We start from the raw sequence: 144,179 nt of genomic DNA on the forward strand, positions 1-144,179 counted from the left end.
CCAGAACTGAGCTAAACTTGGTATGTGTCCAACTCCTAGAAATAACTTCATGCCCCATCTCCCTTACTTCCAGCTAGTAAGGATCACATAATTCCTAACAAAGTTTTGACACAGATTCCCAATTCGGGCATTCAGAACATATAGCACGTTGCTGTAAGCAAGCAGATTCTCATTCAAAGATGCAAGTTACTATGTAGGAACAAGTTTGTATAGGTATTTCAAAGATGCCCAGAACTGAGCTAAACTTGGTATGTGTCCAACTCCTAGAAATAACTTCATGCCCCATCTCCCTTACTTCCAGCTAGTAAGGATCACATAATTCCTAACAAAGATTTGACACAGATTCCCAATTCGGGCATTCAGAACATATAGCACGTTGCTGTAAGCAAGCACATTTTCATTCAAAGTTGCAAGTTACTATGTAGGAACAAGTTTGTATAGGTATTTCAAAGATGCCCAGAACTGAGCTAAACTTGGTATGTGTCCAACTCCTAGAAATAACTTCATGCCCCATCTCCCTTACTTCCAGCTAGTAAGGATCACATAATTCCTAACAAAGTTTTGACACAGATTCCCAATTCGGGCATTCAGAACATATAGCACGTTGCTGTAAGCAAGCACATTCTCATTCAAAGTTGCAAGTTACTATGTAGGAACAAGTTTGTATAGGTATTTCAAAGATGCCCAGAACTGAGCTAAACTTGGTATGTGTCCAACTCCTAGAAATAACTTCATGCCCCATCTCCCTTACTTCCAGCTAGTAAGGATCACATAATTCCTAACAAAGTTTTGACACAGATTGCCAATTCGGGCATTCAGAACATATAGCACGTTGCTGTAAGCAAGCACATTCTCATTCAAAGATGCAAGTTACTATGTAGGAACAAGTTTGTATAGGTATTTCAAAGATGCCCAGAACTGAGCTAAACTTGCTATGTGTCCAACTCCTAGAAATAACTTCATGCCCCATCTCCCTTACTTCTAGCTAGTAAGGATCACATAATTCCTAACAAAGTTTTGACACAGATTCCCTATTCGGGCATTCAGAACATATAGCACGTTGCTGCAAGCAAGCACATTCTCATTCAAAGATGCAAGTTACTATGTAGGAACAAGTTTGTATAGGTATTTCAAAGATGCCCAGAACTGAGCTAAACTTGGTATGTGTCCAACTCCTAGAAATAACTTCATGCCCCATCTCCCTTACTTCCAGCTAGTAAGGATCACATAATTCCTAACAAAGTTTTGACACAGATTCCCAATTCGGGCATTCAGAACATATAGCACGTTGCTGTAAGCAAGCACATTTTCATTCAAAGTTGCAAGTTACTATGTAGGAACAAGTTTGTATAGGTATTTCAAAGATGCCCAGAACTGAGCTAAACTTGGTATGTGTCCAACTCCTAGAAATAACTTCATGCCCCATCTTCCTTACTTCCAGCTAGTAAGGATCACATAATTCCTAACAAAGTTTTGACACAGATTCCCAATTCGGGCATTCAGAACATATAGCACGTTGCTGTAAGCAAGCAGATTCTCATTCAAAGATGCAAGTTACTATGTAGGAACAAGTTTGTATAGGTATTTCAAAGATGCCCAGAACTGAGCTAAACTTGGTATGTCTCCAACTCCTAGAAATAACTTCATGCCCCATCTCCCTTACTTCCAGCTAGTAAGGATCACATAATTCCTAACAAAGATTTGACACAGATTCCCAATTCGGGCATTCAGAACATATAGCATGTTGCTGTAAGCAAGCACATTTTCATTCAAAGTTGCAAGTTACTATGTAGGAACAAGTTTGTATAGGTATTTCAAAGATGCCCAGAACTGAGCTAAACTTGGTATGTGTCCAACTCCTAGAAATAACTTCATGCCCCATCTCCCTTACTTCCAGCTAGTAAGGATCACATAATTCCTAACAAAGTTTTGACACAGATTCCCAATTCGGGCATTCAGAGCATATAGCACGTTGCTGTAAGCAAGCACATTCTCATTCAAAGTTGCAAGTTACTATGTAGGAACAAGTTTGTATAGGTATTTCAAAGATGCCCAGAACTGAGCTAAACTTGGTATGTGTCCAACTCCTAGAAATAACTTCATGCCCCATCTCCCTTACTTCCAGCTAGTAAGGATCACATAATTCCTAACAAAGTTTTGACACAGATTCCCAATTCGGGCTTTCAGAACATATAGCACGTTGCTGTAAGCAAGCAGATTCTCATTCAAAGATGCAAGTTACTATGTAGGAACAAGTTTGTATAGGTATTTCAAAGATGCCCAGAACTGAGCTAAACTTGGTATGTGTCCAACTCCTAGAAATAACTTCATGCCCCATCTCCCTTACTTCCAGCTAGTAAGGATCACATAATTCCTAACAAAGATTTGACACAGATTCCCAATTCGGGCATTCAGAACATATAGCATGTTGCTGTAAGCAAGCACATTTTCATTCAAAGTTGCAAGTTACTATGTAGGAACAAGTTTGTATAGGTATTTCAAAGATGCCCAGAACTGAGCTAAACTTGGTATGTGTCCAACTCCTAGAAATAACTTCATGCCCCATCTCCCTTACTTCCAGCTAGTAAGGATCACATAATTCCTAACAAAGTTTTGACACAGATTCCCAATTCGGGCATTCAGAGCATATAGCACGTTGCTGTAAGCAAGCACATTCTCATTCAAAGTTGCAAGTTACTATGTAGGAACAAGTTTGTATAGGTATTTCAAAGATGCCCAGAACTGAGCTAAACTTGGTATGTGTCCAACTCCTAGAAATAACTTCATGCCCCATCTCCCTTACTTCCAGCTAGTAAGGATCACATAATTCCTAACAAAGTTTTGACACAGATTGCAAATTCGGGCATTCAGAACATATAGCACGTTGCTGTAAGCAAGCACATTCTCATTCAAAGATGCAAGTTACTATGTAGGAACAAGTTTGTATAGGTATTTCAAAGATGCCCAGAACTGAGCTAAACTTGCTATGTGTCCAACTCCTAGAAATAACTTCATGCCCCATCTCCCTTACTTCTAGCTAGTAAGGATCACATAATTCCTAACAAAGTTTTGTCACAGATTCCCTATTCGGGCATTCAGAACATATAGCACGTTGCTGCAAGCAAGCACATTCTCATTCAAAGATGCAAGTTACTATGTAGGAACAAGTTTGTATAGGTATTTCAAAGATGCCCAGAACTGAGCTAAACTTGGTATGTGTCCAACTCCTAGAAATAACTTCATGCCCCATCTCCCTTACTTCCAGCTAGTAAGGATCACATAATTCCTAACAAAGTTTTGACACAGATTCCCTATTCGGGCATTCAGAACATATAGCACGTTGCTATAAGCAAGCAGATTCTCATTCAAAGATGCAAGTTACTAGGTAGGAACAAGTTTGTATAGGTATTTCAAGGATGCCCAGAACTGAGCTCAACTTGGTATGTGTCCAACTCCTAGAAATAACTTCATGCCCCATCTCACTTACTTCCAGCTAGTAAGGATCACATAATTCCTAACAAAGTTTTGACACAGATTCCCAATTCGGGCATTCAGAACATATAGCACGTTGCTGTAAGCAAGCACATTCTCATTCAAAGTTGCAAGTTACTATGTAGGAACAAGTTTGTATAGGTATTTCAAAGATGCCCAGAACTGAGCTAAACTTGGTATGTGTCCAACTCCTAGAAATAACTTCATGCCCCATCTCCCTTACTTCCAGCTAGTAAGGATCACATAATTCCTAACAAAGTTTTGACACAGATTGACAATTCGGGCATTCAGAACATATAGCACGTTGCTGCAAGCAAGCACATTCTCATTAAAGATGCAAGTTACTATGTAGGAACAAGTTTGTATAGGTATTTCAAAGATGCCCAGAACTGAGCTAAACTTGGTATGTGTCCAACTCCTAGAAATAACTTCATTCCCCAGCTCCCTTACTTCCAGCTAGTAAGGATCACATAATTCCTAACAAAGTTTTGACACAGATTGCCAATTCGGGCAATCAGAACATATAGCACGTTGCTGTAAGCAAGCACATTCTCATTCAAAGATGCAAGTTACTATGTAGGAACAAGTTTGTATAGGTATTTCAAAGATGCCCAGAACTGAGCTAAACTTGGTATGTGTCCAACTCCTACAAATAACTTCATGCCCCATCTCCCTTACTTCCAGCTAGTAAGGATCACATAATTCCTAACAAAGTTTTGACACAGATTCCCAATTCGGGCATTCAGAACATATAGCACGTTGAGGTAAGCAAGCGCATTCTCATTCAAAGATGCAAGTTACTATGTAGGAACAAGTTTGTATAGGTATTTCAAAGATGCCCAGAAGTGAGCTAAACTTGGTATGTGTCCAACTCCTAGAAATAACATCATGCCCCATCTCCCTTACTTCCAGCTAGTAAGGATCACATAATTCCTAACAGTTTTGACACAGATTCCCAATTCGGGCATTCAGAACATATAGCACGTTGCTGTAAGCAAGCACATTCTCATTCAAAGTTGCAAGTTACTATGTAGGAACAAGTTTGTATAGGTATTTCAAAGATGCCCAGAACTGAGCTAAATTTGGTATGTGTCCAACTCCTAGAAATAACATCATGCCCCATCGCCCTTACTTCCAGCTAGTAAGGATCACATAATTCCTAACAAAGTTTTGACACAGATTGCCAATTCGGGCATTCAGAACATATAGCACGTTGCTGTAAGCAAGCACATTCTCATTCAAAGATGCAAGTTACTATGTAGGAACAAGTTTGTATAGGTATTTCAAAGATACCCAGAACTGAGCTAAACTTGCTATGTGTCCAACTCCTAGAAATAACTTCATGCCCCATCTCCCTTACTTCCAGCTAGTAAGGATCACATAATTCCTAACAAAGTTTTGACACAGATTCCCAATTCGGGCATTCAGAACATATAGCACGTTGCTGTAAGCAAGCACATTCTCATTCAAATTTGCAAGTTACTATGTAGGAACAAGTTTGTATAGGTATTTCAAAGATGCCCAGAACTGAGCTAAACTTGGTATGTGTCCAACTCCTAGAAATAGCTTCATGCCCCATCTCCCTTACTTACAGCTAGTAAGGATCACATAATTCCTAACAAAGTTTTGACACAGATTCCCAATTCGGGCATTCAGAACATATAGCACGTTGCTGTAAGCAAGCACATTCTCATTCAAAGTTGCAAGTTACTATGTAGGAACAAGTTTGTATAGGTATTTCAAAGATGCCCAGAACTGAGCTAAACTTGGTATGTGTCCAACTCCTAGAAATAACTTCATGCCCCATCTCCCTTACTTCCAGCTAGTAAGGATCACATAATTCCTAACAAAGTTTTGACACAGATTCCCAATTCGGGCTTTCAGAACATATAGCACGTTGCTGTAAGCAAGCACATTCTCATTCAAAGTTGCAAGTTACTATGTAGGAACAAGTTTGTATAGGTATTTCAAAGATGCCCAGAACTGAGCTAAACTTGGTATGTGTCCAACTCCTAGAAATAACTTCATGCCCCATCTCCCTTACTTCCAGTTAGTACGGATCACATAATTCCTAACAAAGTTTTGACACTGATTCCCAATTCGGGCATTCAGAACATATAGCACGTTGCTGTAGGCAAGCACATTCTCATTCAAAGATGCAAGTTACTATGTAGGAACAAGTTTGTATAGGTATTTCAAAGATGCCCAGAACTGAGCTAAACTTGGTATGTGTCCAACTCCTAGAAATAACTTCATGCCCCATCTCCCTTACTTCCAGCTAGTAAGGATCACATAATTCCTAACAAAGTTTTGACACAGATTCCCAATTCGGGCATTCAGAACATATAGCACTTTGCTGTAGGCAAGCACATTCTCATTCAAAGTTGCAAGTTACTATGTAGGAACAAGTTTGTATAGGTATTTCAAAGATGCCCAGAACTGAGCTAAACTTGGTATGTGTCCAACTCCTAGAAATAACTTCATGCCCCATCTCCCTTACTTCCAGCTAGTAAGGATCACATAATTCCTAACAAAGTTTTGACACAGATTGCCAATTCGGGCATTCAGAACATATAGCACGTTGCTGTAGGCAAGCACATTCTCATTCAAAGTTGCAAGTTACTATGTAGGAACAAGTTTGTATAGGTATTTCAAAGATGCCCAGAACTGAGCTAAACTTGGTATGTGTCCAACTCCAAGAAATAACTTCATGCCCCATCTCCCTTACTTCCAGCTAGTAAGGATCACATAATTCCTAACAAAGTTTTGACACAGATTCCCAATTCGGGCATTCAGAACATATAGCACGTTGCTGTAGGCAAGCACATTCTCATTCAAAGTGGCAAGTTACTATGTAGGAACAAGTTTGTATAGGTATTTCAAAGATGCCCAGAACTGAGCTAAACTTGGTATGTGTCCAACTCCTAGAAATAACTTCATGCCCCATCTCCCTTACTTCCAGCTAGTAAGGATCACATAATTCCTAACAAAGTTTTGACACAGATTCCCAATTCGGGCATTCAGAACATATAGCACGTTGCTGTAGGCAGGCACATTCTCATTCAAAGTTGCAAGTTTCTATGTAGGAACAAGTTTGTATAGGTATTTCAAAGATGCCCAGAACTGAGCTAAACTTGGTATGTGTCCAACTCCTAGAAATAACTTCATGCCCCATCTCCCTTACTTCCAGCTAGTAAGGATGACATAATTCCTAACAAAGTTTTCACAAAGATTCCCAATTCGGGCATTCAGAACATATAGCACGTTGCTGTAGGCAAGCACATTCTCATTCAAAGATGCAAGTTACTATGTAGGAACAAGTTTGTACAGGTATTTCAAAGATGCCCAGAACTGAGCTAAACTTGGTATGTGTCCAACTCCTAGAAATAACTTCATGCCCCATCTCCCTTACTTCCAGCTAGTAAGGATCACATAATTCCTAACAAAGTTTTGACACAGATTCCCAATTCGGGCATTCAGAACATATAGCACGTTGCTGCAAGCAAGCACATTCTCATTCAAAGTTGCAAGTTACTATGTAGGAACAAGTTTGTATAGGTATTTCAAAGATGCCCAGAACTGAGCTAAACTTGGTATGTGTCCAACTCCTAGAAATAACTTCATGCCCCATCTCCCTTACTTCCAGGTAGTAAGGATCACATACTTCCTAACAAAGTTTTGACACAGATTCCCAATTCGGGCATTCAGAACATATAGCACGTTGCTGTAAGCAAGCACATTCTCATTCAAAGATGCAAGTTACTATGTAGGAACAAGTTTGTATAGGTATTTCAAAGATGCCCAGAACTGAGCTAAACTTGGTATGTGTCCAACTCCTAGAAATAACTTCATGCCCCATCTCCCTTACTTCCAGCTAGTAAGGATCACATAATTCCTAACAAAGTTTTGACACAGATTGCCAATTCGGGCATTCAGAACATATAGCACGTTGCTGTAGGCAAGCACATTCTCATTCAAAGTTGCAAGTTACTATGTAGGAACAAGTTTGTATAGGTATTTCAAAGATGCCCAGAACTGAGCTAAACTTGGTATGTGTCCAACTCCAAGAAATAACTTCATGCCCCATCTCCCTTACTTCCAGCTAGTAAGGATCACATAATTCCTAACAAAGTTTTGACACAGATTCCCAATTCGGGCATTCAGAACATATAGCACGTTGCTGTAGGCAAGCACATTCTCATTCAAAGTGGCAAGTTACTATGTAGGAACAAGTTTGTATAGGTATTTCAAAGATGCCCAGAACTGAGCTAAACTTGGTATGTGTCCAACTCCTAGAAATAACTTCATGCCCCATCTCCCTTACTTCCAGCTAGTAAGGATCACATAATTCCTAACAAAGTTTTGACACAGATTCCCAATTCGGGCATTCAGAACATATAGCACGTTGCTGTAGGCAAGCACATTCTCATTCAAAGTTGCAAGTTTCTATGTAGGAACAAGTTTGTATAGGTATTTCAAAGATGCCCAGAACTGAGCTAAACTTGGTATGTGTCCAACTCCTAGAAATAACTTCATGCCCCATCTCCCTTACTTCCAGCTAGTAAGGATCACATAATTCCTAACAAAGTTTTGACAAAGATTCCCAATTCGGGCATTCAGAACATATAGCACGTTGCTGTAGGCAAGCACATTCTCATTCAAAGATGCAAGTTACTATGTAGGAACAAGTTTGTACAGGTATTTCAAAGATGCCCAGAACTGAGCTAAACTTGGTATGTGTCCAACTCCTAGAAATAACTTCATGCCCCATCTCCCTTACTTCCAGCTAGTAAGGATCACATAATTCCTAACAAAGTTTTGACACAGATTCCCAATTCGGGCATTCAGAACATATAGCACGTTGCTGCAAGCAAGCACATTCTCATTCAAAGTTGCAAGTTACTATGTAGGAACAAGTTTGTATAGGTATTTCAAAGATGCCCAGAACTGAGCTAAACTTGGTATGTGTCCAACTCCTAGAAATAACTTCATGCCCCATCTCCCTTACTTCCAGGTAGTAAGGATCACATACTTCCTAACAAAGTTTTGACACAGATTCCCAATTCGGGCATTCAGAACATATAGCACGTTGCTGTAAGCAAGCACATTCTCATTCAAAGATGCAAGTTACTATGTAGGAACAAGTTTGTATAGGTATTTCAAAGATGCCCAGAACTGAGCTAAACTTGGTATGTGTCCAACTCCTAGAAATAACTTCATGCCCCATCTCCCTTACTTCCAGCTAGTAAGGATCACATAATTCCTAACAAAGTTTTGACACAGATTCCCAATTCGGGCATTCAGAACATATAGCACGTTACTGTAGGCAAGCAGATTCTCATTCAAAGATGCAAGTTACTATGTAGGAACAAGTTTGTATAGGTATTTCAAAGATGCCCAGAACTGAGCTAAACTTGGTATGTGTCCAACTCCTAGAAATAACTTCATGCCCCATCTCCCTTACTTCCAGCTAGTAAGGATCACATAATTCCTAAAAAAGTTTTGACACAGATTCCCAATTCGGGCATTGAGAACATATAGCACGTTGCTGCAGGCAAGCACATTCTCATTCAAAGTTGCAAGTTACTATGTAGGAACAAGTTTGTATAGGTATTTCAAAGATGCCCAGAACTGAGCTAAACTTGGTATGTGTCCAACTCCTAGAAATAACTTCATGCCCCACCTCCCTTACTTCCAGCTAGTAAGGATCACATAATTCCTAACAAAGTTTTGACACAGATTGCCAATTCGGGCATGCAGAACATATAGCACGTTGCTGTAAGCAAGCACATTCTCATTCAAAGTTGCAAGTTACTATGTAGGAACAAGTTTGTATAGGTATTTCAAAGATGCCCAGAACTGAGCTAAACTTGGTATGTGTCCAACTCCTAGAAATAACTTCATGCCCCATCTCCCTTACTTCCAGCTAGTAAGGATCACATAATTCCTAACAAAGTTTTGACACAGATTCCCAATTCGGGCATTGAGAACATATAGCACGTTGCTGTAAGCAAGCACATTCTCATTCAAAGATGCAAGTTACTATGTAGGAACAAGTTTGTATAGGTATTTCAAAGATGCCCAGAACTGAGCTAAACTTGGTATGTCTCCAACTCCTAGAAATAACTTCATGCCCCATCTCCCTTACTTCCAGCTAGTAAGGATCACATAATTCCTAACAAAGTTTTGACACAGATTCTCAATTCGGGCATTCAGAACATATAGCACGTTGCTGTAAGCAAGCACATTCTCATACAAAGATGCAAGTTACTATGTAGGAACAAGTTTGTATAGGTATTTCAAAGATGCCCAGAACTGAGCTAAACTTGGTATGTGTCCAACTCCTAGAAATAACTTCATGCCCCATCTCCCTTACTTCCAGCTAGTAAGGATCACATAATTCCTAACAAAGTTTTGACACAGATTCCCAATTCGGGCATTCAGAACATATAGCACGTTGCTGTAAGCAAGCAGATTCTCATTCAAAGTTGCAAGTTACTATGTAGGAACAAGTTTGTATAGGTATTTCAAAGATGCCCAGAACTGAGCTAAACTTGGTATGTGTCCAACTCCTAGAAATAACTTCATGCCCCATCTCCCTTACTTCCAGCTAGTAAGGATGACATAATTCCTAACAAAGTTTTGACACAGATTCCCAATTCGGGCATTCAGAACATATAGCACGTTGCTGTAAGCAAGCAGATTCTCATTCAAAGTTGCAAGTTACTATGTAGGAACAAGTTTGTATAGGTATTTCAAAGATGCCCAGAACTGAGCTAAACTTGGTATGTCTCCAACTCCTAGAAATAACTTCATGCCCCACCTCCCTTACTTCCAGCTAGTAAGGATCACATAATTCCTAACAAAGATTTGACACAGATTCCCAATTCGGGCATTCAGAACATATAGCACGTTGCTGTAAGCAAGCACATTCTCATTCAAAGATGCAAGTTACTATGTAGGAACAAGTTTGTATAGGTATTTCAAAGATGCCCAGAACTGAGCTAAACTTGGTATGTGTCCAACTCCTAGAAATAACTTCATGCCCCATCTGCCTTACTTCCAGCTAGTAAGGATCACATAATTCCTAACAAAGTTTTGACACAGATTCCCAATTCGGGCATTCAGAACATATAGCACGTTGCTGTAAGCAAGCACATTCTCATTCAAAGATGCAAGTTACTATGTAGGAACAAGTTTGTATAGGTATTTCAAAGATGCCCAGAACTGAGCTAAACTTGGTATGTGTCCAACTCCTAGAAATAACTTCATGCCCCATCTCCCTTACTTCCAGCTAGTAAGGATCACATAATTCCTAACAAAGTTTTGACACAGATTGCCAATTCGGGCATTCAGAACATATAGCACGTTGCTGTAGGCAAGCACATTCTCATTCAAAGTTGCAAGTTACTATGTAGGAACAAGTTTGTATAGGTATTTCAAAGATGCCCAGAACTGAGCTAAACTTGGTATGTGTCCAACTCCTAGAAATAACTTCATGCCCCATCTCACTTACTTCCAGCTAGTAAGGATCACATCATTCCTAACAAAGTTTTGACACAGATTCCCAATTCGGGCATTCAGAACATATAGCACGTTGCTGTAAGCAAGCAGATTCTCATTCAAATTTGCAAGTTACTATGTAGGAACAAGTTTGTATAGGTATTTCAAAGATGCCCAGAACTGAGCTAAACTTGGTATGTCTCCAACTCCTAGAAATAACTTCATGCCCCACCTCCCTTACTTCCAGCTAGTAAGGATCACATAATTCCTAACAAAGTTTTGACACAGATTCCCAATTCGGGCTTTCAGAACATATAGCACGTTGCTGTAAGCAAGCACATTCTCATTCAAAGTTGCAAGTTACTATGTAGGAACAAGTTTGTATAGGTATTTCAAAGATGCCCAGAACTGAGCTAAACTTGGTATGTGTCCAACTCCTAGAAATAACTTCATGCCCCATCTCCCTTACTTCCAGTTAGTACGGATCACATAATTCCTAACAAAGTTTTGACACAGATTCCCAATTCGGGCATTCAGATCATATAGCACGTTGCTGTAGGCAAGCACATTCTCATTCAAAGATGCAAGTTACTATGTAGGAACAAGTTTGTATAGGTATTTCAAAGATGCCCAGAACTGAGCTAAACTTGGTATGTGTCCAACTCCTAGAAATAACTTCATGCCCCATCTCCCTTACTTCCAGCTAGTAAGGATCACATAATTCCTAACAAAGTTTTGACACAGATTCCCAATTCGGGCATTCAGAACATATAGCACGTTGCTGTAGGCAAGCACATTCTCATTCAAAGTTGCAAGTTACTATGTAGGAACAAGTTTGTATAGGTATTTCAAAGATGCCCAGAACTGAGCTAAACTTGGTATGTGTCCAACTCCTAGAAATAACTTCATGCCCCATCTCCCTTACTTCCAGCTAGTAAGGATCACATAATTCCTAACAAAGTTTTGACACAGATTCCCAATTCGGGCATTCAGAACATATAGCACGTTGCTGTAGGCAAGCACATTCTCATTCAAAGATGCAAGTTACTATGTAGGAACAAGTTTGTATAGGTATTTCAAAGATGCCCAGAACTGAGCTAAACTTGGTATGTGTCCAACTCCTAGAAATAACTTCATGCCCCATCTCCCTTACTTCCAGCTAGTAAGGATCACATAATTCCTAACAAAGATTTGACACAGATTCCCAATTCGGGCATTCAGAACATATAGCACGTTGCTGTAAGCAAGCACATTCTCATTCAAAGATGCAAGTTACTATGTAGGAACAAGTTTGTATAGGTATTTCAAAGATGCCCAGAACTGAGCTAAACTTGGTATGTGTCCAACTCCTAGAAATAACTTCATGCCCCATCTCCCTTACTTCCAGCTAGTAAGGATCACATAATTCCTAACAACATTTGACACAGATTCCCAATTCGGGCATTCAGAACATATAGCACGTTGCTGTAGGCAAGCAGATTCTCATTCAAAGTTGCAAGTTACTATGTAGGAACAAGTTTGTATAGGTATTTCAAAGATGCCCAGAACTGAGCTAAACTTGGTATGTGTCCAACTCCTAGAAATAACTTCATGCCCCATCTCCCTTACTTCCAGCTAGTAAGGATCACATAATTCCTAACAAAGTTTTTACACAGATTGCCAATTCGGGCATTCAGAACATATAGCACGTTGCTGTAAGCAAGCACATTCTCATTCAAAGTTGCAAGTTACTATGTAGGAACAAGTTTGTATAGGTATTTCAAAGATGCCCAGAACTGAGCTAAACTTGGTATGTCTCCAACTCCAAGAAATAACTTCATGCCCCATCTCCCTTACTTCCAGCTAGTAAGGATCACATAATTCCTAACAAAGTTTTGACACAGATTCCCAATTCGGGCATTCAGAACATATAGCACGTTGCTGTAGGCAAGCACATTCTCATTCAAAGTGGCAAGTTACTATGTAGGAACAAGTTTGTATAGGTATTTCAAAGATGCCCAGAACTGAGCTAAACTTGGTATGTGTCCAACTCCTAGAAAGAACTTCATGCCCCACATCCCTTACTTCCAGCTAGTAAGGATCACATAATTCCTAACAAAGTTTTGACACAGATTCCCAATTCGGGCATTCAGAACATATAGCACGTTGCTGTAAGCAAGCACATTTTCATTCAAAGTTGCAAGTTACTAGGTAGGAACAAGTTTGTATAGGTATTTCAAAGATGCCCAGAACTGAGCTAAACTTGGTATATGTCCAACTCCTAGAAATAACTTCATGCAACATCTCCCTTACTTCCAGCTAGTAAGGATCACATAATTCCTAACAAAGTTTTTACACAGATTCCCTATTCGGGCATTCAGAACATATAGCACGTTGCTATAAGCAAGCAGATTCTCATTCAAAGATGCAAGTTACTAGGTAGGAACAAGTTTGTATAGGTATTTCAAAGATGCCCAGAACTGAGCTAAACTTGGTATGTGTCCAACTCCAAGAAATAACTTCATGCTCCATCTCCCTTACTTCCAGCTAGTAAGGATCACATAATTCCTAACAAAGTTTTGACACAGATTCCCTATTCGGGCATTCAGAACATATAGCACGTTGCTGCAAGCAAGTACATTCTCATTCAAAGTTGCAAGTTACTATGTAGGAACAAGTTTGTATAGGTATTTCAAAAATGCCCAGAACTGAGCTAAACTTGGTATGTGTCCAACTCCTAGAAATAACTTCATGCCCCATCTCCCTTACTTCCAGCTAGTAAGGATCACATAATTCCTAACAAAGTTTTGACACAGATTGCCAATTCGGGCATTCAGAACATATAGCACGTTGCTGTAAGCAAGCACATTCTCATTCAAAGATGCAAGATACTATGTAGGAACAAGTTTGTATAGGTATTTCAAAGATGCCCAGAACTGAGCTAAACTTGGTATGTGTCCAACTCCTAGAAATAACTTCATGCCCCATCTCCCTTACTTCCAGCTAGTAAGGATCACATAATTCCTAACAAAGTTTTGACACAGATTCCCAATTCGGGCATTCAGAACATATAGCACGTTGCTGTAAGCAATCACATTTTCATTCAAAGTTGCAAGTTACTATGTAGGAACAAGTTTGTATAGGTATTTCAAAGATGCCCAGAACTGAGCTAAACTTGGTATGTGTCCAACTCCTAGAAATAACATCATGCCCCATCTCCCTTACTTCCAGCTAGTAAGGATCACATAATTCCTAACAGTTTTGACACAGATTCCCAATTCGGGCATTCAGAACATATAGCACGTTGCTGTAAGCAAGCACATTCTCATTCAAAGTTGCAAGTTACTATGTAGGAACAAGTTTGTATAGGTATTTCAAAGATGCCCAGAACTGAGCTAAATTTGGTATGTGTCCAACTCCTAGAAATAACATCATGCCCCATCGCCCTTACTTCCAGCTAGTAAGGATCACATAATTCCTAACAAAGTTTTGACACAGATTGCCAATTCGGGCATTCAGAACATATAGCACGTTGCTGTAAGCAAGCACATTCTCATTCAAAGATGCAAGTTACTATGTAGGAACAAGTTTGTATAGGTATTTCAAAGATACCCAGAACTGAGCTAAACTTGCTATGTGTCCAACTCCTAGAAATAACTTCATGCCCCATCTCCCTTACTTCCAGCTAGTAAGGATCACATAATTCCTAACAAAGTTTTGACACAGATTCCCAATTCGGGCATTCAGAACATATAGCACGTTGCTGTAAGCAAGCACATTCTCATTCAAATTTGCAAGTTACTATGTAGGAACAAGTTTGTATAGGTATTTCAAAGATGCCCAGAACTGAGCTAAACTTGGTATGTGTCCAACTCCTAGAAATAGCTTCATGCCCCATCTCCCTTACTTCCAGCTAGTAAGGATCACATAATTCCTAACAAAGTTTTGACACAGATTCCCAATTCGGGCATTCAGAACATATAGCACGTTGCTGTAAGCAAGCACATTCTCATTCAAAGTTGCAAGTTACTATGTAGGAACAAGTTTGTATAGGTATTTCAAAGATGCCCAGAACTGAGCTAAACTTGGTATGTGTCCAACTCCTAGAAATAACTTCATGCCCCATCTCCCTTACTTCCAGCTAGTAAGGATCACATAATTCCTAACAAAGTTTTGACACAGATTCCCAATTCGGGCTTTCAGAACATATAGCACGTTGCTGTAAGCAAGCACATTCTCATTCAAAGTTGCAAGTTACTATGTAGGAACAAGTTTGTATAGGTATTTCAAAGATGCCCAGAACTGATCTAAACTTGGTATGTGTCCAACTCCTAGAAATAACTTCATGCCCCATCTCCCTTACTTCCAGTTAGTACGGATCACATAATTCCTAACAAAGTTTTGACACAGATTCCCAATTCGGGCATTCAGAACATATAGCACGTTGCTGTAGGCAAGCACATTCTCATTCAAAGATGCAAGTTACTATGTAGGAACAAGTTTGTATAGGTATTTCAAAGATGCCCAGAACTGAGCTAAACTTGGTATGTGTCCAACTCCTAGAAATAACTTCATGCCCCATCTCCCTTACTTCCAGCTAGTAAGGATCACATAATTCCTAACAAAGTTTTGACACAGATTCCCAATTCGGGCATTCAGAACATATAGCACTTTGCTGTAGGCAAGCACATTCTCATTCAAAGTTGCAAGTTACTATGTAGGAACAAGTTTGTATAGGTATTTCAAAGATGCCCAGAACTGAGCTAAACTTGGTATGTGTCCAACTCCTAGAAATAAATTCATGCCCCATCTCCCTTACTTCCAGCTAGTAAGGATCACAAAATTCCTAACAAAGTTTTGACACAGATTGCCAATTCGGGCATTCAGAACATATAGCACGTTGCTGTAGGCAAGCACATTCTCATTCAAAGTTGCAAGTTACTATGTAGGAACAAGTTTGTATAGGTATTTCAAAGATGCCCAGAACTGAGCTAAACTTGGTATGTGTCCAACTCCAAGAAATAACTTCATGCCCCATCTCCCTTACTTCCAGCTAGTAAGGATCACATAATTCCTAACAAAGTTTTGACACAGATTCCCAATTCGGGCATTCAGAACATATAGCACGTTGCTGTAGGCAAGCACATTCTCATTCAAAGTGGCAAGTTACTATGTAGGAACAAGTTTGTATAGGTATTTCAAAGATGCCCAGAACTGAGCTAAACTTGGTATGTGTCCAACTCCTAGAAATAACTTCATGCCCCATCTCCCTTACTTCCAGCTAGTAAGGATCACATAATTCCTAACAAAGTTTTGACACAGATTCCCAATTCGGGCATTCAGAACATATAGCACGTGCTGTAGGCAAGCACATTCTCATTCAAAGTTGCAAGTTTCTATGTAGGAACAAGTTTGTATAGGTATTTCAAAGATGCCCAGAACTGAGCTAAACTTGGTATGTGTCCAACTCCTAGAAATAACTTCATGCCCCATCTCCCTTACTTCCAGCTAGTAAGGATCACATAATTCCTAACAAAGTTTTGACACAGATTCCCAATTCGGGCATTCAGAACATATAGCACGTTGCTGTAGGCAAGCACATTCTCATTCAAAGATGCAAGTTACTATGTAGGAACAAGTTTGTACAGGTATTTCAAAGATGCCCAGAACTGAGCTAAACTTGGTATGTGTCCAACTCCTAGAAATAACTTCATGCCCCATCTCCCTTACTTCCAGCTAGTAAGGATCACATAATTCCTAACAAAGTTTTGACACAGATTCCCAATTCGGGCATTCAGAACATATAGCACGTTGCTGCAAGCAAGCACATTCTCATTCAAAGTTGCAAGTTACTATATAGGAACAAGTTTGTATAGGTATTTCAAAGATGCCCAGAACTGAGCTAAACTTGGTATGTGTCCAACTCCTAGAAATAACTTCATGCCCCATCTCCCTTACTTCCAGCTAGTAAGGATCACATACTTCCTAACAAAGTTTTGACACAGATTCCCAATTCGGGCATTCAGAACATATAGCACGTTGCTGTAAGCAAGCACATTCTCATTCAAAGATGCAAGTTACTATGTAGGAACAAGTTTGTATAGGTATTTCAAAGATGCCCAGAACTGAGCTAAACTTGGTATGTGTCCAACTCCTAGAAATAACTTCATGCCCCATCTCCCTTACTTCCAGCTAGTAAGGATCACATAATTCCTAACAAAGTTTTGACACAGATTCCCAATTCGGGCATTCAGAACATATAGCACGTTACTGTAGGCAAGCAGATTCTCATTCAAAGATGCAAGTTACTATGTAGGAACAAGTTTGTATAGGTATTTCAAAGATGCCCAGAACTGAGCTAAACTTGGTATGTGTCCAACTCCTAGAAATAACTTCATGCCCCATCTCCCTTACTTCCAGCTAGTAAGGATCACATAATTCCTAAAAAAGTTTTGACACAGATTCCCAATTCGGGCATTCAGAACATATAGCACGTTGCTGCAGGCAAGCACATTCTCATTCAAAGTTGCAAGTTACTATGTAGGAACAAGTTTGTATAGGTATTTCAAAGATGCCCAGAACTGAGCTAAACTTGGTATGTGTCCTACTCCTAGAAATAGCTTCATGCCCCATCTCCCTTACTTCCAGCTAGTAAGGATCACATAATTCCTAACAAAGTTTTGACACAGATTGCCAATTCGGGCATTCAGAACATATAGCACGTTGCTGTAGGCAAGCACATTCTCATTCAAAGTTGCAAGTTACTATGTAGGAACAAGTTTGTATAGGTATTTCAAAGATGCCCAGAACTGAGCTAAACTTGGTATGTGTCCAACTCCAAGAAATAACTTCATGCCCCATCTCCCTTACTTCCAGCTAGTAAGGATCACATAATTCCTAACAAAGTTTTGACACAGATTCCCAATTCGGGCATTCAGAACATATAGCACGTTGCTGTAGGCAAGCACATTCTCATTCAAAGTGGCAAGTTACTATGTAGGAACAAGTTTGTATAGGTATTTCAAAGATGCCCAGAACTGAGCTAAACTTGGTATGTGTCCAACTCCTAGAAATAACTTCATGCCCCATCTCCCTTACTTCCAGCTAGTAAGGATCACATAATTCCTAACAAAGTTTTGACACAGATTCCCAATTCGGGCATTCAGAACATATAGCACGTTGCTGTAGGCAAGCACATTCTCATTCAAAGTTGCAAGTTTCTATGTAGGAACAAGTTTGTATAGGTATTTCAAAGATGCCCAGAACTGAGCTAAACTTGGTATGTGTCCAACTCCTAGAAATAACTTCATGCCCCATCTCCCTTACTTCCAGCTAGTAAGGATCACATAATTCCTAACAAAGTTTTGACACAGATTCCCAATTCGGGCATTCAGAACATATAGCACGTTGCTGTAGGCAAGCACATTCTCATTCAAAGATGCAAGTTACTATGTAGGAACAAGTTTGTACAGGTATCTCAAAGATGCCCAGAACTGAGCTAAACTTGGTATGTGTCCAACTCCTAGAAATAACTTCATGCCCCATCTCCCTTACTTCCAGCTAGTAAGGATCACATAATTCCTAACAAAGTTTTGACACAGATTCCCAATTCGGGCATTCAGAACATATAGCACGTTGCTGCAAGCAAGCACATTCTCATTCAAAGTTGCAAGTTACTATGTAGGAACAAGTTTGTATAGGTATTTCAAAGATGCCCAGAACTGAGCTAAACTTGGTATGTGTCCAACTCCTAGAAATAACTTCATGCCCCATCTCCCTTACTTCCAGCTAGTAAGGATCACATACTTCCTAACAAAGTTTTGACACAGATTCCCAATTCGGGCATTCAGAACATATAGCACGTTGCTGTAAGCAAGCACATTCTCATTCAAAGATGCAAGTTACTATGTAGGAACAAGTTTGTATAGGTATTTCAAAGATGCCCAGAACTGAGCTAAACTTGGTATGTGTCCAACTCCTAGAAATAACTTCATGCCCCATCTCCCTTACTTCCAGCTAGTAAGGATCACATAATTCCTAACAAAGTTTTGACACAGATTCCCAATTCGGGCATTCAGAACATATAGCACGTTACTGTAGGCAAGCAGATTCTCATTCAAAGATGCAAGTTACTATGTAGGAACAAGTTTGTATAGGTATTTCAAAGATGCCCAGAACTGAGCTAAACTTGGTATGTGTCCAACTCCTAGAAATAACTTCATGCCCCATCTCCCTTACTTCCAGCTAGTAAGGATCACATAATTCCTAAAAAAGTTTTGACACAGATTCCCAATTCGGGCATTCAGAACATATAGCACGTTGCTGCAGGCAAGCACATTCTCATTCAAAGTTGCAAGTTACTATGTAGGAACAAGTTTGTATAGGTATTTCAAAGATGCCCAGAACTGAGCTAAACTTGGTATGTGTCCAACTCCTAGAAATAACTTCATGCCCCACCTCCCTTACTTCCAGCTAGTAAGGATCACATAATTCCTAACAAAGTTTTGACACAGATTGCCAATTCTGGCATGCAGAACATATAGCACGTTGCTGTAAGCAAGCACATTCTCATTCAAAGTTGCAAGTTACTATGTAGGAACAAGTTTGTATAGGTATTTCAAAGATGCCCAGAACTGAGCTAAACTTGGTATGTGTCCAACTCATAGAAATAACTTCATGCCCCATCTCCCTTACTTCCAGCTAGTAAGGATCACATAATTCCTAACAAAGTTTTGACACAGATTCCCAATTCGGGCATTGAGAACATATAGCACGTTGCTGTAAGCAAGCACATTCTCATTCAAAGATGCAAGTTACTATGTAGGAACAAGTTTGTATAGGTATTTCAAAGATGCCCAGAACTGAGCTAAACTTGGTATGTCTCCAACTCCTAGAAATAACTTCATGCCCCATCTCCCTTACTTCCAGCTAGTAAGGATCACATAATTCCTAACAAAGTTTTGACACAGATTCTCAATTCGGGCATTCAGAACATATAGCACGTTGCTGTAAGCAAGCACATTCTCATACAAAGATGCAAGTTACTATGTAGGAACAAGTTTGTATAGGTATTTCAAAGATGCCCAGAACTGAGCTAAACTTGGTATGTGTCCAACTCCTAGAAATAACTTCATGCCCCATCTGCCTTACTTCCAGCTAGTAAGGATCACATAATTCCTAACAAAGTTTTGACACAGATTCCCAATTCGGGCATTCAGAACATATAGCACGTTGCTGTAAGCAAGCACATTCTCATTCAAAGATGCAAGTTACTATGTAGGAACAAGTTTGTATAGGTATTTCAAAGATGCCCAGAACTGAGCTAAACTTGGTATGTGTCCAACTCCTAGAAATAACTTCATGCCCCATCTCCCTTACTTCCAGCTAGTAAGGATCACATAATTCCTAACAAAGTTTTGACACAGATTGCCAATTCGGGCATTCAGAACATATAGCACGTTGCTGTAGGCAAGCACATTCTCATTCAAAGTTGCAAGTTACTATGTAGGAACAAGTTTGTATAGGTATTTCAAAGATGCCCAGAACTGAGCTAAACTTGGTATGTCTCCAACTCCAAGAAATAACATCATGCCCCATCTCCCTTACTTCCAGCTAGTAAGGATCACATAATTCCTAACAAAGTTTTGACACAGATTCCCAATTCGGGCATTCAGAACATATAGCACGTTGCTGTAGGCAAGCACATTCTCATTCAAAGTGGCAAGTTACTATGTAGGAACAAGTTTGTATAGGTATTTCAAAGATGCGCAGAACTGAGCTAAACTTGGTATGTGTCCAACTCCTAGAAATAACTTCATGCCCCATCTCCCTTACTTCCAGCTAGTAAGGATCACATAATTCCTAACAAAGTTTTGACACAGATTCCCAATTCGGGCATTCAGAACATATAGCACGTTGCTGTAGGCAAGCACATTCTCATTCAAAGTTGCAAGTTTCTATGTAGGAACAAGTTTGTACAGGTATTTCAAAGATGCCCAGAACTGAGCTAAACTTGGTATGTGTCCAACTCCTAGAAATAACTTCATGCCCCATCTCCCTTACTTCCAGCTAGTAAGGATCACATAATTCCTAACAAAGTTTTGACACAGATTCCCAATTCGGGCATTCAGAACATATAGCACGTTGCTGTAGGCAAGCACAGTCTCATTCAAAGATGCAAGTTACTATGTAGGAACAAGTTTGTACAGGTAGTTCAAAGATGCCCAGAACTGAGCTAAACTTGGTATGTGTCCAACTCCTAGAAATAACTTCATGCCCCATCTCCCTTACTTCCAGCTAGTAAGGATCACATAATTCCTAACAAAGTTTTGACACAGATTGCCAATTCGGGCATTTAGAACATATAGCACGTTGCTGTAAGCAAGCACATTCTCATTCAAAGTTGCAAGTTACTATGTAGGAACAAGTTTGTATAGGTATTTCAAAGATGCCCAGAACTGAGCTAAACTTGGTATGCGTCCAACTCCTAGAAATAACTTCATGCCCTATCTCCCTTACTTCCAGCTAGTAAGGATCACATACTTCCTAACAAGGTTTTGACACAGATTCCCAATTCGGGCATTCAGAACATATAGCACGTTGCTGCAAGCAAGCACATTCTCATTCAAAGTTGCAAGTTTCTATGTAGGAACAAGTTTGTATAGGTATTTCAAAGATGCCCAGAACTGAGCTAAACTTGGTATGCGTCCAACTCCTAGAAATAACTTCATGCCCCATCTCCCTTACTTCCAGCTAGTAAGGATCACATAATTCCTAACAAAGTTTTGACACAGATTCCCAATTCGGGCATTCAGAACATATAACACGTTGCTGTAAGCAAGCACATTCTCATTAAAGATGCAAGTTACTATGTAGGAACAAGTTTGTATAGGTATTTCAAAGATGCCCAGAACTGAGCTAAACTTGCTATGTGTCCAAATCCTAGAAATAACTTCATGCCCCATCTCCCTTACTTCCAGCTAGTAAGGATCACATAATTCCTAACAAAGTTTTGACACAGATTCCCAATTCGGGCATTCAGAACATATAGCACGTTGCTGTAAGCAAGCACATTCTCATTAAAGATGCAAGTTACTATATAGGAACAAGTTTGTATAGGTATTTCAAAGATGCCCAGAACTGAGCTAAACTTGGTATGTGTCCAACTCCTAGAAATAACTTCATGCCCCATCTCCCTTACTTCCAGCTAGTAAGGATCACATAATTCCTAACAAAGTTTTGACACAGATTCCCAATTCGGGCATTCAGAACATATAGCACGTTGCTGTAAGGAAGCACTTTCTCATTCAATGATGCAAGTTACTATGTAGGAACAAGTTTGTATAGGTATTTCAAAGATGCCCAGAACTGAGCTAAACTTGGTATGTGTCCAACTCCTAGAAATAACTTCATGCCCCATCTCCCTTACTTCCAGCTAGTAAGGATCACAAAATTCCTAACAAAGTTTTGACACAGATTCCCAATTCGGGCATTCAGAACATATAGCACGTTGCTGTAAGCAAGCAGATTCTCATTCAAAGATGCAAGTTACTATGTAGGAACAAGTTTGTATAGGTATTTCAAAGATGCCCAGAACTGAGCTAAACTTGGTATGTGTCCAACTCCTAGAAATAACTTCATGCCCCATCTCCATTACTTCCAACTAGTAAGGATCACATAATTCCTAACAAAGTTTTGACACAGATTCCCAATTCGGGCATTCAGAACATATAGCACGTTGCTGTAAGCAAGCACATTCTCATTCAAAGTTGCAAGTTACTATGTAGGAACAAGTTTGTATAGGTATTTCAAAGATGCCCAGAACTGAGCTAAACTTGGTATGCGTCCAACTCCTAGAAATAACTTCATGCCCCATCTCCCTTACTTCCAGCTAGTAAGGATCACATAATTCCTAACAAAGTTTTGACACAGATTCCCAATTCGGGCATTCAGAACATATAGCACGTTGCTGTAAGCAAGCACATTCTCATTCAAAGTTCCAAGTTACTATGTAGCAACAAGTTTGTATAGGTATTTCAAAGATGCCCAGAACTGAGCTAAACTTGGAATGCGTCCAACTCCTAGAAATAACTTCATGCCCCATCTCCCTTACTTCCAGCTAGTAAGGATCACATAATTCCTAACAAAGTTTTGACACAGATTCCGAATTCGGGCATTCAGAACATATAGCACGTTGCTGTAAGCAAGCACATTCTCATTCAAAGTTGCAAGTTACTATGTAGCAACAAGTTTGTATAGATATTTCAAAGATGCCCAGAACTGAGCTAAACTTGGTATGTGTCCAACTCCTAGAAATAACTTCATGCCCCATCTCCCTTACTTCCAGCCAGTAAGGATCACATAATTCCTAACAAAGTTTTGACACAGATTCCCAATTCGGGCATTCAGAACATATAGCACGTTGCTGTAAGCAAGCACATTCTCATTCAAAGATGCAAGTTACTATGTAGGAACAAGTTTGTATAGGTATTTCAAAGATGCCCAGAACTGAGCTAAACTTGGTATGCGTCCAACTCCTAGAAATAACTTCATGCCCCATCTCCCTTACTTCCAGCCAGTAAGGATCACATAATTCCTAACAAAGTTTTGACACAGATTCCCAATTCGGGCATTCAGAACATATAGCACGTTGCTGTAAGCAAGCACATTTTCATTCAAAGATGCAAGTTACTATGTAGGAACAAGTTTGTATAGGTATTTCAAAGATGCCCAGAACTGAGCTAAACTTGGTATGCGTCCAACTCCTAGAAATAACTTCATCCCCCATCTCCCTTACTTCCAGCCAGTAAGGATCACATAATTCCTAACAAAGTTTTGACACAGATTCCCAATTCGGGCATTCAGAACATATAGCACGTTGCTGTAAGCAAGCACATTCTCATTAAAGATGCAAGTTACTATGTAGGAACAAGTTTGTATAGGTATTTCAAAGATGCCCAGAACTGAGCTAAACTTGCTATGTGTCCAACTCCTAGAAATAACTTCATGCCCCATCTCCCTTACTTCCAGCTAGTAAGGATCACATAATTCCTAACAAAGTTTTGACACAGATTGCCAATTCGGGCATTCAGAACATATAGCACGTTGCTGTAAGCAAGCACATTCTCATTCAAAGTTGCAAGTTACTATGTAGGAACAAGTTTGTATAGGTATTTCAAAGATGCCCAGAACTGAGCTAAACTTGGTATGCGTCCAACTCCTAGAAATAACTTCATGCCCCATCTCCCTTACTTCCAGCTAGTAAGGATCACATAATTCCTAACAAAGTTTTGACACAGAGTCCCAATTCGGGCATTCAGAACATATAGCACGTTGCTGTAAGCAAGCACATTCTCATTCGAAGTTGCAAGTAACTATGTAGGAACAAGTTTGTATAGGTATTTCAAAGATGCCCAGAACTGAGCTAAACTTGGTATGTGTCCAACTCCTAGAAATAACTTCATGCCCCATCGCCCTTACTTCCAGCTAGTAAGGATCACATAATTCCTAACAAAGTTTTGACACAGATTGCCAATTCGGGCATTCAGAACATATAACACGTTGCTGTAAGCAAGCACATTCTCATTCAAAGTTGCAAGTTACTATGTAGGAACAAGTTTGTATAGGTATTTCAAAGATGCCCAGAACTGAGCTAAACTTGGTATGCGTCCAACTCCTAGAAATAACTTCATGCCCCATCTCCCTTACTTCCAGCTAGTAAGGATCACATAATTCCTAACAAAGTTTTGACACAGATTCCCAATTCGGGCATTCAGAACATATAGCACGTTGCTGCAAGCAAGCACATTCTCATTCAAAGTTGCAAGTTACTATGTAGGAACAAGTTTGTATAGGTATTTCAAAGATGCCCAGAACTGAGCTAAACTTGGTATGCGTCCAACTCCTAGAAATAACTTCATGCCCCATCTCCCTTACTTCCAGCTAGTAAGGATCACATAATTCCTAACAAAGTTTTGACACAGATTCCCAAATCGGGCATTCAGAACATATAACACGTTGCTGTAAGCAAGCACATTCTCATTAAAGATGCAAGTTACTATGTAGGAACAAGTTTGTATAGGTATTTCAAAGATGCCCAGAACTGAGCTAAACTTGGTATGTGTCCAACTCCTAGAAATAACTTCATGCCCCATCTCCCTTACTTCCAGCTAGTAAGGATCACATAATTCCTAACAAAGTTTTGACACAGATTCCCAATTCGGGCATTCAGAACATATAGCACGTTGCTGTAAGCAAGCACATTCTCATTAAAGATGCAAGTTACTATATAGGAACAAGTTTGTATAGGTATTTCAAAGATGCCCAGAACTGAGCTAAACTTGCTATGTGTCCAACTCCTAGAAATAACTTCATGCCCCATCTCCCTTACTTCCAGCTAGTAAGGATCACATAATTCCTAACAAAGTTTTGACACAGATTCCCAATTCGGGCATTCAGAACATATAGCACGTTGCTGTAAGCAAGCACTTTCTCATTCAAAGATGCAAGTTACTATGTAGGAACAAGTTTGTATAGGTATTTCAAAGATGCCCAGAACTGAGCTAAACTTGGTATGTGTCCAACTCCTAGAAATAACTTCATGCCCCATCTCCCTTACTTCCAGCTAGTAAGGATCACAAAATTCCTAACAAAGTTTTGACACAGATTCCCAATTCTGGCATTCAGAACATATAGCACGTTGCTGTAAGCAAGCAGATTCTCATTCAAAGATGCAAGTTACTATGTAGGAACAAGTTTGTATAGGTATTTCAAAGATGCCCAGAACTGAGCTAAACTTGGTATGTGTCCAACTCCTAGAAATAACTTCATGCCCCATCTCCATTACCTTCAGCTAGTAAGGATCACATAATTCCTAACAAAGTTTTGACACAGATTCCCAATTCGGGCATTCAGAACATATAGCACGTTGCTGTAAGCAAGCACATTCTCATTCAAAGTTGCAAGTTACTATGTAGGAACAAGTTTGTATAGGTATTTCAAAGATGCCCAGAACTGAGCTAAACTTGGTATGCGTCCAACTCCTAGAAATAACTTCATGCCCCATCTCCCTTACTTCCAGCTAGTAAGGATCACATAATTCCTAACAAAGTTTTGACACAGATTCCCAATTCGGGCATTCAGAACATATAGCACGTTGCTGTAAGCAAGCACATTCTCATTCAAAGTTGCAAGTTACTATGTAGCAACAAGTTTGTATAGGTATTTCAAAGATGCCCAGAACTGAGCTAAACTTGGAATGCGTCCAACTCCTAGAAATAACTTCATGCCCCATCTCACTTACTTCCAGCTAGTAAGGATCACATAGTTCCTAACAAAGTTTTGACACAGATTCCCAATTCGGGCATTCAGAACATATAGCACGTTGCTGTAAGCAAGCACATTCTCATTCAAAGTTGCAAGTTACTATGTAGCAACAAGTTTGTATAGATATTTCAAAGATGCCCAGAACTGAGCTAAACTTGGTATGTGTCCAACTCCTAGAAATAACTTCATGCCCCATCTCCCTTACTTCCAGCTAGTAAGGATCACAATTCCTAACAAAGTTTTGACACAGATTCCCAAATCGGGCATTCAGAACATATAGCACGTTGCTGCAAGCAAGCACATTCTCATTCAAAGTTGCAAGTTACTATGTAGGAACAAGTTTGTATAGGTATTTCAAAGATGCCCAGAACTGAGCTAAACTTGGTATGTGTCCAACTCCTAGAAATAACTTCATGCCCCATCTCCCTTACTTCCAGCTAGTAAGGATCACATAATTCCTAACAAAGTTTTGACACAGATTCCCAAATCGGGCATTCAGAACATATAGCACGTTGCTGTAAGCTAGCAGATTCTCATTAAAGATGCAAGTTACTATGTAGGAACAAGTTTGTATAGGTATTTCAATGATGCCCAGAACTGAGCTAAACTTGGTATGTGTCCAACTCCTAGAAATATCTTCATGCCCCATCTCCCTTACTTCCAGCTAGTAAGGATCACATAATTCCTAACAAAGTTTTGACACAGATTCCCAATTCGGGCATTCAGAACATATAGCACGTTGCTGCAAGCAAGCACATTCTCATTCAAAGTTGCAAGTTACTATGTAGGAACAAGTTTGTATAGGTATTTCAAAGATGCCCAGAACTGAGCTAAACTTGGTATGTGTCCAACTCCTAGAAATAACTTCATGCCCCATCTCCCTTACTTCCCGCTAGTAAGGATCACATAATTCCTAACAAAGTTTTGACACAGATTCCCAATTCGGGCATTCAGAACATATAGCACGTTGCTGTAAGCAAGCACATTCTCATTCAAAGTTGCAAGTTACTATGTACGAACAAGTTTGTATAGGTATTTCAAAGATGCCCAGAACTGAGCTAAACTTGGTATGTGTCCAACTCCTTGAAATAACTTCATGGCCCATCTCCCTTACTTCCAGCTTGTAAGGATCACATAATTCCTAACAAAGTTTTGACACAGATTCCCAATTCGGGCATTAAGAACATATAGCACGTTGCTGTAAGCAAGCACATTCTCATTCAAAGATGCAAGTTACTATGTAGGAACAAGTTTGTATAGGTATTTCAAAGATGCCCAGAACTGAGCTAAACTTGGTATGTGTCCAACTCCTAGAAATAACTTCATGCCCCATCTCCCTTACTTCCAGCTAGTAAGGATCACATAATTCCTAACAAAGTTTTGACACAGATTGCCAATTCGGGCATTCAGAACATATAGCACGTTGCTGTAAGCAAGCACATTCTCATTCAAAGTTGCAAGTTACTATGTAGGAACAAGTTTGTATAGGTATTTCAAAGATGCCCAGAACTGAGCTAAACTTGGTATGTGTCCAACTCCTAGAAATAACTTCATGCCCCATCTCCCTTACTTCCAGGTAGTAAGGATCACAAAATTCCTAACAAAGTTTTGACACAGATTCCCAATTCGGGCATTCAGAACATATAGCACGTTGCTGTAAGCAAGCACATTCTCATTCAAAGTTGCAAGTTACTATGTAGGAACAAGTTTGTATAGGTATTTCAAAGATGCCCAGAACTGAGCTAAACTTGGTATGCGTCCAACTCCTAGAAATAACTTCATGCCCCATCTCCCTTACTTCCAGCTAGTAAGGATCACATAATTCCTAACAAAGTTTTGACACAGATTCCCAATTCGGGCATTCAGAACATATAGCACGTTGCTGTAAGCAAGCACATTCTCATTCAAATATGCAAGTTACTATGTAGGAACAAGTTTGTATAGGTATTTCAAAGATGCCCAGAACTGAGCTAAACTTGGTATGTGTCCAACTCCTAGAAATAACTTCATGCCCCATCTCCCTTACTTCCAGCTAGTAAGGATCACATAATTCCTAACAAAGTTTTGACACAGATTCCCAATTCGGGCATTCAGAACATATAGCACGTTGCTGTAAGCAAGCACATTCTCATTCAAGGTTGCAAGTTACTATGTAGGAACAAGTTTGTATAGGTATTTCAAAGATGCCCAGAACTGAGCTATACTTGGTATGTGTCCAACTCCTGGAAAGAACTTCATGCCCCATCTCCCTTACTTCCAGCTAGTAAGGATCACATAATTCCTAACAAAGTTTTGACACAGATTCCCAATTCGGGCATTCAGAACATATAGCACGTTGCTGTAAGCAAGCACATTCTCATTCAAAGATGCAAGTTACTATGTAGGAACAAGTTTGTATAGGTATTTCAAAGATGCCCAGAACTGAGCTAAACTTGGTATGTGTCCAACTCCTAGAAATAACTTCATGCCCCATCTCCCTTACTTCCAGCTAGTAAGGATCACATAATTCCTAACAAAGTTTTGACACAGATTCCCAATTCGGGCATTCAGAACATATAGCACGTTGCTGTAAGCAAGCACATTTTCATTCAAAGTTGCAAGTTACTATGTAGGAACAAGTTTGTGTAGGTATTTCAAAGATGCCCAGAACTGAGCTAAACTTGGTATGTGTCCAACTCCTAGAAATAACTTCATGCCCCATCTCCCTTACTTCCAGCCAGTAAGGATCACATAATTTCTAACAAAGTTTTGACACAGATTCCCAATTCGGGCATTCAGAACATATAGCACGTTGCTGTAAGCAAGCACATTCTCATTCAAAGTTGCAAGTTACTATGTAGGAACAAGTTTGTATAGTTATTTCAAAGATGCCCAGAACTGAGCTAAACTTGGTATGTGTCCAACTCCTAGAAATAACTTCATGCCCCATCTCCCTTACTTCCAGCTAGTAAGGATCACATAATTCCTAACAAAGTTTTGACACAGATTCCCAATTCGGGCATTCAGATCATATAGCACGTTGCTGTAACCAAGCACATTCTCATTAAAGATGCAAGTTACTATGTAGGAACAAGTTTGTATAGGTATTTCAAAGATGCCCAGAACTGAGCTAAACTTGGTATGTGTCCAACTCCTAGAAATAACTTCATGCCCCATCTCCCTTACTTCCAGCTAGTAAGGATCACATAATTCCTAACAAAGTTTTGACACAGAGTCCCAATTCGGGCATTCAGAACATATAGCACGTTGCTGTAAGCAAGCACATTCTCATTCAAAGATGCAAGTTACTATGTAGGAACAAGTTTGTATAGGTATTTCAAAGATGCCCAGAACTGAGCTAAACTTGGTATGTGTCCAACTCCTAGAAATAACTTCATGCCCCATCTCCCTTACTTCCAGCTAGTAAGGATCACATAATTCCTAACAAAGTTTTGACACAGATTCCCAATTCGGGCATTCAGAACATATAGCACGTTGCTGTAAGCAAGCAGATTCTCATTGAAAGATGCAAGTTACTATGTAGGAACAAGTTTGTATAGGTATTTCAAAGATGCCCAGAACTGAGCTAATCTTGGTATGTGTCCAACTCCTAGAAATAACTTCATGCCCCATCTCCCTTACTTCCAGCTAGTAAGGATCACATAATTCCTAACAAAGTTTTGACACAGATTCCCAATTCGGGCATTCAGAACATATAGCACGTTGCTGTAAGCAAGCACATTCTCATTCAAAGTTGCAAGTTACTATGTAGGAACAAGTTTGTATAGGTATTTCAAAGATGCCCAGAACTGAGCTAAACTTGGAATGCGTCCAACTCCTAGAAATAACTTCATGCCCCATCTCCCTTACTTCCAGCTAGTAAGGATCACATAATTCCTAACAAAGTTTTGACACAGATTCCCAAATCGGGCATTCAGAACATATAGCACGTTGCTGCAAGCAAGCACATTCTCATTCAAAGTTGCAAGTTACTATGTAGGAACAAGTTTGTATAGGTATTTCAAAGATGCCCAGAACTGAGCTAAACTTGGTATGTGTCCAACTCCTAGAAATAACTTCATGCCCCATCTCCCTTACTTCCAGCTAGTAAGGATCACAAAATTCCTAACAAAGTTTTGACACAGATTGCCAATTCGGGCATTCAGAACATATAGCACGTTGCTGTAGGCAAGCACATTCTCATTCAAAGTTGCAAGTTACTATGTAGGAACAAGTTTGTATAGGTATTTCAAAGATGCCCAGAACTGAGCTAAACTTGGTATGTGTCCAACTCCAAGAAATAACTTCATGCCCCATCTCCCTTACTTCCAGCTAGTAAGGATCACATAATTCCTAACAAAGTTTTGACACAGATTCCCAATTCGGGCATTCAGAACATATAGCACGTTGCTGTAGGCAAGCACATTCTCATTCAAAGTGGCAAGTTACTATGTAGGAACAAGTTTGTATAGGTATTTCAAAGATGCCCAGAACTGAGCTAAACTTGGTATGTGTCCAACTCCTAGAAATAACTTCATGCCCCATCTCCCTTACTTCCAGCTAGTAAGGATCACATAATTCCTAACAAAGTTTTGACACAGATTCCCAATTCGGGCATTCAGAACATATAGCACGTTGCTGTAGGCAAGCACATTCTCATTCAAAGTTGCAAGTTTCTATGTAGGAACAAGTTTGTATAGGTATTTCAAAGATGCCCAGAACTGAGCTAAACTTGGTATGTGTCCAACTCCTAGAAATAACTTCATGCCCCATCTCCCTTACTTCCAGCTAGTAAGGATCACATAATTCCTAACAAAGTTTTGACACAGATTCCCAATTCGGGCATTCAGAACATATAGCACGTTGCTGTAGGCAAGCACATTCTCATTCAAAGATGCAAGTTACTATGTAGGAACAAGTTTGTACAGGTATTTCAAAGATGCCCAGAACTGAGCTAAACTTGGTATGTGTCCAACTCCTAGAAATAACTTCATGCCCCATCTCCCTTACTTCCAGCTAGTAAGGATCACATAATTCCTAACAAAGTTTTGACACAGATTCCCAATTCGGGCATTCAGAACATATAGCACGTTGCTGCAAGCAAGCACATTCTCATTCAAAGTTGCAAGTTACTATATAGGAACAAGTTTGTATAGGTATTTCAAAGATGCCCAGAACTGAGCTAAACTTGGTATGTGTCCAACTCCTAGAAATAACTTCATGCCCCATCTCCCTTACTTCCAGCTAGTAAGGATCACATACTTCCTAACAAAGTTTTGACACAGATTCCCAATTCGGGCATTCAGAACATATAGCACGTTGCTGTAAGCAAGCACATTCTCATTCAAAGATGCAAGTTACTATGTAGGAACAAGTTTGTATAGGTATTTCAAAGATGCCCAGAACTGAGCTAAACTTGGTATGTGTCCAACTCCTAGAAATAACTTCATGCCCCATCTCCCTTACTTCCAGCTAGTAAGGATCACATAATTCCTAACAAAGTTTTGACACAGATTCCCAATTCGGGCATTCAGAACATATAGCACGTTACTGTAGGCAAGCAGATTCTCATTCAAAGATGCAAGTTACTATGTAGGAACAAGTTTGTATAGGTATTTCAAAGATGCCCAGAACTGAGCTAAACTTGGTATGTGTCCAACTCCTAGAAATAACTTCATGCCCCATCTCCCTTACTTCCAGCTAGTAAGGATCACATAATTCCTAAAAAAGTTTTGACACAGATTCCCAATTCGGGCATTCAGAACATATAGCACGTTGCTGCAGGCAAGCACATTCTCTTTCAAAGTTGCAAGTTACTATGTAGGAACAAGTTTGTATAGGTATTTCAAAGATGCCCAGAACTGAGCTAAACTTGGTATGTGTCCTACTCCTAGAAATAGCTTCATGCCCCATCTCCCTTACTTCCAGCTAGTAAGGATCACATAATTCCTAACAAAGTTTTGACACAGATTGCCAATTCGGGCATTCAGAACATATAGCACGTTGCTGTAGGCAAGCACATTCTCATTCAAAGTTGCAAGTTACTATGTAGGAACAAGTTTGTATAGGTATTTCAAAGATGCCCAGAACTGAGCTAAACTTGGTATGTGTCCAACTCCAAGAAATAACTTCATGCCCCATCTCCCTTACTTCCAGCTAGTAAGGATCACATAATTCCTAACAAAGTTTTGACACAGATTCCCAATTCGGGCATTCAGAACATATAGCACGTTGCTGTAGGCAAGCACATTCTCATTCAAAGTGGCAAGTTACTATGTAGGAACAAGTTTGTATAGGTATTTCAAAGATGCCCAGAACTGAGCTAAACTTGGTATGTGTCCAACTCCTAGAAATAACTTCATGCCCCATCTCCCTTACTTCCAGCTAGTAAGGATCACATAATTCCTAACAAAGTTTTGACACAGATTCCCAATTCGGGCATTCAGAACATATAGCACGTTGCTGTAGGCAAGCACATTCTCATTCAAAGTTGCAAGTTTCTATGTAGGAACAAGTTTGTATAGGTATTTCAAAGATGCCCAGAACTGAGCTAAACTTGGTATGTGTCCAACTCCTAGAAATAACTTCATGCCCCATCTCCCTTACTTCCAGCTAGTAAGGATCACATAATTCCTAACAAAGTTTTGACACAGATTCCCAATTCGGGCATTCAGAACATATAGCACGTTGCTGTAGGCAAGCACATTCTCATTCAAAGATGCAAGTTACTATGTAGGAACAAGTTTGTACAGGTATCTCAAAGATGCCCAGAACTGAGCTAAACTTGGTATGTGTCCAACTCCTAGAAATAACTTCATGCCCCATCTCCCTTACTTCCAGCTAGTAAGGATCACATAATTCCTAACAAAGTTTTGACACAGATTCCCAATTCGGGCATTCAGAACATATAGCACGTTGCTGCAAGCAAGCACATTCTCATTCAAAGTTGCAAGTTACTATGTAGGAACAAGTTTGTATAGGTATTTCAAAGATGCCCAGAACTGAGCTAAACTTGGTATGTGTCCAACTCCTAGAAATAACTTCATGCCCCATCTCCCTTACTTCCAGCTAGTAAGGATCACATACTTCCTAACAAAGTTTTGACACAGATTCCCAATTCGGGCATTCAGAACATATAGCACGTTGCTGTAAGCAAGCACATTCTCATTCAAAGATGCAAGTTACTATGTAGGAACAAGTTTGTATAGGTATTTCAAAGATGCCCAGAACTGAGCTAAACTTGGTATGTGTCCAACTCCTAGAAATAACTTCATGCCCCATCTCCCTTACTTCCAGCTAGTAAGGATCACATAATTCCTAACAAAGTTTTGACACAGATTCCCAATTCGGGCATTCAGAACATATAGCACGTTACTGTAGGCAAGCAGATTCTCATTCAAAGATGCAAGTTACTATGTAGGAACAAGTTTGTATAGGTATTTCAAAGATGCCCAGAACTGAGCTAAACTTGGTATGTGTCCAACTCCTAGAAATAACTTCATGCCCCATCTCCCTTACTTCCAGCTAGTAAGGATCACATAATTCCTAAAAAAGTTTTGACACAGATTCCCAATTCGGGCATTCAGAACATATAGCACGTTGCTGCAGGCAAGCACATTCTCATTCAAAGTTGCAAGTTACTATGTAGGAACAAGTTTGTATAGGTATTTCAAAGATGCCCAGAACTGAGCTAAACTTGGTATGTGTCCAACTCCTAGAAATAACTTCATGCCCCACCTCCCTTACTTCCAGCTAGTAAGGATCACATAATTCCTAACAAAGTTTTGACACAGATTGCCAATTCTGGCATGCAGAACATATAGCACGTTGCTGTAAGCAAGCACATTCTCATTCAAAGTTGCAAGTTACTATGTAGGAACAAGTTTGTATAGGTATTTCAAAGATGCCCAGAACTGAGCTAAACTTGGTATGTGTCCAACTCATAGAAATAACTTCATGCCCCATCTCCCTTACTTCCAGCTAGTAAGGATCACATAATTCCTAACAAAGTTTTGACACAGATTCCCAATTCGGGCATTGAGAACATATAGCACGTTGCTGTAAGCAAGCACATTCTCATTCAAAGATGCAAGTTACTATGTAGGAACAAGTTTGTATAGGTATTTCAAAGATGCCCAGAACTGAGCTAAACTTGGTATGTCTCCAACTCCTAGAAATAACTTCATGCCCCATCTCCCTTACTTCCAGCTAGTAAGGATCACATAATTCCTAACAAAGTTTTGACACAGATTCTCAATTCGGGCATTCAGAACATATAGCACGTTGCTGTAAGCAAGCACATTCTCATACAAAGATGCAAGTTACTATGTAGGAACAAGTTTGTATAGGTATTTCAAAGATGCCCAGAACTGAGCTAAACTTGGTATGTGTCCAACTCCTAGAAATAACTTCATGCCCCATCTCCCTTACTTCCAGCTAGTAAGGATCACATAATTCCTAACAAAGTTTTGACACAGATTGCCAATTCGGGCATTCAGAACATATAGCACGTTGCTGTAGGCAAGCACATTCTCATTCAAAGTTGCAAGTTACTATGTAGGAACAAGTTTGTATAGGTATTTCAAAGATGCCCAGAACTGAGCTAAACTTGGTATGTCTCCAACTCCAAGAAATAACATCATGCCCCATCTCCCTTACTTCCAGCTAGTAAGGATCACATAATTCCTAACAAAGTTTTGACACAGATTCCCAATTCGGGCATTCAGAACATATAGCACGTTGCTGTAGGCAAGCACATTCTCATTCAAAGTGGCAAGTTACTATGTAGGAACAAGTTTGTATAGGTATTTCAAAGATGCGCAGAACTGAGCTAAACTTGGTATGTGTCCAACTCCTAGAAATAACTTCATGCCCCATCTCCCTTACTTCCAGCTAGTAAGGATCACATAATTCCTAACAAAGTTTTGACACAGATTCCCAATTCGGGCATTCAGAACATATAGCACGTTGCTGTAAGCAAGCACATTCTCATTCAAAGATGCAAGTTACTATGTAGGAACAAGTTTGTATAGGTATTTCAAAGATGCCCAGAACTGAGCTAAACTTGGTATGTGTCCAACTCCTAGAAATAACTTCATGCCCCATCTCCCTTACTTCCAGCTAGTAAGGATCACATAATTCCTAACAAAGTTTTGACACAGATTGCCAATTCGGGCATTCAGAACATATAGCACGTTGCTGTAGGCAAGCACATTCTCATTCAAAGTTGCAAGTTACTATGTAGGAACAAGTTTGTATAGGTATTTCAAAGATGCCCAGAACTGAGCTAAACTTGGTATGTCTCCAACTCCAAGAAATAACATCATGCCCCATCTCCCTTACTTCCAGCTAGTAAGGATCACATAATTCCTAACAAAGTTTTGACACAGATTCCCAATTCGGGCATTCAGAACATATAGCACGTTGCTGTAGGCAAGCACATTCTCATTCAAAGTGGCAAGTTACTATGTAGGAACAAGTTTGTATAGGTATTTCAAAGATGCGCAGAACTGAGCTAAACTTGGTATGTGTCCAACTCCTAGAAATAACTTCATGCCCCATCTCCCTTACTTCCAGCTAGTAAGGATCACATAATTCCTAACAAAGTTTTGACACAGATTCCCAATTCGGGCATTCAGAACATATAGCACGTTGCTGTAGGCAAGCACATTCTCATTCAAAGTTGCAAGTTTCTATGTAGGAACAAGTTTGTACAGGTATTTCAAAGATGCCCAGAACTGAGCTAAACTTGGTATGTGTCCAACTCCTAGAAATAACTTCATGCCCCATCTCCCTTACTTCCAGCTAGTAAGGATCACATAATTCCTAACAAAGTTTTGACACAGATTCCCAATTCGGGCATTCAGAACATATAGCACGTTGCTGTAGGCAAGCACAGTCTCATTCAAAGATGCAAGTTACTATGTAGGAACAAGTTTGTACAGGTAGTTCAAAGATGCCCAGAACTGAGCTAAACTTGGTATGTGTCCAACTCCTAGAAATAACTTCATGCCCCATCTCCCTTACTTCCAGCTAGTAAGGATCACATAATTCCTAACAAAGTTTTGACACAGATTGCCAATTCGGGCATTTAGAACATATAGCACGTTGCTGTAAGCAAGCACATTCTCATTCAAAGTTGCAAGTTACTATGTAGGAACAAGTTTGTATAGGTATTTCAAAGATGCCCAGAACTGAGCTAAACTTGGTATGCGTCCAACTCCTAGAAATAACTTCATGCCCTATCTCCCTTACTTCCAGCTAGTAAGGATCACATACTTCCTAACAAGGTTTTGACACAGATTCCCAATTCGGGCATTCAGAACATATAGCACGTTGCTGCAAGCAAGCACATTCTCATTCAAAGTTGCAAGTTTCTATGTAGGAACAAGTTTGTATAGGTATTTCAAAGATGCCCAGAACTGAGCTAAACTTGGTATGCGTCCAACTCCTAGAAATAACTTCATGCCCCATCTCCCTTACTTCCAGCTAGTAAGGATCACATAATTCCTAACAAAGTTTTGACACAGATTCCCAATTCGGGCATTCAGAACATATAACACGTTGCTGTAAGCAAGCACATTCTCATTAAAGATGCAAGTTACTATGTAGGAACAAGTTTGTATAGGTATTTCAAAGATGCCCAGAACTGAGCTAAACTTGCTATGTGTCCAAATCCTAGAAATAACTTCATGCCCCATCTCCCTTACTTCCAGCTAGTAAGGATCACATAATTCCTAACAAAGTTTTGACACAGATTCCCAATTCGGGCATTCAGAACATATAGCACGTTGCTGTAAGCAAGCACATTCTCATTAAAGATGCAAGATACTATATAGGAACAAGTTTGTATAGGTATTTCAAAGATGCCCAGAACTGAGCTAAACTTGGTATGTGTCCAACTCCTAGAAATAACTTCATGCCCCATCTCCCTTACTTCCAGCTAGTAAGGATCACATAATTCCTAACAAAGTTTTGACACAGATTCCCAATTCGGGCATTCAGAACATATAGCACGTTGCTGTAAGCAAGCACTTTCTCATTCAATGATGCAAGTTACTATGTAGGAACAAGTTTGTATAGGTATTTCAAAGATGCCCAGAACTGAGCTAAACTTGGTATGTGTCCAACTCCTAGAAATAACTTCATGCCCCATCTCCCTTACTTCCAGCTAGTAAGGATCACAAAATTCCTAACAAAGTTTTGACACAGATTCCCAATTCGGGCATTCAGAACATATAGCACGTTGCTGTAAGCAAGCAGATTCTCATTCAAAGATGCAAGTTACTATGTAGGAACAAGTTTGTATAGGTATTTCAAAGATGCCCAGAACTGAGCTAAACTTGGTATGTGTCCAACTCCTAGAAATAACTTCATGCCCCATCTCCATTACTTCCAACTAGTAAGGATCACATAATTCCTAACAAAGTTTTGACACAGATTCCCAATTCGGGCATTCAGAACATATAGCACGTTGCTGTAAGCAAGCACATTCTCATTCAAAGTTGCAAGTTACTATGTAGGAACAAGTTTGTATAGGTATTTCAAAGATGCCCAGAACTGAGCTAAACTTGGTATGCGTCCAACTCCTAGAAATAACTTCATGCCCCATCTCCCTTACTTCCAGCTAGTAAGGATCACATAATTCCTAACAAAGTTTTGACACAGATTCCCAATTCGGGCATTCAGAACATATAGCACGTTGCTGTAAGCAAGCACATTCTCATTCAAAGTTCCAAGTTACTATGTAGCAACAAGTTTGTATAGGTATTTCAAAGATGCCCAGAACTGAGCTAAACTTGGAATGCGTCCAACTCCTAGAAATAACTTCATGCCCCATCTCCCTTACTTCCAGCTAGTAAGGATCACATAATTCCTAACAAAGTTTTGACACAGATTCCGAATTCGGGCATTCAGAACATATAGCACGTTGCTGTAAGCAAGCACATTCTCATTCAAAGTTGCAAGTTACTATGTAGCAACAAGTTTGTATAGATATTTCAAAGATGCCCAGAACTGAGCTAAACTTGGTATGTGTCCAACTCCTAGAAATAACTTCATGCCCCATCTCCCTTACTTCCAGCCAGTAAGGATCACATAATTCCTAACAAAGTTTTGACACAGATTCCCAATTCGGGCATTCAGAACATATAGCACGTTGCTGTAAGCAAGCACATTCTCATTCAAAGATGCAAGTTACTATGTAGGAACAAGTTTGTATAGGTATTTCAAAGATGCCCAGAACTGAGCTAAACTTGGTATGCGTCCAACTCCTAGAAATAACTTCATGCCCCATCTCCCTTACTTCCAGCCAGTAAGGATCACATAATTCCTAACAAAGTTTTGACACAGATTCCCAATTCGGGCATTCAGAACATATAGCACGTTGCTGTAAGCAAGCACATTTTCATTCAAAGATGCAAGTTACTATGTAGGAACAAGTTTGTATAGGTATTTCAAAGATGCCCAGAACTGAGCTAAACTTGGTATGCGTCCAACTCCTAGAAATAACTTCATCCCCCATCTCCCTTACTTCCAGCCAGTAAGGATCACATAATTCCTAACAAAGTTTTGACACAGATTCCCAATTCGGGCATTCAGAACATATAGCACGTTGCTGTAAGCAAGCACATTCTCATTAAAGATGCAAGTTACTATGTAGGAACAAGTTTGTATAGGTATTTCAAAGATGCCCAGAACTGAGCTAAACTTGCTATGTGTCCAACTCCTAGAAATAACTTCATGCCCCATCTCCCTTACTTCCAGCTAGTAAGGATCACATAATTCCTAACAAAGTTTTGACACAGATTGCCAATTCGGGCATTCAGAACATATAGCACGTTGCTGTAAGCAAGCACATTCTCATTCAAAGTTGCAAGTTACTATGTAGGAACAAGTTTGTATAGGTATTTCAAAGATGCCCAGAACTGAGCTAAACTTGGTATGCGTCCAACTCCTAGAAATAACTTCATGCCCCATCTCCCTTACTTCCAGCTAGTAAGGATCACATAATTCCTAACAAAGTTTTGACACAGATTCCCAATTCGGGCATTCAGAACATATAGCACGTTGCTGTAAGCAAGCACATTCTCATTCGAAGTTGCAAGTAACTATGTAGGAACAAGTTTGTATAGGTATTTCAAAGATGCCCAGAACTGAGCTAAACTTGGTATGTGTCCAACTCCTAGAAATAACTTCATGCCCCATCGCCCTTACTTCCAGCTAGTAAGGATCACATAATTCCTAACAAAGTTTTGACACAGATTGCCAATTCGGGCATTCAGAACATATAACACGTTGCTGTAAGCAAGCACATTCTCATTCAAAGTTGCAAGTTACTATGTAGGAACAAGTTTGTATAGGTATTTCAAAGATGCCCAGAACTGAGCTAAACTTGGTATGCGTCCAACTCCTAGAAATAACTTCATGCCCCATCTCCCTTACTTCCAGCTAGTAAGGATCACATACTTCCTAACAAGGTTTTGACACAGATTCCCAATTCGGGCATTCAGAACATATAGCACGTTGCTGCAAGCAAGCACATTCTCATTCAAAGTTGCAAGTTACTATGTAGGAACAAGTTTGTATAGGTATTTCAAAGATGCCCAGAACTGAGCTAAACTTGGTATGCGTCCAACTCCTAGAAATAACTTCATGCCCCATCTCCCTTACTTCCAGCTAGTAAGGATCACATAATTCCTAACAAAGTTTTGACACAGATTCCCAAATCGGGCATTCAGAACATATAACACGTTGCTGTAAGCAAGCACATTCTCATTAAAGATGCAAGTTACTATGTAGGAACAAGTTTGTATAGGTATTTCAAAGATGCCCAGAACTGAGCTAAACTTGGTATGTGTCCAACTCCTAGAAATAACTTCATGCCCCATCTCCCTTACTTCCAGCTAGTAAGGATCACATAATTCCTAACAAAGTTTTGACACAGATTCCCAATTCGGGCATTCAGAACATATAGCACGTTGCTGTAAGCAAGCACATTCTCATTAAAGATGCAAGTTACTATATAGGAACAAGTTTGTATAGGTATTTCAAAGATGCCCAGAACTGAGCTAAACTTGCTATGTGTCCAACTCCTAGAAATAACTTCATGCCCCATCTCCCTTACTTCCAGCTAGTAAGGATCACATAATTCCTAACAAAGTTTTGACACAGATTCCCAATTCGGGCATTCAGAACATATAGCACGTTGCTGTAAGCAAGCACTTTCTCATTCAAAGATGCAAGTTACTATGTAGGAACAAGTTTGTATAGGTATTTCAAAGATGCCCAGAACTGAGCTAAACTTGGTATGTGTCCAACTCCTAGAAATAACTTCATGCCCCATCTCCCTTACTTCCAGCTAGTAAGGATCACAAAATTCCTAACAAAGTTTTGACACAGATTCCCAATTCTGGCATTCAGAACATATAGCACGTTGCTGTAAGCAAGCAGATTCTCATTCAAAGATGCAAGTTACTATGTAGGAACAAGTTTGTATAGGTATTTCAAAGATGCCCAGAACTGAGCTAAACTTGGTATGTGTCCAACTCCTAGAAATAACTTCATGCCCCATCTCCATTACCTTCAGCTAGTAAGGATCACATAATTCCTAACAAAGTTTTGACACAGATTCCCAATTCGGGCATTCAGAACATATAGCACGTTGCTGTAAGCAAGCACATTCTCATTCAAAGTTGCAAGTTACTATGTAGGAACAAGTTTGTATAGGTATTTCAAAGATGCCCAGAACTGAGCTAAACTTGGTATGCGTCCAACTCCTAGAAATAACTTCATGCCCCATCTCCCTTACTTCCAGCTAGTAAGGATCACATAATTCCTAACAAAGTTTTGACACAGATTCCCAATTCGGGCATTCAGAACATATAGCACGTTGCTGTAAGCAAGCACATTCTCATTCAAAGTTGCAAGTTACTATGTAGCAACAAGTTTGTATAGGTATTTCAAAGATGCCCAGAACTGAGCTAAACTTGGAATGCGTCCAACTCCTAGAAATAACTTCATGCCCCATCTCACTTACTTCCAGCTAGTAAGGATCACATAGTTCCTAACAAAGTTTTGACACAGATTCCCAATTCGGGCATTCAGAACATATAGCACGTTGCTGTAAGCAAGCACATTCTCATTCAAAGTTGCAAGTTACTATGTAGCAACAAGTTTGTATAGATATTTCAAAGATGCCCAGAACTGAGCTAAACTTGGTATGTGTCCAACTCCTAGAAATAACTTCATGCCCCATCTCCCTTACTTCCAGCTAGTAAGGATCACAATTCCTAACAAAGTTTTGACACAGATTCCCAAATCGGGCATTCAGAACATATAGCACGTTGCTGCAAGCAAGCACATTCTCATTCAAAGTTGCAAGTTACTATGTAGGAACAAGTTTGTATAGGTATTTCAAAGATGCCCAGAACTGAGCTAAACTTGGTATGTGTCCAACTCCTAGAAATAACTTCATGCCCCATCTCCCTTACTTCCAGCTAGTAAGGATCACATAATTCCTAACAAAGTTTTGACACAGATTCCCAAATCGGGCATTCAGAACATATAGCACGTTGCTGTAAGCTAGCAGATTCTCATTAAAGATGCAAGTTACTATGTAGGAACAAGTTTGTATAGGTATTTCAATGATGCCCAGAACTGAGCTAAACTTGGTATGTGTCCAACTCCTAGAAATATCTTCATGCCCCATCTCCCTTACTTCCAGCTAGTAAGGATCACATAATTCCTAACAAAGTTTTGACACAGATTCCCAATTCGGGCATTCAGAACATATAGCACGTTGCTGCAAGCAAGCACATTCTCATTCAAAGTTGCAAGTTACTATGTAGGAACAAGTTTGTATAGGTATTTCAAAGATGCCCAGAACTGAGCTAAACTTGGTATGTGTCCAACTCCTAGAAATAACTTCATGCCCCATCTCCCTTACTTCCCGCTAGTAAGGATCACATAATTCCTAACAAAGTTTTGACACAGATTCCCAATTCGGGCATTCAGAACATATAGCACGTTGCTGTAAGCAAGCACATTCTCATTCAAAGTTGCAAGTTACTATGTACGAACAAGTTTGTATAGGTATTTCAAAGATGCCCAGAACTGAGCTAAACTTGGTATGTGTCCAACTCCTTGAAATAACTTCATGGCCCATCTCCCTTACTTCCAGCTTGTAAGGATCACATAATTCCTAACAAAGTTTTGACACAGATTCCCAATTCGGGCATTAAGAACATATAGCACGTTGCTGTAAGCAAGCACATTCTCATTCAAAGATGCAAGTTACTATGTAGGAACAAGTTTGTATAGGTATTTCAAAGATGCCCAGAACTGAGCTAAACTTGGTATGTGTCCAACTCCTAGAAATAACTTCATGCCCCATCTCCCTTACTTCCAGCTAGTAAGGATCACATAATTCCTAACAAAGTTTTGACACAGATTGCCAATTCGGGCATTCAGAACATATAGCACGTTGCTGTAAGCAAGCACATTCTCATTCAAAGTTGCAAGTTACTATGTAGGAACAAGTTTGTATAGGTATTTCAAAGATGCCCAGAACTGAGCTAAACTTGGTATGTGTCCAACTCCTAGAAATAACTTCATGCCCCATCTCCCTTACTTCCAGGTAGTAAGGATCACAAAATTCCTAACAAAGTTTTGACACAGATTCCCAATTCGGGCATTCAGAACATATAGCACGTTGCTGTAAGCAAGCACATTCTCATTCAAAGTTGCAAGTTACTATGTAGGAACAAGTTTGTATAGGTATTTCAAAGATGCCCAGAACTGAGCTAAACTTGGTATGCGTCCAACTCCTAGAAATAACTTCATGCCCCATCTCCCTTACTTCCAGCTAGTAAGGATCACATAATTCCTAACAAAGTTTTGACACAGATTCCCAATTCGGGCATTCAGAACATATAGCACGTTGCTGTAAGCAAGCACATTCTCATACAAATATGCAAGTTACTATGTAGGAACAAGTTTGTATAGGTATTTCAAAGATGCCCAGAACTGAGCTAAACTTGGTATGTGTCCAACTCCTAGAAATAACTTCATGCCCCATCTCCCTTACTTCCAGCTAGTAAGGATCACATAATTCCTAACAAAGTTTTGACACAGATTCCCAATTCGGGCATTCAGAACATATAGCACGTTGCTGTAAGCAAGCACATTCTCATTCAAGGTTGCAAGTTACTATGTAGGAACAAGTTTGTATAGGTATTTCAAAGATGCCCAGAACTGAGCTATACTTGGTATGTGTCCAACTCCTGGAAAGAACTTCATGCCCCATCTCCCTTACTTCCAGCTAGTAAGGATCACATAATTCCTAACAAAGTTTTGACACAGATTCCCAATTCGGGCATTCAGAACATATAGCACGTTGCTGTAAGCAAGCACATTCTCATTCAAAGATGCAAGTTACTATGTAGGAACAAGTTTGTATAGGTATTTCAAAGATGCCCAGAACTGAGCTAAACTTGGTATGTGTCCAACTCCTAGAAATAACTTCATGCCCCATCTCCCTTACTTCCAGCTAGTAAGGATCACATAATTCCTAACAAAGTTTTGACACAGATTCCCAATTCGGGCATTCAGAACATATAGCACGTTGCTGTAAGCAAGCACATTTTCATTCAAAGTTGCAAGTTACTATGTAGGAACAAGTTTGTGTAGGTATTTCAAAGATGCCCAGAACTGAGCTAAACTTGGTATGTGTCCAACTCCTAGAAATAACTTCATGCCCCATCTCCCTTACTTCCAGCCAGTAAGGATCACATAATTTCTAACAAAGTTTTGACACAGATTCCCAATTCGGGCATTCAGAACATATAGCACGTTGCTGTAAGCAAGCACATTCTCATTCAAAGTTGCAAGTTACTATGTAGGAACAAGTTTGTATAGTTATTTCAAAGATGCCCAGAACTGAGCTAAACTTGGTATGTGTCCAACTCCTAGAAATAACTTCATGCCCCATCTCCCTTACTTCCAGCTAGTAAGGATCACATAATTCCTAACAAAGTTTTGACACAGATTCCCAATTCGGGCATTCAGATCATATAGCACGTTGCTGTAACCAAGCACATTCTCATTAAAGATGCAAGTTACTATGTAGGAACAAGTTTGTATAGGTATTTCAAAGATGCCCAGAACTGAGCTAAACTTGGTATGTGTCCAACTCCTAGAAATAACTTCATGCCCCATCTCCCTTACTTCCAGCTAGTAAGGATCACATAATTCCTAACAAAGTTTTGACACAGAGTCCCAATTCGGGCATTCAGAACATATAGCACGTTGCTGTAAGCAAGCACATTCTCATTCAAAGATGCAAGTTACTATGTAGGAACAAGTTTGTATAGGTATTTCAAAGATGCCCAGAACTGAGCTAAACTTGGTATGTGTCCAACTCCTAGAAATAACTTCATGCCCCATCTCCCTTACTTCCAGCTAGTAAGGATCACATAATTCCTAACAAAGTTTTGACACAGATTCCCAATTCGGGCATTCAGACATATAGCACGTTGCTGTAAGCAAGCAGATTCTCATTGAAAGATGCAAGTTACTATGTAGGAACAAGTTTGTATAGGTATTTCAAAGATGCCCAGAACTGAGCTAATCTTGGTATGTGTCCAACTCCTAGAAATAACTTCATGCCCCATCTCCCTTACTTCCAGCTAGTAAGGATCACATAATTCCTAACAAAGTTTTGACAGAGATTCCCAATTCGGGCATTCAGAACATATAGCACGTTGCTGTAAGCAAGCACATTCTCATTCAAAGTTGCAAGTTACTATGTAGGAACAAGTTTGTATAGGTATTTCAAAGATGCCCAGAACTGAGCTAAACTTGGAATGCGTCCAACTCCTAGAAATAACTTCATGCCCCATCTCCCTTACTTCCAGCTAGTAAGGATCACATAATTCCTAACAAAGTTTTGACACAGATTCCCAAATCGGGCATTCAGAACATATAGCACGTTGCTGCAAGCAAGCACATTCTCATTCAAAGTTGCAAGTTACTATGTAGGAACAAGTTTGTATAGGTATTTCAAAGATGCCCAGAACTGAGCTAAACTTGTTATGTCTCCAACTCCAAGAAATAACTTCATGCCCCATCTCCCTTACTTCCAGCTAGTAAGGATCACAAAATTCCTAACAAAGTTTTGACACAGATTCCCAATTCGGGCATTCAGAACATATAGCACGTTGCTGCAAGCAAGCACATTCTCATTCAAAGTTGCAAGTTACTATGTAGCAACAAGTTTGTATAGGTATTTCAAAGATGCCCAGAACTGAGCTAAACTTGGTATGTGTCCAACTCCTAGAAATAACTTCATGCCCCATCTCCCTTACTTCCAGCTAGTAAGGATCACATAATTCCTAACAAAGTTTTGACACAGATTCCCAATTCGGGCATTCAGAACATATAGCACGTTGCTGCAAGCAAGCACATTCTCATTCAAAGTTGCAAGTTACTATGTAGGAACAAGTTTGTATAGGTATTTCAAAGATGCCCAGAACTGAGCTAACTTGGTATGTGTCCAACTCCTAGAAATAACTTCATGCCCCATCTCCCTTACTTCCAGCTAGTAAGGATCACAATTCCTAACAAAGTTTTGACACAGATTCCCAAATCGGGCATTCAGAACATATAGCACGTTGCTGCAAGCAAGCACATTCTCATTCAAAGTTGCAAGTTACTATGTAGGAACAAGTTTGTATAGGTATTTCAAAGATGCCCAGAACTGAGCTAAACTTGGTATGTGTCCAACTCCTAGAAATAACTTCATGCCCCATCTCCCTTACTTCCAGCTAGTAAGGATCACATAATTCCTAACAAAGTTTTGACACAGATTCCCAAATCGGGCATTCAGAACATATAGCACGTTGCTGTGAGCTAGCAGATTCTCATTAAGATGCAAGTTACTATGTAGGAACAAGTTTGTATAGGTATTTCAATGATGCCCAGAACTGAGCTACACTTGGTATGTGTCCAACTCCTAGAAATAACTTCATGCCCCATCTCCCTTACTTCCAGCTAGTAAGGATCACATAATTCCTAACAAAGTTTTGACACAGATTGCCAATTCGGGCATTCAGAACATACAGCACGTTGCTGTAAGCAAGCACATTCTCATTCAAAGATGCAAGTTACTATGTACGAACAAGTTTGTATAGGTATTTCAAAGATGCCCAGAACTGAGCTAAACTTGCTATGTGTCCAACTCCTAGAAATAACTTCATGCCCCATCTCCCTTACTTCCAGCTAGTAAGGATCACATAATTCCTAACAAAGTTTTGACACAGATTCCCAATTCGGGCATTCAGAACATATAGCACGTTGCTGCAAGCAAGCACATTCTCATTCAAAGTTGCAAGTTACTATGTACGAACAAGTTTGTATAGGTATTTCAAAGATGCCCAGAACTGAGCTAAACTTGGTATGTGTCCAACTCCTTGAAATAACTTCATGGCCCATCTCCCTTACTTCCAGCTTGTAAGGATCACATAATTCCTAACAAAGTTTTGACACAGATTCCCAATTCGGGCATTAAGAACATATAGCACGTTGCTGTAAGCAAGCAGATTCTCATTCAAAGATGCAAGTTACTATGTAGGAACAAGTTTGTATAGGTATTTCAAAGATGCCCAGAACTGAGCTAAACTTGGTATGTGTCCAACTCCTAGAAATAACTTCATGCCCCATCTCCCTTACTTCCAGCTAGTAAGGATCACATAATTCCTAACAAAGTTTTGACACAGATTGCCAATTCGGGCATTCAGAACATATAGCACGTTGCTGTAAGCAAGCACATTCTCATTCAAAGTTGCAAGTTACTATGTAGGAACAAGTTTGTATAGGTATTTCAAAGATGCCCAGAACTGAGCTAAACTTGGTATGTGTCCAACTCCTAGAAATAACTTCATGCCCCATCTCCCTTACTTCCAGCTAGTAAGGATCACAAAATTCCTAACAAAGTTTTGACACAGATTCCCAATTCGGGCATTCAGAACATATAGCACGTTGCTGTAAGCAAGCACATTCTCATTCAAAGTTGCAAGTTACTATGTAGGAACAAGTTTGTATAGGTATTTCAAAGATGCCCAGAACTGAGCTAAACTTGGTATGTGTCCAACTCCTAGAAATAACTTCATGCCCCATCTCCCTTACTTCCAGCTAGTAAGGATCACATAATTCCTAACAAAGTTTTGACACAGATTCCCAATTCGGGCATTCAGAACATATAGCACGTTGCTGCAAGCAAGCACATTCTCATTCAAAGTTGCAAGGTACTATGTAGGAACAATTTTGTATAGGTATTTCAAAGATGCCCAGAACTGAGCTAAACTTGGTATGTGTCCAACTCCTAGAAATAACTTCATGCCCCATCTCCCTTACTTCCAGCTAGTAAGGATCACATAATTCCTAACAAAGTTTTGACACAGATTGCCAATTCGGGCATTCAGAACATATAGCACGTTGCTGTAAGCAAGCACATTCTCATTCAAAGTTGCAAGTTACTATGTAGGAACAAGTTTGTATAGGTATTTCAAAGATGCCCAGAACTGAGCTAAACTTGGTATGTGTCCAACTCCTAGAAATAACTTCATGCCCCATCTCCCTTACTTCCAGGTAGTAAGGATCACAAAATTCCTAACAAAGTTTTGACACAGATTCCCAATTCGGGCATTCAGAACATATAGCACGTTGCTGTAAGCAAGCACATTCTCACTCAAAGTTGCAAGTTACTATGTAGGAACAAGTTTGTATAGGTATTTCAAAGATGCCCAGAACTGAGCTAAACTTGGTATGCGTCCAACTCCTAGAAATAACTTCATGCCCCATCTCCCTTACTTCCAGCTAGTAAGGATCACATAATTCCTAACAAAGTTTTGACACAGATTCCCAATTCGGGCATTCAGAACATATAGCACGTTGCTGTAAGCAAGCAGATTCTCATTCAAAGATGCAAGTTACTATGTAGGAACAAGTTTGTATAGGTATTTCAAAGATGCCCAGAACTGAGCTAAACTTGGTATGTGTCCAACTCCTAGAAATAACTTCATGCCCCATCTCCCTTACTTCCAGCTAGTAAGGATCACATAATTCCTAACAAAGTTTTGACACAGATTCCCAATTCGGGCATTCAGAACATATAGCACGTTGCTGTAAGCAAGCACATTCTCATTCAAGGTTGCAAGTTACTATGTAGGAACAAGTTTGTATAGGTATTTCAAAGATGCCCAGAACTGAGCTAAACTTGGTATGTGTCCAACTCCTAGAAATAACTTCATGCCCCATCTCCCTTACTTCCAGCTAGTAAGGATCACATAATTCCTAACAAAGTTTTGACACAGATTGCCAATTCGGGCATTCAGAACATATAGCACGTTGCTGTAAGCAAGCACATTCTCATTCAAAGTTGCAAGTTACTATGTAGCAACAAGTTTGTATAGGTATTTCAAAGATGCCCAGAACTGAGCTAAACTTGGTATGTGTCCAACTCCTAGAAATAACTTCATGCCCCATCTCCCTTACTTCCAGCTAGTAAGGATCACATAATTCCTAACAAAGTTTTGACACAGATTCCCAATTCGGGCATTCAGAACATATAGCACGTTGCTGTAAGCAAGCACATTCTCATTCAAAGTTGCAAGTTACTATGTAGGAACAAGTTTGTATAGGTATTTCAAAGATGCCCAGAACTGAGCTAAACTTGGTATGTGTCCAACTCCTAGAAATAACTTCATGCCCCATCTCCCTTACTTCCAGCTAGTAAGGATCACATAATTCCTAACAAAGTTTTGACACAGATTGCCAATTCGGGCATTCAGAACATATAGCACGTTGCTGTAAGCAAGCACATTCTCATTCATAGATGCAAGTTACTATGTAGGAACAAGTTTGTATAGGTATTTCAAAGATGCCCAGAACTGAGCTAAACTTGGTATGTGTCCAACTCCTAGAAATAACTTCATGCCCCATCTCCCTTACTTCCAGCTAGTAAGGATCACATAATTCCTAACAAAGTTTTGACACAGATTCCCAATTCAGGCATTCAGAACATATAGCACGTTGCTGTAAGCAAGCACATTTTCATTCAAAGTTGCAAGTTAATATTTAGGAACAAGTTTGTATAGGTATTTCAAAGATGCCCAGAACTGAGCTAAACTTGGTATGTGTCCAACTCCCAGAAATAACTTCATGCCCCATCTCCCTTACTTCCAGCTAGTAAGGATCACATAATTCCTAACAAAGTTTTGACACAGATTGCCAATTCGGGCATTCAGAACATATAGCACGTTGCTGTAAGCAAGCACATTTTCATTCAAAGATGCAAGTTACTATGTAGGAACAAGTTTGTATAGGTATTTCAAAGATGCCCAGAACTGAGCTAAACTTGGTATGTGTCCAACTCCTAGAAATAACTTCATGCCCCATCTCCCTTACTTCCAGCTAGTAAGGATCGCATAATTCCTAACAAACTTTTGACACAGATTCACTATTCGGGCATTCAGAACATATAGCACGTTGCTGTAAGCAAGCACATTCTCATTCAAAGTTGCAAGTTACTATGTAGGAACAAGTTTGTATAGGTATTTCAAAGATGCCCAGAACTGAGCTAAACTTGGTATGTGTCCAACTTCTGGAAATAACTTCATGCCCCATCTCCCTTACTTCCAGCTAGTAAGGATCACATAATTCCTAACAAAGTTTTGACACAGATTGCCAATTCGGGCATTCAGAACATATAGCACGTTGCTGTAAGCAAGCACATTCTCATTCAAAGTTGCAAGTTACTATGTAGGAACAAGTTTGTATAGGTATTTCAAAGATGCCCAGAACTGAGCTAAACTTGGTATGTGTCCAACTCCTAGAAATAACTTCATGCCCCATCTCCCTTACTTCCAGCTAGTAAGGATCACATAATTCCTAACAAAGTTTTGACACAGATTCCCAATTGGGGCATTCAGAACATATAGCACGTTGCTGTAAGCAAGCAGATTCTCATTCAAAGATGCAAGTTACTATGTAGGAACAAGTTTGTATAGGTATTTCAAAGATGCCCAGAACTGAGCTAATCTTGGTATGTGTCCAACTCCTAGAAATAACTTCATGCCCCATCTCCCTTACTTCCAGCTAGTAAGGATCACATAATTCCTAACAAAGTTTTGACACAGATTCCCAATTCGGGCATTCAGAACATATAGCACGTTGCTGTAAGCAAGCACATTCTCATTCAAAGTTGCAAGTTACTATGTAGGAACAAGTTTGTATAGGTATTTCAAAGATGCCCAGAACTGAGCTAAACTTGGTATGTGTCGAACTCCTAGAAATAACTTCATGCCCCATCTCCCTTACTTCCAGCTAGTAAGGATCACATAATTCCTAACAAAGTTTTGACACAGATTCCCTATTCGGGCATTCAGAACATATAGCACGTTGCTGCAAGCAAGCACATTCTCATTCAAAGTTGCAAGTTACTATGTAGGAACAAGTTTGTATAGGTATTTCAAAGATGCCCAGAACTGAGCTAAACTTGGTATGTCTCCAACTCCAAGAAATAACTTCATGCCCCATCTCCCTTACTTCCAGCTAGTAAGGATCACATAATTCCTAACAAAGTTTTGACAAAGATTCCCAATTCGGGCATTCAGAACATATAGCACGTTGCTGTAAGCAAGCACATTCTCATTCAAAGTTGCAAGTTACTATGTAGCAACAAGTTTGTATAGGTATTTCAAAGATGCCCAGAACTGAGCTAAACTTGGTATGTGTCCAACTCCTAGAAATAACTTCATGCCCCATCTCCCTTACTTCCAGCTAGTAAGGATCACATAATTCCTAACAAAGTTTTGACACAGATTCCCAATTCGGGCATTCAGAACATACAGCACGTTGCTGCAAGCAAGCACATTCTCATTCAAAGTTGCAAGTTACTATGTAGGAACAAGTTTGTATAGGTATTTCAAAGATGCCCAGAACTGAGCTAACTTGGTATGTGTCCAACTCCTAGAAATAACTTCATGCCCCATCTCCCTTACTTCCAGCTAGTAAGGATCACAATTCCTAACAAAGTTTTGACACAGATTCCCAAATCGGGCATTCAGAACATATAGCACGTTGCTGCAAGCAAGCACATTCTCATTCAAAGTTGCAAGTTACTATGTAGGAACAAGTTTGTATAGGTATTTCAAAGATGCCCAGAACTGAGCTAAACTTGGTATGTGTCCAACTCCTAGAAATAACTTCATGCCCCATCTCCCTTACTTCCAGCTAGTAAGGATCACATAATTCCTAACAAAGTTTTGACACAGATTCCCAAATCGGGCATTCAGAACATATAGCACGTTGCTGTGAGCTAGCAGATTCTCATTAAGATGCAAGTTACTATGTAGGAACAAGTTTGTATAGGTATTTCAATGATGCCCAGAACTGAGCTAAACTTGGTATGTGTCCAACTCCAAGAAATAACTTCATGCCCCATCTCCCTTACTTCCAGCTAGTAAGGATCACATAATTCCTAACAAAGTTTTGACACAGATTGCCAATTCGGGCATTCAGAACATATAGCACGTTGCTGTAAGCAAGCACATTCTCATTCAAAGATGCAAGTTACTATGTACGAACAAGTTTGTATAGGTATTTCAAAGATGCCCAGAACTGAGCTAAACTTGGTATGTGTCCAACTCCTAGAAATAACTTCATGCCCCATCTCCCTTACTTCCAGCTAGTAAGGATCACATAATTCCTAACAAAGTTTTGACACAGATTCCCAATTCGGGCATTCAGAACATATAGCACGTTGCTGCAAGCAAGCACATTCTCATTCAAAGTTGCAAGTTACTATGTAGGAACAAGTTTGTATAGGTATTTCAAAGATGCCCAGAACTGAGCTAAACTTGGTATGTGTCCAACTCCTAGAAATAACTTCATGCCCCATCTCCCTTACTTCCCGCTAGTAAGGATCACATAATTCCTAACAAAGTTTTGACACAGATTCCCAATTCGGGCATTCAGAACATATAGCACGTTGCTGTAAGCAAGCACATTCTCATTCAAAGTTGCAAGTTACTATGTACGAACAAGTTTGTATAGGTATTTCAAAGATGCCCAGAACTGAGCTAAACTTGGTATGTGTCCAACTCCTTGAAATAACTTCATGGCCCATCTCCCTTACTTCCAGCTTGTAAGGATCACATAATTCCTAACAAAGTTTTGACACAGATTCCCAATTCGGGCATTAAGAACATATAGCACGTTGCTGTAAGCAAGCAGATTCTCATTCAAAGATGCAAGTTACTATGTAGGAACAAGTTTGTATAGGTATTTCAAAGATGCCCAGAACTGAGCTAAACTTGGTATGTGTCCAACTCCTAGAAATAACTTCATGCCCCATCTCCCTTACTTCCAGCTAGTAAGGATCACATAATTCCTAACAAAGTTTTGACACAGATTGCCAATTCGGTCATTCAGAACATATAGCACGTTGCTGTAAGCAAGCACATTCTCATTCAAAGTTGCAAGTTACTATGTAGGAACAAGTTTGTATAGGTATTTCAAAGATGCCCAGAACTGAGCTAAACTTGGTATGTGTCCAACTCCTAGAAATAACTTCATGCCCCATCTCCCTTACTTCCAGCTAGTAAGGATCACAAAATTCCTAACAAAGTTTTGACACAGATTCCCAATTCGGGCATTCAGAACATATAGCACGTTGCTGTAAGCAAGCACATTCTCATTCAAAGTTGCAAGTTACTATGTAGGAACAAGTTTGTATACGTATTTCAAAGATGCCCAGAACTGAGCTAAACTTGGTATGTGTCCAACTCCTAGAAATAACTTCATGCCCCATCTCCCTTACTTCCAGCTAGTAAGGATCACATAATTCCTAACAAAGTTTTGACACAGATTCCCAATTCGGGCATTCAGAACATATAGCACGTTGCTGCAAGCAAGCACATTCTCATTCAAAGTTGCAAGGTACTATGTAGGAACAATTTTGTATAGGTATTTCAAAGATGCCCAGAACTGAGCTAAACTTGGTATGTGTCCAACTCCTAGAAATAACTTCATGCCCCATATCCCTTACTTCCAGCTAGTAAGGATCACATAATTCCTAACAAAGTTTTGACACAGATTCCCAAATCGGGCATTCAGAACATATAGCACGTTGCTGTAAGCTAGCAGATTCTCATTAAAGATGCAAGTTACTATGTAGGAACAAGTTTGTATAGGTATTTCAATGATGCCCAGAACTGAGCTAAACTTGGTATGTGTCCAACTCCTAGAAATAACTTCATACCCCATCTCCCTTACTTCCAGCTAGTAAGGATCACATAATTCCTAACAAAGTTTTGACACAGATTGCCAATTCGGGCATTCAGAACATATAGCACGTTGCTGTAAGCAAGCACATTCTCATTCAAAGATGCAAGTTACTATGTAGGAACAAGTTTGTATAGGTATTTCAAAGATGCCCAGAACTGAGCTAAACTTGGTATGTGTCCAACTCCTAGAAATAACTTCATGCCCCATCTCCCTTACTTCCAGCTAGTAAGGATCACATAATTCCTAACAAAGTTTTGACACAGATTCCCAATTCGGGCATTCAGAACATATAGCACGTTGCTGCAAGCAAGCACATTCTCATTCAAAGTTGCAAGTTACTATGTAGGAACAAGTTTGTATAGGTATTTCAAAGATGCCCAGAACTGAGCTAAACTTGGTATGTGTCCAACTCCTAGAAATAACTTCATGCCCCATCTCCCTTACTTCCAGCTAGTAAGGATCACATAATTCCTAACAAAGTTTTGACACAGATTCCCAATTCGGGCATTCAGAACATATAGCACGTTGCTGTAAGCAAGCACATTCTCATTCAAAGTTGCAAGTTACTATGTAGGAACAAGTTTGTATAGGTATTTCAAAGATGCCCAGAACTGAGCTAAACTTGGTATGTGTCCAACTCCTAGAAATAACTTCATGCCCCATCTCCCTTACTTCCAGCTTGTAAGGATCACATAATTTCTAACAAAGTTTTCACACAGATTCCCAATTCGGGCATTCAGAACATATAGCACGTTGCTGTAAGCAAGCAGATTCTCATTCAAAGATGCAAGTTACTATGTAGGAACAAGTTTGTATAGGTATTTCAAAGATGCCCAGAACTGAGCTAAACTTGGTATGTGTCCAACTCCTAGAAATAACTTCATGCCCCATCTCCCTTACTTCCAGCTAGTAAGGATCACATAATTCCTAACAAAGTTTTGACACAGATTGCCAATTCGGGCATTCAGAACATATAGCACGTTGCTGTAAGCAAGCACATTTTCATTCAAAGTTGCAAGTTACTATGTAGGAACAAGTTTGTATAGGTATTTCAAAGATGCCCAGAACTGAGCTAAACTTGGTATGTGTCCAACTCCTAGAAATAACTTCATGCCCCATCTCCCTTACTTCCAGGTAGTAAGGATCACAAAATTCCTAACAAAGTTTTGACACAGATTCCCAATTCGGGCATTCAGAACATATAGCACGTTGCTGTAAGCAAGCACATTCTCATTCAAAGTTGCAAGTTACTATGTAGGAACAAGTTTGTATAGGTATTTCAAAGATGCCCAGAACTGAGCTAAACTTGGTATGTGTCCAACTCCTAGAAATAACTTCATGCCCCATATCCCTTACTTCCAGCTAGTAAGGATCACATAATTCCTAACAAAGTTTTGACACAGATTCCCAATTCGGGCATTCAGAACATATAGCACGTTGCTGCAAGCTAGCACATTCTCATTCAAAGATGCAAGTTACTATGTAGGAACAATTTTGTATAGGTATTTCAAAGATGCCCAGAACTGAGCTAAACTTGGTATGTGTCCAACTCCTAGAAATAACTTCATGCCCCATCTCCCTGACTTCCAGCTAGTAAGGATCACATAATTCCTAAGAAGGTTTTGACACAGATTCCCAATTCGGGCATTCAGAACATATAGCACGTTGCTGTAAGCAAGCACATTCTCATTCAAAGTTGCAAGTTACTATGTAGGAACAAGTTTGTATAGGTATTTCAAAGATGCCCAGAACTGAGCTAAACTTGGTATGTGTCCAACTCATAGAAATAACTTCATGCCCCATCTCCCTTACTTCCAGCTAGTAAGGATCACATAATTCCTAACAAAGTTTTGACACAGATTCCCAATTCGTGCATTCAGAACATATAGCACGTTGCTGTAAGCAAGCAGATTCTCATTCAAAGATGCAAGTTACTATGTAGGAACAAGTTTGTATAGGTATTTCAAAGATGCCCAGAACTGAGCTAAACTTGGTATGTGTCCAACTCCTAGAAATAACTTCATGCCCCATCTCCCTTACTTCCAGCTAGTAAGGATCACATAATTCCTAACAAAGTTTTGACACAGATTCCCAATTCGGGCATTCAGAACATATAGCACGTTGCTGTAAGCAAGCACATTTTCATTCAAAGTTGCAAGTTACAATGTAGGAACAAGTTTGTATAGGTATTTCAAAGATGCCCAGAACTGAGCTAAACTTGGTATGTGTCCAACTCCTAGAAATAACTTCATGCCCCATCTCCCTTACTTCCAGCTAGTAAGGATCACATAATTCCTAACAAAGTTTTGACACAGATTCCCAATTCGGGCATTCAGAACATATAGCACGTTGCTGTAAGCAAGCAGATTCTCATTCAAAGATGCAAGTTACTATGTAGGAACAAGTTTGTATAGGTATTTCAAAGATGCCCAGAACTGAGCTAAACTTGGTATGTGTCCAACTCCTAGAAATAACTTCATGCCCCATCTCCCTTACTTCCAGCTAGTAAGGATCACATAATTCCTAACAAAGTTTTGACACAGATTCCCAATTCGGGCATTCAGAACATATAGCACGTTGCTGTAAGCAAGCGCATTCTCATTCAAAGTTGCAAGTTACTATGTAGGAACAAGTTTGTATAGGTATTTCAAAGATGCCCAGAACTGAGCTAAACTTGGTATGTGTCCAACTCCTAGAAATAACTTCATGCCCCATCTCCCTTACTTCCAGCTAGTAAGGATCACATAATTCCTAACAAAGTTTTGACACAGATTCCCAATTCGGGCATTCAGATCATATAGCACGTTGCTGTAAGCAAGCACATTCTCATTCAAAGATGCAAGTTACTATGTAGGAACAAGTTTGTATAGGTATTTCAAAGATGCCCAGAACTGAGCTAAACTTGGTATGTGTCCAACTCCTAGAAATAACTTCATGCCCCATCTCCCTTACTTCCAGCTAGTAAGGATCACATAATTCCTAACAAAGTTTTGACACAGATTCCCAATTCGGGCATTCAGAACATATAGCACGTTGCTGCAAGCAAGCACATTCTCATTTAAAGTTGCAAGGTACTATGTAGGAACAATTTTGTATAGGTATTTTAAAGATGCCCAGAACTGAGCTAAACTTGGTATGTGTCCAACTCCTAGAAATAACTTCATGCCCCATCTCCCTTACTTCCAGCTAGTAAGGATCACATAATTCCTAACAAAGTTTTGACACAGATTCCCAAATCGGGCATTCAGAACATATAGCACGTTGCTGTAAGCTAGCAGATTCTCATTAAAGATGCAAGTTACTATGTAGGAACAAGTTTGTATAGGTATTTCAATGATGCCCAGAACTGAGCTAAACTTGGTATGTGTCCAACTCCTAGAAATAACTTCATACCCCATCTCCCTTACTTCCAGCTAGTAAGGATCACATAATTCCTAACAAAGTTTTGACACAGATTGCCAATTCGGGCATTCAGAACACATAGCACGTTGCTGTAAGCAAGCACATTCTCATTCAAAGATGCAGGTTACTATGTAGGAACAAGTTTGTATAGGTATTTCAAAGATGCCCAGAACTGAGCTAAACTTGGTATGTGTCCAACTCCTAGAAATAACTTCATGCCCCATCTCCCTTACTTCCAGCTAGTAAGGATCACATAATTCCTAACAAAGTTTTGACACAGATTCCCAATTCGGGCATTCAGAACATATAGCACGTTGCTGCAAGCAAGCACATTCTCATTCAAAGTTGCAAGTTACTATGTAGGAACAAGTTTGTATAGGTATTTCAAAGATGCCCAGAACTGAGCTAAACTTGGTATGTGTCCAACTCCTAGAAATAACTTCATGCCCCATCTCCCTTACTTCCAGCTAGTAAGGATCACATAATTCCTAACAAAGTTTTGACACAGATTCCCAATTCGGGCATTCAGAACATATAGCACGTTGCTGTAAGCAAGCACATTCTCATTCAAAGTTGCAAGTTACTATGTACGAACAAGTTTGTATAGGTATTTCAAAGATGCCCAGAACTGAGCTAAACTTGGTATGTGTCCAACTCCTAGAAATAACCTCATGCCCCATCTCCCTTACTTCCAGCTTGTAAGGATCACATAATTCCTAACAAAGTTTTGACACAGATTCCCAATTCGGGCATTCAGAACATATAGCACGTTGCTGTAAGCAAGCAGATTCTCATTCAAAGATGCAAGTTACTATGTAGGAACAAGTTTGTATAGGTATTTCAAAGATGCCCAGAACTGAGCTAAACTTGGTATGTGTCCAACTCCTAGAAATAACTTCATGCCCCATCTCCCTTACTTCCAGCTAGTAAGGATCACATAATTCCTAACAAAGTTTTGACACAGATTGCCAATTCGGGCATTCAGAACATATAGCACGTTGCTGTAAGCAAGCACATTTTCATTCAAAGTTGCAAGTTACTATGTAGGAACAAGTTTGTATAGGTATTTCAAAGATGCCCAGAACTGAGCTAAACTTGGTATGTGTCCAACTCCTAGAAATAACTTCATGCCCCATCTCCCTTACTTCCAGCTAGTAAGGATCACATAATTCCTAACAAAGTTTTGACACAGATTCCCAATTCGGGCATTCAGAACATATAGCACGTTGCTGTAAGCAAGCACATTCTCATTAAAAGTTGCAAGTTACTATGTAGGAACAAGTTTGTATAGGTATTTCAAAGATGCCCAGAACTGAGCTAAACTTGGTATGTGTCCAACTCCTAGAAATAACTTCATGCCCCATCTCCCTTACTTCCAGCTAGTAAGGATCACATAATTCCTAACAACGTTTTGACACAGATTCCCAATTCGGGCATTCAGAACATATAGCACGTTGCTGTAAGCAAGCAGATTCTCATTCAAAGATGCAAGTTACTATGTAGGAACAAGTTTGTATAGGTATTTCAAAGATGCCCAGAACTGAGCTAAACTTGGTATGTGTCCAACTCCTAGAAATAACTTCATGCCCCATCTCCCTTACTTCCAGCTAGTAAGGATCACATAATTCCTAACAAAGTTTTGACACAGATTCCCAATTCGGGCATTCAGAACATATAGCACGTTGCTGTAAGCAAGCGCATTCTCATTCAAAGTTGCAAGTTACTATGTAGGAACAATTTTGTATAGGTATTTCAAAGATGCCCAGAACTGAGCTAAACTTGGTATGTGTCCAACTCCTAGAAATAACTTCATGCCCCATCTCCCTTACTTCCAGCTAGTAAGGATCACATAATTCCTAACAAAGTTTTGACACAGATTCCCAAATCGGGCATTCAGAACATATAGCACGTTGCTGTAAGCTAGCAGATTCTCATTAAAGATGCAAGTTACTATGTAGGAACAAGTTTGTATAGGTATTTCAATGATGCCCAGAACTGAGCTAAACTTGGTATGTGTCCAACTCCTAGAAATAACTTCATGCCCCATCTCCCTTACTTCCAGCTAGTAAGGATCACATAATTCCTAACAAAGTTTTGACACAGATTCCCAATTGGGGCATTCAGAACATATAGCACGTTGCTGCAAGCAAGCAGATTCTCATTCAAAGTTGCAAGTTACTATGTAGGAACAAGTTTGTATAGGTATTTCAAAGATGCCCAGAACTGAGCTAAACTTGGTATGTGTCCAACTCCTAGAAATAACTTCATGCCCCATCTCCCTTACTTCCAGCTAGTAAGGATCACATAATTCCTAAGAAAGTTTTGACACAGATTCCCAATTCGGGCATTCAGAACATATAGCACGTTGCTGTAAGCAAGCACATTCTCATTCAAAGTTGCAAGTTACTATGTAGGAACAAGTTTGTATAGGTATTTCAAAGATGCCCAGAACTGAGCTAAACTTGGTATGTGTCCAACTCCTAGAAATAACTTCATGCCCCATCTCCCTTACTTCCAGCTAGTAAGGATCACATAATTCCTAACAAAGTTTTGACACAGATTCCCAATTCGGGCATTCAGAACATATAGCACGTTGCTGCAAGCAAGCAGATTCTCATTCAAAGTTGCAAGTTACTATGTAGGAACAAGTTTGTATAGGTATTTCAAAGATGCCCAGAACTGAGCTAAACTTGGTATGTGTCCAACTCCTAGAAATAACTTCATGCCCCATCTCCCTTACTTCCAGCTAGTAAGGATCACATAATTCCTAAGAAAGTTTTGACACAGATTCCCAATTCGGGCATTCAGAACATATAGCACGTTGCTGTAAGCAAGCAGATTCTCATTCAAAGATGCAAGTTACTATGTAGGAACAAGTTTGTATAGGTATTTCAAAGATGCCCAGAACTGAGCTAAACTTGGTATGTGTCCAACTCCTAGAAATAACTTCATGCCCCATCTCCCTTACTTCCAGCTAGTAAGGATCACATAATTCCTAACAAAGTTTTGACACAGATTGCCAATTCGGGCATTCAGAACATATAGCACGTTGCTGTAAGGAAGCACATTCTCATTCAAAGTTGCAAGTTACTATGTAGGAACAAGTTTGTATAGGTATTTCAAAGATGCCCAGAACTGAGCTAAACTTGGTATGTGTCCAACTCCTAGAAATAACTTCATGCCCCATCTCCCTTACTTCCAGCTAGTAAGGATCACATAATTCCTAACAACGTTTTGACACAGATTCCCAATTCGGGCATTCAGAACATATAGCACGTTGCTGTAAGCAAGCAGATTCTCATTCAAAGATGCAAGTTACTATGTAGGAACAAGTTTGTATAGGTATTTCAAAGATGCCCAGAACTGAGCTAAACGTGGTATGTGTCCAACTCCTAGAAATAACTTCATGCCCCATCTCCCTTACTTCCAGCTAGTAAGGATCACATAATTCCTAACAAAGTTTTGACACAGATTCCCAATTCGGGCATTCAGAACATATAGCACGTTGCTGCAAGCAAGCACATTCTCATTCAAAGTTGCAAGTTACTATGTAGGAACAAGTTTGTATAGGTATTTCAAAGATGCCCAGAACTGAGCTAAACTTGGTATGTGTCCAACTCCTAGAAATAACTTCATGCCCCATCTCCCTTACTTCCAGCTAGTAAGGATCACATAATTCCTAACAAAGTTTTGACACAGATTCCCAATTCGGGCATTCAGAACATATAGCACGTTGCTGTAAGCAAGCAGATTCTCATTCAAAGATGCAAGTTACTATGTAGGAACAAGTTTCTATAGGTATTTCAAAGATGCCCAGAACTGAGCTAAACTTGGTATGTGTCCAACTCCTAGAAATAACTTCATGCCCCATCTCCCTTACTTCCAGCTAGTAAGGATCACATAATTCCTAACAAAGTTTTGACACAGATTCCCAATTCGGGCATTCAGAACATATAGCACGTTGCTGTAAGCAAGCGCATTCTCATTCAAAGTTGCAAGTTACTATGTAGGAACAAGTTTGTATAGGTATTTCAAAGATGCCCAGAACTGAGCTAAACTTGGTATGTGTCCAACTCCTAGAAATAACTTCATGCCCCATTTCCCTTACTTCCAGCTAGTAAGGATCACATAATTCCTAACAAAGTTTTGACACAGATTCCCAATTCGGGCATTCAGAACATATAGCACGTTGCTGTAAGTAAGCACATTCTCATTCAAAGATGCAAGTTACTATGTAGGAACAAGTTTGTATAGGTATTTCAAAGATGCCCAGAACTGAGCTAAACTTGGTATATGTCCAACTCCTAGAAATAACTTCATGCCCCATCTCCCTTACTTCCAGATAGTAAGGATCACATAATTCCTAACAAAGTTTTGACACAGATTCCCAATTCGGGCATTCAGAACATATAGCACGTTGCTGCAAGCAAGCACATTCTCATTCAAAGTTGCAAGGTACTATGTAGGAACAATTTTGTATAGGTATTTCAAAGATGCCCAGAACTGAGCTAAACTTGGTATGTGTCCAACTCCTAGAAATAACTTCATGCCCCATCTCCCTTACTTCCAGCTAGTAAGGATCACATAATTCCTAACAAAGTTTTGACACAGATTCCCAATTCGGGCATTCAGAACATATAGCACGTTGCTGTAAGCTAGCAGATTCTCATTAAAGATGCAAGTTACTATGTAGGAACAAGTTTGTATAGGTATTTCAATGATGCCCAGAACTGAGCTAAACTTGGTATGTGTCCAACTCCTAGAAATAACTTCATGCCCCATCTCCCTTACTTCCAGCTAGTAAGGATCACATAATTCCTAACAAAGTTTTGACACAGATTGCCAATTCGGGCATTCAGAACATATAGCACGTTGCTGTAAGCAAGCACATTCTCATTCAAAGATGCAAGTTACTATGTAGGAACAAGTTTGTATAGGTATTTCAAAGATGCCCAGAACTGAGCTAAACTTGGTATGTGTCCAACTCCTAGAAATAACTTCATGCTCCATCTCCCTTACTTCCAGCTAGTAAGGATCACATAATTCCTAACAAAGTTTTGACACAGATTCCCAATTCGGGCATTCAGAACATATAGCACGTTGCTGCAAGCAAGCACATTCTCATTCAAAGTTGCAAGTTACTATGTAGGAACAAGTTTGTATAGGTATTTCAAAGATGCCCAGAACTGAGCTAAACTTGGTATGTGTCCAACTCCTAGAAATAACTTCATGCCCCATCTCCCTTACTTCCAGCTAGTAAGGATCACATAATTCCTAACAAAGTTTTGACACAGATTCCCAATTCGGGCATTCAGAACATATAGCACGTTGCTATAAGCAAGCACATTCTCATTCAAAGTTGCAAGTTACTATGTACGAACAAGTTTGTATAGGTATTTCAAAGATGCCCAGAACTGAGCTAAACTTGGTATGTGTCCAACTCCTAGAAATAACTTCATGCCCCATCTCCCTTGCTTCCAGCTTGTAAGGATCACATAATTCCTAACAAAGTTTTGACACAGATTCCCAATTCGGGCATTCAGAACATATAGCACGTTGCTGTAAGCAAGCAGATTCTCATTCAAAGATGCAAGTTACTATGTAGGAACAAGTTTGTATAGGTATTTCAAAGATGCCCAGAACTGAGCTAAACTTGGTATGTCTCCAACTCCTAGAAATAACTTCATGCCCCATCTCCCTTACTTCCAGCTAGTAAGGATCACATAATTCCTAACAAAGTTTTGACACAGATTGCCAATTCGGGCATTCAGAACATATAGCACGTTGCTGTAAGCAAGCACATTTTCATTCAAAGTTGCAAGTTACTATGTAGGAACAAGTTTGTATAGGTATTTCAAAGATGCCCAGAACTGAGCTAAACTTGGTATGTGTCCAACTCCTAGAAATAACTTCATGCCCCATCTCCCTTACTTCCAGGTAGTAAGGATCACAAAATTCCTAACAAAGTTTTGACACAGATTCCCAATTCGGGCATTCAGAACATATAGCACGTTGCTGTAAGCAATCACATTCTCATTCAAAGTTGCAAGTTACTATGTAGGAACAAGTTTGTATAGGTATTTCAAAGATGCCCAGAACTGAGCTAAACTTGGTATGTGTCCAACTCCTAGAAATAACTTCATGCCCCATCTCCCTTACTTCCAGCTAGTAAGGATCACATAATTCCTAACAAAGTTTTGACACAGATTCCCAATTCGGGCATTCAGAACATATAGCACGTTGCTGCAAGCAAGCACATTCTCATTCAAAGTTGCAAGTTACTATGTAGGAACAATTTTGTATAGGTATTTCAAGATGCCCAGAACTGAGCTAAACTTGGTATGTGTCCAACTCCTAGAAATAACTTCATGCCCCATCTCCCTTACTTCCAGCTAGTAAGGATCACATAATTCCTAAGAAAGTTTTGACAGATTCCCAATTCGGGCATTCAGAACATATAGCACGTTGCTGTAAGCAAGCACATTCTCATTCAAAGTTGCAAGTTACTATGTAGGAACAAGTTTGTATAGGTATTTCAAAGATGCCCAGAACTGAGCTAAACTTGGTATGTGTCCAACTCCTAGAAATAACTTCATGCCCCATCTCCCTTACTTCCAGCTAGTAAGGATCACATAATTCCTAACAAAGTTTTGACACAGATTGCGAATTCGGGCATTCAGAACATATAGCACGTTGCTGTAAGCAAGCAGATTCTCATTCAAAGATGCAAGTTACTATGTAGGAACAAGTTTGTATAGGTATTTCAAAGATGCCCAGAACTGAGCTAAACTTGGTATGTGTCCAACTCCTAGAAATAACTTCATGCCCCATCTCCCTTACTTCCAGCTAGTAAGGATCACATAATTCCTAACAAAGTTTTGACACAGATTGCAAATTCGGGCATTCAGAACATATAGCACGTTGCTGTAAGCAAGCACATTTTCATTCAAAGTTGCAAGTTACAATGTAGGAACAAGTTTGTATAGGTATTTCAAAGATGCCCAGAACTGAGCTAAACTTGGTATGTGTCCAACTCCTAGAAATAACTTCATGCCCCATCTCCCTTACTTCCAGCTAGTAAGGATCACATAATTCCTAACAAAGTTTTGACACAGATTCCCAATTCGGGCATTCAGAACATATAGCACGTTGCTGTAAGCAAGCACATTCTCATTCAAAGATGCAAGTTACTATGTAGGAACAAGTTTGTATAGGTATTTCAAAGATGCCCAGAACTGAGCTAAACTTGGTATGTGTCCAACTCCTAGAAATAACTTCATGCCCCATCTCCCTTACTTCCAGCTAGTAAGGATCACATAATTCCTAACAAAGTTTTGACACAGATTCCCAATTCGGGCATTCAGAACATATAGCACGTTGCTGTAAGCAAGCACATTCTCATTCAAAGTTGCAAGTTACTATGTAGGAACAAGTTTGTATAGGTATTTCAAAGATGCCCAGAACTGAGCTAAACTTGGTATGTGTCCAACTCCTAGAAATAACTTCATGCCCCATCTCCCTTACTTCCAGCTAGTAAGGATCACATAATTCCTAACAAAGTTTTGACACAGATTCCCAATTCGGGCATTCAGAACATATAGCACGTTGCTGTAAGCAAGCAGATTCTCATTCAAAGATGCAAGTTACTATGTAGGAACAAGTTTGTATAGGTATTTCAAAGATGCCCAGAACTGAGTTAAACTTGGTATGTGTCCAACTCCTAGAAATAACTTCATGCCCCATCTCCCTTACTTCCAGCTAGTAAGGATCACATAATTCCTAACAAAGTTTTGACACAGATTCCCAATTCGGGCATTCAGAACATATAGCACGTTGCTGTAAGCAAGCGCATTCTCATTCAAAGTTGCAAGTTACTATGTAGGAACAAGTTTGTATAGGTATTTCAAAGATGCCCAGAAATGAGCTAAACTTGGTATGTGTCCAACTCCTAGAAATAACTTCATGCCCCATCTCCCTTACTTCCAGCTAGTAAGGATCACATAATTCCTAACAAAGTTTTGACACAGATTCCCAATTCGGGCATTCAGAACATATAGCACGTTGCTGTAAGCAAGCAGATTCTCATTCAAAGATGCAAGTTACTATGTAGGAACAAGTTTGTATAGGTATTTCAAAGATGCCCAGAACTGAGCTAAACTTGGTATGTGTCCAACTCCTAGAAATAACTTCATGCCCCATCTCCCTTACTTCCAGCTAGTAAGGATCACATAATTCCTAACAAAGTTTTGACACAGATTCCCAATTCCGGCATTCAGAACATATAGCACGTTGCTACAAGCAAGCACATTCTCATTCAAAGTTGCAAGTTACTATGTAGGAACAAGTTTGTATAGGTATTTCAAAGATGCCCAGAACTGAGCTAAACTTGGTATGTGTCCAACTCCTAGAAATAACTTCATGCCCCATCTCCCTTACTTCCAGCTAGTAAGGATCACATAATTCCTAACAAACTTTTGACACAGATTGCCAATTCGGGCATTCAGAACATATAGCACGTTGCTGTAAGCAAGCACATTCTCATTCAAAGATGCAAGTTACTATGTAGGAACAAGTTTGTATAGGTATTTCAAAGATGCCCAGAACTGAGCTAAACTTGGTATGTCTCCAACTCCAAGAAATAACTTCATGCCCCATCTCCCTTACTTCCAGCTAGTACGGATCACATAATTCCTAACAAAGTTTTGACACAGATTCCCAATTCGGGCATTCAGAACATATAGCACGTTGCTGTAAGCAAGCACATTCTCATTCAAAGATGCAAGTTACTATGTAGGAACAAGTTTGTATAGGTATTTCAAAGATGCCCAGAACTGAGCTAAACTTGGTATGTGTCCAACTCCTAGAAATAACTTCATGCCCCATCTGCCTTACTTCCAGCTAGTACGGATCACATAATTCCTAACAAAGCTTTGACACAGATTCCCAATTCGGGCATTCAGAACATATAGCACGTTGCTGTAAGCAAGCACATTCTCATTCAAAGTTGCAAGTTACTATGTAGGAACAAGTTTGTATAGGTATTTCAAAGATGCCCAGAACTGAGCTAAACTTGGTATGTGTCCAACTCCTAGAAATAACTTCATGCCCCATCTCCCTTACTTCCAGCTAGTAAGGATCACATAATTCCTAACAAAGTTTTGACACAGATTCCCTATTCGGGCATTCAGAACATATAGCACGTTGCTGTAAGCAAGCACATTCTCATTCAAAGATGCAAGTTACTAGGTAGGAACAAGTTTGTATAGGTATTTCAAAGATGCCCAGAACTGAGCTAAACTTGGTATGTGTCCAACTCCTAGAAATAACTTCATGCTCCATCTCCCTTACTTCCAGCTAGTAAGGATCACATAATTCCTAACAAAGTTTTGACACAGATTCCCTATTCGGGCATTCAGAACATATAGCACGTTGCTGCAAGCAAGCACATTCTCATTCAAAGTTGCAAGTTACTATGTAGGAACAAGTTTGTATAGGTATTTCAAAGATGCCCAGAACTAAGCTAAACTTGGTATGTGTCCAACTCCTAGAAATAACTTCATGCCCCATCTCCCTTACTTCCAGCTAGTAAGGATCACATAATTCCTAACAAAGTTTTGACACAGATTGCCAATTCTGGCATTCAGAACATATAGCACGTTGCTGCAAGCAAGCACATTCTCATTCAAAGATGCAAGTTACTATGTAGGAACAAGTTTGTATAGGTATTTCAAAGATGCACAGAACTGAGCTAAACTTGGTATGTGTCCAACTCCTAGAAATAACTTCATGCCCCATCTCCCTTACTTCCAGCTAGTAAGGATCACATAATTCCTAACAAAGTTTTGACACAGATTCCCAATTCGGGCATTCAGAACATATAGCACGTTGCTGTAAGCAAGCACATTTTCATTCAAAGTTGCAAGTTACTATGTAGGAACAAGTTTGTATAGGTATTTCAAAGATGCCCAGAACTGAGCTAAACTTGGTATGTGTCCAACTCCTAGAAATAACTTCATGCCCCATCTCCCTTACTTCCAGCTAGTAAGGATCACATAATTCCTAACAGTTTTGACACAGATTCCCAATTCGGGCATTCAGAACATATAGCACGTTGCTGTAAGCAAGCAGATTCTCATTCAAAGATGCAAGTTACTATGTAGGAACAAGTTTGTATAGGTATTTCAAAGATGCCCAGAACTGAGCTAAACTTGGTATGTGTCCAACTCCTAGAAATAACTTCATGCCCCATCTCCCTTACTTCCAGCTAGTAAGGATCACATAATTCCTAACAAAGTTTTGACACAGATTCCCAATTCGGGCATTCAGAACATATAGCACGTTGCTGTAAGCAAGCACATTCTCATTCAAAGATGCAAGTTACTATGTAGGAACAAGTTTGTATAGGTATTTCAAAGATGCCCAGAACTGAGCTAAACTTGGTATGTGTCCAACTCCTAGAAATAACTTCATGCCCCATCTCCCTTACTTCCAGCTAGTAAGGATCACATAATTCCTAACAAAGTTTTGACACAGATTCCCAATTCAGGCATTCAGAACATATAGCACGTTGCTGTAAGCAAGCATATTTTCATTTAAAGTTGCAAGTTACTATGTAGGAACATGTTTGTATAGGTATTTCAAAGATGCCCAGAACTGAGCTAAACTTGGTATGTGTCCAACTCCTAGAAATAACTTCATGCCCCATCTCCCTTACTTCCAGCTAGTAAGGATCACATAATTCCTAACAAAGTTTTGACACAGATTGCCAATTCGGGCATTCAGAACATATAGCACGTTGCTGTAAGCAAGCACATTCTCATTCAAAGATGCAAGTTACTATGTAGGAACAAGTTTGTATAGGTATTTCAAAGATGCCCAGAACTGAGCTAAACTTGGTATGTGTCCAACTCCTAGAAATAACTTCATGCCCCATCTCCCTTACTTCCAGCTAGTAAGGATCACATAATTCCTAACAAAGTTTTGACACAGATTCCCAATTCGGGCATTCAGAACATATAGCACGTTGCTGTAAGCAAGCACATTTTCATTTAAAGTTGCAAGTTACTATGTAGGAACATGTTTGTATAGGTATTTCAAAGATGCCCAGAACTGAGCTAAACTTGGTATGTGTCCAACTCCTAGAAATAACTTCATGCCCCATCTCCCTTACTTCCAGCTAGTAAGGATCACATAATTCCTAACAAAGTTTTGACACAGATTGCCAATTCGGGCATTCAGAACATATAGCACGTTGCTGCAAGCAAGCACATTCTCATTCAAAGATGCAAGTTACTATGTAGGAACAAGTTTGTATAGGTATTTCAAAGATGCCCAGAACTGAGCTAAACTTGGTATGTGTCCAACTCCTAGAAATAACTTCATGCCCCATCTCCCTTACTTCCAGCTACTAAGGATCGCATAATTCCTAACAAAGTTTTGACACAGATTCCCAATTCGGGCATTCAGAACATATAGCACGTTGCTGCAAGCAAGCACATTCTCATTCAAAGTTGCAAGTTACTATGTAGGAACAAGTTTGTATAGGTATTTCAAAGCTGCCCAGAATTGAGCTAAACTTGGTATGTGTCCAACTCCAAGAAATAACTTCATGCCCCATCTCCCTTACTTCCAGCTAGTAAGGGTCACATAATTCCTAACAAAGTTTTGACACAGATTCCCAATTCGGGCATTCAGAACATATAGCACGTTGCTGTAAGCAAGCACATTCTCATTCAAAGTTGCAAGTTACTATGTAGGAACAAGTTTGTATAGGTATTTCAAAGATGCCCAGAACTGAGCTAAACTTGGTATGTGTCCAACTCCTAGAAATAACTTCATGCCCCATCTCCCTTACTTCCAGCTAGTAAGGATCACATAATTCCTAACAAAGTTTTGACACAGATTCCCAATTCGGGCATTCAGAACATATAGCACGTTGCTGTAAGGAAGCACATTCTCATTCAAAGTTGCAAGTTACTATGTAGGAACAAGTTTGTATAGGTATTTCAAAGATGCCCAGAACTGAGCTAAACTTGGTATGTGTCCAACTCCTAGAAATAACTTCATGCCCCATCTCCCTTACTTCCAGCTAGTAAGGATCACATAATTCCTAACAAAGTTTTGACACAGATTCCCAATTCGGGCATTCAGAACATATAGCACGTTGCTGTAAGCAAGCACATTCTCATTCAAAGTTGCAAGTTACTATGTAGGAACAAGTTTGTATAGGTATTTCAAAGATGCCCAGAACTGAGCTAAACTTGGTATGTGTCCAACTCCTAGAAATAACTTCATGCCCCATCTCCCTTACTTCCAGCTAGTAAGGATCACATAATTCCTAACAAAGTTTTGACACAGATTCCCAATTCGGGCATTCAGAACATATAGCACGTTGCTGTAAGCAAGCACATTCTCATTCAAAGTTGCAAGTTACTATGTAGGAACAAGTTTGTATAGGTATTTCAAAGATGCCCAGAACTGAGCTAAACTTGGTATGTGTCCAACTCCTAGAAATAACTTCATGCCCCATCTCCCTTACTTCCAGCTAGTAAGGATCACATAATTCCTAAAAAAGTTTTGACACAGATTCACAATTCGGGCATTCAGAACATATAGCACGTTGCTGTAAGCAAGCACATTCTCATTCAAAGTTGCAAGTTACTATGTAGGAACAAGTTTGTATAGGTATTTCAAAGATGCCCAGAACTGAGCTAAACTTGGTATGTGTCCAACTCCTAGAAATAACTTCATGCCCCATCTCCCTTACTTCCAGCTAGTAAGGATCACATAATTCCTAACAAAGTTTTGACACAGATTCCCAATTCGGGAATTCAGAACATATAGCACGTTGCTGTAAGCAAGCAGATTCTCATTCAAAGATGCAAGTTACTATGTAGGAACAAGTTTGTATAGGTATTTCAAAGATGCCCAGAACTGAGCTAAACTTGGTATGTGTCCAACTCCTAGAAATAACTTCATGCCCCATCTCCCTTACTTCCAGCTAGTAAGGATCATAATTCCTAACAAATTTTGACACAGATTCCCAATTCGGGCATTCAGAACATATAGCACGTTGCTGTAAGCAAGCAGATTCTCATTCAAAGTTGCAAGTTACTATGTAGGAACAAGTTTGTATAGGTATTTCAAAGATGCCCAGAACTGAGCTAAACTTGGTATGTGTCCAACTCCCAGAAATAACTTCATGCCCCATCTCCCTTACTTCCAGCTAGTAAGGATCACATAATTCCTAACAAAGTTTTGACACAGATTGCCAATTCGGGCATTCAGAACATATAGCACGTTGCTGTAAGCAAGCACATTCTCATTCAAAGTTGCAAGTTACTATGTAGGAACAAGTTTGTATAGGTATTTCAAAGATGCCCAGAACTGAGCTAAACTTGGTATGTGTCCAACTCCTATAAAATACATCATGCCCCATCTCCCTTACTTCCAGCTAGTAAGGATCACATAATTCCTAACAAAGTTTTGACACAGATTCCCAATTCGGGCATTCAGAACATATAGCACGTTGCTGTAAGCAAGCACATTCTCATTCAAAGATGCAAGTTACTAGGTAGGAACAAGTTTGTATAGGTATTTCAAAGATGCCCAGAACTGAACTAAACTTGGTATGTGTCCAACTCCTAGAAATAACTTCATGCCCCATCTCCCTTACTTCCAGCTTGTAAGGATCACATAATTCCTAACAAAGTTTTGAAACAGATTCCCTATTCGGGCATTCAGAACATATAGCACGTTGCTGTAAGCAAGCATATTCTCATTCAAAGATGCAAGTTACGAGGTAGGAACAAGTTTGTATAGGTATTTCAAAGATGCCCAGAACTGAGCTAAACTTGGTATGTGTCCAACTCCTAGAAATAACTTCATGCCCCATCTCCCTTACTTCCAGCTAGTAAGGATCACATAATTCCTAACAAACTTTTGACACAGATTGCCAATTCGGGCATTCAGAACATATAGCACGTTGCTGTAAGCAAGCACATTCTCATTCAAAGATGCAAGTTACTATGTAGGAACAAGTTTGTATAGGTATTTCAAAGATGCCCAGAACTGAGCTAAAATGGTATGTCTCCAACTCCAAGAAATAACTTCATGCCCCATCTCCCTTACTTCCAGCTAGTACGGATCACATAATTCCTAACAAAGTTTTGACACAGATTCCCAATTCGGGCATTCAGAACATATAGCACGTTGCTGTAAGCAAGCACATTCTCATTCAAAGATGCAAGTTACTATGTAGGAACAAGTTTGTATAGGTATTTCAAAGATGCCCAGAACTGAGCTAAACTTGGTATGTGTCCAACTCCTAGAAATAACTTCATGCCCCATCTGCCTTACTTCCAGCTAGTACGGATCACATAATTCCTAACAAAGTTTTGACACAGATTCCCAATTCGGGCATTCAGAACATATAGCACGTTGCTGTAAGCAAGCACATTCTCATTCAAAGTTGCAAGTTACTATGTAGGAACAAGTTTGTATAGGTATTTCAAAGATGCCCAGAACTGAGCTAAACTTGGTATGTGTCCAACTCCTAGAAATAACTTCATGCCCCATCTCCCTTACTTCCAGCTAGTAAGGATCACATAATTCCTAACAAATTTTGACACAGATTCCCTATTCGGGCATTCAGAACATATAGCACGTTGCTGTAAGCAAGCACATTCTCATTCAAAGATGCAAGTTACTAGGTAGGAACAAGTTTGTATAGGTATTTCAAAGATGCCCAGAACTGAGCTAAACTTGGTATGTGTCCAACTCCTAGAAATAACTTCATGCTCCATCTCCCTTACTTCCAGCTAGTAAGGATCACATAATTCCTAACAAAGTTTTGACACAGATTCCCTATTCGGGCATTCAGAACATATAGCACGTTGCTGCAAGCAAGCACATTCTCATTCAAAGTTGCAAGAGACTATGTAGGAACAAGTTTGTATAGGTATTTCAAAGATGCCAGAACTGAGCTAAACTTGGTATGTGTCCAACTCCTAGAAATAACTTCATGCCCCATCTCCCTTACTTCCAGCTAGTAAGGATCACATAATTCCTAACAAAGTTTTGACACAGATTCCCAATTCGGGCATTCAGAACATATAGCACGTTGCTGTAAGCAAGCACATTCTCATTCAAAGATGCAAGTTACTATGTAGGAACAAGTTTGTATAGGTATTTCAAAGATGCCCAGAACTGAGCTAAACTTGGTATGTGTCCAACTCCTAGAAATAACTTCATGCCCCATCTCCCTTACTTCCAGCTAGTAAGGATCACATAATTCCTAACAAAGTTTTGACACAGATTGCCAATTCGGGCATTCAGAACATATAGCACGTTGCTGTAAGCAAGCACATTCTCATTCAAAGATGCAAGTTACTATGTAGGAACAAGTTTGTATAGGTATTTCAAAGATGCCCAGAACTGAGCTAAACTTGGTATGTGTCCAACTCCTAGAAATAACTTCATGCTCCATCTCCCTTACTTCCAGCTAGTAAGGATCACACAATTCCTAACAGAGTTTTGACACAGATTCCCAAATCGGGCATTCAGAACATATAGCACGTTGCTGCAAGCAAGCACATTCTCATTCAAAGTTGCAAGTTACTAGGTAGGAACAAGTTTGTATAGGTATTTCAAAGATGCCCAGAACTGAGCTAAACTTGGTATGTGTCCAACTCCAAGAAATAACTTCATGCCCCATCTCCCTTACTTCCATCTAGTAAGGATCACATAATTCCTAACAAAGTTTTGACACAGATTCCCAATTCGGGCATTCAGAACATATAGCACGTTGCTGTAAGCAAGCACATTCTCATTCAAAGTTGCAAGTTACTATGTAGGAACAAGTTTGTATAGGTATTTCAAAGATGCCCAGAACTGAGCTAAACTTGGTATGTGTCCAACTCCTAGAAATAACTTCATGCCCCATCTCCCTTACTTCCAGCTAGTAAGGATCACATAATTCCTAACAAAGTTTTGACACAGATTCCCTATTCGGGCATTCAGAACATATAGCACGTTGCTGTAAGCAAGCACATTCTCATTCAAAGATGCAAGTTACTAGGTAGGAACAAGTTTGTATAGCTTTTTCAAAGATGCCCAGAACTGAGCTAAACTTGGTATGTGTCCAACTCCTAGAAATAACTTCATGCCCCATCTCCCTTACTTCCAGCTAGTAAGGATCACATAATTCCTAACAAAGTTTTGACACAGATTGCCAATTCGGGCATTCAGAACATATAGCACGTTGCTGTAAGCAAGCACATTCTCATTCAAAGATGCAAGTTACTATGTAGGAACAAGTTTGTATAGGTATTTCAAAGATGCCCAGAACTGAGCTAAACTTGGTATGTGTCCAACTCCTAGAAATATCTTCATGCCCCATCTCCCTTACTTCCAGCTAGTAAGGATCACATAATTCCTAACAAAGTTTTGACACAGATTCCCAAATCGGGCATTCAGAACATATAGCACGTTGCTGCAAGCAAGCACATTCTCATTCAAAGTTGCAAGTTACTATGTAGGAACAAGTTTGTATAGGTATTTCAAAGATGCCCAGAACTGAGCTAAACTTGGTATGTGTCCAACTCCAAGAAATAACTTCATGCCCCATCTCCCTTACTTCCAGCTAGTAAGGATCACATAATTCCTAACAAAGTTGTGACACAGATTCCCAATTCGGGCATTCAGAACATATAGCACGTTGCTGTAAGCAAGCACATTCTCATTCAAAGTTGCAAGTTACTATGTAGGAACAAGTTTGTATAGGTATTTCAAAGATGCCCAGAACTGAGCTAAACTTGGTATGTGTCCAACTCCTAGAAATAACTTCATGCCCCATCTCCCTTACTTCCAGCTAGTAAGGATCACATAATTCCTAACAAAGTTTTGACACAGATTCCCAATTCGGGCATTCAGAACATATAGCACGTTGCTGTAAGCAAGCACATTCTCATTCAAAGATGCAAGTTACTAGGTAGGAACAAGTTTGTATAGGTATTTCAAAGATGCCCAGAACTGAGCTAAACTTGGTATGTGTCCAACTCCTAGAAATAACTTCATGCCCCATCTCCCTTACTTCCAGCTAGTAAGGATCACATAATTCCTAACAAAGTTTTGACACAGATTGCCAATTCGGGCATTCAGAACATATAGCACGTTGCTGTAAGCAAGCACATTCTCATTCAAAGATGCAAGTTACTATGTAGGAACAAGTTTGTATAGGTATTTCAAAGATGCCCAGAACTGAGCTAAACTTGGTATGTGTCCAACTCCTAGAAATAACTTCATGCCCCATCTCCCTTACTTCCAGCTAGTAAGGATCACATAATTCCTAACAAAGTTTTGACACAGATTCCCAAATCGGGCATTCAGAACATATAGCACGTTGCTGCAAGCAAGCACATTCTCATTCAAAGTTGCAAGTTACTATGTAGGAACAAGTTTGTATAGGTATTTCAAAGATGCCCAGAACTGAGCTAAACTTGGTATGTGTCCAACTCCAAGAAATAACTTCATGCCCCATCTCCCTTACTTCCAGCTAGTAAGGATCACATAATTCCTAATAAAGTTGTGACACAGATTCCCAATTCGGGCATTCAGAACATATAGCACGTTGCTGTAAGCAAGCACATTCTCATTCAAAGTTGCAAGTTACTATGTAGGAACAAGTTTGTATAGGTATTTCAAAGATGCCCAGAACTGAGCTAAACTTGGTATGTTTCCAACTCCTAGAAATAACTTCATGCCCCATCTCCCTTACTTCCAGCTAGTAAGGATCACATAATTCCTAACAAAGTTTTGACACAGATTCCCAATTCGGGCATTCAGAACATATAGCACGTTGCTGTAAGCAAGCACATTCTCATTCAAAGATGCAAGTTACTAGGTAGGAACAAGTTTGTATAGGTATTTCAAAGATGCCCAGAACTGAGCTAAACTTGGTATGTGTCCAACTCCTAGAAATAACTTCATGCCCCATCTCCCTTACTTCCAGCTTGTAAGGATCACATAATTCCTAACAAAGTTTTGAAACAGATTCCCTATTCGGCCTTCAGAACATATAGCACGTTGCTGTAAGCAAGCATATTCTCATTCAAAGATGCAAGTTACGAGGTAGGAACAAGTTTGTATAGGTATTTCAAAGATGCCCAGAACTGAGCTAAACTTGGTATGTGTCCAACTCCTAGAAATAACTTCATGCCCCATCTCCCTTACTTCCAGCTAGTAAGGATCACATAATTCCTAACAAACTTTTGACACAGATTGCCAATTCGGGCATTCAGAACATATAGCACGTTGCTGTAAGCAAGCACATTCTCATTCAAAGATGCAAGTTACTATGTAGGAACAAGTTTGTATAGGTATTTCAAAGATGCCCAGAACTGAGCTAAACTTGGTATGTCTCCAACTCCAAGAAATAACTTCATGCCCCATCTCCCTTACTTCCAGCTAGTACGGATCACATAATTCCTAACAAAGTTTTGACACAGATTCCCAATTCGGGCATTCAGAACATATAGCACGTTGCTGTAAGCAAGCACATTCTCATTCAAAGATGCAAGTTACTATGTAGGAACAAGTTTGTATAGGTATTTCAAAGATGCCCAGAACTGAGCTAAACTTGGTATGTGTCCAACTCCTAGAAATAACTTCATGCCCCATCTGCCTTACTTCCAGCTAGTACGGATCACATAATTCCTAACAAAGTTTTGACACAGATTCCCAATTCGGGCATTCAGAACATATAGCACGTTGCTGTAAGCAAGCACATTCTCATTCAAAGTTGCAAGTTACTATGTAGGAACAAGTTTGTATAGGTATTTCAAAGATGCCCAGAACTGAGCTAAACTTGGTATGTGTCCAACTCCTAGAAATAACTTCATGCCCCATCTCCCTTACTTCCAGCTAGTAAGGATCACATAATTCCTAACAAAGTTTTGACACAGATTCCCTATTCGGGCATTCAGAACATATAGCACGTTGCTGTAAGCAAGCACATTCTCATTCAAAGATGCAAGTTACTAGGTAGGAACAAGTTTGTATAGGTATTTCAAAGATGCCCAGAACTGAGCTAAACTTGGTATGTGTCCAACTCCTAGAAATAACTTCATGCTCCATCTCCCTTACTTCCAGCTAGTAAGGATCACATAATTCCTAACAAAGTTTTGACACAGATTCCCTATTCGGGCATTCAGAACATATAGCACGTTGCTGCAAGCAAGCACATTCTCATTCAAAGTTGCAAGATACTATGTAGGAACAAGTTTGTATAGGTATTTCAAAGATGCCAGAACTGAGCTAAACTTGGTATGTGTCCAACTCCTAGAAATAACTTCATGCCCCATCTCCCTTACTTCCAGCTAGTAAGGATCACATAATTCCTAACAAAGTTTTGACACAGATTCCCAATTCGGGCATTCAGAACATATAGCACGTTGCTGTAAGCAAGCACATTCTCATTCAAAGATGCAAGTTACTATGTAGGAACAAGTTTGTATAGGTATTTCAAAGATGCCCAGAACTGAGCTAAACTTGGTATGTGTCCAACTCCTAGAAATAACTTCATGCCCCATATCCCTAACTTCCAGCTAGTAAGGATCACATAATTCCTAACAAAGTTTTGACACAGATTGCCAATTCGGGCATTCAGAACATATAGCACGTTGCTGTAAGCAAGCACATTCTCATTCAAAGATGCAAGTTACTATGTAGGAACAAGTTTGTATAGGTATTTCAAAGATGCCCAGAACTGAGCTAAACTTGGTATGTGTCCAACTCCTAGAAATAACTTCATGCTCCATCTCCCTTACTCCCAGCTAGTAAGGATCACACAATTCCTAACAGAGTTTTGACACAGATTCCCAAATCGGGCATTCAGAACATATAGCACGTTGCTGCAAGCAAGCACATTCTCATTCAAAGTTGCAAGTTACTATGTAGGAACAAGTTTGTATAGGTATTTCAAAGATGCCCAGAACTGAGCTAAACTTGGTATGTGTCCAACTCCAAGAAATAACTTCATGCCCCATCTCCCTTACTTCCATCTAGTAAGGATCACATAATTCCTAACAAAGTTTTGACACAGATTCCCAATTCGGGCATTCAGAACATATAGCACGTTGCTGTAAGCAAGCACATTCTCATTCAAAGTTGCAAGTTACTATGTAGGAACAAGTTTGTATAGGTATTTCAAAGATGCCCAGAACTGAGCTAAACTTGGTATGTGTCCAACTCCTAGAAATAACTTCATGCCCCATCTCCCTTACTTCCAGCTAGTAAGGATCACATAATTCCTAACAAAGTTTTGACACAGATTCCCTATTCGGGCATTCAGAACATATAGCACGTTGCTGTAAGCAAGCACATTCTCATTCAAATATGCAAGTTACTAGGTAGGAACAAGTTTGTATAGCTTTTTCAAAGATGCCCAGAACTGAGCTAAACTTGGTATGTGTCCAACTCCTAGAAATAACTTCATGCCCCATCTCCCTTACTTCCAGCTAGTAAGGATCACATAATTCCTAACAAAGTTTTGACACAGATTCCCAATTCGGGCATTCAGAACATATAGCACGTTGCTGTAAGCAAGCACATTCTCATTCAAAGATGCAAGTTACTATGTAGGAACAAGTTTGTATAGGTATTTCAAAGATGCCCAGAACTGAGCTAAACTTGGTATGTGTCCAACTCCTAGAAATAACTTCATGCCCCATCTCCCTTACTTCCAGCTAGTAAGGATCACATAATTCCTAACAAAGTTTTGACACAGATTCCCAATTCGGGCATTCAGAACATATAGCACGTTGCTGCAAGCAAGCACATTCTCATTCAAAGTTGCAAGTTACTATGTAGGAACAAGTTTGTATAGGTGTTTCAAAGATGCCCAGACCTGAGCTAAACTTGGTATGTGTCCAACTCCTAGAAATAACTTCATGCCCCATCTCCCTTACTTCCAGCTAGTAAGGATCACATAATTCCTAACAAAGTTGTGACACAGATTCCCAATTCGGGCATTCAGAACATATAGCACGTTGCTGTAAGCAAGCACATTCTCATTCAAAGTTGCAAGTTACTATGTAGGAACAAGTTTGTATAGGTATTTCAAAGATGCCCAGAACTGAGCTAAACTTGGTATGTGTCCAACTCCTAGAAATAACTTCATGCTCCATCTCCCTTACTTCCAGCTAGTAAGGATCACATAATTCCTAACAAAGTTTTGACACAGATTCCCAATTCGGGCAGTCAGAACATATAGCACGTTGCTGTAAGCAAGCAGATTCTCATTCAAAGATACAAGTTACTAGGTAGGAACAAGTTTGTATAGGTATTTCAAAGATGCCCAGAACTGAGCTCAACTTGGTATGTGTCCAACTCCTAGAAATAACTTCATGCTCCATCTCCCTTACTTCCAGCTAGTAAGGATCACATAATTCCTAACAAAGTTTTGACACAGATTCCCTATTCGGGCATTCAGAACATATAGCACGTTGCTGCAAGCAAGCACATTCTCATTCAAAGTTGCAAGTTACTATGTAGGAACAAGTTTGTATAGGTATTTCAAAGATGCCCAGAACTGAGCTAAACTTGGTATGTGTCCAACTCCTAGAAATAAATTCATGCCCCATCTCCCTTAATTCCAGCTAGTAAGGATCACATAATTCCTAACAAAGTTTTGACACAGATTCCCAATTCGGGCATTCAGAACATATAGCACGTTGCTGTAAGCAAGCACATTCTCATTCAAAGTTGCAAGTTACTATGTAGGAACAAGTTTGTATAGGTATTTCAAAGATGCCCAGAAATGAGCTAAACTTGGTATGTGTCCAACTCCTAGAAATAACTTCATGCCCCATCTCCCTTACTTCCAGCTAGTAAGGATCACATAATTCCTAACAAAGTTTTGACACAGATTCCCAATTCGGGCATTCAGATCATATAGCACGTTGCTGCAAGCAAGCACATTCTCATTCAAAGTTGCAAGTTACTATGTAGGAACAAGTTTGTATAGGTATTTCAAAGATGCCCAGAACTGAGCTAAACTTGGTATGTGTCCAACTCCTAGAAATAACTTCATGCCCCATCTCCCTTACTTCCAGCTAGTAAGGATCACATAATTCCTAACAAAGTTTTGACACAGATTCCCAAATCGGGCATTCAGAACATATAGCACGTTGCTGCAAGCAAGCACATTCTCATTCAAAGTTGCAAGTTACTATGTAGGAACAAGTTTGTATAGGTATTTCTAAGATGCCCAGAACTGAGCTAAACTTGGTATGTGTCCAACTCCAAGAAATAACTTCATGCCCCATCTCCCTTACTTCCAGCTAGTAAGGATCACATAATTCCTAACAAAGTTCTGACACAGATTCCCAAATCGGGCATTCAGAACATATAGCACGTTGCTGTAAGCAAGCACATTCTCATTCAAAGTTGCAAGTTACTATGTAGGAACAAGTTTGTATAGGTATTTCAAAGATGCCCAGAACTGAGCTAAACTTGGTATGTGTCCAACTCCTAGAAATAACTTCATGCCCCATCTCCCTTACTTCCAGCTAGTAAGGATCACATAATTCCTAACAAAGTTTTGACACAGATTCCCTATTCGGGCATTCAGAACATATAGCACGTTGCTGTAAGCAAGCACATTCTCATTCAAATATGCAAGTTACTAGGTAGGAACAAGTTTGTATAGCTTTTTCAAAGATGCCCAGAACTGAGCTAAACTTGGTATGTGTCCAACTCCTAGAAATAACTTCATGCCCCATCTCCCTTACTTCCAGCTAGTAAGGATCACATAATTCCTAACAAAGTTTTGACACAGATTCCCAATTCGGGCATTCAGAACATATAGCACGTTGCTGTAAGCAAGCACATTCTCATTCAAAGATGCAAGTTACTATGTAGGAACAAGTTTGTATAGGTATTTCAAAGATGCCCAGAACTGAGCTAAACTTGGTATGTGTCCAACTCCTAGAAATAACTTCATGCCCCATCTCCCTTACTTCCAGCTAGTAAGGATCACATAATTCCTAACAAAGTTTTGACACAGATTCCCAATTCGGGCATTCAGAACATATAGCACGTTGCTGCAAGCAAGCACATTCTCATTCAAAGTTGCAAGTTACTATGTAGGAACAAGTTTGTATAGGTGTTTCAAAGATGCCCAGACCTGAGCTAAACTTGGTATGTGTCCAACTCCTAGAAATAACTTCATGCCCCATCTCCCTTACTTCCAGCTAGTAAGGATCACATAATTCCTAACAAAGTTGTGACACAGATTCCCAATTCGGGCATTCAGAACATATAGCACGTTGCTGTAAGCAAGCACATTCTCATTCAAAGTTGCAAGTTACTATGTAGGAACAAGTTTGTATAGGTATTTCAAAGATGCCCAGAACTGAGCTAAACTTGGTATGTGTCCAACTCCTAGAAATAACTTCATGCTCCATCTCCCTTACTTCCAGCTAGTAAGGATCACATAATTCCTAACAAAGTTTTGACACAGATTCCCAATTCGGGCAGTCAGAACATATAGCACGTTGCTGTAAGCAAGCAGATTCTCATTCAAAGATACAAGTTACTAGGTAGGAACAAGTTTGTATAGGTATTTCAAAGATGCCCAGAACTGAGCTCAACTTGGTATGTGTCCAACTCCTAGAAATAACTTCATGCTCCATCTCCCTTACTTCCAGCTAGTAAGGATCACATAATTCCTAACAAAGTTTTGACACAGATTCCCTATTCGGGCATTCAGAACATATAGCACGTTGCTGCAAGCAAGCACATTCTCATTCAAAGTTGCAAGTTACTATGTAGGAACAAGTTTGTATAGGTATTTCAAAGATGCCCAGAACTGAGCTAAACTTGGTATGTGTCCAACTCCTAGAAATAAATTCATGCCCCATCTCCCTTAATTCCAGCTAGTAAGGATCACATAATTCCTAACAAAGTTTTGACACAGATTCCCAATTCGGGCATTCAGAACATATAGCACGTTGCTGTAAGCAAGCACATTCTCATTCAAAGTTGCAAGTTACTATGTAGGAACAAGTTTGTATAGGTATTTCAAAGATGCCCAGAAATTAGCTAAACTTGGTATGTGTCCAACTCCTAGAAATAACTTCATGCCCCATCTCCCTTACTTCCAGCTAGTAAGGATCACATAATTCCTAACAAAGTTTTGACACAGATTCCCAATTCGGGCATTCAGATCATATAGCACGTTGCTGCAAGCAAGCACATTCTCATTCAAAGTTGCAAGTTACTATGTAGGAACAAGTTTGTATAGGTATTTCAAAGATGCCCAGAACTGAGCTAAACTTGGTATGTGTCCAACTCCTAGAAATAACTTCATGCCCCATCTCCCTTACTTCCAGCTAGTAAGGATCACATAATTCCTAACAAAGTTTTGACACAGATTCCCAAATCGGGCATTCAGAACATATAGCACGTTGCTGCAAGCAAGCACATTCTCATTCAAAGTTGCAAGTTACTATGTAGGAACAAGTTTGTATAGGTATTTCTAAGATGCCCAGAACTGAGCTAAACTTGGTATGTGTCCAACTCCAAGAAATAACTTCATGCCCCATCTCCCTTACTTCCAGCTAGTAAGGATCACATAATTCCTAACAAAGTTCTGACACAGATTCCCAAATCGGGCATTCAGAACATATAGCACGTTGCTGTAAGCAAGCACATTCTCATTCAAAGTTGCAAGTTACTATGTAGGAACAAGTTTGTATAGGTATTTCAAAGATGCCCAGAAATGAGCTAAACTTGGTATGTGTCCAACTCCTAGAAATAACTTCATGCCCCATCTCCATTACTTCCAGCTAGTAAGGATCACATAATTCCTAACAAAGTTTTGACACAGATTGCCAATTCGGGCATTCAGAACATATAGCACGTTGCTGTAAGCAAGCACATTTTCATTCAAAGTTGCAAGTTACTATGTAGGAACAAGTTTGTATAGGTATTTCAAAGATGCCCAGAACTGAGCTAAACTTGGTATGTGTCCAACTCCTAGAAATAACTTCATGCCCCATCTCCCTTACTTCCAGCTAGTAAGAATCACATAATTCCTAACAAAGTTTTGACACAGATTCCCAATTCGGGCATTCAGAACATATAGCACGTTGCTGTAAGCAAGCACATTCTCATTCAAAGTTGCAAGTTACTATGTAGGAACAAGTTTGTATAGGTATTTCAAAGATGCCCAGAACTGAGCTAAACTTGGTATGTGTCCAACTCCTAGAAATAACTTCATGCCCCATCTCCCTTACTTCCAGCTAGTAAGGATCACATAATTCCTAACAAAGTTTTGACACAGATTCCCTATTCGGGCATTCAGAACATATAGCACGTTGCTGCAAGCAAGCACATTTTCATTCAAAGTTGCAAGTTACTATGTAGGAACAAGTTTGTATAGGTATTTCAAAGATGCCCAGAACTGAGCTAAACTTGGTATGTGTCCAACTCCTAGAAATAACTTCATGCCCCATCTCCCTTACTTCCAGCTAGTAAGGATCACATAATTCCTAACAAAGTTTTGACACAGATTGCCAATTCGGGCATTCAGAACATATAGCACGTTGCTGTAAGCAAGCACATTCTCATTCAAAGATGCAAGTTACTATGTAGGAACAAGTTTGTATAGGTGTTTCAAAGATGCCCAGAACTGAGCTAAACTTGGTATGTGTCCAACTCCTAGAAATAACTTCATGCCCCATCTCCCTTACTTCCAGCTAGTAAGGATCACATAATTCCTAACAAAGTTTTGACACAGATTGCCAATTCGGGCATTCAGAACATATAGCACGTTGCTGTAAGCAAGCACATTCTCATTCAAAGATGCAAGTTACTAGGTAGGAACAAGTTTGTATAGGTATTTCAAAGATGCCCAGAACTGAGCTAAACTTGGTATGTGTCCAACTCCTAGAAATAACTTCATGCCCCATCTCCCTTACTTCCAGCTAGTAAGGATCACATAATTCCTAACAAAGTTTTGACACAGATTCCCAATTCGGGCATTCAGAACATATAGCACGTTGCTGCCAGCAAGCACATTCTCATTCAAAGTTGCAAGTTACTATGTAGGAACAAGTTTGTATAGGTATTTCAAAGATGCCCAGAACTGAGCTAAACTTGGTATGTGTCCAACTCCAAGAAATAACTTCATGCCCCATCTCCCTTACTTCCAGCTAGTAAGGATGACATAATTACTAACAAAGTTTTGACACAGATTCCCAATTCGGGCATTCAGAACATATAGCACGTTGCTGTAAGCAAGCACATTCTCATTCAAAGTTGCAAGTTACTATGTAGGAACAAGTTTGTATAGGTATTTCAAAGATGCCCAGAAATGAGCTAAACTTGGTATGTGTCCAACTCCTAGAAATAACTTCATGCCCCATCTCCCTTACTTCCAGCTAGTAAGGATCACATAATTCCTAACAAAGTTTTGACACAGATTCCCAATTCGGGCATTCAGAACATATAGCACGTTGCTGTAAGCAAGCACATTTTCATTCAAAGTTGCAAGTTACTATGTAGGAACAAGTTTGTATAGGTATTTCAAAGATGCCCAGAACTGAGCTAAACTTGGTATGTGTCCAACTCCTAGAAATAACTTCATGCCCCATCTCCCTTACTTCCAGCTAGTAAGGATCACATAATTCCTAACAAAGTTTTGACACAGATTCCCAATTCGGGCATTCAGAACATATAGCACGTTGCTGTAAGCAAGCACATTCTCATTCAAAGTTGCAAGTTACTATGTAGGAACAAGTTTGTATAGGTATTTCAAAGATGCCCAGAACTGAGCTAAACTTGGTATGTGTCCAACTCCTAGAAATAACTTCATGCCCCATCTCCCTTACTTCCAGCTAGTAAGGATCACATAATTCCTAACAAAGTTTTGACACAGATTCCCTATTCGGGCATTCAGAACATACAGCACGTTGCTGTAAGCAAGCACATTCTCATTCAAAGATGCAAGTTACTAGGTAGGAACAAGTTTGTATAGGTATTTCAAAGATGCCCAGAACTGAGCTAAACTTGGTATGTGTCCAACTCCTAGAAATAACTTCATGCTCCATCTCCCTTACTTCCAGCTAGTAAGGATCACATAATTCCTAACAAAGTTTTGACACAGATAGCCAATTCGGGCCTTCAGAACATATAGCACGTTGCTGTAAGCAAGCACATTCTCATTCAAAGATGCAAGTTACTATGTAGGAACAAGTTTGTATAGGTGTTTCAAAGATGCCCAGAACTGAGCTAAACTTGGTATGTGTCCAACTCCTAGAAATAACTTCATGCCCCATCTCCCTTACTTCCAGCTAGTAAGGATCACATAATTCCTAACAAAGTTTTGACACAGTTTGCCAATTCGGGCATTCAGAACATATAGCACGTTGCTGTAAGCAAGCACATTCTCATTCAAAGATGCAAGTTACTATGTAGGAACAAGTTTGTATAGGTATTTCATAGATGCCCAGAACTGAGCTAAACTTGGTATGTGTCCAACTCCTAGAAATAACTTCATGCTCCATCTCCCTTACTTCCAGCTAGTAAGGATCACATAATTCCTAACAAAGTTTTAACACAGATTCCCAAATTGGGCATTCAGAACATATAGCACGTTGCTGCAAGCAAGCACATTCTCATTCAAAGTTGCAAGTTACTATGTAGGAACAAGTTTGTATAGGTATTTCAAAGATGCCCAGAACTGAGCTAAACTTGGTATGTGTCCAACTCCAAGAAATAACTTCATGCCCCATCTCCCTTACTTCCAGCTAGTAAGGATCACATAATTCCTAACAAAGTTTTGACACAGATTCCCAATTCGGGCATTCAGAACATATAGCACGTTGCTGTCAGCAAGCACATTCTCATTCAAAGTTGCAAGTTACTATGTAGGAACAAGTTTGTATAGGTATTTCAAAGATGCCCAGAACTGAGCTAAACTTGGTATGTGTCCAACTCCTAGAAATAACTTCATGCCCCATCTCCCTTACTTCCAGCTAGTAAGGATCACATAATTCCTAACAAAGTTTTGACACAGATTCCCAATTCGGGCATTCAGAACATATAGCACGTTGCTGTAAGCAAGCACATTTTCATTCAAAGTTGCAAGTTACTATGTAGGAACAAGTTTGTATAGGTATTTCAAAGATGCCCAGAACTGAGCTAAACTTGGTATGTGTCCAACTCCTAGAAATAACTTCATGCCCCATCTCCCTTACTTCCAGCTAGTAAGGATCACATAATTCCTAACAACTTTTGACACAGATTCCCAATTCGGGCATTCAGAACGTACAGCACGTTGCTGTAAGCAAGCAGATTCTCATTCAAAGATGCATGTTACTAGGTAGGAACAAGTTTGTATAGGTATTTCAAAGATGCCCAGAACTGAGCTAAACTTGGTATGTGTCCAACTCCTAGAAATAACTTCATGCCCCATCTCCCTTACTTCCAGCTAGTAAGGATCACATAATTCCTAACAAAGTTTTGACACAGATTCCCTATTCGGGCATTCAGAACATATAGCACGTTGCTGTAAGCAAGCACATTCTCATTCAAAGATGCAAGTTACTAGGTAGGAACAAGTTTGTATAGGTATTTCAAAGATGCCCAGAACTGAGCTAAACTTGGTATGTGTCCAACTCCTAGAAATAACTTCATGCCCCATCTCCCTTACTTCCAGCTAGTAAGGATCACATAATTCCTAACAAAGTTTTGACACAGATTCCCAATTCGGGCATTCAGAACATATAGCACGTTGCTGTAAGCAAGCACATTTTCATTCAAAGTTGCAAGTTACTATGTAGGAACAAGTTTGTATAGGTATTTCAAAGATGCCCAGAACTGAGCTAAACTTGGTATGTGTCCAACTCCTAGAAATAACTTCATGCCCCATCTCCCTTACTTCCAGCTAGTAAGGATCACATAATTCCTAACAAAGTTTTGACACAGATTGCCAATTCGGGCCTTCAGAACATATAGCACGTTGCTGTAAGCAAGCACATTCTCATTCAAAGATGCAAGTTACTATGTAGGAACAAGTTTGTATAGGTGTTTCAAAGATGCCCAGAACTGAGCTAAACTTGGTATGTGTCCAACTCCTAGTAATAACTTCATGCCCCATCTCCCTTACTTCCAGCTAGTAAGGATCACATAATTCCTAACAAAGTTTTGACACAGTTTGCCAATTCGGGCATTCAGAACATATAGCACGTTGCTGTAAGCAAGCACATTCTCATTCAAAGATGCAAGTTACTATGTAGGAACAAGTTTGTATAGGTATTTCAAAGATGCCCAGAACTGAGCTAAACTTGGTATGTGTCCAACTCCTAGAAATAACTTCATGCTCCATCTCCCTTACTTCCAGCTAGTAAGGATCACATAATTCCTAACAAAGTTTTGACACAGATTCCCAAATTGGGCATTCAGAACATATAGCACGTTGCTGCAAGCAAGCACATTCTCATTCAAAGTTGCAAGTTACTATGTAGGAACAAGTTTGTATAGGTATTTCAAAGATGCCCAGAACTGAGCTAAACTTGGTATGTGTCCAACTCCAAGAAATAACTTCATGCCCCATCTCCCTTACTTCCAGCTAGTAAGGATCACATAATTCCTAACAAAGTTTTGACACAGATTCCCAATTCGGGCATTCAGAACATATAGCACGTTGCTGTAAGCAAGCACATTCTCATTCAAAGTTGCAAGTTACTATGTAGGAACAAGTTTGTATAGGTATTTCAAAGATGCCCAGAACTGAGCTAAACTTGGTATGTGTCCAACTCCTAGAAATAACTTCATGCCCCATCTCCCTTACTTCCAGCTAGTAAGGATCACATAATTCCTAACAAAGTTTTGACACAGATTCCCAATTCGGGCATTCAGAACATATAGCACGTTGCTGTAAGCAAGCACATTCTCATTCAAAGTTGCAAGTTACTATGTAGGAACAAGTTTGTATAGGTATTTCAAAGATGCCCAGAACTGAGCTAAACTTGGTATGTTTCCAACTCCTAGAAATAACTTCATGCCCCATCTCCCTTACTTCCAGCTAGTAAGGATCACATAATTCCTAACAAAGTTTTGACACAGATTCCCAATTCGGGCATTCAGAACATATAGCACGTTGCTGTAAGCAAGCAGATTCTCATTCAAAGATGCAAGTTACTATGTAGGAACAAGTTTGTATAGGTATTTCAAAGATGCCCAGAACTGAACTAAACTTGGTATGTGTCCAACTCCTAGAAATAACTTCATGCCCCATCTCCCTTACTTCCAGCTAGTAAGGATCACATAATTCCTAACAAAGTTTTGACACAGATTCCCAATTCGGGCATTCAGAACATATAGCACGTTGCTGTAAGCACGCACATTTTCATTCAAAGTTGCAAGTTACTATGTAGGAACAAGTTTGTATAGGTATTTCAAAGATGCCCAGAACTGAGCTAAACTTGGTATGTGTCCAACTCCTAGAAATAACTTCATGCCCCATCTCCCTTACTTCCAGCTAGTAACGATCACATAATTCCTAACAAAGTTTTGACACAGATTCCCAATTCGGACATTCAGAACATATAGCACTTTGCTGTAAGCAAGCACATTCTCATTCAAAGATGCAAGTTACTATGTAGGAACAAGTTTGTATAGGTATTTCAAAGATGCCCAGAACTGAGCTAAACTTGGTATGTGTCCAACTCCTAGAAATAACTTCATGCCCCATCTCCCTTACTTCCAGCTAGTAAGGATCACATAATTCCTAACAAAGTTTTGACACAGATTCCCAATTCGGGCATTCAGAACATATAGCACGTTGCTGTAAGCAAGCAGATTCTCATTCAAAGTTGCAAGTTACTATGTAGGAACAAGTTTGTATAGGTATTTCAAAGATGCCCAGAACTGAGCTAAACTTGGTATGTGTCCAACTCCTAGAAATAACTTCATGCCCCATCTCCCTTACTTCCAGCTAATAAGGATCACATAATTCCTAACAAAGTTTTGACACAGATTCCCAATTCGGGCATTCAGAACATATAGCACGTTGCTGTAAGCAAGCAGATTCTCATTCAAAGTTGCAAGTTACTAGGTAGGAACAAGTTTGTATAGGTATTTCAAAGATGCCCAGAACTGAGCTAAACTTGGTATGTGTCCAACTCCTAGAAATAACTTCATGCCCCATCTCCCTTACTTCCAGCTAGTAAGGATCACATAATTCCTAACAAAGTTTTGACACAGATTCCCAATTCGGGCATTCAGAACATATAGCACGTTGCTGTAAGCAAGCACATTTTCATTCAAAGTTGCAAGTTACTATGTAGGAACAAGTTTGTATAGGTATTTCAAAGATGCCCAGAACTGAGCTAAACTTGGTATGTGTCCAACTCCTAGAAATAACTTCATGCCCCATCTCCCTTACTTCCAGCTAGTAAGGATCACATAATTCCTAACAAAGTTTTGACACAGATTCCCAATTCGGGCATTCAGAACATATAGCACGTTGCTGTAAGCAAGCACATTTTCATTCAAAGTTGCAAGTTACTATGTAGGAACAAGTTTGTATAGGTATTTCAAAGATGCCCAGAACTGAGCTAAACTTGGTATGTTTCCAACTCCTAGAAATAACTTCATGCCCCATCTCCCTTACTTCCAGCTAGTAAGGATCACATAATTCCTAACAAAGTTTTGACACAGATTCCCAATTCGGGCATTCAGAACATATAGCACGTTGCTATAAGCAAGCAGATTCTCATTCAAAGATGCAAGTTACTAGGTAGGAACAAGTTTGTATAGGTATTTCAAAGATGCCCAGAACTGAGCTAAACTTGGTATGTTTCCAACTCCTAGAAATAACTTCATGCGCCATCTCCCTTACTTCCAGCTAGTAAGGATCACATAATTCCTAACAAAGTTTTGACACAGATTCCCAATTCGGGCATTCAGAACATATAGCACGTTGCTGTAAGCAAGCAGATTCTCATTCAAAGATGCAAGTTACTATGTAGGAACAAGTTTGTATAGGTATTTCAAAGATGCCCAGAACTGAGCTAAACTTGGTATGTGTCCAACTCCTAGAAATAACTTCATGCCCCATCTCCCTTACTTCCAGCTAGTAAGGATCACATAATTCCTAACAAAGTTTTGACACAGATTCCCAATTCGGGCATTCAGAACATATAGCACGTTGCTGTAAGCAAGCACATTTTCATTCAAAGTTGCAAGTTACTATGTAGGAACAAGTTTGTATAGGTATTTCAAAGATGCCCAGAACTGAGCTAAACTTGGTATGTGTCCAACTCCTAGAAATAACTTCATGCCCCATCTCCCTTACTTCCAGCTAGTAAGGATCACATAATTCCTAACAAACTTTTGACACAGATTCCCAATTGGGGCATTCAGAACGTATAGCACGTTGCTGTAAGCAAGCAGATTCTCATTCAAAGATGCATGTTACTAGGTAGGAACAAGTTTGTATAGGTATTTCAAAGATGCCCAGAACTGAGCTAAACTTGGTATGTGTCCAACTCCTAGAAATAACTTCATGCCCCATCTCCCTTACTTCCAGCTAGTAAGGATCACATAATTCCTAACAAAGTTTTGACACAGATTCCCTATTCGGGCATTCAGAACATATAGCACGTTGCTCTAAGCAAGCACATTCTCATTCAAAGATGCAAGTTACTAGGTAGGAACAAGTTTGTATAGGTATTTCAAAGATGCCCAGAGCTGAGCTAAACTTGGTATGTGTCCAACTCCTAGAAATAACTTCATGCTCCATCTCCCTTACTTACAGCTAGAAAGGATCACATAATTCCTAACAAAGATTTGACACAGATTCCCTATTCGGGCATTCAGAACATATAGCACGTTGCTGCAAGCAAGCACCTTCTCATTCAAAGTTGCAAGTTACTATGTAGGAACAAGTTTGTATAGGTATTTCAAAGATGCCCAGAACTGAGCTAAACTTGGTATGTCTCCAACTCCAAGAAATAACTTCATGCCCCATCTCCCTTACTTCCAGCTAGTAAGGATCACATAATTCCTAACAAAGTTTTGACACACATTCCCAATTCGGGCATTCAGAACATATAGCACGTTGCTGTAAGCATGCACATTCTCATTCAAAGATGCAAGTTACTATGTAGGAACAAGTTTGTATAGGTATTTCAAAGATGCCCAGAACTGAGCTAAACTTGGTATGTGTCCAACTCCTAGAAATAACTTCATGCCCCATCTCCCTTACTTCCAGCTAGTAACGATCACATAATTCCTAACAAAGTTTTGACACAGATTCCCAATTCGGACACTCAGAACATATAGCACTTTGCTGTAAGCAAGCACAATCTCATTCAAAGATGCAAGTTACTATGTAGGAACAAGTTTGTATAGGTATTTCAAAGATGCCCAGAACTGAGCTAAACTTGGTATGTGTCCAACTCCTAGAAATAACTTCATGCCCCATCTCCCTTACTTCCAGCTAGTAAGGATCACATAATTCCTAACAAAGTTTTGACACAGATTCCCAATTCGGGCATTCAGAACATATAGCACGTTGCTGTAAGCAAGCAGATTCTCATTCAAAGTTGCAAGTTACTATGTAGGAACAAGTTTGTATAGGTATTTCAAAGATGCCCAGAACTGAGCTAAACTTGGTATGTGTCCAACTCCTAGAAATAACTTCATGCCCCATCTCCCTTACTTCCAGCTAGTAAGGATGACATAATTCCTAACAAAGTTTTGACACAGATTCCCTATTCGGGCATTCAGAACATATAGCACGTTGCTGTAAGCAAGCACATTTTCATTCAAAGTTGCAAGTTACTATGTAGGAATAAGTTTGTATAGGTATTTCAAAGATGCCCAGAACTGAGCTAAACTTGGTATGTGTCCAACTCCTAGAAATAACTTCATGCCCAATCTCCCTTACTTCCAGCTAATAAGGATCACATAATTCCTAACAAAGTTTTGACACAGATTCCCAATTCGGGCATTCAGAACATATAGCACGTTGCTGTAAGCAAGCAGATTCTCATTCAAAGATGCAAGTTACTAGGTAGGAACAAGTTTGTATAGGTATTTCAAAGATGCCCAGAACTGAGCTAAACTTGGTATGTGTCCAACTCCTAGAAATAACTTCATGCCCCATCTCCCATACTTCCAGCTAGTAAGGATCACATAATTCCTAACAAAGTTTTGACACAGATTCCCAATTCGGGCATTCAGAACATATAGCACGTTGCTGTAAGCAAGCACATTTTCATTCAAAGTTGCAAGTTACTATGTAGGAACAAGTTTGTATAGGTATTTCAAAGATGCCCAGAACTGAGCTAAACTTGGTATGTGTCCAACTCCTAGAAATAACTTCATGCCCCATCTCCCTTACTTCCAGCTAGTAAGGATCACATAATTCCTAACAAAGTTTTGACACAGATTCCCAATTCGGGCATTCAGAACATATAGCACGTTGCTGTAAGCAAGCACATTTTCATTCAAAGTTGCAAGTTACTATGTAGGAACAAGTTTGTATAGGTATTTCAAAGATGCCCAGAACTGAGCTAAACTTGGTATGTTTCCAACTCCTAGAAATAACTTCATGCCCCATCTCCCTTACTTCCAGCTAGTAAGGATCACATAATTCCTAACAAAGTTTTGACACAGATTCCCAATTCGGGCATTCAGAACATATAGCACGTTGCTGTAAGCAAGCAGATTCTCATTCAAAGATGCAAGTTACTAGGTAGGAACAAGTTTGTATAGGTATTTCAAAGATGCCCAGAACTGAGCTAAACTTGGTATGTGTCCAACTCCTAGAAATAACTTCATGCCCCATCTCACTTACTTCCAGCTAGTAAGGATCACATAATTCCTAACAAAGTTTTGACACAGATTCCCTATTCGGGCATTCAGAACATATAGCACCTTGCTGTAAGCAAGCACATTCTCATTCAAAGATGCAAGTTACTAGGTAGGAACAAGTTTGTATAGGTATTTCAAAGATGCCCAGAACTGAGCTAAACTTGGTATGTGTCCAACTCCTAGAAATAACTTCATGCTCCATCTCCCTTACTTCCAGCTAGTAAGGATCACATAATTCCTAACAAAGTTTTGACACAGATTCCCTATTCGGGCATTCAGAACACATAGCACGTTGCTGCAAGCAAGCACATTCTCATTCAAAGTTGCAAGTTACTATGTAGGAACAAGTTTGTATAGGTATTTCAAAGATGCCCAGAACTGAGCTAAACTTGGTATGTCTCCAACTCCAAGAAATAACTTCATGCCCCATCTCCCTTACTTCCAGCTAGTAAGGATCACATAATTCCTAACAAAGTTTTGACACAGTTTGCCAATTCGGGCATTCAGAACATATAGCACGTTGCTGTAAGCAAGCAGATTCTCATTCAAAGATGCAAGTTACTATGTAGGAACAAGTTTGTATAGGTATTTCAAAGATGCCCAGAACTGAGCTAAACTTGGTATGTGTCCAACTCCTAGAAATAACTTCATGCTCCATCTCCCTTACTTCCAGCTAGTAAGGATCACATAATTCCTAACAAAGTTTTGACACAGATTCCCAAATTGGGCATTCAGAACATATAGCACGTTGCTGCAAGCAAGCACATTCTCATTCAAAGTTGCAAGTTACTATGTAGGAACAAGTTTGTATAGGTATTTCAAAGATGCCCAGAACTGAGCTAAACTTGGTATGTGTCCAACTCCAAGAAATAACTTCATGCCCCATCTCCCTTACTTCCAGCTAGTAAGGATCACATAATTCCTAACAAAGTTTTGACACAGATTCCCAATTCGGGCATTCAGAACATATAGCACGTTGCTGTAAGCAAGCACATTCTCATTCAAAGTTGCAAGTTACTATGTAGGAACAAGTTTGTATAGGTATTTCAAAGATGCCCAGAACTGAGCTAAACTTGGTATGTGTCCAACTCCTAGAAATAACTTCATGCCCCATCTCCCTTACTTCCAGCTAGTAAGGATCACATAATTCCTAACAAAGTTTTGACACAGATTGCCAATTCGGGCATTCAGAACATATAGCACGTTGCTGTAAGCAAGCACATTTTCATTCAAAGTTGCAAGTTACTATGTAGGAACAAGTTTGTATAGGTATTTCAAAGATGCCCAGAACTGAGCTAAACTTGGTATGTTTCCAACTCCTAGAAATAACTTCATGCCCCATCTCCCTTACTTCCAGCTAGTAAGGATCACATAATTCCTAACAAAGTTTTGACACAGATTCCGTATTCGGGCATTCAGAACATATAGCACGTTGCTCTAAGCAAGCACATTCTCATTCAAAGATGCAAGTTACTAGGTAGGAACAAGTTTGTATAGGTATTTCAAAGATGCCCAGAGCTGAGCTAAACTTGGTATGTGTCCAACTCCTAGAAATAACTTCATGCTCCATCTCCCTTGCTTACAGCTAGAAAGGATCACATAATTCCTAACAAAGATTTGACACAGATTCCCTATTCGGGCATTCAGAACATATAGCACGTTGCTGCAAGCAAGCACCTTCTCATTCAAAGTTGCAAGTTACTATGTAGGAACAAGTTTGTATAGGTATTTCAAAGATGCCCAGAACTGAGCTAAACTTGGTATGTCTCCAACTCCAAGAAATAACTTCATGCCCCATCTCCCTTACTTCCAGCTAGTAAGGATCACATAATTCCTAACAACGTTTAGACACAGATTCCCAATTCGGGCATTCAGAACATATAGCACGTTGCTGTAAGCATGCACATTCTCATTCAAAGATGCAAGTTACTATGTAGGAACAAGTTTGTATAGGTATTTCAAAGATGCCCAGAACTGAGCTAAACTTGGTATGTGTCCAACTCCTAGAAATAACTTCATGCCCCATCTCCCTTACTTCCAGCTAGTAACGATCACATAATTCCTAACAAAGTTTTGACACAGATTCCCAATTCGGACACTCAGAACATATAGCACTTTGCTGTAAGCAAGCACAATCTCATTCAAAGATGCAAGTTACTATGTAGGAACAAGTTTGTATAGGTATTTCAAAGATGCCCAGAACTGAGCTAAACTTGGTATGTGTCCAACTCCTAGAAATAACTTCATGCCCCATCTCCCTTACTTCCAGCTAGTAAGGATCACATAATTCCTAACAAAGTTTTGACACAGATTCCCAATTCGGGCATTCAGAACATATAGCACGTTGCTGTAAGCAAGCACATTCTCATTCAAAGTTGCAAGTTACTATGTAGGAACAAGTTTGTATAGGTATTTCAAAGATGCCCAGAACTGAGCTAAACTTCTTATGTGTCCAACTCCTAGAAATAACTTCATGCCCCATCTCCCTTACTTCCAGCTAGTAAGGATCACATAATTCCTAACAAAGTTTTGACACAGATTGCCAATTCGGGCATTCAGAACATATAGCACGTTGCTGTAAGCAAGCACATTCTCATTCAAAGTTGCAAGTTACTATGTAGGAACAAGTTTGTATAGGTATTTCAAAGATGCCCAGAACTGAGCTAAACTTGGTATGTGTCCAACTCCTAGAAATAACTTCATGCCCCATCTCCCTTACTTCCAGCTAGTAAGGATCACATAATTCCTAACAAAGTTTTGACACAGATTCCCAATTCGGGCATTCAGAACATATAGCACGTTGCTGTAAGCAAGCACATTCTCATTCAAAGATGCAAGTTACTATGTAGAAACAAGTTTGTATAGGTATTTCAAAGATGCCCAGAACTGAGCTAAACTTGGTATGTGTCCAACTCCTAGAAATAACTTCATGCCCCATCTCCCTTACTTCCAGCTAGTAAGGATCACATAATTCCTAACAAAGTTTTGACACAGATTCCCAATTCGGGCATTCAGAACATATAGCACGTTGCTGTAAGCAAGCACATTCTCATTCAAAGTTGCAAGTTACTATGTAGGAACAAGTTTGTATAGGTATTTCAAAGATGCCCAGAACTGAGCTAAACTTGGTATGTGTCCAACTCCTAGAAATAACTTCATGCCCCATCTCCCTTACTTCCAGCTAGTAAGGATCACATAATTCCTAACAAAGTTTTGACACAGATTGCCAATTCGGGCATTCAGAACATATAGCACGTTGCTGTAAGCAAGCACATTCTCATTCAAAGTTGCAAGTTACTATGTAGGAACAAGTTTGTATAGGTATTTCAAAGATGCCCAGAACTGAGCTAAACTTGGTATGTGTCCAACTCCTAGAAATAACTTCATGCCCCATCTCCCTTACTTCCAGCTAGTAAGGATCACATAATTCCTAACAAAGTTTTGACACAGATTCCCATTTCGGGCATTCAGAACATATAGCACGTTGCTGTAAGCAAGCACATTCTCATTCAAAGATGCAAGTTACTATGTAGGAACAAGTTTGTATAGGTATTTCAAAGATGCCCAGAACTGAGCTAAACTTGGTATGTGTCCAACTCCTAGAAATATCTTCATGCCCCATCTCCCTTACTTCCGGCTAGTAAGGATCACATAATTCCTAACAAAGTTTTGACACAGATTCCCAATTCGGGCATTCAGAACATATAGCACGTTGCTGCAAGGAAGCACATTCTCATTCAAAGTTGCAAGTTACTATGTAGGAACAAGTTTGTATAGGTATTTCAAAGATGCCCAGAACTGAGCTAAACTTGGTATGTCTCCAACTCCAAGAAATAACTTCATGCCCCATCTCCCTTACTTCCAGCTAGTAAGGATCACATAATTCCTAACAAAGTTTTGACACAGATTCCCAATTCGGGCATTCAGAACCTATAGCACGTTGCTGTAAGCAAGCACATTATCATTGAAAGTTGCAAGTTACTATGTAGGAACAAGTTTGTATAGGTATTTCAAAGATGCCCAGAACTGAGCTAAACTTGGTCTGTGTCCAACTCCTAGAAATAACTTCATGCCCCATCTCCCTTACTTCCAGCTAGTAAGGATCACATAATTCCTAACAAAGTTTTGACACAGATTCCCAATTCGGGCATTCAGAACATATAGCACGTTGCTGTAAGCAAGCACATTCTCATTCAAAGTTGCAAGTTACTATGTAGGAACAAGTTTGTATAGGTATTTCAAAGATGACCAGAACTGAGCTAAACTTGGTATGTGTCCAACTCCTAGAAATAACTTCATGCCCCATCTCCCTTACTTCCAGCTAGTAAGGATCACATAATTCCTAACAAAGTTTTGACACAGATTGCCAATTCGGGCATTCAGAACATATAGCACGTTGCTGTAAGCAAGCACATTCTCATTCAAAGTTGCAAGTTACTATGTAGGAACAAGTTTGTATAGGTATTTCAAAGATGCCCAGAACTGAGCTAAACTTGGTATGTGTCCAACTCCTAGAAATAACTTCATGCCCCATCTCCCTTACTTCCAGCTAGTAAGGATCACATAATTCCTAACAAAGTTTTGACACAGATTCCCAATTCGGGCATTCAGAACATATAGCACGTTGCTGTAAGCAAGCACATTCTCATTCAAAGATGCAAGTTACTATGTAGAAACAAGTTTGTATAGGTATTTCAAAGATGCCCAGAACTGAGCTAAACTTGGTATGTGTCCAACTCCTAGAAATAACTTCATGCCCCATCTCCCTTACTTCCAGCTAGTAAGGATCACATAATTCCTAACAAAGTTTTGACACAGATTGCCAATTCGGGCATTCAGAACATATAGCACGTTGCTGTAAGCAAGCACATTCTCATTCAAAGTTGCAAGTTACTATGTAGGAACAAGCTTGTATAGGTATTTCAAAGATGCCCAGAACTGAGCTAAACTTGGTATGTGTCCAACTCCTAGAAATTACTTCATGCCCCATCTCCCTTACTTCCAGCTAGTAAGGATCACATAATTCCTAACAAAGTTTTGACACAGATTCCCAATTCGGGCATTCAGAACATATAGCACCTTGCTGTAAGCAAGCACATTCTCATTCAAAGTTGCAAGTTACTATGTAGGAACAAGTTTGTATAGGTATTTCAAAGATGCCCAGAACTGAGCTAAACTTGGTATGTGTCCAACTCCTAGAAATAACTTCATGCCCCATCTCCCTTACTTCCAGCTAGTAAGGATCACATAATTCCTAACAACGTTTTGACACAGATTCCCAATTCGGGCATTCAGAACATATAGCACGTTGCTGTAAGCAAGCACATTCTCATTCAAAGTTGCAAGTTACTATGTAGGAACAAGTTTGTATAGGTATTTCAAAGATGCCCAGAAGTGAGCTAAACTTGGTATGTGTCCAACTCCTAGAAATAACTTCATGCCCCATCTCCCTTACTTCCAGCTAGTAAGGATCACATAATTCCTAACAAAGTTTTGACACAGATTCCCAATTCGGGCATTCAGAACATATAGCACGTTGCTGTAAGCAAGCACATTCTCATTCAAAGATGCAAGTTACTATGTAGGAACAAGTTTGTATAGGTATTTCAAAGATGCCCAGAACTGAGCTAAACTTGGTATGTGTCCAACTCCTAGAAATAACTTCATGCCCCATCTCCCTTACTTCCAGCTAGTAAGGATCACATAATACCTAACAAAGTTTTGACACAGATTGCCAATTCGGGCATTCAGAACATATAGCACGTTGCTGTAAGCAAGCACATTCTCATTCAAAGATGCAAGTTACTATGTAGGAACAAGTTTGTATAGGTATTTCAAAGATGCCCAGAACTGAGCTAAACTTGGTATGTGTCCAACTCCTAGAAATAACTTCATGCTCCACCTCCTTTACTTCCAGCTAGTAAGGATCACATAATTCCTAACAAAGGTTTGACACAGATTCCCAAATCGGGCATTCAGAACATATAGCACGTTGCTGCAAGCAAGCACATTCTCATTCAAAGTTGCAAGTTACTATGTAGGAACAAGTTTGTATAGGTATTTCAAAGATGCCCAGAACTGAGCTAAACTTGGTATGTGTCCAACTCCTAGAAATAACTTCATGCCCCATCTCCCTTACTTCCAGCTGGTAAGGATCACATAATTCCTTACAAAGTTTTGACACAGATTCCCAATTCGGGCATTCAGAACATATAGCACGTTGCTGTAAGCAAGCACATTCTCATTCAAAGATGCAAGTTACTATGTAGGAAGAAGTTTGTATAGGTATTTCAAAGATGCCCAGAACTGAGCTAAACTTGGTATGTGTCCAATTCCTAGAAATAACTTCATGCCCCATCTCCCTTACTTCCAGCTAGTAAGGATCACATAATTCCTAACAAAGTTTTGACACAGATTCCCAATTCGGGCATTCAGAACATATAGCACGTTGCTGTAAGCAAGCACATTCTCATTCAAAGATGCAAGTTACTATGTAGGAACAAGTTTGTATAGGTATTTCAAAGATGCCCAGAACTGAGCTAAACTTGGTATGTGTCCAACTCCTAGAAATAACTTCATGCTCCACCTCCCTTACTTCCAGCTAGTAAGGATCACATAATTCCTAACAAAGTTTTGACACAATTTCCCAATTCGGGCATTCAGAACATATAGCACGTTTCTGCAAGCAAGCACATTCTCATTCAAAGTTGCAAGTTACTATGTAGGAACAAGTTTGTATAGGTATTTCAAAGATGCCCAGAACTGAGCTAAACTTGGTATGTGTCCAACTCCTAGAAATAACTTCATGCCCCATCTCCCTTACTTCCAGCTAGTAAGGATCACATAATTCCTAACAAAGTTTTGACACAGATTGCCAATTCGGGCATTCAGAACATATAGCACGTTGCTGTAAGCAAGCACATTCTCATTCAAAGTTGGAAGTTACTATGTAGGAAGAAGTTTGTATAGGTATTTCAAAGATGCCCAGAACTGAGCTAAACTTGGTATGTGTCCAACTCCTAGAAATAACTTCATGCCCCATCTCCCTTACTTCCAGCTAGTAAGGATCACATAATTCCTAACAAAGTTTTGACACAGATTCCCAATTCGGGCATTCAGAACATATAGCACGTCGCTGTAAGCAAGCACATTCTCATTCAAAGTTGCAAGTTACTATGTAGGAACAAGTTTGTATAGGTATTTCAAAGATGCCCAGAACTGAGCTAAACTTGGTATGTGTCCAACTCCTAGAAATAACTTCATGCCCCATCTCCCTTACTTCCAGCTAGTAAGGATCACATAATTCCTAACAAAGTTTTGACACAGATTCCCAATTCGGGCATTCAGAACATATAGCACGTCGCTGTAAGCAAGCACATTCTCATTCAAAGTTGCAAGTTACTATGTAGGAACAAGTTTGTATAGGTATTTCAAAGATGCCCAGAACTGAGCTAAACTTGGTATGTGTCCAACTCCTAGAAATAACTTCATGCCCCATCTCCCTTACTTCCAGCTAGTAAGGATCACATAATTCCTAACAAAGTTTTGACACAGATTCCCAATTCGGGCATTCAGAACATATAGCACGTTGCTGTAAGCAAGCACATTCTCATTCAAAGTTGCAAGTTACTATGTAGGAACAAGTTTGTATAGGTATTTCAAAGATGCCCAGAACTGAGCTAAACTTGGTATGTGTCCAACTCCTAGAAATAACTTCATGCCCCATCTCACTTACTTCCAGCTAGTAAGGATCACATAATTCCTAACAGTTTTGACACAGATTCCCAATTCTGGCATTCAGAACATATAGCACGTTGCTGTAAGCAAGCACATTCTCATTCAAAGATGCAAGTTACTATGTAGGAACAAGTTTGTATAGGTATTTCAAAGATGCCCAGAACTGAGCTAAACTTGGTATGTGTCCAACTCCTAGAAATAACTTCATGCCCCATCTCCCTTACTTCCAGCTAGTAAGGATCACATAATTCCTAACAAAGTTTTGACACAGATTCCCTATTCGGGCATTCAGAACATATAGCACGTTGCTGTAAGCAAGCACATTCTCATTCAAAGATGCAAGTTACTATGTAGGAACAAGTTTGTATAGGTATTTCAAAGATGCCCAGAACTGAGCTAAACTTGGTATGTGTCCAACTCCTAGAAATAACTTCATGCCCCATCTCCCTTACTTCCAGCTAGTAAGGATCACATAATTCCTAACAAAGTTTTGACACAGATTCCCTATTCGGGCATTCAGAACATATAGCAGGTTGCTGCAAGCAAGCACATTCTCATTCAAAGTTGCAAGTTACTATGTAGGAACAAGTTTGTATAGGTATTTCAAAGATGCCCAGAACTGAGCTAAACATGGTATGTCTCCAACTCCAAGAAATAACTTCATGCCCCATCTCCCTTACTTCCAGCTAGTAAGGATCACATAATTCCTAACAAAGTTTTGACACAGATTCCCAATTCGGGCATTTAGAACATATAGCACGTTGCTGCAAGCCAGCACATTCTCATTCAAAGTTGCAAGTTACTATGTAGGAACAAGTTTGTATAGGTATTTCAAAGATGCCCAGAACTGAGCTAAACTTGGTATGTGTCCAACTCCTAGAAATAACTTCATGCCCCATCTCCCTTACTTCCAGCTAGTAAGGATCACATAATTCCTAACAAAGTTTTGACACAGATTCTCAATGCGGGCATTCAGAACATATAGCACGTTGCTGTAAGCAAGCACATTCTCATTCAAAGTTGCAAGTTACTATGTAGGAACAAGTTTGTATAGGTATTTCAAAGATGCCCAGAACTGAGCTAAACTTGCTATGTGTCCAACTCCTAGAAATAACTTCATGCCCCATCTCCCTTACTTCCAGCTAGTAAGGATCACATAATTCCTAACAAAGTTTTGACACAGATTCCCAATTCGGGCATTCAGAACATATAGCACGTTGCTGTAAGCAAGCACATTCTCATTCAAAGTTGCAAGTTACTATGTAGGAACAAGTTTGTATAGGTATTTCAAAGATGCCCAGAACTGAGCTAAACTTGGTATGTGTCCAACTCCTAGAAATAACTTCATGCCCCATCTCCCTTACTTCCAGCTAGTAAGGATCACATAATTCCTAACAAAGTTTTGACACAGAATCCCAATTCGGGCATTCAGAACATATAGCACGTTGCTGTAAGCAAGCACATTCTCATTCAAAGTTGCAAGTTACTATGTAGGAACAAGTTTGTATAGGTATTTCAAAGATGCCCAGAACGGAGCTAAACTTGGTATGTGTCCAACTCCTAGAAATAACTTCATGCCCCATCTCCCTTACTTCCAGCTAGTAAGGATCACATAATTCCTAACAAAGTTTTGACACAGATTCCCAATTCGGGCATTCAGAACATATAGCACGTTGCTGTAAGCAAGCACATTCTCATTCAAAGATGCAAGTTACTAGGTAGGAACAAGTTTGTATAGGTATTTCAAAGATGCCCAGAACTGAGCTAAACTTGGTATGTGTCCAACTCCTAGAAATAACTTCATGCCCCATCTCCCTTACTTCCAGCTAGTAAGGATCACATAATTCCTAACAAAGTTTTGACACAGATTCCCTATTCGGGCATTCAGAACATATAGCACGTTGCTGCAAGCAAGCACATTCTCATTCAAAGTTGCAAGTTACTATGTAGGAACAAGTTTGTATAGGTATTTCAAAGATGCCCAGAACTGAGCTAAACTTGGTATGTGTCCAACTCCTAGAAATAACTTCATGCCCCATCTCCCTTACTTCCAGCTAGTAAGGATCACATAATTCCTAACAAAGTTTTGACACAGATTCCCAATTCGGTTATTCAGAACATATAGCACGTTGCTGTAAGCAAGCACATTCTCATTCAAAGATGCAAGTTACTATGTAGGAACAAGTTTGTATAGGTATTTCAAAGATGCCCAGAAGTGAGCTAAACTTGGTATGTGTCCAACTCCTAGAAATAACTTCATGCTCCATCTCCCTTACTTCCAGTTAGTAAGGATGACATAATTCCTAACAAAGTTTTGACACAGATTCCCAATTCGGGCATTCAGAACATATAGCACGTTGCTGTAAGCAAGCAGATTCTCATTCAAAGATGCAAGTTACTATGTAGGAACAAGTTTGTATAGGTATTTCAAAGATGCCCAGAACTGAGCTAAACTTGGTATGTGTCCAACTCCTAGAAATAACTTCATGCCCCATCTCCCTTACTTCCAGCTAGTAAGGATCGCATAATTCCTAACAAAGTTTTGACACAAATTCCCTATTCGGGCATTCAGAACATATAGCACGTTGCTGCAAGCAAGCACATTCTCATTCAAAGATGCAAGTTACTAGGTAGAAACAAGTTTGTATAGGTATTTCAAAGATGCCCAGAACTGAGCTAAACTTGGTATGTGTCCAACTCCTAGAAATAACTTCATGCTCCATCTCCCTTACTTCCAGCTAGTAAGGATCACATAATTCCTAACAAAGTTTTGACACAGATTCCCAAATCGGGCATTCAGAACATATAGCACGTTGCTGCAAGCAAGCACATTCTCATTCAAAGTTGCAAGTTACTATGTAGGAACAAGTTTGTATAGGTATTTCAAAGATGCCCAGAACTGAGCTAAACTTGGTATGTGTCCAACTCCTAGAAATAACTTCATGCCCCATCTCCCTTACTTCCAGCTAGTAAGGATCACATAATTCCTAACAAAGTTTTGACACAGATTGCCAATTCGGGCATTCAGAACATATAGCACGTTGCTGCAAGCAAGCACATTCTCATTCAAAGATGCAAGTTACTATGTAGGAACAAGTTTGTATAGGTATTTCAAAGATGCCCAGAACTGAGCTAAACTTGGTATGTGTCGAACTCCTAGAAATAACTTCATGCTCCATCTCTCTTACTTCCAGCTAGTAAGGATCACATAATTCCTAACAAAGTTTTGACACAGATTCCCAAATCGTGCATTCAGAACATATAGCACGTTGCTGCAAGCAAGCACATTCTCATTCAAAGTTGCAAGTTACTATGTAGGAACAAGTTTGTATAGGTATTTCAAAGATGCCCAGAACTGAGCTAAACTTGGTATGTCTCCAACTCCAAGAAATAACTTCATGCCCCATCTCCCTTACTTCCAGCTAGTAAGGATCACATAATTCCTAACAAAGTTTTGACACAGATTCCCAATTCGGGCATTCAGAACATATAGCACGTTACTGTAAGCAAGCACATTCTCATTCAAAGTTGCAAGTTACTATGTAGGAACAAGTTTGTATAGGTATTTCAAAGATGCCCAGAACTGAGCTAAACTTGGTATGTCTCCAACTCCTAGAAATAACTTCATGCCCCATCTCCCTTACTTCCAGCTAGTAAGGATCACATAATTCCTAACAAAGTTTTGACACAGATTCCCAATTCGGGCATTCAGAACATATAGCACGTTGCTGTAAGCAAGCAGATTCTCATTCAAAGTTGCAAGTTACTATGTAGGAACAAGTTTGTATAGGTATTTCAAAGATGCCCAGAACTGAGCTAAACTTGGTATGTGTCCAACTCCTAGAAATAACTTCATGCCCCATCTCCCTTACTTCCAGCTAGTAAGGATCACATAATTCCTAACAAAGTTTTGACACAATTGCCAATTCGGGCATTCAGAACATATAGCACGTTGCTGTAAGCAAGCACATTCTCATTCAAAGATGCAAGTTACTATGTAGGAACAAGTTTGTATAGGTATTTCAAAGATGCCCAGAACTGAGCTAAACTTGGTATGTGTCGAACTCCTAGAAATAACTTCATGCTCCATCTCCCTTACTTCCAGCTAGTTAGGATCACATAATTCCTAACAAAGTTTTGACACAGATTCCCAAATCGGGCATTCAGAACATATAGCACGTTGCTGCAAGCAAGCACATTCTCATTCAAAGTTGCAAGTTACTATGTAGGAACAAGTTTGTATAGGTATTTCAAAGATGCCCAGAACTGAGCTAAACTTGGTATGTGTCCAACTCCTAGAAATAACTTCATGCCCCATCTCCCTTACTTCCAGCTAGTAAGGATCACATAATTCCTAACAAAGTTTTGACACAGATTCCCAATTCGGGCATTCAGAACATATAGCACGTTGCTGTAAGCAAGCACATTCTCATTCAAAGTTGCAAGTAACTATGTAGGAACTAGTTTGTATAGGTATTTCAAAGATGCCCAGAACTGAGCTAAACTTTGTATGTGTCCAACTCCTAGAAATAACTTCATGCCCCATCTCCCTTACTTCCAGCTAGTAAGGATCACATAATTCCTAACAAAGTTTTGACACAGATTCCCAAATCGGGCATTCAGAACATATAGCACGTTGCTGCAAGCAAGCACATTCTCATTCAAATTTGCAAGTTACTATGTAGGAACAAGTTTGTATAGGTATTTCAAAGATGCCCAGAACTGAGCTAAACTTGGTATGTGTCCAACTCCTAGAAATAACTTCATGCCCCATCTCCCTTACTTCCAGCTAGTAAGGATCACATAATTCCTAACAAAGTTTTGACACAGATTCCCAATTCGGGCATTCAGAACATATAGCACGTTGCTGTAAGCAAGCACATTCTCATTCAAAGATGCAAGTTACTATGTAGGAACAAGTTTGTATAGGTATTTCAAAGATGCCCAGAACTGAGCTAAACTTGGTATGTGTCCAACTCCTAGAAATAACTTCATGCCCCATCTCCCTTACTTCCAGCTAGTAAGGATCACATAATTCCTAACAAAGTTTTGACACAGATTCCCAAATCGGGCATTCAGAACATATAGAACGTTGCTGCAAGCAAGCACATTCTCATTCAAAGTTGCAAGTTACTATGTAGGAACAAGTTTGTATAGGTATTTCAAAGATGCCCAGAACTGAGCTAAACTTGGTATGTGTCCAACTCCTAGAAATAACTTCATGCCCCATCCCCCTTACTTCCAGCTAGTAAGGATCACATAATTCCTAACAAAGTTTTGACACAGATTCCCAAATCGGGCATTCAGAACATATAGCACGTTGCTGTAAGCTAGCAGATTCTCATTAAAGATGCAAGTTACTATGTAGGAACAAGTTTGTATAGGTATTTCAAAGATGCCCAGAACTGAGCTAAACTTGGTATGTGTCCAACTCCTAGAAATAACTTCATGCCCCATCTCCCTTACTTCCAGCTAGTAAGGATCACATAATTCCTAACAAAGTTTTGACACAGATTGCCAATTCGGGCATTCAGAACATATAGCACGTTGCTGTAAGCAAGCACATTCTGATGCAAAGATGCAAGTTACTATGTAGGAACAAGTTTGTATAGGTATTTCAAAGATGCCCAGAACTGAGCTAAACTTGGTATGTGTCCAACTCCTAGAAATAACTTCATGCCCCATCTCCCTTACTTCCAGCTAGTAAGGATCACATAATTCCTAACAAAGTTTTGACACAGATTCCCAATTCGGGCATTCAGAACATATAGCACGTTGCTGTAAGCAAGCACATTCTCATTCAAAGATGCAAGTTACTATGTAGGAACAAGTTTGTATAGGTATTTCAAAGATGCCCAGAACTGAGCTAAACTTGGTATGTGTCCAACTCCTAGAAATAACTTCATGCCCCATCTCCCTTACTTCCAGCTAGTAAGGATCACATAATTCCTAACAAATTTTTGACACAGATTCCCAATTCGGGCATTCAGAACATATAGCACGTTGCTGTAAGCAAGCACATTCTCATTCAAAGATGCAAGTTACTATGTAGGAACAAGTTTGTATAGGTATTTCAAAGATGCCCAGAACTCAGCTAAACTTGGTATGTGTCCAACTCCAAGAAATAACTTCATGCCCCATCTCCCTTACTTCCAGCTAGTAAGGATCACATAATTCCTAACAAAGTTTTGACACAGATTGCCAATTCGGGCATTCAGAACATATAGCACGTTGCTGTAAGCAAGCACATTCTAATTCAAAGTTGCAAGTTACTATGTAGGAACAAGTTTGTATAGGTATTTCAAAGATGCCCAGAACTGAGCTAAACTTGGTATGTGTCCAACTCCTAGAAATAACTTCATGCCCCATCTCCCTTACTTCCAGCTAGTAAGGGTCACATAATTCCTAACAAAGTTTTGACACAGATTCCCAATTCGGGCATTCAGAACATATAGCACGTTGCTGTATGCAAGCACATTCTCATTCAAAGTTGCAAGTTACTATGTAGGAACAAGTTTGTATAGGTATTTCAAAGATGCCCAGAACTGAGCTAAACTTGGTATGTGTCCAACTCCTAGAAATAACTTCATGCCCCATCTCCCTTACTTCCAGCTAGTAAGGATCACATAATTCCTAACAAAGTTTTGACACAGATTGCCAATTCGGGCATTCAGAACATATAGCACGTTGCTGTAAGCAAGCACATTCTCATTCAAAGATGCAAGTTACTAGGTAGGAACAAGTTTGTATAGGTATTTCAAAGATGCCCAGAACTGAGCTAAACTTGGTATGTGTCGAACTCCTAGAAATAACTTCATGCTCCATCTCCCTTACTTCCAGCTAGTAAGGATCACATAATTCCTAACAAAGTTTTGACACAGATTCCCAAATCGGGCATTCAGAACATATAGCACGTTGCTGCAAGCAAGCACATTCTCATTCAAAGTTGCAAGTTACTATGTAGGAACAAGTTTGTATAGGTATTTCAAAGATGCCCAGAACTGAGCTAAACTTGGTATGTGTCCAACTCCTAGAAATAACTTCATGCCCCATCTCCCTTACTTCCAGCTAGTAAGGATCACATAATTCCTAACAAAGTTTTGACACAGATTCCCAATTCGGGCATTCAGAACATATAGCACGTTGCTGTAAGCAAGCACATTCTCATTAAAGATGCAAGTTACTCTGTAGGAACAAGTTTGTATAGGTATTTCAAAGATGCCCAGAACTTAGCTAAACTTGGTATGTGTCCAACTCCTAGAAATAACTTCATGCCCCATCTCCCTTACTTCCAGCTAGTAAGGATCACATAATTCCTAACATAGTTTTGACACAGATTGCCAATTCGGGCATTCAGAACATATAGCACGTTGCTGTAAGCAAGCACATTCTCATTCAAAGATGCAAGTTACTATGTAGGAACAAGTTTGTATAGGTATTTCAAAGATGCCCAGAACTGAGCTAAACTTGGTATGTGTCCAACTCCTAGAAATAACTTCATGCCCCATCTCCCTTACTTCCAGCTAGTAAGGATCACATAATTCCTAACAAAGTTTTGACACAGATTCCCAATTCGGGCATTCAGAACATATAGCACGTTGCTGTAAGCAAGCACATTCTCATTCAAAGATGCAAGTTACTATGTAGGAACAAGTTTGTATAGGTATTTCAAAGATGCCCAGAACTGAGCTAAACTTGGTATGTGTCCAACTCCTAGAAATAACTTCATGCCCCATCTCCCTTACTTCCAGCTTGTAAGGATCACATAATTCCTAACAAAGTTTTGACACAGATTGCCAATTCGGGCATACAGAACATATAGCACGTTGCTGTAAGCCAGCAGATTCTCATTCAAAGATGCAAGTTACTATGTAGGAACAAGTTTGTATAGGTATTTCAAAGATGCCCAGAACTGAGCTAAACTTGGTATGTGTCCAACTCCTAGAAATAACTTCATGCCCCATCTCCCTTACTTCCAGCTAGTAAGGATCACATAATTCCTAACAAAGTTTTGACACAGAATCCCTATTCGGGCATTCAGAACATATAGCACGTTGCTGTAAGCAAGCAGATTCTCATTCAAAGATGCAAGTTACTATGTAGGAACAAGTTTGTATAGGTATTTCAAAGATGCCCAGAACTGAGCTAAACTTGGTATGTGTCCAACTCCTAGAAATAACTTCATGCCCCATCTCCCTTTCTTCCAGCTAGTAAGGATCACATAATTCCTAACAAAGTTTTGACACAGATTACCAATTCGGGCATTCAGAACATATAGCACGTTGCTGTAAGCAAGCAGATTCTCAATCAAAGATGCAAGTTACTATGTAGGAACAAGTTTGTATAGGTATTTCAAAGATGCCCAGAACTGAGCTAAACTTGGTATGTGTCCAACTCCTAGAAATAACTTCATGCCCCATCTCCCTTACTTCCAGCTAGTAAGGATCACATAATTCCTAACAAAGTTTTGACACAGATTCCCAATTCGGGCATTCAGAACATATAGCACGTTGCTGTAAGCAAGCACATTCTCATTCAAAGTTGCAAGTTACTATGTAGGAACAAGTTTGTATAGGTATTTCAAAGATGCCCAGAACTGAGCTAAACTTGGTATGTGTCCAACTCCTAGAAATAACTTCATGCCCCATCTCCCTTACTTCCAGCTAGTAAGGATCACATAATTCCTAACAAAGTTTTGACACAGATTCTCAATTCGGGCATTCAGAACATATAGCACGTTGCTGCAAGCAAGCACATTCTCATTCAAAGATGCAAGTTACTATGTAGGAACAAGTTTGTATAGGTATTTCAAAGATGCCCAGAACTGAGCTAAACTTGGTATGTGTCGAACTCCTAGAAATAACTTCATGCTCCATCTCTCTTACTTCCAGCTAGTAAGGATCACATAATTCCTAACAAAGTTTTGACACAGATTCCCAAATCGTGCATTCAGAACATATAGCACGTTGCTGCAAGCAAGCACATTCTCATTCAAAGTTGCAAGTTACTATGTAGGAACAAGTTTGTATAGGTATTTCAAAGATGCCCAGAACTGAGCTAAACTTGGTATGTCTCCAACTCCAAGAAATAACTTCATGCCCCATCTCCCTTACTTCCAGCTAGTAAGGATCACATAATTCCTAACAAAGTTTTGACACAGATTCCCAATTCGGGCATTCAGAACATATAGCACGTTGCTGTAAGCAAGCACATTCTCATTCAAAGTTGCAAGTTACTATGTAGGAACAAGTTTGTATAGGTATTTCAAAGATGCCCAGAACTGAGCTAAACTTGGTATGTCTCCAACTCCTAGAAATAACTTCATGCCCCATCTCCCTTACTTCCAGCTAGTAAGGATCACATAATTCCTAACAAAGTTTTGACACAGATTCCCAATTCGGGCATTCAGAACATATAGCACGTTGCTGTAAGCAAGCAGATTCTCATTCAAAGTTGCAAGTTACTATGTAGGAACAAGTTTGTATAGGTATTTCAAAGATGCCCAGAACTGAGCTAAACTTGGTATGTGTCCAACTCCTAGAAATAACTTCATGCCCCATCTCCCTTACTTCCAGCTAGTAAGGATCACATAATTCCTAACAAAGTTTTGACACAATTGCCAATTCGGGCATTCAGAACATATAGCACGTTGCTGTAAGCAAGCACATTCTCATTCAAAGATGCAAGTTACTATGTAGGAACAAGTTTGTATAGGTATTTCAAAGATGCCCAGAACTGAGCTAAACTTGGTATGTGTCGAACTCCTAGAAATAACTTCATGCTCCATCTCCCTTACTTCCAGCTAGTTAGGATCACATAATTCCTAACAAAGTTTTGACACAGATTCCCAAATCGGGCATTCAGAACATATAGCACGTTGCTGCAAGCAAGCACATTCTCATTCAAAGTTGCAAGTTACTATGTAGGAACAAGTTTGTATAGGTATTTCAAAGATGCCCAGAACTGAGCTAAACTTGGTATGTGTCCAACTCCTAGAAATAACTTCATGCCCCATCTCCCTTACTTCCAGCTAGTAAGGATCACATAATTCCTAACAAAGTTTTGACACAGATTCCCAATTCGGGCATTCAGAACATATAGCACGTTGCTGTAAGCAAGCACATTCTCATTCAAAGTTGCAAGTAACTATGTAGGAACTAGTTTGTATAGGTATTTCAAAGATGCCCAGAACTGAGCTAAACTTTGTATGTGTCCAACTCCTAGAAATAACTTCATGCCCCATCTCCCTTACTTCCAGCTAGTAAGGATCACATAATTCCTAACAAAGTTTTGACACAGATTCCCAAATCGGGCATTCAGAACATATAGCACGTTGCTGCAAGCAAGCACATTCTCATTCAAATTTGCAAGTTACTATGTAGGAACAAGTTTGTATAGGTATTTCAAAGATGCCCAGAACTGAGCTAAACTTGGTATGTGTCCAACTCCTAGAAATAACTTCATGCCCCATCTCCCTTACTTCCAGCTAGTAAGGATCACATAATTCCTAACAAAGTTTTGACACAGATTCCCAATTCGGGCATTCAGAACATATAGCACGTTGCTGTAAGCAAGCACATTCTCATTCAAAGATGCAAGTTACTATGTAGGAACAAGTTTGTATAGGTATTTCAAAGATGCCCAGAACTGAGCTAAACTTGGTATGTGTCCAACTCCTAGAAATAACTTCATGCCCCATCTCCCTTACTTCCAGCTAGTAAGGATCACATAATTCCTAACAAAGTTTTGACACAGATTCCCAAATCGGGCATTCAGAACATATAGCACGTTGCTGCAAGCAAGCACATTCTCATTCAAAGTTGCAAGTTACTATGTAGGAACAAGTTTGTATAGGTATTTCAAAGATGCCCAGAACTGAGCTAAACTTGGTATGTGTCCAACTCCTAGAAATAACTTCATGCCCCATCCCCCTTACTTCCAGCTAGTAAGGATCACATAATTCCTAACAAAGTTTTGACACAGATTCCCAAATCGGGCATTCAGAACATATAGCACGTTGCTGTAAGCTAGCAGATTCTCATTAAAGATGCAAGTTACTATGTAGGAACAAGTTTGTATAGGTATTTCAAAGATGCCCAGAACTGAGCTAAACTTGGTATGTGTCCAACTCCTAGAAATAACTTCATGCCCCATCTCCCTTACTTCCAGCTAGTAAGGATCACATAATTCCTAACAAAGTTTTGACACAGATTGCCAATTCGGGCATTCAGAACATATAGCACGTTGCTGTAAGCAAGCACATTCTGACGCAAAGATGCAAGTTACTATGTAGGAACAAGTTTGTATAGGTATTTCAAAGATGCCCAGAACTGAGCTAAACTTGGTATGTGTCCAACTCCTAGAAATAACTTCATGCCCCATCTCCCTTACTTCCAGCTAGTAAGGATCACATAATTCCTAACAAAGTTTTGACACAGATTCCCAATTCGGGCATTCAGAACATATAGCACGTTGCTGTAAGCAAGCACATTCTCATTCAAAGATGCAAGTTACTATGTAGGAACAAGTTTGTATAGGTATTTCAAAGATGCCCAGAACTGAGCTAAACTTGGTATGTGTCCAACTCCTAGAAATAACTTCATGCCCCATCTCCCTTACTTCCAGCTAGTAAGGATCACATAATTCCTAACAAATTTTTGACACAGATTCCCAATTCGGGCATTCAGAACATATAGCACGTTGCTGTAAGCAAGCACATTCTCATTCAAAGATGCAAGTTACTATGTAGGAACAAGTTTGTATAGGTATTTCAAAGATGCCCAGAACTCAGCTAAACTTGGTATGTGTCCAACTCCAAGAAATAACTTCATGCCCCATCTCCCTTACTTCCAGCTAGTAAGGATCACATAATTCCTAACAAAGTTTTGACACAGATTGCCAATTCGGGCATTCAGAACATATAGCACGTTGCTGTAAGCAAGCACATTCTAATTCAAAGTTGCAAGTTACTATGTAGGAACAAGTTTGTATAGGTATTTCAAAGATGCCCAGAACTGAGCTAAACTTGGTATGTGTCCAACTCCTAGAAATAACTTCATGCCCCATCTCCCTTACTTCCAGCTAGTAAGGGTCACATAATTCCTAACAAAGTTTTGACACAGATTCCCAATTCGGGCATTCAGAACATATAGCACGTTGCTGTATGCAAGCACATTCTCATTCAAAGTTGCAAGTTACTATGTAGGAACAAGTTTGTATAGGTATTTCAAAGATGCCCAGAACTGAGCTAAACTTGGTATGTGTCCAACTCCTAGAAATAACTTCATGCCCCATCTCCCTTACTTCCAGCTAGTAAGGATCACATAATTCCTAACAAAGTTTTGACACAGATTGCCAATTCGGGCATTCAGAACATATAGCACGTTGCTGTAAGCAAGCACATTCTCATTCAAAGATGCAAGTTACTAGGTAGGAACAAGTTTGTATAGGTATTTCAAAGATGCCCAGAACTGAGCTAAACTTGGTATGTGTCGAACTCCTAGAAATAACTTCATGCTCCATCTCCCTTACTTCCAGCTAGTAAGGATCACATAATTCCTAACAAAGTTTTGACACAGATTCCCAAATCGGGCATTCAGAACATATAGCACGTTGCTGCAAGCAAGCACATTCTCATTCAAAGTTGCAAGTTACTATGTAGGAACAAGTTTGTATAGGTATTTCAAAGATGCCCAGAACTGAGCTAAACTTGGTATGTGTCCAACTCCTAGAAATAACTTCATGCCCCATCTCCCTTACTTCCAGCTAGTAAGGATCACATAATTCCTAACAAAGTTTTGACACAGATTCCCAATTCGGGCATTCAGAACATATAGCACGTTGCTGTAAGCAAGCACATTCTCATTAAAGATGCAAGTTACTCTGTAGGAACAAGTTTGTATAGGTATTTCAAAGATGCCCAGAACTTAGCTAAACTTGGTATGTGTCCAACTCCTAGAAATAACTTCATGCCCCATCTCCCTTACTTCCAGCTAGTAAGGATCACATAATTCCTAACATAGTTTTGACACAGATTGCCAATTCGGGCATTCAGAACATATAGCACGTTGCTGTAAGCAAGCACATTCTCATTCAAAGATGCAAGTTACTATGTAGGAACAAGTTTGTATAGGTATTTCAAAGATGCCCAGAACTGAGCTAAACTTGGTATGTGTCCAACTCCTAGAAATAACTTCATGCCCCATCTCCCTTACTTCCAGCTAGTAAGGATCACATAATTCCTAACAAAGTTTTGACACAGATTCCCAATTCGGGCATTCAGAACATATAGCACGTTGCTGTAAGCAAGCACATTCTCATTCAAAGATGCAAGTTACTATGTAGGAACAAGTTTGTATAGGTATTTCAAAGATGCCCAGAACTGAGCTAAACTTGGTATGTGTCCAACTCCTAGAAATAACTTCATGCCCCATCTCCCTTACTTCCAGCTTGTAAGGATCACATAATTCCTAACAAAGTTTTGACACAGATTGCCAATTCGGGCATACAGAACATATAGCACGTTGCTGTAAGCAAGCACATTCTCATTCAAAGATGCAAGTTACTATGTAGGAACAAGTTTGTATAGGTATTTCAAAGATGCCCAGAACTGAGCTAAACTTGGTATGTGTCCAACTCCTAGAAATAACTTCATGCCCCATCTCCCTTACTTCCAGCTAGTAAGGATCACATAATTCCTAACAAAGTTTTGACACAGATTCCCTATTCGGGCATTCAGAACATATAGCACGTTGCTGTAAGCAAGCAGATTCTCATTCAAAGATGCAAGTTACTATGTAGGAACAAGTTTGTATAGGTATTTCAAAGATGCCCAGAACTGAGCTAAACTTGGTATGTGTCCAACTCCTAGAAATAACTTCATGCCCCATCTCCCTTTCTTCCAGCTAGTAAGGATCACATAATTCCTAACAAAGTTTTGACACAGATTACCAATTCGGGCATTCAGAACATATAGCACGTTGCTGTAAGCAAGCAGATTCTCAATCAAAGATGCAAGTTACTATGTAGGAACAAGTTTGTATAGGTATTTCAAAGATGCCCAGAACTGAGCTAAACTTGGTATGTGTCCAACTCCTAGAAATAACTTCATGCCCCATCTCCCTTACTTCCATCTAGTAAGGATCACATAATTCCTAACAAAGTTTTGACACAGATTCCCAATTCGGGCATTCAGAACATATAGCACGTTGCTGTAAGCAAGCACATTCTCATTCAAAGTTGCAAGTTACTATGTAGGAACAAGTTTGTATAGGTATTTCAAAGATGCCCAGAACTGAGCTAAACTTGGTATGTGTCCAACTCCTAGAAATAACTTCATGCCCCATCTCCCTTACTTCCAGCTAGTAAGGATCACATAATTCCTAACAAAGTTTTGACACAGATTCTCAATTCGGGCATTCAGAACATATAGCACGTTGCTGTAAACAAGCACATTCTCATTAAAGATGCAAGTTACTATGTAGGAACAAGTTTGTATAGGTATTTCAAAGATGCCCAGAACTGAGCTAAACTTGGTATGTGTCCAACTCCTAGAAATAACTTCATGCCCCATCTCCCTTACTTCCAGCTAGTAAGGATCACATAATTCCTAACAAAGTTTTGACACAGATTGCCAATTCGTGCATTCAGAACATATAGCACGTTGCTGTAAGCAAGCACATTCTCATTCAAAGATGCAAGTTACTATGTAGGAACAAGTTTGTATAGGTATTTCAAAGATGCCCAGAACTGAGCTAAACTTGGTATGTGTCCAACTCCTAGAAATAACTTCATGCCCCATCTCCCTTACTTCCAGCTAGTAAGGATCACATAATTCCTAACATAGTTTTGACACAGATTGCCAATTCGGGCATTCAGAACATATAGCACGTTGCTGTAAGCAAGCACATTCTCATTCAAAGTTGCAAGTTACTATGTAGGAACAAGTTTCTATAGGTATTTCAAAGATGCCCAGAACTGAGCTAAACTTGGTATGTGTCCAACTCCTAGAAATAACTTCATGCCCCATCTCCCTTACTTCCAGCTAGTAAGGATCACATAATTCCTAACAAAGTTTTGACACAGATTCCCAATTCGGGCATTCAGAACATATAGCACGTTGCTGTAAGCAAGCACATTCTCATTCAAAGATGCAAGTTACTATGTAGGAACAAGTTTGTATAGGTATTTCAAAGATGCCCAGAACTGAGCTAAACTTGGTATGTGTCCAACTCCTAGAAATAACTTCATGCCCCATCTCCCTTACTTCCAGCTTGTAAGGATCACATAATTCCTAACAAAGTTTTGACACAGATTCCCAATTCGGGCATTCAGAACATATAGCACGTTGCTGTAAGCCAGCAGATTCTCATTCAAAGATGCAAGTTACTATGTAGGAACAAGTTTGTATAGGTATTTCAAAGATGCCCAGAACTGAGCTAAACTTGGTATGTGTCCAACTCCTAGAAATAACTTCATGCCCCATCTCCCTTACTTCCAGCTAGTAAGGATCACATAATTCCTAACAAAGTTTTGACACAGATTCCCAATTCGGGCATTCAGAACATATAGCACGTTGCTGTAAGCAAGCAGATTCTCATTCAAAGATGCAAGTTACTATGTAGGAACAAGTTTGTATAGGTATTTCAAAGATGCCCAGAACTGAGCTAAACTTGGTATGTGTCCAACTCCTAGAAATAACTTCATGCCCCATCTCCCTTACTTCCAGCTAGTAAGGATCACATAATTCCTAACAAAGTTTTGACACAGATTCCCAATTCGGGCATTGAGAACATATAGCACGTTGCTGTAAGCAAGCACATTCTCATTCAAAGATGCAAGTTACTATGTAGGAACAAGTTTGTATAGGTATTTCAAAGATGCCCAGAACTGAGCTAAACTTGGTATGTGTCCAACTCCTAGAAATAACTTCATGCCCCATCTCCCTTACTTCCAGCTAGTAAGGATCACATAATTCCTAACAAAGTTTTGACACAGATTCCCAATTCGGGCATTCAGAACATATAGCACGTTGCTGTAAGCAAGCACATTCTCATTCAAAGTTGCAAGTTACTATGTAGGAACAAGTTTGTATAGGTATTTCAAAGATGCCCAGAACTCAGCTAAACTTGGTATGTGTCCAACTCCTAGAAATAACTTCATGCCCCATCTCCCTTACTTCCAGCTAGTAAGGATCACATAATTCCTAACAAAGTTTTGACACAGGTTCTCAATTCGGGCATTCAGAACATATAGCACGTTGCTGTAAACAAGCACATTCTCATTAATGATGCAAGTTACTATGTAGCAACAAGTTTGTATAGGTATTTCAAAGATGCCCAGAACTGAGCTAAACTTGGTATGTGTCCAACTCCTAGAAATAACTTCATGCCCCATCTCCCTTACTTCCAGCTAGTAAGGATCACATAATTCCTAACAAAGTTTTGACACAGATTCCCAATTCGGGAATTCAGAACATATAGCACGTTGCTGTAAGCAAGCACATTCTCATTAAAGATGCAAGTTACTATGTAGGAACAAGTTTGTATAGGTATTTCAAAGATGCCCAGAACTGAGCTAAACTTGGTATGTGTCCAACTCCTAGAAATAACTTCATGCCCCATCTCCCTTACTTCCAGCTAGTAAGGATCACATAATTCCTAACAAAGTTTTGACACAGATTCCCAATTCGGGCATTCAGAACATATAGCACGTCGCTGTAAGCAAGCACATTCTCATTCAAAGTTGCAAGTTACTATGTAGGAACAAGTTTGTATAGGTATTTCAAAGATGCCCAGAACTGAGCTAAACTTGGTATGTGTCCAACTCCTAGAAATAACTTCATGCCCCATCTCCCTTACTTCCAGCTAGTAAGGATCACATAATTCCTAACAAAGTTTTGACACAGATTGCCAATTCGGGCATTCAGAACATATAGCACGTTGCTGTAAGCAAGCACATTCTCATTCAAAGATGCAAGTTACTATGTAGGAACAAGTTTGTATAGGTATTTCAAAGATGCCCAGAACTGAGCTAAACTTGGTATGTGTCCAACTCCTAGAAATAACTTCATGCCCCATCTCCCTTACTTCCAGCTAGTAAGGATCACATAATTCCTAACAAAGTTTTGACACAGATTCCCAATTCGGGCATTCAGAACATATAGCACGTTGCTGTAAGCAAGCACATTTTCATTCAAAGTTGCAAGTTACTATGTAGGAACAAGTTTGTATAGGTATTTCAAAGATGCCCAGAACTGAGCTAAACTTGGTATGTGTCCAACTCCTAGAAATAACTTCATGCCCCATCTCCCTTACTTCCAGCTAGTAAGGATCACATAATTCCTAACAAAGTTTTGACACAGATTCCCAATTCGGGCATTCAGAACATATAGCACGTTGCTGTAAGCAAGCACATTCTCGTTCAAAGATGCAAGTTACTATGTAGGAACAAGTTTGTATAGGTATTTCAAAGATGCCCAGAACTGAGCTAAACTTGGTATGTGTCCAACTCCTAGAAATAACTTCATGCCCCATCTCCCTTACTTCCAGCTAGTAAGGATCACATAATTCCTAACAAAGTTTTGACACAGATTCCCAATTCGGGCATTCAGAACATATAGCACGTTGCTGTAAGCAAGCACATTCTCATTCAAAGTTGCAAGTTACTATGTAGGAACAAGTTTGTATAGGTATTTCAAAGATGCCCAGAACTGAGCTAAACTTGGTATGTGTCCAACTCCTAGAAATAACTTCATGCCCCATCTCCCTTACTTCCAGCTAGTAAGGATCACATAATTCCTAACAAAGTTTTGACACAGATTCCCAATTCGGTCATTCAGAACATATAGCACGTTGCTGTAGGCAATCACATTCTCATTCAAAGTTGCAAGTTACTATGTAGGAACAAGTTTGTATAGGTATTTCAAAGATGCCCAGAACTGAGCTAAACTTGGTATGTGTCCAACTCCTAGAAATAACTTCATGCCCCATCTCCCTTACTTCCAGCTAGTAAGGATCACATAATTCCTAACAAAGTTTTGACACAGATTCCCAATTCGGGCATTCAGAACATATAGCACGTTGCTGTAAGCAAGCACATTCTCATTCAAAGTTGCAAGTTACTATGTAGGAACAAGTTTGTATAGGTATTTCAAAGATGCCCAGAACTGAGCTAAACTTGGTATGTGTCCAACTCCTAGAAATAACTTCATGCCCCATCTCCCTTACTTCCAGCTAGTAAGGATCACATAATTCCTAACAAAGTTTTGACACAGATTCCCAAATCGGGCATTCAGAACATATAGCACGTTGCTGTAAGCAAGCACATTTTCATTCAAAGTTGCAAGTTACTATGTAGGAACAAGTTTGTATAGGTATTTCAAAGATGCCCAGAACTGAGCTAAACTTGGTATGTGTCCAACTCCTAGAAATAACTTCATGCCCCATCTCCCTTACTTCCAGCTAGTAAGGATCACATAATTCCTAACAAAGTTTTGACACAGATTCCCAATTCGGGCATTCAGAACATATAGCACGTTGCTGTAAGCAAGCACATTCTCATTCAAAGTTGCAAGTTACTATGGAGGAACAAGTTTGTATAGGTATTTCAAAGATGCCCAGAACTGAGCTAAACTTGGTATGTGTCCAACTCCTAGAAATAACTTCATGCCCCATCTCCCTTACTTCCAGCTAGTAAGGATCACATAATTCCTAACAAAGTTTTGACACAGATTCCCAATTCGGGCATTCAGAACATATAGCACGTTGCTGTAAGCAAGCAGATTCTCATTCAAAGTTGCAAGTTACTATGTAGGAACAAGTTTGTATAGGTATTTCAAAGATGCCCAGAACTGAGCTAAACTTGGTATGTGTCCAACTCCTAGAAATAACTTCATGCCCCATCTCCCTTACTTCCAGCTAGTAAGGATCACATAATTCCTAACAAAGTTTTGACACAGATTCCCAATTCGGGCATTCAGAACATATAGCACGTTGCTGTAGGCAATCACATTCTCATTCAAAGTTGCAAGTTACTATGTAGGAACAAGTTTGTATAGGTATTTCAAAGATGCCCAGAACTGAGCTAAACTTGGTATGTGTCCAACTCCTAGAAATAACTTCATGCCCCATCTCCCTTACTTCCAGCTAGTAAGGATCACATAATTCCTAACAAAGTTTTGACACAGATTCCCAATTCGGGCATTCAGAACATATAGCACGTTGCTGTAAGCAAGCACATTCTCATTCAAAGATGCAAGTTACTATGTAGGAACAAGTTTGTATAGGTATTTCAAAGATGCCCAGAACTGAGCTAAACTTGGTATGTGTCCAACTCCTAGAAATAACTTCATGCCCCATCTCCCTTACTTCCAGCTAGTAAGGATCACATAATTCCTAACAAAGTTTTGACACAGATTCCCAATTCGGGCATTCAGAACATATAGCACGTTGCTGTAAGCAAGCACATTCTCATTCAAAGTTGCAAGTTACTATGTAGGAACAAGTTTGTATAGGTATTTCAAAGATGCCCAGAACTGAGCTAAACTTGGTATGTGTCCAACTCCTAGAAATAACTTCATGCCCCATCTCCCTTACTTCCAGCTAGTAAGGATCACATAATTCCTAACAAAGTTTTGACACAGATTCCCAATTCGGGCATTCAGAACATATAGCACGTTGCTGTAGGCAATCACATTCTCATTCAAAGTTGCAAGTTACTATGTAGGAACAAGTTTGTATAGGTATTTCAAAGATGCCCAGAACTGAGCTAAACTTGGTATGTGTCCAACTCCTAGAAATAACTTCATGCCCCATCTCCCTTACTTCCAGCTTGTAAGGATCACATAATTCCTAACAAAGTTTTGACACACATTCCCAATTCGGGCATTCAGAACATATAGCACGTTGCTGTAGGCAAGCAGATTCTCATTCAAAGATGCAAGTTACTATGTAGGAACAAGTTTGTATAGGTATTTCAAAGATGCCCAGAACTGAGCTAAACTTGGTATGTGTCCAACTCCTAGAAATAACTTCATGCCCCATCTCCCTTACTTCCAGCTAGTAGGGATCACATAATTCCTAACAAAGTTTTGACACAGATTGCCAATTCGGGCATTCAGAACATATAGCACGTTGCTGTAAGCAAGCACATTCTCATTCAAAGATGCAAGTTACTATGTAGGAACAAGTTTGTATAGGTATTTCAAAGATGCCCAGAACTGAGCTAAGCTTGGTATGTGTCCAACTCCTAGAAATAACTTCATGCCCCATCTCCCTTACTTCCAGCTAGTAAGGATCACATAATTCCTAACAAAGTTTTGACACAGATTCCCAATTCGGGCATTCAGAACATATAGCACGTTGCTGTAAGCAAGCACATTTTCATTCAAAGTGCAAGTTACTATGTAGGAACAAGTTTGTATAGGTATTTCAAAGATGCCCAGAACTGAGCTAAACTTGGTATGTGTCTAACTCCTAGAAATAACTTCATGCCCCATCTCCCTTACTTCCAGCTAGTAAGGATCACATAATTCCTAACAAAGTTTTGACACAGATTCCCAAATCGGGCATTCAGAACATATAGCACGTTGCTGTAAGCAAGCACATTTTCATTCAAACTTGCAAGTTACTATGTAGGAACAAGTTTGTATAGGTATTTCAAAGATGCCCAGAACTGAGCTAAACTTGGTATGTGTCCAACTCCTAGAAATAACTTCATGCCCCATCTCCCTTACTTCCAGCTAGTAAGGATCACATAATTCCTAACAAAGTTTTGACACAGATTCTCAATTCGGGCATTCAGAACATATAGCACGTTGCTGTAAACAAGCACATTCTCATTAAAGATGCAAGTTACTATGTAGGAACAAGTTTGTATAGGTATTTCAAAGATGCCCAGAACTGAGCTAAACTTGGTATGTGTCCAACTCCTAGAAATAACTTCATGCCCCATCTCCCTTACTTCCAGCTAGTAAGGATCACATAATTCCTAACAAAGTTTTGACACAGATTGCCAATTCGTGCATTCAGAACATATAGCACGTTGCTGTAAGCAAGCACATTCTCATTCAAAGATGCAAGTTACTATGTAGGAACAAGTTTGTATAGGTATTTCAAAGATGCCCAGAACTGAGCTAAACTTGGTATGTGTCCAACTCCTAGAAATAACTTCATGCCCCATCTCCCTTACTTCCAGCTAGTAAGGATCACATAATTCCTAACATAGTTTTGACACAGATTGCCAATTCGGGCATTCAGAACATATAGCACGTTGCTGTAAGCAAGCACATTCTCATTCAAAGTTGCAAGTTACTATGTAGGAACAAGTTTCTATAGGTATTTCAAAGATGCCCAGAACTGAGCTAAACTTGGTATGTGTCCAACTCCTAGAAATAACTTCATGCCCCATCTCCCTTAATTCCAGCTAGTAAGGATCACATAATTCCTAACAAAGTTTTGACACAGATTCCCAATTCGGGCATTCAGAACATATAGCACGTTGCTGTAAGCAAGCACATTCTCATTCAAAGATGCAAGTTACTATGTAGGAACAAGTTTGTATAGGTATTTCAAAGATGCCCAGAACTGAGCTAAACTTGGTATGTGTCCAACTCCTAGAAATAACTTCATGCCCCATCTCCCTTACTTCCAGCTTGTAAGGATCACATAATTCCTAACAAAGTTTTGACACAGATTCCCAATTCGGGCATTCAGAACATATAGCACGTTGCTGTAAGCCAGCAGATTCTCATTCAAAGATGCAAGTTACTATGTAGGAACAAGTTTGTATAGGTATTTCAAAGATGCCCAGAACTGAGCTAAACTTGGTATGTGTCCAACTCCTAGAAATAACTTCATGCCCCATCTCCCTTACTTCCAGCTAGTAAGGATCACATAATTCCTAACAAAGTTTTGACACAGATTCCCAATTCGGGCATTCAGAACATATAGCACGTTGCTGTAAGCAAGCAGATTCTCATTCAAAGATGCAAGTTACTATGTAGGAACAAGTTTGTATAGGTATTTCAAAGATGCCCAGAACTGAGCTAAACTTGGTATGTGTCCAACTCCTAGAAATAACTTCATGCCCCATCTCCCTTACTTCCAGCTAGTAAGGATCACATAATTCCTAACAAAGTTTTGACACACATTACCAATTCGGGCATTCAGAACATATAGCACGTTGCTGTAAGCAAGCACATTCTCATTCAAAGATGCAAGTTACTATGTAGGAACAAGTTTGTATAGGTATTTCAAAGATGCCCAGAACTGAGCTAAACTTGGTATGTGTCCAACTCCTAGAAATAACTTCATGCCCCATCTCCCTTACTTCCAGCTAGTAAGGATCACATAATTCCTAACAAAGTTTTGACACAGATTCCCAATTCGGGCATTCAGAACATATAGCACGTTGCTGTAAGCAAGCACATTCTCATTCAAAGTTGCAAGTTACTATGTAGGAACAAGTTTGTATAGGTATTTCAAAGATGCCCAGAACTGAGCTAAACTTGGTATGTGTCCAACTCCTAGAAATAACTTCATGCCCCATCTCCCTTACTTCCAGCTAGTAAGGATCACATAATTCCTAACAAAGTTTTGACACAGATTCTCAATTCGGGCATTCAGAACATATAGCACGTTGCTGTAAACAAGCACATTCTCATTAATGATGCAAGTTACTATGTAGCAACAAGTTTGTATAGGTATTTCAAAGATGCCCAGAACTGAGCTAAACTTGGTATGTGTCCAACTCCTAGAAATAACTTCATGCCCCATCTCCCTTACTTCCAGCTAGTAAGGATCACATAATTCCTAACAAAGTTTTGACACAGATTCCCAATTCGGGAATTCAGAACATATAGCACGTTGCTGTAAGCAAGCACATTCTCATTAAAGATGCAAGTTACTATGTAGGAACAAGTTTGTATAGGTATTTCAAAGATGCCCAGAACTGAGCTAAACTTGGTATGTGTCCAACTCCTAGAAATAACTTCATGCCCCATCTCCCTTACTTCCAGCTAGTAAGGATCACATAATTCCTAACAAAGTTTTGACACAGATTCCCAATTCGGGCATTCAGAACATATAGCACGTCGCTGTAAGCAAGCACATTCTCATTCAAAGTTGCAAGTTACTATGTAGGAACAAGTTTGTATAGGTATTTCAAAGATGCCCAGAACTGAGCTAAACTTGGTATGTGTCCAACTCCTAGAAATAACTTCATGCCCCATCTCCCTTACTTCCAGCTAGTAAGGATCACATAATTCCTAACAAAGTTTTGACACAGATTGCCAATTCGGGCATTCAGAACATATAGCACGTTGCTGTAAGCAAGCACATTCTCATTCAAAGATGCAAGTTACTATGTAGGAACAAGTTTGTATAGGTATTTCAAAGATGCCCAGAACTGAGCTAAACTTGGTATGTGTCCAACTCCTAGAAATAACTTCATGCCCCATCTCCCTTACTTCCAGCTAGTAAGGATCACATAATTCCTAACAAAGTTTTGACACAGATTCCCAATTCGGGCATTCAGAACATATAGCACGTTGCTGTAAGCAAGCACATTTTCATTCAAAGTTGCAAGTTACTATGTAGGAACAAGTTTGTATAGGTATTTCAAAGATGCCCAGAACTGAGCTAAACTTGGTATGTGTCCAACTCCTAGAAATAACTTCATGCCCCATCTCCCTTACTTCCAGCTAGTAAGGATCACATAATTCCTAACAAAGTTTTGACACAGATTCCCAATTCGGGCATTCAGAACATATAGCACGTTGCTGTAAGCAAGCACATTCTCATTCAAAGATGCAAGTTACTATGTAGGAACAAGTTTGTATAGGTATTTCAAAGATGCCCAGAACTGAGCTAAACTTGGTATGTGTCCAACTCCTAGAAATAACTTCATGCCCCATCTCCCTTACTTCCAGCTAATAAGGATCACATAATTCCTAACAAAGTTTTGACACAGATTCCCAATTCGGGCATTCAGAACATATAGCACGTTGCTGTAAGCAAGCACATTCTCATTCAAAGTTGCAAGTTACTATGTAGGAACAAGTTTGTATAGGTATTTCAAAGATGCCCAGAACTGAGCTAAACTTGGTATGTGTCCAACTCCTAGAAATAACTTCATGCCCCATCTCCCTTACTTCCAGCTAGTAAGGATCACATAATTCCTAACAAAGTTTTGACACAGATTCCCAATTCGGTCATTCAGAACATATAGCACGTTGCTGTAGGCAATCACATTCTCATTCAAAGTTGCAAGTTACTATGTAGGAACAAGTTTGTATAGGTATTTCAAAGATGCCCAGAACTGAGCTAAACTTGGTATGTATCCAACTCCTAGAAATAACTTCATGCCCCATCTCCCTTACTTCCAGCTAGTAAGGATCACATAATTCCTAACAAAGTTTTGACACAGATTCCCAATTCGGGCATTCAGAACATATAGCACGTTGCTGTAAGCAAGCACATTCTCATTCAAAGTTGCAAGTTACTATGTAGGAACAAGTTTGTATAGGTATTTCAAAGATGCCCAGAACTGAGCTAAACTTGGTATGTGTCCAACTCCTAGAAATAACTTCATGCCCCATCTCCCTTACTTCCAGCTAGTAAGGATCACATAATTCCTAACAAAGTTTTGACACAGATTCCCAATTCGGGCATTCAGAACATATAGCACGTTGCTGTAGGCAATCACATTCTCATTCAAAGTTGCAAGTTACTATGTAGGAACAAGTTTGTATAGGTATTTCAAAGATGCCCAGAACTGAGCTAAACTTGGTATGTGTCCAACTCCTAGAAATAACTTCATGCCCCATCTCCCTTACTTCCAGCTTGTAAGGATCACATAATTCCTAACAAAGTTTTGACACACATTCCCAATTCGGGCATTCAGAACATATAGCACGTTGCTGTAGGCAAGCAGATTCTCATTCAAAGATGCAAGTTACTATGTAGGAACAAGTTTGTATAGGTATTTCAAAGATGCCCAGAACTGAGCTAAACTTGGTATGTGTCCAACTCCTAGAAATAACTTCATGCCCCATCTCCCTTACTTCCAGCTAGTAGGGATCACATAATTCCTAACAAAGTTTTGACACAGATTGCCAATTCGGGCATTCAGAACATATAGCACGTTGCTGTAAGCAAGCACATTCTCATTCAAAGATGCAAGTTACTATGTAGGAACAAGTTTGTATAGGTATTTCAAAGATGCCCAGAACTGAGCTAAACTTGGTATGTGTCCAACTCCTAGAAATAACTTCATGCCCCATCTCCCTTACTTCCAGCTAGTAAGGATCACATAATTCCTAACAAAGTTTTGACACAGATTCCCAATTCGGGCATTCAGAACATATAGCACGTTGCTGTAAGCAAGCACATTTTCATTCAAAGTGCAAGTTACTATGTAGGAACAAGTTTGTATAGGTATTTCAAAGATGCCCAGAACTGAGCTAAACTTGGTATGTGTCTAACTCCTAGAAATAACTTCATGCCCCATCTCCCTTACTTCCAGCTAGTAAGGATCACATAATTCCTAACAAAGTTTTGACACAGATTCCCAAATCGGGCATTCAGAACATATAGCACGTTGCTGTAAGCAAGCACATTTTCATTCAAACTTGCAAGATACTATGTAGGAACAAGTTTGTATAGGTATTTCAAAGATGCCCAGAACTGAGCTAAACTTGGTATGTGTCCAACTCCTAGAAATATCTTCATGCCCCAACCCCCTACTTCCAGCTAGTAAGGATCACATAATTCCTAACAAATTTTGACACAGATTCCCAATTCGGGCATTCAGAACATATAGCACGTTGCTGCAAGCAAGCACATTCTCATTCAATGTTGCAAGTTACTATGTAGGAACAAGTTTGTACAGGTATTTCAAAGATGCCCAGAACTGAGCTAAACTTGGTATGTGTCCAACTCCTAGAAATAACTTCATGCCCCATCTCCCTTACTTCCAGCTAGTAAGGATCACATCATTCCTAACAAATTTTTGACACATATTCCCAATTCGGTCATTCAGAACATATAGCACGTTTCTGCAAGCAAGCACATTCTCATTCAAAGATGCAAGTTACTATGTAGGAACAAGTTTGTACAGGTATCTCAATGATGCCCAGAACTGAGATAAACTTGGTATGTGTCCAACTCCTAGAAATAACTTCATGCCCCATCTCCCTTACTTCCAGCTAGTAAGGATCACATAATTCCTAACAAAGTTTTGACACAGTTTCCCAATTCGGGCATTCAGAACATATAGCACGTTGCTGCAAGCAAGCACATTCTCATTCAAAAATGCAAGTTACTATGTAGGAACAAGTTTGTATAGGTATTTCAAAGATGCCCAGAACTGAGCTAAACTTGGTAGGTCTCCAACTCCTAGAAATAACTTCATGCCCCATCTCCCTTACTTCCAGCTAGTAAGGATCACATAATTCCTAACAAAGTTTTGACACAGATTCCCAATTCGGGCATTCAGAACATATAGCACGTTGCTGTAAGCAAGCAGATTCTCATTCAAAGATGCAAGTTACTATGTAGGAACAAGTTTGTATAGGTATTTCAAAGATGCCCAGAACTGAGCTAAACTTGGTATGTGTCCAACTCCTAGAAATAACATCATGCCCCATCTCCCTTACTTCCAGCTAGTAAGGATCACATAGTTCCTAACAAAGTTTTGACACAGATTGCCAATTCGGGCATTCAGAACATATAGCACGTTGCTGTAAGCAAGCACATTCTCATTCAAAGATGCAAGTTACTATGTAGGAACAAGTTTGTATAGGTATTTCAAAGATGCCCAGAACTGAGCTAAACTTGGTATGTGTCCAACTCCTAGAAATAACTTCATGCCCCATCTCCCTTACTTCCAGCTAGTAAGGATCACATAATTCCTAACAAAGTTTTGACACAGATTCCCAATTCGGGCATTCAGAACATATAGCACGTTGCTGTAAGCAAGCAGATTCTCATTCAAAGATGCAAGTTACTATGTAGGAACAAGTTTGTATAGGTATTTCAAAGATGCCCAGAACTGAGCTAAACTTGGTATGTGTCCAACTCCTAGAAATAACTTCATGCCCCATCTCCCTTACTTCCAGCTAGTAAGGATCACATAATTCCTAACAAAGTTTTGACACAGATTCCCAATTCGGGCATTCAGAACATATAGCACGTTGCTGTAAGCAAGCACATTCTCATTCAAAGATGCAAGTTACTATGTAGGAACAAGTTTGTATAGGTATTTCAAAGATGCCCAGAACTGAGCTAAACTTGGTATGTGTCCAACTCCTAGAAATAACTTCATGCCCCATCTCCCTTACTTCCAGCTAGTAAGGATCACATAATTCCTAACAAAGTTTTGACACAGATTCCCTTTTCGGGCATTCAGAGCATATAGCACGTTGCTGCAAGCAAGCACATTCTCATTCAAAGTTGCAAGTTACTATGTAGGAACAAGTTTGTATAGGTATTTCAAAGATGCCCAGAACTGAGCTAAACTTGGTATGTCTCCAACTCCTAGAAATAACTTCATGCCCCATCTCCCTTACTTCCAGCTAGTATGGATCACATAATTCCTAACAAAATTTGACACAGATTCCCAATTCTGGCATTCAGAACATATAGCACGTTGCTGAAAGCAAGCACATTCTCATTCAAAGTTGCAAGTTACTATGTAGGAACAAGTTTGTATAGGTATTTCAAAGATGCCCAGAACTGAGCTAAACTTGGTATGTGTCCAACTCCTAGAAATAACTTCATGCCCCATCTCCTTTACTTCCAGCTAGTAAGGATCACATAATTCCTAACAAAGTTTTGACACAGATTCCCAATTCGGGCATTCAGAACATATAGCACGTTGCTGCAAGCAAGCACATTCTCATTCAAAGTTGCAAGTTACTATGTAGGAACAAGTTTGTATAGGTATTTCAAAGATGCCCAGAACTGAGCTAAACGTTGTATGTCTCCAACTCCTAGAAATAACTTCATGCCCCATCTCCCTTACTTCCAGCTAGTAAGGATCACATAATTCCTAACAAAGTTTTGACACAGATTCCCAATTCGGGAATTCAGAACATATAGCACGTTGCTGCAAGCAAGCACATTCTCATTAAAAGTTGCAAGTTACTATGTAGGAACAAGTTTGTACAGGTATTTCAAAGATGCCCAGAACTGAGCTAAACTTGGTATGTGTCCAACTCCTAGAAATAACTTCATGCCCCATCTCCCTTACTTCCAGCTGGTAAGGATCTCATAATTCCTAACAAAGTTTTGACACAGATTCCCAATTCGGGCATTCAGAACATGTAGCACGTTGCTGCAAGCAAGCACATTCTCATTCAAAGTTGCAAGTTACTATGTAGGAACAAGTTTGTACAGGTATTTCAAAGATGCCCAGAACTGAGCTAAACTTGGTATGTGTCCAACTCCTAGAAATAACTTCATGCCCCATCTCACTTACTTCCAGCTAGTAAGGATCACATAATTCCTAACAAAGTTTTGACACAGATTCCCAATTCGGGCATTCAGAACATATAGCACGTTGCTGCAAGCAAGCACATTCTCATTCAAAGTTGCAAGTTACTATGTAGGAACAAGTTTGTATAGGTATTTCAAAGATGCCCAGAACTGAGCTAAACGTTGTATGTCTCCAACTCCTAGAAATAACTTCATGCCCCATCTCCCTTACTTCCGGCTAGTGAGGATCACATAATTCCTAACAAAGTTTTGACACAGATTCCCAATTCGGGCATTCAGAACATATAGCACGTTGCTGCAAGCAAGCACATTCTCATTAAAAGTTGCAAGTTACTATGTAGGAACAAGTTTGTACAGGTATTTCAAAGTTGCCCAGAACTGAGCTAAACTTGGTATGTGTCCAACTCCTAGAAATAACTTCATGCCCCATCTCCCTTACTTCCAGCTGGTAAGGATCACATAATTCCTAACAAAGTTTTGACACAGATTCCCAATTCGGGCATTCAGAACATGTAGCACGTTGCTGCAAGCAAGCACATTCTCATTCAAAGTTGCAAGTTACTATGTAGGAACAAGTTTGTACAGGTATTTCAAAGATGCCCAGAACTGAGCTAAACTTGGTATGTGTCCAACTCCTAGAAATAACTTCATGCCCCATCTCCCTTACTTCCAGCTAGTAAGGATCACATCATTCCTAACAAATTTTTGACACATATTCCCAATTCGGGCATTCAGAACATATAGCACGTTGCTGCAAGCAAGCACATTCTCATTCAAAGATGCAAGTTACTATGTAGGAACAAGTTTGTACAGGTATTTCAATGATGCCCAGAACTGAGCTAAACTTGGTATGTGTCCAACTCCTAGAAATAACTTCATGCCCCATCTCCCTTACTTCCAGCTAGTAAGGATCACATAATTCCTAACAAACTTTTGACACACATTCCCAATTCGGGCATTCAGAACATAGAGCACGTTGCTGCAAGCAAGCACATTCTCATTCAAAGTTGCAAGTTACTATGTAGGAACAAGTTTGTATAGGTATTTCAAAGATGCCCAGAACTGAGCTAAACTTGGTATGTCTCCAACTCCTAGAAATAACTTCATGCCCCATCTCCCTTACTTCCAGCTAGTAAGGATCACATAACTCCTAACAAAGTTTTGACACAGATTCCCTTTTCGGGCATTTAGAGCATATAGCACGTTGCTGTATGGAAGCACATTCTCATTCAAAGTTGCAAGTTACTATGTAGGAACAAGTTTGTATAGGTATTTCAAAGATGCCCAGAACTGAGCTAAACTTGGTATGTGTCCAACTCCTAGAAATATCTTCATGCCCCAACTCCCTTACATCCAGCTAGTAAGGATCACATAATTCCTAACAAATTTTGACACAGATTCCCAATTCGGGCATTCAGAACATATAGCACGTTGCTGTAAGCAAGCACATTCTCATTCAAAGTTGCAAGTTACTATGTAGGAACAAGTTTGTATAGGCATTTCAAAGATACCCAGAACTGAGCTAAACTTGGTATGTGTCCAACTCCTAGAAATACCTTCATTCCCCTACTCCCTTACTTCCAGCTAGTATGGATCACATAATTCCTAACAAATTTTGACACAGATTCCCAATTCGGGCATTCAGAACATATAGCACGTTGCTGTAAGCAAGCACATTCTCATTCAAAGTTGCAAGTTACTATGTAGGAACAAGTTTGTATAGGTATTTCAAGGATGCCCAGAACTGAGCTAAACTTGGTATGTGTCCAACTCCTAGAAATACCTTCATTCCCCAACTCCCTTACTTCCAGCTAGTAAGGATCACATAATTCCTAACAAATTTTGACACAGATTCCCAATTCGGGCATTCAGAACATATAGCACGTTGCTGTAAGCAAGCACATTCTCATTCAAAGTTGCAAGTTACTATGTAGGAACTTGTTTGTATAGGTATTTCAAAGATGCCCAGAACTGAGCTAAACTTGGTATGTGTCCAACTCCTAGAAATAACTTCATGCCCCATCTCCCTTACTTCCAGCTAGTAAGGATCACACAATTCCTAACTAAGTTTTGACACAGATTCCCAATTCGGGCATTCAGAACATATAGCACGTTGCTGCAAGCAAGCACATTCTCATTCAAAGTTGCAAGTTACTATGTAGGAACAAGTTTGTATAGGTATTTCAAAGATGCCCAGAACTATGCTAAACTTGGTATGTCTCCAACTCCTAGAAATAACTTCATGCCCCATCTCCCTTACTTCCAGCTAGTAAGGATCAATAATTCCTAACAAAGTTTTGACACAGATTGCCAATTCGGGCATTCAGAACATATAGCACGTTGCTGCAAGCAAGCACATTCTCATTAAAAGTTGCAAGTTACTATGTAGGAACAAGTTTGTACAGGTATTTCAAAGATGCCCAGAACTGAGCTAAACTTGGTATGTGTCCAACTCCTAGAAATAACTTCATGCCCCATCTCCCTTACTTCCAGCTGGTAAGGATCACATAATTCCTAACAAAGTTTTGACACAGATTCCCAATTCGGGCATTCAGAACATATAGCACGTTGCTGCAAGCAAGCACATTCTCATTCAAAGTTGCAAGTTACTATGTAGGAACAAGTTTGTACAGGTATTTCAAAGATGCCCAGAACTGAGCTAAACTTGGTATGTGTCCAACTCCTAGAAATAACTTCATGCCCCATCTCCCTTACTTCCAGCTAGTAAGGATCACATCATTCCTAACAAAGTTTTGACACATATTCCCAATTCGGGCATTCAGAACATATAGCACGTTGCTGCAAGCAAGCACATTCTCTTTCAAAGATGCAAGTTACTATGTAGGAATAAGTTTGTACAGGTATTTCAATGATGCCCAGAACTGAGCTAAACTTGGTATGTGTCCAACTCCTAGAAATAACTTCATGCCCCATCTCCCTTACTTCCAGCTAGTAAGGATCACATAATTCCTAACAAAGTTTTGACACAGATTCCCAATTCGGGCATTCAGAACATATAGCACGTTGCTGCAAGCAAGCATATTCTCATTCAAAGTTGCAAGTTACTATGTAGGAACAAGTTTGTATAGGTATTTCAAAGATGCCCAGAACTGAGCTAAACTTGCTATGTGTCCAACTCCAAGAAATAACTTCATGCCCCATCTCCCTTACTTCCAGCTAGTAAGGATCACATAACTCCTAACAAAGTTTTGACACAGATTCCCTCTTCGGGCATTTAGAGCATATAGCACGTTGCTGTAAGCAAGCACATTCTCATTCAAAGTTGCAAGTTACTATGTAGGAACAAGTTTGTATAGGTATTTCAAAGATGCCCAGAACTGAGCTAAACTTGGTATGTGTCCAACTCCTAGAAATATCTTCATGCCCCAACTCCCTTACTTCCAGCTAGTAAGGATCACATAATTCTTAACAAATTTTGACACAGATTCCCAATTCGGGCATTCAGAACATATAGCACGTTGCTGTAAGCAAGCACATTCTCATTCAAAGATGCAAGTTACTATGTAGGAACAAGTTTGTATAGGTATTTCAAAGATGCCCAGAACTGAGCTAAACTTGGTATGTGTCCAACTCCTAGAAATAACTTCATGCCCCATCTCCCTTACTTCCAGCTAGTAAGGATCACATAATTCCTAACAAAGTTTTGACAGAGATTCCCAATTCGGGCATTCAGAATATTAGGCACGTTGCTGGAAGCAAGCACATTCTCATTCAAAGTTGCAAGTTACTATGTAGGAACAAGTTTGTATAGGTATTTCAAAGATGCCCAGAACTGAGCTAAACTTGGTATGTGTCCAACTCCTAGAAATAACTTCATGCCCCATCTCCCTTACTTCCAGCTAGTAAGGATCACATAATTTCTAACAAATTTTGACACAGATTCCCAATTCGGGCATTCAGAACATATAGCACGTTGCTGTAAGCAAGCACATTCTCATTCAAAGTTGCAAGTTACTATGTAGGAACAAGTTTGTATAGGTATTTCAAAGATGACCAGAACTGAGCTAAACATTGTATGTGTCCAACTCCTAGAAATACCTTCATGCCCCAACTGCCCCAACTCCCTTACTTCCAGCTAGTAAGGATCACATAATTCCTAACAAAGTTTTGACACAGATTCCCAATTCGGGCATTCAGAACATATAGCACGTTGCTGTAAGCAAGCACATTCTCATTCAAAGTTGCAAGTTACTATGTAAGAACAAGTTTGTATAGGTATTTCAAAGATGCCCAGAACTGAGCTAAACTTGGTATGTCTCCAACTCCTAGAAATAACTTCATGCCCCATCTCCCTTACTTCCAGCTAGTAAGGATCACATAATTCCTAACAAAGTTTTGACACAGATTCCCAATTCGGCATTCAGAACATATAGCAACAGAACGTTGCTGTAAGCAAGCAGATTCTAATTCAAAGTTGCAAGTTACTATGTAGGAACAAGTTTGTATAGGTATTTCAAAGATGCCCAGAACTGTGCTAAACTTGGTATGTGTCCAACTCCTAGAAATACCTTCATGCCCCACCTCCCTTACTTCCATCTAGTAAGGATCACATAATTTCTAACAAAGATTTGAAACAGATTCCCTATTCGGGCATTCAGAACATATAGCACGTTGCTGTAAGCAAGCACATTCTCATTCAAAGTTGCAAGTTACTATGTAGGAACAAGTTTGTATAGGTATTTCAAAGACGCCCAGAACTGAGCTAAACTTGGTATGTGTCCAACTCCTAGAAATACCTTCATGCCCTAACTCCCTTACTTCCAGCTAGTAAGGATCACATAATTCCTAACAAATTTTGACACAGATTCCGAATTCGGGCATTCAGAACATATAGCACGTTGCTGTAAGCAAGCAGATTCTCATTCAAAGTTGCAAGTTACTATGTAGGAACAAGTTTGTATAGGTATTTCAAAGACGCCCAGAACTGAGCTAAACTTGGTATGTGTCCAACTCCTAGAAATACCTTCATGCCCTAACTCCCTTACTTCCAGCTAGTAAGGATCACATAATTCCTAACAAATTTTGACACAGATTCCGAATTCGGGCATTCAGAACATATAGCACGTTGCTGTAAGCAAGCAGATTCTCATTCAAAGTTGCAAGTTACTATGTAGGAACAAGTTTGTATAGGTATTTCAAAGATGCCCAGAACTGAGCTAAACTTGGTATGTGTCCAACTCCTGGAAATAACTTCATGCCCCATCTCCCTTACTTCCAGCTAGTAAGGATCACATAATTCCTAACAATGTTTTGAAACAGATTCCCAATTAAGGCATTCAGAACATATAGCACGTTGCTGTAAGCTAGCAGATTCTCATTCAAAGATGCAAGTTACTATGTAGGAACAAGTTTGTATAGGTATTTCAAAGATGCCCAGAACTGAGCAAACGTGGTATGTCTCCAACTCCTAGAAATAACTTCATGCCCCATCTCCCTTACTTCCAGCTAGTAAGGATCACATAATTCCTAACAAAGTTTTGACACAGATTCCCAATTCGGGCATTCAGAACATAGAGCACGTTGCTGTAAGCAAGCACATTCTCATTCAAAGTTGCAAGTTACTATGTAGGAAGAAGTTTGTATAAGTGTTTCAAAGATGCCCAGAACTGAGCTAAACGTTGTATGTGTCCAACTCCTAGAAATACCTTCATTCCCAAAATGCCCCAACTCCCTTACTTCCAGCTAGTAAGGATCACATAATTCCTAATAAAGTTTTGACACAGATTCCCAATTCGGGCATTCAGAACATATAGCACGTTGCTGTAAGCAAGCACATTCTCATTCAAAGTTGCAAGTTACTATGTAAGAACAAGTTTGTATAGGTATTTCAAAGATGCCCAGAACTGAGCTAAACTTGGTATGTCTCCAACTCCTAGAAATAACTTCATGCCCCATCTCCCTTACTTCCAGCTAGTAAGGATCACATAATTCCTAACAAAGTTTTGACACAGATTCCCAATTCGGGCATTCAGAACATATAGCACGTTGCTGTAAGCAAGCACATTCTCATTCAAAGTTGCAAGTTACTATGTAGGAACAAGTTTGTATAGGTATTTCAAAGATGCCCAGAACTTTGCTAAACTTGGTATGTGTCCAACTACTAGAAATATCTTCATGCTCCATCTCCCTTACTTCCAGGTAGTAAGGATCACATAATTCCTAACAAAGTTTTGACACAGATTCCCAATTCGGGCATTCAGAACATATTGCACGTTGCTGCAAGCAAGCACATTCTCATTCAAAGTTGCAAGTTACTATGTAGGAACAAGTTTGTATAGGTATTTCAAAGATGCCCAGAACTGACCTAAACGTTGTATGTCTCCAACTCCTAGAAATAACTTCATGCCCCATCTCCCTTACTTCCAGCTAGTAAGGATCACATAATTCCTAACAAAGATTTGACACAGATTCCCAATTCGTGCATTCAGAACATATAGCACGTTGCTGTAAGCAAGCACATTCTCATTCAAAGTTGCAAGTTACTATGTAAGAACAATTTTGTATAGGTATTTCAAAGATGCCCAGAATTGAGCTAAACTTGGTATGTGTCCAACTCCTAGAAATAACTTCATGCCCCATCTCCCTTACTTCCAGCAAGTAAGGATCACATAATTCCTAACAAAGTTTTGACACAGATTCCCAATTCGGGCATTCAGAACATATAGCACGTTGCTGTAAGCAAGCACATTCTCATTCAAAGTTGCAAGTTACTATGTAGGAACAAGTTTGTATAGGTATTTCAAAGATGCCCAGAACTGAGCTAAACTTGGTATGTGTCCAACTCCTAGAAATACCTTCATGCCCTAACTCCCTTACTTCCAGCTAGTAAGGATCACATAATTCCTAACAAATTTTGACACAGATTCCGAATTCGGGCATTCAGAACATATAGCACGTTGCTGTAAGCAAGCAGATTCTCATTCAAAGTTGCAAGTTACTATGTAGGAACAAGTTTGTATAGGTATTTCAAAGATGCCCAGAACTGAGCTAAACTTGGTATGTGTCCAACTCCTAGAAATAACTTCATGCCCCATCTCCCTTACTTCCAGCTAGTAAGGATCACATAATTCCTAACAAAGTATTGAAACAGATTCCCAATTAAGGGATTCAGAACATATAGCACGTTGCTGTAAGCAAGCAGATTCTCATTCAAAGATGCAAGTTACTATGTAGGAACATGTTTGTATAGGTATTTCAAAGATGCCCAGAACTGAGCAAACGTGGTATGTCTCCAACTCCTAGAAATAACTTCATGCCCCATCTCCCTTACTTCCAGCTAGTAAGGATCACATAATTCCTAACAAAGTTTTGACACAGATTCCCAATTCGGGCATTCAGAACATAGAGCACGTGGCTGTAAGGAATCACATTCTCATTCAAAGTTGCAAGTTACTATGTAGGAACAAGTTTGTATAGGTATTTCAAAGATGCCCAGAACTGAGCTAAACTTGGTATCTGTCCAACTCCTAGAAATAACTTCATGCCCCATCTCCCTTACTTCCAGCTAGTAAGGATCACATAATTCCTAACAAAGTTTTGACACAGATTCCCTTTTCGGGCATTCAGAGCATATAGCACGTTGCTGTAAGCAAGCACATTCTCATTCAAAGTTGCAAGTTACTATGTAGGAACAAGTTTGTATAGGTATTTCAAAGATGCCTAGAACTGTGCTAAACTTGGTTTGTGTCCAACTCCTAGAAATATCTTCATGCCCCAACTCCCTTACTTCCAGCTAGTAAGGATCACATAATTCCTAACAAATTCTGACACAGATTCCCAATTCGGGCATTCAGAACATATAGCACGTTGCTGTAAGCAAGCACATTCTCATTCAAAGTTGCAAGTTAATATGTAGGAACAAGTTTGTATAGGTATTTCAAAGATGCCCAGAACTGAGCTAAACTTGGTATGTGTCCAACTCCTAGAAATAACTTCATGCCCCATCTCCCTTACTTCCAGCTAGTAAGGATCACATAATTCCTAACAAATTTTGACACAGATTCCCAATTCGGGCATTCAGAACATATAGCACTTTGCCATAAGCAAGCAGATTCTCATTCACAGATGCAAGTTACTATGTAGGAACAAGTTTGTATAGGTATTTCAAAGATGCCCAGAACTGAGCTTAACCTGGTATGTCTCCAACTCCTAGAAATAACTTCATGCCCCATCTCCCTTACTCCCAGCTAGTAAGGATCACATAATTCCTAACAAAGTTTTGACACAGATTCCCAATTCGGGCATTCAGAGCATATAGCACGTTGCTGTAAGCAAGCAGATTCTCATTCAAAGTTGCAAGTTACTATGTAGGAACAAGTTTGTATAGGTATTTCAAAGATGCCCAGAACTGAGCTAAACTTGGTATGTGTCCAACTCCTAGAAATAACTTCATGCCCCATCTCCCTTACTTCCAGCTAGTAAGGATCACATAATTCCTAACAAAGCTTTGAAACAGATTCCCAATTAAGTCATTCAGAACATATAGCACGTTGCTGTAAGCAAGCAGATTCTCATTCAAAGATGCAAGTTACTATGTAGGAACAAGTTTGTATAGGTATTTCAAAGATGCCCAGAACTGAGCTAAACGTGGTATGTCTCCAACTCCTAGAAATAACTTCATGCCCCATCTCCCTTACTTCCAGCTAGTAAGGATCACATAATTCCTAACAAAGTTTTGACACAGATTCCCAATTCGGGCATTCAGAACATAGAGCACGTTGCTGTAAGCAAGCACATTCTCATTCAAAGTTGCAAGTTACTATGTAGGAAGAAGTTTGTATAGGTATTTCAAAGATGCCCAGAACTGAGCTAAACTTGGTATGTGTCCAACTCCTAGAAATAACTTCATGCCCCATCTCTCTTACTTCCAGCTTGTAAGGATCACATAATTCCTAACAAACTTTTGACACAGATTCCCAATTCGGGCATTCAGAACATATAGCACGTTGCTGTAAGCAAGCACATTCTCATTCAAAGTTGCAAGTTAATATGTAGGAACAAGTTTGTATAGGTACTTCAAAGATGCCCAGAACTGAGCTAAACTTGGTATGTGTCCAACTCCTGAAATAACATCATGCCCCATCTCCCTTACTTCCAGCTAGTAAGGATCACATAATTCCTAACAAAGATTTCACACATATTCCCAATCGGGCATTCAGAACATATAGCACGTTGCTGTAAGCAAGCACATTCTCATTCAAAGATGCAAGTTACTATGTAGGAACAAGTTTGTATAGGTATTGCAAAGATGCCCAGAACTGTGCTAAACTTGGTATGTCTCCAACTCCTAGAAATAACTTCATTCCCCATCTCCCTTACTTCGAGCTAGTAAGGATCACATAATTCCTAACAAAGTTTTGACACAGATTCCCAATTCGGGCATTCAGAACATATCGCACGTTGCTGTAAGCAAGCACATTCTCATTCAAAGTTGCAAGTTACTATGTAGGAACAAGTTTGTATAGGTATTTCAAAGATGCCCAGAACTGTGCTAAACTTGGTATGTGTCCAACTCCTAGAAATACCTTCATGCCCCAACTCCCTTACTTCCAGCTAGTAAGGATCACATAATTCCTAACAAATTTTGACACAGATTCCCAATTCCGGCATTCAGAACATATAGCACGTTGCTGTCAGCAAGCACATTCTCATTCAAAGTTGCAAGTTAATATGTGGGAACAAGTTTGTATAGGTATTTCAAAGATGCCCAGAACTGAGCTAAACGTTGTATGTGTCCAACTCCTAGAAATACCTTCATGCCCAAACTGCCCCAACTCCCTTACTTCCAGCTAGTAAGGATCACATAATTCCTAATAAAGTTTTAACACAGATTCCCAATTCGGGCATTCAGAACATATAGCACGTTGCTGTAAGCAAGCACATTCTCATTCAAAGTTGCAAGTTACTATGTAAGAACAAGTTTATATAGGTATTTCAAAGATGCCCAGAACTGAGCTAAACTTGGTATGTCTCCAACTCCTAGAAATAACTTCCTGCCCCATATCCCTTACTTCCAGCTAGTAAGGATCACATAATTCCTAACAAATTTTGACACAGATTCCCAATTCGGGCATTCAGAGCATATAGCACGTTGCTGTAAGCAAGCAGATTCTCATTCAAAGTTGCAAGTTACTATGTAGGAACAAGTTTGTATAGGTATTTCAAAGATGCCCAGAACTGAGCTAAACTTGGTATGTGTCCAACTCCTAGAAATAACTTCATGCCCCATCTCCCTTACTTCCAGCTAGTAAGGATCACATAATTCCTAACAAAGTTTTGAAACAGATTCCCAATTAAGGCATTCAGAACATATAGCACGTTGCTGTAAGCAAGCAGATTCTCATTCAAAGATGCAAGTTACTATGTAGGAACAAGTTTGTATAGGTATTTCAAAGATGCCTAGAACTGTGCTAAACTTGGTTTGTGTCCAACTCCTAGAAATATCTTCATGCCCCAACTCCCTTACTTCCATCTAGTAAGGATCACATAATTTCTAACAGTTTTGACACAGATTGCCAATTCGGGCATTCAGAACATATAGCACGTTGCTGCAAGCAAGCACATTCTCATTCAAAGTTGCAAGTTAATATGTAGGAAAAAGTTTGTATAGGTATTTCAAAGATGCCCAGAACTGAGCTAAACTTGGTATGTCTCCAACTCCTAGAAATAACTTCATGCCCCATCTCCCTTACTTCCAGCTAGTAAGGATCACATAATTCCTACCAAAGATTTGACACAGATTCCCAATTCGGGCATTCAGAACATATAGCACATTGCTGTAAGCAAGCACATTCTCATTCAAAGTTGCAAGTTACTATGTAGGAACAAGTTTGTATAGGTATTTCAAAGATGCCCAGAACTGTGCTAAACTTGGTATGTGTCCAACTCCTAGAAATACCTTCATGCCCCAACTCCCTTACTTCCATCTAGTAAGGATCACATAATTTCTAACAAAGTTTTGACACAGATTCCCTATTCGGGCATTCAGAACATATAGCACGTTGCTGTAAGCAAGCACATTCTCATTCAAAGATGCAAGTTACTATGTAGGAACAAGTTTGTATAGGTATTTCAAAGATGCCCAGAACTGAGCTAAACGTTGTATGTCTCCAACTCCTAGAAATAACTTCATGCCCCATCTCACTTACTTCCAGCTAGTAAGGATCACATAATTCCTAACAAAGTTTTGACACAGATTCCCAAATCGGGCATTCAAAACATAGAGCATGTTGCTGTAAGCAAGCACATTCTCATTCAAAGTTGCAAGTTACTATGTAGGAACAAGTTTGTATAGGTATTTCAAAGATGCCCAGAACTGAGCTAAACGTTGTATGTCTCCAACTCCCAGAAATAACTTCATGCCCCATCTCACTTACTTCCAGCTAGTAAGGATCACATAATTCCTAACAAAGTTTTGACACAGATTCCCTTTTCGGGCATTCAGAGCATATAGCACGTTGCTGTAAGCAAGCACATTCTCATTCAAAGTTGCAAGTTACTATGTAGGAAGAAGTTTGTATAGGTATTTCAAAGATGCCCAGAACTGAGCTAAACGTTGTATGTCTCCAACTCCTAGAAATAACTTCATGCCCCATCTCACTTACTTCCAGCTAGTAAGGATCACATAATTCCTAACAAAGTTTTGACACAGATTCCCAATTCGGGCATTCAGAACATATAGCACGTTGCTGTAAGGAAGCACATTCTCATTCAAAGTTGCAAGTTACTATGTAGGAACAAGTTTGTATAGGTATTTCAAAGATGCCCAGAACTGAGCTAAACTTGGTATCTGTCCAACTCCTAGAAATAACTTCATGCCCCATCTCCCTTACTTCCAGCTAGTAAGGATCACATAATTCCTAACAAAGTTTTGACACAGATTCCCTTTTCGGGCATTCAGAGCATATAGCACGTTGCTGTAAGCAAGCACATTCTCATTCAAAGTTGCAAGTTACTATGTAGGAACAAGTTTGTATAGGTATTTCAAAGATGCCTAGAACTGTGCTAATCTTGGTTTGTGTCCAACTCCTAGAAATATCTTCATGCCCCAACTCCCTTACTTCCAGCTAGTAAGGATCACATAATTCCTAACAAATTCTGACACAGATTCCCAATTCGGGCATTCAGAACATATAGCACGTTGCTGTAAGCAAGCACATTCTCATTCAAAGTTGCAAGTTAATATGTAGGAACAAGTTTGTATAGGTATTTCAAAGATGCCCAGAACTGAGCTAAACTTGGTATGTGTCCAACTCCTAGAAATAACTTCATGCCCCATCTCCCTTACTTCCAGCTAGTAAGGATCACATAATTCCTAACAAATTTTGACACAGATTCCCAATTCGGGCATTCAGAACATATAGCACTTTGCCATAAGCAAGCAGATTCTCATTCAAAGATGCAAGTTACTATGTAGGAACAAGTTTGTATAGGTATTTCAAAGATGCCCAGAACTGAGCTTAACGTGGTATGTCTCCAACTCCTAGAAATAACTTCATGCCCCATCTCCCTTACTCCCAGCTAGTAAGGATCACATAATTCCTAACAAATTTTTGACACAGATTCCCAATTCGGGCATTCAGAGCATATAGCACGTTGCTGTAAGCAAGCAGATTCTCATTCAAAGTTGCAAGTTACTATGTAGGAACAAGTTTGTATAGGTATTTCAAAGATGCCCAGAACTGAGCTAAACTTGGTATGTGTCCAACTCCTAGAAATAACTTCATGCCCCATCTCCCTTACTTCCAGCTAGTAAGGATCACATAATTCCTAACAAAGCTTTGAAACAGATTCCCAATTAAGGCATTCAGAACATATAGCACGTTGCTGTAAGCAAGCAGATTCTCATTCAGAGATGCAAGTTACTATGTAGGAACAAGTTTGTATAGGTATTTCAAAGATGCCCAGAACTGAGCTAAACGTGGTATGTCTCCAACTCCTAGAAATAACTTCATGCCCCATCTCCCTTACTTCCAGCTAGTAAGGATCACATAATTCCTAACAAAGTTTTGACACAGATTCCCAATTCGGGCATTCAGAACATATAGCACGTTGCTGTAAGCAAGCACATTCTCATTCAAAGTTGCAAGTTACTATGTAGGAAGAAGTTTGTATAGGTATTTCAAAGATGCCCAGAACTGAGCTAAACTTGGTATGTGTCCAACTCCTAGAAATAACTTCATGCCCCATCTCCCTTACTTCCAGCTTGTAAGGATCACATAATTCCTAACAAACTTTTGACACAGATTCCCAATTCGGGCATTCAGAACATATAGCACGTTGCTGTAAGCAAGCACATTCTCATTCAAAGTTGCAAGTTAATATGTAGGAACAAGTTTGTATAGGTACTTCAAAGATGCCCAGAACTGAGCTAAACTTGGTATGTGTCCAGCTCCTTGAAATAACATCATGCCCAATCTCCCTTACTTCCAGCTAGTAAGGATCACATAATTCCTAACAAAGATTTCACACATATTCCCAATCGGGCATTCAGAACATATAGCACGTTGCTGTAAGCAAGCACATTCTCATTCAAAGATGCAAGTTACTATGTAGGAACAAGTTTGTATAGGTATTGCAAAGATGCCCAGAACTGTGCTAAACTTGGTATGTCTCCAACTCCTAGAAATAACTTCATTCCCCATCTCCCTTACTTCGAGCTAGTAAGGATCACATAATTCCTAACAAAGTTTTGACACAGATTCCCAATTCGGGCATTCAGAACATATCGCACGTTGCTGTAAGCAAGCACATTCTCATTCAAAGTTGCAAGTTACTATGTAGGAACAAGTTTGTATAGGTATTTCAAAGATGCCCAGAACTGTGCTAAACTTGGTATGTGTCCAACTCCTAGAAATACCTTCATGCCCCAACTCCCTTACTTCCAGCTAGTAAGGATCACATAATTCCTAACAAATTTTGACACAGATTCCCAATTCCGGCATTCAGAACATATAGCACGTTGCTGTCAGCAAGCACATTCTCATTCAAAGTTGCAAGTTAATATGTGGGAACAAGTTTGTATAGGTATTTCAAAGATGCCCAGAACTGAGCTAAACGTTGTATGTGTCCAACTCCTAGAAATACCTTCATGCCCAAACTGCCCCAACTCCCTTACTTCCAGCTAGTAAGGATCACATAATTCCTAATAAAGTTTTGACACAGATTCCCAATTCGGGCATTCAGAACATATAGCACGTTGCTGTAAGCAAGCACATTCTCATTCAAAGTTGCAAGTTACTATGTAAGAACAAGTTTATATAGGTATTTCAAAGATGCCCAGAACTGAGCTAAACTTGGTATGTCTCCAACTCCTAGAAATAACTTCCTGCCCCATCTCCCTTACTTCCAGCTAGTAAGGATCACATAATTCCTAACAAAGTTTTGACACAGATTCCCAATTCGGGCATTCAGAACATATAGCACGTTGCTGTAAGCAAGCACATTCTCATTCAAAGTTGCAACTTACTATGTAGGAACAAGTTTGTATAGGTATTTCAAAGATGCCCAGAACTGAGCTAAACTTGGTATGTGTCCAACTCCTAGAAATACCTTCAAGCCCGAACTCCCTTACTTCCAGCTAGTAAGGATCACATAATTCCTAACAAATTTTGACACAGATTCCCAATTCGGGCATTCAGAACATATAGCACGTTGCTGTAAGCAAGCACATTCTCATTCAAAGTTGCAAGTTACTATGTAGGAAGAAGTTTGTATAGGTATTTCATAGATGCCCAGAACTGAGCTAAACTTGGTATGTGTCCAACTCCTAGAAATAACTTCATGCCCCTTCGCCCTTACTTCCAGCTAGTAAGGATCACATAATTCCTAACAAAGTTTTGACACAGATTCCCAATTCGGGCATTCAGAACATATAGCACGTTGCTGCAAGCAAGCACATTCTCATTCAAAGTTGCAAGTTACTATGTAGGAACAAGTTTGTATAGGTATTTCAAAGATGCCCAGAACTGAGCTAAACGTTGTATGTCTCCAACTCCTAGAAATAACTTCTTGCCCCATCTCACTTACTTCCAGCTAGTAAGGATCACATAATTCCTAACAAAATTTTGACACAGATTCCCTTTCGGGCATTCAGAACACATAGCACGTTGCTGTAAGCAAGCACATTCTCATTTAAAGTTGCAAGTTACTATGTAGGAACAAGTTTGTATAGGTATTTCAAAGATGCCCAGAACTGAGCTAAACTTGGTATGTGTCCAACTCCTAGAAATAACTTCATGCCCCATCACCCTTACTTCCAGCTAGTAAGGATCACATAATTCCTAACAAAGTTTTGACACAGATTCCCAATTCGGGCATTCAGAACATATAGCACGTTGCTGTAAGCAAGCACATTCTCATTCAAAGTTGCAAGTTACTATGTAGGAACAAGTTTGTATAGGTATTTCAAAGATGCCCAGAACTGAGCTAAACTTGGTATGTGTCCAACTCCTAGAAATAACTTCATGCCCCATCTCACTTACTTCCAGCTAGTAAGGATCACATAATTCCTAACAAAGTTTTGACACAGATTCCCAATTCGGGCATTCAGAGCATATAGCACGTTGCTGTAAGCAAGCACATTCTCATTCAAAGATGCAAGTTACTATGTAGGAAGAAGTTTGTATAGGTATTTCAAAGATGCCCAGAACTGAGCTAAACGTTGTATGTCTCCAACTCCTAGAAATAACTTCATGCCCCATCTCCCTTACTTCCAGCTAGTAAGGATCACATAATTCCTAACAAAGTTTTGACACAGATTCCCAATTCGGGCATTCAGAACATATAGCACGTTGCTGTAAGCAAGCACATTCTCATTCAAAGTTGCAAGTTACTATGTAGGAACAAGTTTGTATAGGTATTTCAAAGATGCCCAGAACTGAGCTAAACTTGGTATCTGTCCAACTCCTAGAAATAACTTCATGCCCCATCTCCCTTACTTCCAGCTAGTAAGGATCACATAATTCCTAACAAAGTTTTGACACAGATTCCCTTTTCGGGCATTCAGAGCAC

This window comes from Diceros bicornis, chromosome 31, assembly GCF_020826845.1.
Source record: "Diceros bicornis minor isolate mBicDic1 chromosome 31, mDicBic1.mat.cur, whole genome shotgun sequence".
Lineage (NCBI taxonomy): Eukaryota > Metazoa > Chordata > Mammalia > Perissodactyla > Rhinocerotidae > Diceros > Diceros bicornis.